The 144179-nt window shown below is 37.4% G+C and overlaps 5 protein-coding genes across 5 annotated transcripts; 4 read left to right on the forward strand and 1 right to left on the reverse strand.

Annotated features, from left to right (window-relative positions):
* The first annotated feature begins 40766 nt into the window (after nucleotides 1-40766).
* Nucleotides 40767-43532, forward strand: LOC136224608 (F-box protein PP2-B11-like). The gene is made up of 3 exons (XM_066012997.1): nucleotides 40767-41068; nucleotides 41689-41810; nucleotides 42582-43532. Exons 1-3 carry the CDS (start codon nucleotides 40784-40786, stop codon nucleotides 43159-43161), a joined length of 987 nt encoding a protein of 328 aa, XP_065869069.1. The 5' UTR covers nucleotides 40767-40783; the 3' UTR covers nucleotides 43162-43532.
* A 23102-nt stretch (nucleotides 43533-66634) lies between these two features.
* On the forward strand, nucleotides 66635-69889 carry LOC136224431 (NADP-dependent D-sorbitol-6-phosphate dehydrogenase-like). The gene is made up of 6 exons (XM_066012761.1): nucleotides 66635-66963; nucleotides 67522-67616; nucleotides 67710-67827; nucleotides 68372-68504; nucleotides 69142-69361; nucleotides 69449-69889. The coding sequence occupies exons 1-6, from the start codon at nucleotides 66831-66833 to the stop codon at nucleotides 69677-69679; spliced, it is 930 nt and encodes a 309-aa protein (XP_065868833.1). The 5' UTR covers nucleotides 66635-66830; the 3' UTR covers nucleotides 69680-69889.
* Nucleotides 69890-71260: 1371 nt separating this feature from the next.
* Nucleotides 71261-88556, forward strand: LOC136224063 (NADP-dependent D-sorbitol-6-phosphate dehydrogenase-like). The gene is made up of 6 exons (XM_066012296.1): nucleotides 71261-71393; nucleotides 71826-71920; nucleotides 71998-72115; nucleotides 77100-77232; nucleotides 88019-88238; nucleotides 88323-88556. The coding sequence occupies exons 1-6, from the start codon at nucleotides 71261-71263 to the stop codon at nucleotides 88554-88556; spliced, it is 933 nt and encodes a 310-aa protein (XP_065868368.1).
* A 26135-nt stretch (nucleotides 88557-114691) lies between these two features.
* LOC136223391 (polyprenol reductase 2) lies at nucleotides 114692-117484 on the reverse strand. Its single transcript, XM_066011348.1, has 6 exons — nucleotides 117165-117484; nucleotides 115862-116211; nucleotides 115465-115699; nucleotides 115218-115316; nucleotides 115064-115135; nucleotides 114692-114972 (listed from the first exon to the last, which is right to left on the reverse strand). Exons 1-6 carry the CDS (start codon nucleotides 117321-117323, stop codon nucleotides 114868-114870), a joined length of 1020 nt encoding a protein of 339 aa, XP_065867420.1. The 5' UTR covers nucleotides 117324-117484; the 3' UTR covers nucleotides 114692-114867.
* A 17562-nt stretch (nucleotides 117485-135046) lies between these two features.
* Nucleotides 135047-137881, forward strand: LOC136223712 (protein BASIC PENTACYSTEINE4). The gene is made up of 3 exons (XM_066011848.1): nucleotides 135047-135388; nucleotides 136263-136429; nucleotides 136520-137881. The coding sequence occupies exons 2-3, from the start codon at nucleotides 136364-136366 to the stop codon at nucleotides 137390-137392; spliced, it is 939 nt and encodes a 312-aa protein (XP_065867920.1). The 5' UTR covers nucleotides 135047-135388; nucleotides 136263-136363; the 3' UTR covers nucleotides 137393-137881.
* The last annotated feature ends 6298 nt before the right edge of the window (nucleotides 137882-144179 follow it).

The following is a 144179-nucleotide window of genomic DNA, read 5'->3' on the forward strand; positions in this document are numbered from 1 at the left end:
CTCATCGACCACAAGATTGACCTTGAAGGTGAGGAATCTTTCAGAGGAACCAAAATCACAGCGGCCTCGCTGAGGGCACTGAAATATGGGCAGCCTTTGAAGAAAGGGAAAGCTGCTGCTGCTGCTGGCCAAGCTGATCAGACTGAGGAGACTATAGCTGAGCCTAAGAAAGGGCGAAGAACTAAGGCCCCAGCTTCTCGCAAGAAAAATCTGCTGAGACACCTAATGTTGTGTCTCCAGCAAAGAGGCAGAGGTCAGCTGGAAAGTCAGCTGAGAAGAGAAGCAGGCAAGATGAGCCTAACACTGAGGCAGCTGCTGAGCTCCCTCAGAAGAAGCAGAAGTCTTCAACACTGGCCCCTCTCGACGTCATACCGACGGATTTTATTGTACCGGGTGATTCTCACTTCACTCAATGTCAAGGCACTGATGCTGAGGGAACTGAGGTCCAGTTAGATGACCACTTCATCTCCCAAGTTGAGGAAGAACTTGATGGAGATAATACTGAGGAAGAAGAAGATGATGATGAAACCAGCGGTCAGAATGACGCTGAGGAGTCTGAAGAATATGCCAGCGAAATTGAAGCTGAGGACACTGACGCTGGGTTAGCAGGTGGAGCTGTGCAGACTGACACTGAGTTGGCTGCGGGAGTTGAACAAGTTGAAGAGCAAGCTGACCAGATTCAGACTGAGCAAAAGGAACCTTCTCCTACTCACTCAATAGAACCTGCTCATCATACCACTCCACCACGTAGAAGGCGAAAACTGGTTAAGGCCAGTGAGGTAATAGTCAGTGACCCTCCTGTGCAACCACCATCCATTCCTGAACTTGTCCTCTCCAAGACAATAAAGGATCCTTCTACCGTCAAATTAAAAATTTTCAAACGGCCCTCTACTACAACGCCGTTGGAAAAACAAGCCTCTGTTTCTTCTCAAAAGGAACATGCCGAGCATAACACTTCAACCACTTCTACAAGTCAGGTTGAACCAAGCACTGCCCATGCTGTTTCCTCAAGCATAATGCTGACTCCTCATCCCTCTGCCGTCAGCACAGACAGTGTTCGGGTTATGACTTCCATCATCAACACCCTCTCTGCTGATCAATCAACCTTACCTCCAACTCAAGTGCAGATTGAGCCAATTCATCCAGTCACTGACCAGGGTACTCCTTTCACCCCACTTTCCTCTGGTCATACTGATGTACATCGGGATACCACTGAGTCTGGCAAAAAGCTCCTTGACTCAGTGCAAGCACTCATCCACGATCTTCAACATTCCGTTTCGCCTGCTGCTGGTTCTTCAATTCCTGAAGCAACTCAGCTCTCTCAAGTCACTTAACTTCTCAACGAAGTCAAGGGACTCAAGGATCTGCTGAATGTCGTCCTGTCATTACAAGCCCAGCAAGCTAAGCAGGATTCAATTGCTAAGTTGGCAGAGATACAGCTGTCAACAATTCAACATTTGAACTCACTCCATCAGCAAGTTTAGAAGTTGTCTGCTGTGAACACTGACTATGCCACTTCCTCAGAACTCAAGATGCTCTTTGCTCAGCTTCATACTGAGCAACTTAAGACAAATGAGCAAATGGTATCCTATAGTCAGTGCTCAGTCGAGCAACTTGGTGAGGCCATCCGGCTCCTTAATCTCAACAAGCAAGAGATGGATAATGACTCGATGAAGCAAAATGAGTTGCTATCTCTTGCACGGCAATCCTTCACTCACATCCGTCATAACAATATCCAGCGTCATCATTATGACTCAGCACTCTTAAAAACCTTCCACCAAGTCTTTGCTGGTCTCACTGAAGCTCTCATTTGGCAAGCCAAAGCACAAGCCTTCAGTGTGAATATGCTCAGTGCTGCTGATCTTCATATACCAGTCGAAGTATCCGCTGATGGCGTTGGCATTTTTGATGGGGTCAATGAAAGTGCTGACAAACTCAAAGAGCTTTCACAAGAACTGACTCGCGCTGTCTTAACCGATGCGTTTAAGCTCCCTGAAGTTGACAAAACGGGGGAGAAAGCGCAAGCTGCTAGAGCTCAGCATGAGCAACGTCAGTACAAGAGAAGTCAGTCACAGGGCAAGAAAAAGAAATAGTTAGGCTAGGTCTTAATTTTTGCTAATTTATTTCTTTTGCTGTGCAACTGCTGACTTCTATCAATATATCATACTTCCTTTTCTTATTCAAATACTGAGTTATGATATATGCTATTAAGTACTGAGTTATTATGTATCTTCGTTTATATCAGCTATGCTTAACACTTATAATATTTATTGACTAAATGATATGCTGATAATATGTTTGACATCATACTATGATCTTATGAAACATTCTGATAAAGAACTCATTGAACAATAATTTGCTCAGCGCGCTCTGTCACTATACATTACTTCCGCTGAATTCTGAGTAAAATAGAATATGACCCATAAGCTGACCTATACCTGAAATCTGATCTTAGACTTATTCAGTTAAACCTTAGAATGTTTAGAATAAAACTAAGTCAGTAGTTCAGTCCTTACGGGGGAGTTCACTTAATTAAAAAGGTCAACTATCATGGGGGAGCTCATACTGAGTTCCTTGCTGAACAGTTTTGCCAACATCAAAATGGGGGAGTTTGTTGAAACACCTTTCCACATAATTTTGATTTGACAAAATTGTTTAAGTATAAATTAGAATACATATTCTAAACACACTAAGTTTAAATGCGTTGATTTATTCTACTAATGTGTTTGTTCAATGTTGAGTATAAATGTTATAAGTCATAAGGATTGGAAGGCCCAAGCCCAATACGGAAGCCAAGGCCCAAGTCAAACAACTCAGTACACTCGGCCCGTGTATGTCAAGACGTTGTCGTTTTGGACAAAAACGCAACTCAGCAAACGGAAGGATCTAGAAGACCTTCAGGAACAACTTCATAATGAAGCTGCTGAGTAGTCTCGACAAAGCGTACAAGACAGCAGACCGGCAGAGGAAAACTTCCAGACAAAGTGTTTCCTCTTTTAGCAAAGTTCAGACGACACAGTATGCTGTCCAGTTTACTTTACCATAAAATGAGAGACCATCTGCTGTGCTGACCGAGGACAGAAGATACACGATTGTGATTGGCCAAGAGCTCTGTGCAAGTCAGGATGACAACGACACATAGCCGTTTCCCTCCAACGGTTATTTCGAAATTCGAAATGACCGAATGGCCAGACGTCTCTATAAATAGTGCCATCACAAGCTTCACTATACACAGAACTTCATCAAGCCATTACGCTGTCCAAATCTCTACAAGTTCTGCAAGCAAGAAGCAAAGCAAAATTCTTACACTACATTTTCATATCTGTGTAAAAGTCTAGAGTGATTGTTTTTCAATCATCTAAGGTGTTCTAGCAATTGTTGTTTAGGACAAAATCTTTATCATTTCTAGAAGTAGAAAGGAGAGGCTGAGTACTCGGTTTTAAGTACTCAGCGGAGAGATTAGGATTGAGTAGAAGTATAGAGGAAGGTACTCTTGTCATACTCAATTGCTGATATTGTAAAAGGTTTGAGGCTCTACCTTTAAAGAGCTCAGTAGAGGATTTGAAATCTCGGAAGTGTTCCGGGGACAGGACGTAGGCTTAGAAGAAGTCAAACCTGGATAAATCTGCTGAGTGAAGTATTTCTAAACCTTAACTCCTTATTTACACTGCTTGCTTAAAACAAACTAAAACTGACCAAGTAAAAGAGGTCAAGCTGAGTTGTGCGCTACCAACGAGAAGGTTCAGGAATAGACTCTAAGTGCTATTTCCTAACCCAAGCAACGAAGCTGTCCTAGTCACTAGTTGACTAAGCCAGTGTCTTGCTGAGTGCTAAGCGCCGCTGTTAGATAAACTTTTCTTAAAGAAAAGAAATCTGCCCAAATTATTTTAAAAAGGTAAAATAGTTCCTAACCCCCCCTTGGAACTATATTTGCAACCTTACAAGGGACCAACAGTGCTAATTAAGGCGGTTGCTCAGGCTCTGCCAACTTTTTGTATGAGTGTGTTTAAATTACCTAAATCCCTCTGCCTGGATTTGGAGAAGATAATGAATTCCTTTTGGTGGGGTATGAAACCAGGGGGCAGGAGATCGATTCATTGGCAAAGTTGGGATAGACTTAGCAGGGATAAGAAAGAGGGGGGTTTGGGTTTTAGGAACCTCCAAAAATTCAATCTAGCCTTATTAGGTAAACAGGCCTGGAAGTTGATGATTACTCCAAATTCTTTAGTGGGTAGAATGTTCAAAGCTAAATATTTCCCTAGAGACCCTTTTCTTTCCTCCAAATTGGGCAATAATCCTAGTTTTGTTTGGGGGAGTGTTTGGAGAGCCATTGAGGTACTGAGACTGGGAGTTAGATGGAGAATTGGGGATGGTAAGTCAATATATGTGTGGAAAGACCCATGGGTGAATACTGTGGCACCTTTTAGGACCCAGGGGGATGTTGTTATGGAGCAGGATGATACAAAAGTGGCTGACCTGTTTATCCAAGGTAGGAAAATCTGGGATAGAGGGAAGGTGGAAGAGTTGTTGACCGAGGCAGATGCCAAAATTGTGTGTAGGATGGTCTTACCAACCAGAGAAGTAGAAGATGGACCAATGTGGAATTTCACAAAAAATGGCATGTACACAAGTAAATCAGGGTATAGAGCGCTTTGTGATGGATATGGTGATGTGAATCAGGATGATGGGTGGAGTAGAATTTGGAAGATGCATGTTCCCCCTAAAGTTAGAATGTTTGTGTGGAAGTTGGCCTCAGGCTGTGTGGCCACTAGACATAGATTGGCAGGGAGGGGGTTGACAATCCCAACGCAGTGCCCCTTCTGTCACTCTGATACTGAGCATGACCATCATCTCTTTGTGGATTGTGTATACGCCCAAGAATGTTGGAACCTATCCGGGATCAATACGGATGTATTCCAACCTGATTATCTAACGGGTTTTATTTTGCAGGTACTCTTGTCCAATGATCAGGAAACCATAACCAAGATGGCAATGACGCTTTGGGTCATTTGGAATCAAAGGAATCGGATATTCTGGGAGAGTAAAATCCAACTACCAGAAACGGCTATCTCTCTTGCGGATAACTACCTTGCTGCCTGGCGCCAGTCCCAGATGAAGAACCTCCCTGCTGCTACCCGTCACCGGTCCACGACCTCAGTGGCCCAATCCGATGTCAGCATCGCACAGAATCGCCCAAATCTAGATCCTCAGGCGGGCCAACTAGTCACCGCCTGCCTTGCTGCGCAACGAAGGCTGCCCACTTCCATCATCAGCGACGCCAACACCAATGCTAACACTGTTGCCCTTCGGCTTGAGCATACGGCGCGGACGATAATGCCACATGTACGACATATTAACTGGTCTCGTCCTCCTTTAGGCTTCGTCAAATACAATTGTGACGCGGCTACCTTTAAAGCTGAATCTCGAAGTGGGGTGGGAGCTTTACTTAGATCTTCTGATGGATCCTTCATGGCTTGTCGTAGTCGCATAATCCCTATTATTGATGATATTAGGGAAGCTGAAGCATTAGCTCTACGTGAGGCATTGCATTGGTGTGTCTATCTTAACTGTATTAATGTCTTGTTTGAAAGTGACTCATTGATTGTGGTTAATAGTGTCAATTCGGTCGATCCAGACTTGTTTGTTTATGGGTCAATTATTCAGGATTGTAAGGTTTTATTAAGTAGTCGACACGATTATAAAGTGTCTTTCTCTCCACGCCCAGCGAACAGGGGCGCTCATGTTGTTGCACGACATGCCCTGTCCAATGCTAGCGAGTTTGTTTCTTTTTCTGCTCCGGCTTGGTTGCAGGAAACTATTGTTGCTGATTCGATTTAAGGAATGAATCTAATCTTTGTTTTCAAAAAAAAAATAACTATTTTGGGTAAAAATTTATTTTCTTATCATTTATGAACCTTGTTCATTACTTTCACATGTTTTCAAATTGAAATAAAAGTATAGAGTGTCTAATATTATTTTTACCTATTAATAATTATAGTATATATATTTTCTCTTTAATCTATAGGTATAATTACCATTTTTTACTAAAAATGTATATATATGTGTATATTCCTTCTTTTTCCCTTTGACATCTATATGTATATATTTCAAAGGTATTTGATTGGGTGAGTTTTGGATCAAAATAGTTAATTGTTGTAATTATGTTCAAATAAGGTTCAATTGAGTGAAAAAGGGGAAAACAAACCACAAAAAGAGAGTTTAATTTGTTTGTTTAAATTAAAGTTTTTTAGACATCCCTAAAGTGTAAATAAAAGGCTTTTTTTTATCATTTTAACCACTTTCTAAACATCACGTTTTAAAACCTTAATTCGTTCCAACGACGGATTAAGCGAACCTTGTAATTAAAATTGTTTTTGTGAATAATGAGGTTTTGAATTGTTTTCCTAACTAAACGGTTTTGTACAAAACAAATTGACTTGTATGCTTAATCACGCTTTTAGATAGAAACTGTTTGCTCAACGTTTTCAAACGTTCGAGTCGTTCCAACGGCGATTCGAGTGAACATCATTAACGGGGTTTTGAAACGTACTTAAATCGTTCTAACGACGATTAAGGTACGAACCATGTAAATAAACTCGTTTTTGGGGAATGATATTAGCTTAGAGTTAGTGTATAGTCTAAAGCATAAAATCACACTATGAATAAATCAATTCTTTCTTCTCCCCCTCTCTCTCCTATATACTTTAAATTTATGCAAAATGGGTGATTCTTTACTAAAATGGCTTTCAAATAACATGCTCAAAACGGGTTTCAAAGCGAGAAAGAAAAGGTTTCAAATGAATTTTAAACTTAAAGAAATATGTGATTAGTCCGTTATCGCCTAACACGCTGAGTAGGAGGCCGGTGGTTCATAACCGGGCGATGTCGGGGTGCCTAGTATCCTTTCTCCGGAAAGGAGCTAGCCTTCTCGGCTCGTACCTAAGTTTCCCGAACCCTCACCGGTCTCCCGCAAAGGATCGGTGTTCATTTTCCCATTCGTGGGTGGCGACTCTTCCATACTCCGAGCTCCGGTCCTGCCGAGCAGCTTGATTTCACGATTGGTTGCTTTCGGCGCCAATCACCGCTTACGTCGCCATGAGGTGTCCACCCCCCGGTCCGCCCGGGCGAGGCCGTTCGGCACCTTGTCTAACAAGTGGCGACTCTACTGGGGAAGCGAGAAATTTGATTCCGGAAGGCGTGTATTAAGCCCTTAACGGGGACGAATCATATTATTTCTTTTCGTATGCATTCATAAGCATTATTGCAAACCTTTTGGGTAATTTCCGCGAAACCTCTAGCGAGAGTCCATTCGTCGCTCGAAAGAGGCTAGTGTAAGTTCCCCCTTACAGTAAGGCGCCGAAGGGTCCCCATCCTTTGGATCGTGGGCGAATTCGTGCGTTCCTGTGAGGTCCCGCGATCAGCCGTGTCAGCATATAATAGCCTTAGAAGTTGCCATAGGATTACCCGTTACCATTTTTTATGTGATAAATGAATCAGTTCGTGTTTTCAAATTGCCATGATACGTGTCTAATCCTAAAATACGTAAAGAAAACGAAACGATACGTTAATATATACTCTTAAACCGATGTATAAACTACCCCAAAACATCGAAACGATTCGAACTAAAGACGACTTAGTCATCTCGTATGAATGAACTTGTGCGACCCGCCTGGTCCCTTTCCGTGTCCCGAAGAAGGCACATGTTCAGGAAATACGTTGTGACGTAAGCACGTATTAGTTCAAGTTGGTTTGATATTAAGGATAGTTATATCTCGATTCAAAAGACTATATTAATAGTAGTCGTTATTCACATTCTTTAAATAGGTTGGGATAAAACGAGATTATGACAAAACGAAAACGAAGAACATTTCTATTTTGAACGACCCCGTTGTAACGTAAAGAGTTTTGCAAACGTGGCCCGTCCCTTCCGAATAAAAAATAGACTCGTACGTTACGCCTTATGTTGTTCTTAGGAGAAATGGATGTATCCGCAAAAGTGACTAAGAAAAGAAAATAAAAACGACCAAAATCATTCTATATCTACGATATATGTCAATCTCGAGAGTAGTTAAAGAAAATGAACCAATGTCGTTAAATACGTGCCTCGAACTGGTATATACGCCGCTTATAATCACGAAGCCGAATTAAGTTAAACCGCATGATTGCACCATATGGATGAGACTGTGGGTTTGACTAATGGCTCGATCATTTCGACCGTTACCAAAACTACAAGAAATATGGCCCGATCTGCGTGTTTGCTTAACTCGTGCCTAAATGAAAAAGAACGGTGATATCCCTACTTCGAATAAGCATGCGATTCAACGAAACGTTGATTTTCTGTAACCACGCTAGGATGGTATATCCCGTAAATTGGAAAAAAAATAATAAAGAGTTGTTAATAGCCGAAAGATTATCGTGCGCTCGAATAAGACTCGCCGTCTTTTCACGTAGCCAAAACGAGCAAGCGGATTCTTGACGCTAAAAACAAACGCGTTACACAATGAGTCTGTTCCCTAAAATAAAATCCAAAAGTGATTTCATCACTAAATAAACACGTGGTTGCGTCTCTCGATAGATCCAAAAGATCCCATCGTAATCCAAAAATCGAGACACGAACCCACACGAATAAAAAGGAACGAGTCATTGTCAATAACGAACGATCGAACCAAAAGAGTAACTCGCGCCACGCCTAAATCCGAGATACGCTCAAAAGGAAGTTAAAACCCGGACTAACGTATCTCACAAAATGACAAAAAACGAGTTATTCGAAAGGACAATCCAATTTGGTCGATATCTTAGTCACTAAACGTTGATACGTCAAAACGAACTGTATTGTCTGATGGATGATTTACTTTTCCGCAATAATCGATGGCATCACGCGTCCCCTAGACCGCAATGTGAGCCCCAAACCAAAATCCTAGGAAAGAGACTTGGACCCTCGAGTGTGTGGAGGAATAAGGGTGGAAGAGAGATGTTGTGATACGTGTAATTAGACTAATGTTTGTTCTTCTTATCTTATATATCCGTAAATAAATAAACGCACACACCACGCATCATGCATATAAAATCATGCATACATACTAATGGATGCCGTTCGTGCAGACTTCATCATTAAGCGGTTGTGGTTTCGGGAGAGTAGCCGGCTAGTCAGGCAGTTTGATCAGTTACAGATCATCAGTTCCGAATCAGCAGTTGTGGCGTTCGAATCATCGTTGTCCGAATCAGCTCAGTCTTCGGTCAGTATGTCTACGCCAGATGAGAGAATATCAGGGTTAGAAAGAGTGGTAAACAACATCAATGATCAGTTAACCGCAATTTTAGTCCAGCTGGATGAGCTTGCAATTAAGAGTAGCAAGAGTGGCAGTAAACCAGCTGAGAACATTGTGAACACGGGTCCCCATTTTGGAGATAACTATCAGGATGGCGTAACAAGTAGTTTGGGGAAGAGAAAGCAAAGGGAAGAGGAATGGAAGCAGCACATCACTCAAGAAGTGCATGATCTACGTGGGGTAGGCTCTGGAGGTCAGAACTTTTATAATTTGAAGAACTATTCGTCGGCAACTGCTTTGCCTTTGAAGTTCCGGCTTCCTGACATGAAGAAGTTTGATGGAACTGGGGATCCTACCGCCCATGTGAACCAATATGTGGCAGCGATGAAGCATATAATTCTGACTGAGGAACAGATCCTAGGGTTGTTCAGTGCCTATCTGGAAGGAGTTGCCCTCGTGTGGTTTCATGCATTACCACTGGGAATGAAGAGAGATTGGAAAGAACTGGTGAAGGCATTCATCACCCAATATAGTTTCAACACTATGTTGGAGGTTACTTTGAGGGAGCTAGAGAGCACCAAGCAGCAGGCTGGGGAGTCTTTGTCCGACTTTGTGAGTAGGTGGAGAGCTAAGGCAGAAGTTATGAAACAGAAGCCGTCGGAGCAGGATCAGATCCGGGTGGTAATCGGCAATACTTTACCGTATGTTAGGAATGAGCTGCGGTGTATGCCTTTCACCGATTTTAATCAGATGTATGGCTATACTTTGACAGTTGAGGGGGATGGAGAGCCGAAAAGAGCTTATACTAAATGGACAAAGTCGGGGTATAGTGCCGGAGGGCCAAGTGCTAATATAGAACCTATCGCAATGAAAGTGCTTGAACTTAACGCTATCGGGAAAAGGCAGTTCGCCCAATTTGATCTGACCTATGCAAAAGTTTTCGAACGATTGCGGAAAAAGGAGTTGCTGAAAGCCCTTACTCCCAAGAACAAGACAGGACCCACACCACGGATGAGAACTAGAGGGTATTGCGAGTTCCATAGTAACTACGGACACACCATTGAAAATTGTGAGAGGCTAAAGCATGAGATCCAGGATCTAATTGATAAAAAGAAAATAGTCGACCCATCGTCAGCAAACCCTCCCCCTAAATGAAATCCATCGCCTAGTCATAGGGTGAGCGCAATCGGATCTAGGTTGGAGGAGAGCTTTGTGGTGGATTCATTCTGTGAATTTAAGGAAGAGCTTTTGAGTTCCGAAGACAAGTTAAATGTGGGAAATGGATTGCATGTGTCCGTCTTAGGAGAAGGAGTAACAGAGGAAGTGATAAATGACGAAGGAAAAGCTGAAGAGGTGTCATCTCAGAGGGTCAGGCCCATTTTGAGTTTATTCAGTGGGGTAGAAGATCCCGAAGCCCATTTGTTCGAGTATGTGTGCGCTATGTTTAGAGAGCCATATGAGGTGGAAGATGTCGCTCCGTGGTTCTATCTATCGCTAGTAGGCGAACCTTTGAGGTGGTTTCAGTTGCTACCTGAATCGACTAAGAATGATTGGTCGCTGATGGCAAGCTTGTTTTTGATGAAGTATAGAAAGGCCAAAGCACAGGTGGTGAAACATAGTGCGATGCGAATTGGGCCTATCAAATGCCTATTTCCAGCGGTCAGCAAGTATAGTGAAGATAAGGATCCCTTGGAGCACTTGCATTTTTATCTGACCGCTATGGGTCCTTTGGGCTTCAAAGAGGAGGAAATTACGAGTTTGTTTTGCAACTCATTGGCAGGAGAGTCACTGGTATGGTACATGTCTCTTCCAACGTACGTAAAAGTGAATTGGGCGGAAATGACTAAGAGATTCATCAAGAAATACACTGCATGGGGACGTCCAGAGGAAGTGCCGATGTTACCCGATGAGGAGACACCCGAGGCGGTATTAACCATGGCTAAGTACAAGGGAGATGAGAACCCCATCGACCACATAAACCGTTTTCGTGCCTACATGTTTAATGCGGGACTCTATCGAAGTGAGTTGGTTCAGCATTCTCCAAAGACACTCGTAGGAGAAGCTTTGATGTGGCACCGAATGCTCTCGGCAAAGACAAAAGGGGACTGGGGGTCCCTCATGGAGGCCTTTGTGCAGAGGTATGAGATGTACATTCCGTGGACAGGGTCGTTGGAGGATTTAGAAAGGATCAAGCAGTTTCCCGAGGAAGCATTCGTGGATTATGCTAGAAGATGGAGGTTCAAGTATGCCTCATGTCGGGTCACCTTGAGCGATCAGGAGCAACTCATGTGTATCCGAAGGGGTGCTATTCCACTTGTAGCAAAGAGGTTGAGCAGGGTGTTCTTGAAGGATTATGATGAGCTTATAGGATGGGCTCGGTATGGATCGTCGGACCCTTCCTACGTAAATCCGAAAGTCCCTCACGTGATGGATCTGATTGTTGTGGATATCTGGGGAAGTTCCTCGGAAGAGGAAGGTATCAATCAGAAAGCTCCAATCCATATCTGAGATGAGTCTGATGACGAGCCGGAAATTGCCGTAATGGTAGAGTCGGGCCGAGGCACCGAGGGAAAGAATCTGCCCGGATTTAAGATCTTCAACGATGTTACTGACTGGGGCAAAGGAAAGGCAAGCTGCTTCATAGAGGGGATCATGATGCTTGACCTAAATGCTGAGGAGCAAGTTATCACTGCATAGACAACCGTGGGGGCGGTGGATGAACCAAACACCTCCAAGGCCCATGAAAACCCCGAGAACTCCGATGATGACAACTATGTTACTGCTTTGTTTGAATCCGATGATGTACTCGCCAAAACTATCAATGAAATGAATTCTGATTTTGCTTACTTGCTTGATGTTGATTTTGATCATTCCATGCATTCTCATTCATATAACATGCCTACATTTGAAATCAATGCAATAGAAATGTCAACTTTAAATCTTGGCACGGATGAAAATCCTGAACTTATACAAATTGCTCAAGAATTAATTATTGAAGAGAGAAAAGAATTTGAGAGAATAATAAAAAAATACGAAATAGTGTTTGCTTGGACGTACGAAGACATGCCAGGAATCGATCAATCAATCGTAACTCACCGTATTCCAACATACCCCGAGGCTAAGCCTGTGAAACAGAAACTCCGACGCATGAGGCCGGAATGGGCAGATAAGATCAGAGAGGAAGTGAAGAAACAGTTAGAAGCAGGGTTCATCGAAGTAATCGACTATCCCCCTTGGGTTGCAAATGTAGTACCAATCGCGAAGAAGGACGGTAAAGTGAGAATGTGCGTCGATTATAGAGATCTCAACAAGGCTTGCCCCAAAGATGAATTCGCATTGCCTCACATCGACGTATTAATCGACAGTGCTGCATCGAGCGTCTTGCACACAAATGTTGACGGCTTCATGGGCTACATGCAGGTTCAAATGGCAGAAAAGCACAAGGCAAAGACCTCGTTCACAACTGAGTGGGGAACGTACTGCAATAGGGTAATGCCGTTTGGTTTGAAAAATGCCGGGGCAACTTATCAACGGATGGCTACGGCACTGTTCCATGATATGATACACAAGGAGGTGGAAGTTTATGTGGACGACATGATGGTCAAGTCGGAGACGAGAGAGGGGCATTTCGATGCACTCGAGAAGTTTTTGGCCCGAATTACAGAATTCAAGCTGAGGTTGAACCCGAAGAAGTGCTTCTTTGGTGTTTCATCAGGGAAAATCTCAGGCTATGTGATCAGTAACAAGGGGATCGAGGTGGATCCCGACAAGGTAAAGGCCATACAGGAAATGCCGGCACCGAATAATGAGAGAGAAGTGAGAGGATTTCTGGGGCAGGTTCAGTATATCAAAAACTGCTGCGGAAAGATCAACTGACGGTTTGGAACGACAAATGTCAGCAAGCCTTGGAGAGCATCTGGACCTATTTGATTAATCCGCCAGTTTTGAGACCACCCAAACTCAGAAAACCACTTCTCCTATATGTAGCGATCGAGGAGCGATCCATTGGAGCAATGTTGGCACAGGAAGGGGACACTAGTGTAGAGCATGCAGTGTATTATCTGAGTAAGAAGTTCCTGGAATACGAGCTTAAGTATAATATGATCGAAAAGATATGCGTGGCAGTAGTATGGCTAACGAAGAAGCTGCGGCACTATTTTCAGTCTTACAAAGTGATCATTATTTCCCGGATGGATCCCGTGAAGTATCTGTACCGAACTCCATCCTTAACCGGGAAGCTGGCCCGATGGTTGTTGCTCTTGTCATAATTCGACATCGAATATGTGACGAAGAAGGTTATTAAAGGGAGAGCTGTAGCGGAATTTCTGGCCAATCAGCCCCTAAGGGTGGAAGAAGAGGAGATAAACTATGGTTTTCCCGACGAGCAGTTATATCGTGGAAAATGTTATTTGACGGAGCGGTTAACTCGAATGGAGCCGGGGTAGGAATGTTACTTATCTCACCGGAAGGGGAAAGGATCCCAATGACAAAGAAGTTGGCGTTCCCTCTCACTAATAATATGGCCGAGTATGAAGCATGCATCTACGGGTTAGAGTCGCTAGCAGCGCTAGGAGCGTCGCATGTTGAAATCTGGGGCGACTCAAAGCTGATTATTGAGCAAGCACAGGGAATTTGGGAAGTAAGGGAAGAAAGGTTACACCCGTACTTAGACCAGCTAGGGGGGTTGGCACAGAGGTTCAGTGAGTGCCGCTTTTATCATATTCCTCGAGCGCAGAACTAAGCGGCAGATGCTTCGGCCACGTTGGTGTCGGTATGGGATAATCCACAGAATATTGCCTCAAAGCCTCTGGTATTGAGGAGGTCTCACAAACCATGCTATGAAGATGTAATGCTGTTAGGGGCAGATGAAAGGCCTTGGTATTTCGATATCGTAAACTTCATGAAAAGTGGAACGTACCCGGCAGAATCAGAACTTAGGGATCAGGCTGTGATCAGAAGGTTAGCTCAGCAATTTGTCATCCACAATGACTTGCTTTACAAAAGGCATGCCGATGGATTACAATTGAGATGCTTGGATGAGAGAGAAGCCCGTGAGGCAATGGAGTCGGTATACTCAGAAATTTGTGGAGCCCATATGGGAGGAGCAGTGTTAGCAAAGAAAATCGTAAGGCAAGGCTTCTATTGGCTCACCATGGAAAGAGATTGTAACGAATATGCAAAGAAATGCCATGATTGTCAAATCCACGGAGATTATAATCACTTGCCAGCTATGGAACTGCACGTGTTGGCACCAGTTTGGCCGTTCACAGCTTGGGGCATTGATATCATCGGAGAAGTGAGGCATAATGCATCCAATGGGCACAAATTCATCGCGGTTGCCATTGATTACTTCACCAAGTGGGTAGAGGCAGAATCGTTTAGTAAGTTGGGATCTAAGCAGATGAGGAAGTTTATTGAAAAGCACCCAATCACCAGGTTCGGAGTGCCTCACCATGTGATTACGGATAATGGGGTCCAGTTTCAGGGGGAAGTGAGAAGTCTCCTCTAAGAATACGGTATCGAGCATCATAGGTCTTCTCCATATCGCCCGCAAGCTAACGGTGCGGTGGAGGCCACCAATAAGAACCTTAAGAGGATTCTCGTAAAGACAGTAGCATCACATTGGAATTGGCACGAGCAGCTTCCGCTCGCTTTATGGGCTTATCGCATGACGGTTAGAGCGTCAACTGGGGCAACGCCGTTCTCCTTAGTATATGGGGCAGAAGCGGTTCTGCCAATTGAGGTTGAAAAGCGATCGTTGAGAATCGTAGTAGAAGCAGAGATTCCCGAGACGGAATGGGTGAAGAAGTGATATGAACAGTTGGCGTTGGTGGACGAGAAAAGGATGGAGGCTCTTTACCATGTGCAGTTATATCAAAGAAGGATGGCCCGGGCCTTCAACAAAAAGGTCAAGGCCAGCCCTATCAAAGAAGGAGACATGGTGCTGAAACAGATCCGAATGACGCGCACCGACCCTAGGGGCAAGTTTAGGCCAAACTGGGAAGGACCGTTTCTCGTGAAGAAGATCCTAAGCAAAGGGGCGGTGAAACTAACCACGATGGATGGCATTGAGTTCTCCGAACCTACCAATCTGGATAGGCTTAAGAAATACTTTTCGTAAAAAAAAAAAAAGAAATAAAAATTCCCGATAGGTTGAAAACCCGCAAAGGGCGGCCTATGCAACAATAAGGGACATCCCAATGAGTGAAAACCCAAGAGGGCGCTCATTTGAAAATTCCGGGATAATAAAAGGAGAGTTGAAAAATCGCTGGGACCTGAAAACCGAAAAAAGGCGGGTCCTGGTAACAGTAGTTATATCTTGAGCAATTATGGAAATAATGTGTAAGTGGCTAAGTATTTCTGTTGCTTGTAAATAAATCAAGGCATGAATATATTCAAAGAGAATGTTTGAAATGATTATGATCGACTGAATGCATGGTATTACAAGTCATGAGTTATACATTTCTTTTCCCCACCACCAAATAAAAGGCCTACACAAACATCTTTTTCACATATACCCACTATACATCACGGTAGTACTAATAAAGTCGTAAACCAAAACAACGACGGGACTATCAAGGAGGAGGAACCCCAAAGTCCCAAAAGCCCTCAAGCGAATCAAAGCCTCTGAAGTAAGGTGCCCACTCCTCGGCTAAGGCCTCCTCGGCAACCCGATGACCCTTTACCGCAATCCGCAAACTCTCCTCAGTAGCTCGCTGGATCTCTATATCCACACGGCTCCTCTCCTCAGTTGCCCGGCCTCGCTCCTCCCAGCTGGAGCACTCATCCTCCATCTCTCGATAACGATGTATGATCTGAGCGTCATCATTCCGTAGTGACTCTCCTCGCCCGGCCGCCACGCCCTCCTGTACTCTTCGGCCCATAGAATGGAGGCCTCCCTGTAAAGAAAAATAGGAGGGAAGCAATGTAAAAAGGAGAAAGAAAAAAAAAGAAAATATATATACATTCATTCATAATCATGTGCATACATATCACTACACTAGGTTATACAATACTCACCAGATGATGGGCGTGACTTAAGTCAAGCCGCACGCAGAAATACTTGGATAGCTCCACGAAATTTGTGCAAGTCTAGGAAGGCTTCGATAGGCAAATTAGGATTCGATCTATGGGCACAGGCCCCGCTACGGACTGCGGTCTATGACATTATCAATGGGCACAGGCCCCGCTACGGACTGCGGTCTATGGCATCATCAATGGGCACATGCCCTGCTACGGACTGCGGTCTACGGCATTATCAATGGGCACAGGCCCCGCTACGGACTGCGGTCTATGACATTACCAATGGGCACATGCCCCGCTACGGACTGCGGTCTACGGCATTATCAATGGGCATAGGCCCCGCTATGGACTCCAGTCTACGGCATGAATCGACTGCAGTCACAAACTCTCGGACGAGTGATAAAGCCCAAATATCAAAGCGACTGTGGTCAAAACCTCTTGGACGAGGTCTCAATTCCAACTCTCGGACGAGTGATAAAGCCCAGCTATCATCAACGAAGAGCACCTGCGATCGATGTATAGATTAGGGTCAGATGTTCGATTTGGAGATCTGCAATACAAGAAAACGCATGCGATCGATGTAGAGATTAGGGTCGAACGATGGATTTGGAGATATGCAAACGAAAGGACGCCTGTGATCGATGTATAGATTAGGGTCGGATGTTCGATTTGGAGGTCTGCAATACATGAAAACGCCTGCGATCGATGTAGAGATTGGGGTCGAACGATGGATGTGGAGATACGTAAACGAAAGGACGCCTGCGATCGATGTGGAGATTAGGGTTGAATGATTAATTTCAAAACGAAAGAGTACCTGCGGTCGAGATAAAGACTAGGGTCGCTAGAAAAAGCAACTTTACCTGCGGTCGAGATAAAGACTAGGGTCGCTAGAAAAAGCAACTTCACCTGCGGTCGAGATAAAGACTAGGGTCGCTAGAAAAAGCAACTTTACCTGCGGTCGAGATAAAGACTAGGGTCGCTAGAAAAATCAACTTTACCTGCGGTCGAGATAAAGACTAGGGTCGCTCGAAAAAGCAACTTTACCTGCGGTCGATGTGAAGACTAGGGTCGCTAGAAAAAGCAACTTTACCTGCGGTCGATGAGAAGACTAGGGTCGCTAGAAAAAGCCATTTATCTGCGGTCGATTTAGACTAGGGTCGCTAGAAAAATCTATTTACATGCGGTCGATTTAGACTAGGGTTGCTAGAAAGAGCCATTTTACCTGTGGTCGATTTAGAGACTAGGGGCCCCAGAAGGAGCGTTCGCCGGCAGCCGATTCAGAGGCAAGGACGGGACAACCAAAGTGAAGATTGAAGACAAGATAAGAACTTGCGACATGGAGATCAGGTATTTCTCCTCCCACTCTATAGGTGTCTTTTACTTTAATATATTTCGCATTGCATGTGTTGAATTCACGAAAAGAGGTTTTCGAAAAAGCACACACGTCACTGCCAAAAATAGAAAGTAGGGGCAACTGTAGACACCGGGGTCGGAGGACCGATGAAGAAAAATTATAAAAAGGGATCCAAATCAGTCGATTGAAATAAACGATGAGTCAGTAAAAATAACAAATAAAAAACGTTGTTCAAAGGAACCGTGGAGACCGGTTTGATCGAATTCGGAAATCGAATCGAGATGACGGGCGAATCGGTTCCGCGAATGAAATCTTAAATCATTTTGCCAAATTCGGAGTATCTCATTATTAATAAAATCTCGGGTCGATAGGGGTTTTGTTTTAGAGTTTGAACAATAAAAAATTAATTTTGTAAAAAGATCGATTTTATAAAAGCTAATTTTATAAAATCGATTTTGACGAAAATCATTTTCGAGAAAAAAAATCATTACCGATTTTAGTTAATTCTAGATATATTTCGTTTAGTTAAATATTTTTAATTTTTAAGTATATATTTAAACGCGACCCCGTCGGAGGCCGGTAGTTACGTCACGGGCCGTTGGACGGCCCGTGATGGGGGCTGGGCCATCCAGGCCCAGCCCCCTGCGCTTGGCATTCGGCCAAGTGCATTTTGCACTTGGCCAAATGCCAAGTGCCTTTTTCTTTTTTTTCTTTTTTACTTTAAAAAAAAATATATATATATAAATAAAATAATAATAATAATAATAATAATAATAATAATAATAAAAAGATAATGATGAGTTGGAAATTTCCATGAAATTTTTTAAGCTCATCTAGCTTACCTTTGGCTCCAAGTTGGCTTGGAGCCAAAAATAAATTAAGCTTGGGACTCCATATGCCTATAAATAGGAGGGATTCCCAAGACAAAAAAGGAGGAGAAATTAGACCCGAACCCCTGGAGAATTTCATCGAGACCCGAATTCGCCCAAAAATCCAAAAAAACACAACTCTAAAACTCAATCAATCGACCGATTTGGAATCCGTTACCAATCAAGAGGTAACAATCCGAGGAACTAGACCCATTTGTTCTTTATTACACTTTTGTTGTTTAGATCTACTTATTTACTTGATTTTTACACTTTTATTGTTTAGATTTGTTAAGTTAATTTTTCGTTTTGCATTTGAACAAGTATTTGGTTTTGGTTTTGAAATAAAAACTTCGTTTGGATCCCGATACGAACCTTGACCCGATTCAAGGGTAGTTCGGGATCCAAACGTCGTAGATCCGTTGTTTTATAAACATTTTGAACCGTTATTTTAATTAAAACGTCGTTTTAGAATCCCCCGTTACAAACCATGACCCGATTTGGGGTAGTTTGGAGACTAAAATGATGAAATAGAGTAGATCTAATAGGTTTTGATAAATCCGAAAAAAGGAAGGACTGATCTGGAATTTTGACATTTTTTGGTTGTATATATACATATATGCGTGCGGATATGGGGTGATTTAAATGGCAAAATTTTGTTATTAGGGGATTTAGTTGTAATAGTATAGAGTAGTTTCATTTTTCTGTTTTTAAATAAAAACAGGGACTAACCCTGATATTTTCCATTTCTATTATGATGTTCATGTATTTATACGGTATATATAGGTGGTTAGTTTGGGTGATTTAATTTGTATATGGATATAGAGTAGTATATATTTATCTTATATATGGGTTTAGTTAGATGGGGTATTTTGGGTCTTTTTCTAATTTGTTGTGAGAGCAGGGACTATTTTGAATATTTTACATTTTATTGGTTATTGTGTTTTTTATTAATTTGTAGGAGGTGTTTTAAGGATAAATCTATAGATAAGGGTATATTAGGGTATTATTTAGTACTTTTAATCTCATTTTGTAAAATTATATATATATATATATATATATATATATATATATATATATATATAGTTTTTTTGGGCCTTATCAAGTTATATTAGTTATTATTTTGGGAGGTCATTTGTTTGGGATATTTAGGATAGTTAATTAATAAATACTTTTGGGTTATTAGGTGGTGTCTTCTATTATCTATATTTGATATATGTTTGAGGGAGGGTTATTTTCTATACATTTATCACAATAACTATTTTGGGTAAAAATTTATTTTCTTATCATTTATGAACCTTGTTCATTACTTTCACATGTTTTCCAATTGAAATAAAAGTATAGAGTGTCTAATATTATTTTTACCTATTAATAATTATAGTATATGTATTTTCTCTTTAATCTATAGGTATAATTACCATTTTTTACTAAAAATGTATATATGTGTGTATATTCCTTCTTTTTCCCTTTGACATCTATATGTATATATTTCAAAGGTATTTGATTGGGTGAGTTTTGGATCAAAATAGTTAATTGTTGTAATTATGTTCAAATAAGGTTCAATTGAGTGAAAAAGGGGAAAACAAACCACAAAAAGAGAGTTTAATTTGTTTGTTTAAATTAAAGTTTTTTAGACATCCCTAAAGTGTAAATAAAAGGCTTTTTTTTTTTTATCATTTTAACCACTTTCTAAACATCACGTTTTAAAACCTTAATTCGTTCCAACGACGGATTAAGCGAACCTTGTATTTAAAATTGTTTTTGTGAATAATGAGGTTTTGAATTGTTTTCCTAACTAAACGGTTTTGTACAAAACAAATTGACTTGTATGCTTAATCACGCTTTTAGATAGAAACTGTTTGCTCAACGTTTTCAAACGTTCGAGTCGTTCCAACGGCGATTCGAGTGAACATCATTAACGGGGTTTTGAAACGTACTTAAATCGTTCCAACGACGATTAAGGTACGAACCATGTAAATAAACTCGTTTTTGGGGAATGATATTAGCTTAGAGTTAGTGTATAGTCTAAAGCATAAAATCACACTGTGAATAAATCAATTCTTTCTTCTCCCCCTCTCTCTCCTATATACTTTAAATTTATGCAAAATGGGTGATTCTTTACTAAAATGGCTTTCAAATAACATGCTCAAAACGGTTTTCAAAGCGAGAAAGAAAAGGTTTCAAATGAATTTTAAACTTAAAGAAATATGCGATTAGTCCGTTATCGCCTAACACGCTGAGTAGGAGGCCGGTGGTTCATAACCGGGCGATGTCGGGGTGCCTAGTAGCCTTTCTCCGGAAAGGAGCTAGCCTTCTCGGCTCGTACCTAAGTTTTCCGAACCCTCACCGGTCTCCCGCAAGGGATCGGTGTTCATTTTCCCATTCGTGGGTGGCGACTCTTCCATACTCCGAGCTCCGGTCCTGCCGAGCAGCTTGATTCCACGATTGGTTGCTTTCGGCGCCAATCACCGCTTACGTCGCCATGAGGTGTCCACCCCCCGGTCCGCCCGGACGAGGCCGTTCGGCACCTTGTCTAACACCGGGGATTTATAATCTCCTACAATATTAGACAAAAACGTTTCATTGTTAGTCTAAGCATTCTTTTTGTATAAATTATTTATATATATTTTTTCTAACATTATTCTTTCTTGTTGATAATCCTTTTGTACTTCTTTTTACTTTATGCACACCCGATCGAAAAGTGATTCTCTTATTCCTATTGATCTCGAAATTGAACGTACTCTTTGTAGGATTCGAAAAGAGAGAATGGCAAATCTCAACAATGAAGCTAACCAGCCCGAGATCAACCAAAGGGTGCCGGAACAACCCGTGAATAACGACCGTAATGGTGAAGGCAACGACACGCGTTCGATATTGGAGATTCTTGCTCCACATCGCCCTCAAATCCGCCACGGAATCGTTGCCCCCACCATTCCGGCCGACACATTTGAAATAAAGACTAGCATGATCCAATTAATTTAACAACTCGGTCAATTCGGAGGGGAACCCCATGAAAACCCTAACGAACACCTTGATAAATTTCTTATGTGTGCCGAAACTTCACGGCAAAACGATGTTCCGGTTGAGGCCGTCCAACTAAAACTATTCCCTTTTTCTTTGACAGGGCAGGCGTTGGAATGGTTGCACTCGTTAGAGGCGGGATCGATCACATCGTGGAAGGAACTCGAGAAGGAGTTCCTATCTTACTACTTCCCGCCCTCTAAAACGGTTAAGTTGAGAAAAGATATCACTTCCTTTCGGCAACTTGGATACGAGGCCCTCCACTCAGCTTGGGCTAGGTTCCGAAAGTTGCTCCGAAGCTGTCCCCATCACGATATCCCTAAGCATGATCTAGTAAGTACTTTTTATCATGGTTTAACACCTACTAATCGTGCAACCGTTGATTCTGCCGCAGGTGGGGATTTGTTTCGCAAATCGGCAAGCGAGGCATATGAGCTCATTCACGAATTAGCTAGGAAAAGCGTCCAATGGCAAGAAGATCGGCTTGCCGGACCCTCGCAACATCAAACCTTTGCCGTAGAGGACGAGGCTTCCACAATCTTCATGATCGAAATGAATAAGAAGCTGGACGCTTTAATGGCGCAAATGAGCCTCCAAAATTCAGCACAAGTCCTAGTGTGCTCTCACTGTGGTGGTGGCCACCAAGGTAAGGATTGTCAAGCCGGAAGCCCTTTTGCCGGTGACGCCGAAAGCGTAAGTTATATAGGGGGACAACAAAGCTATAATTCTCATTATAACTCCTATCCTAACACGCATGCTTATCACCACCATAACAATAATAATAACGGAAGGAGGCTTCAACACATTCCATCTTATGATAACAAGCGGAATGTGTTGAAGCCCCCATCCGAACTCCATGGTAAATTTGTGAAACAAGGGTTGGGCCAATTCCCTCATGTCCAAGAAGGGCAAAAATCACAACCTCCTAGCAATGCATAAGACGCAATGGTAATTGATCTCCTTAAAGAAATATCTTCTCGTCTTGCTAACAATGAAGGATTTTGCAGGGACTTGGAACAACAAGTGGCCCAATTAAGTCGCCAACGACAAGGGAGACAACATGGGTCTCCCCCGATTAACACCGAACAAAACCTGAGACCAAAAGATTGGGAGACCGCACAAGCAATAACTCTCCGTAGTGGTAAGGGTTTGGAACCACCGGTTCCAAAGGCGACTCCACCCGCTCCACAGGTAAGTGATGAACCGGAAGTGGTAAGCAACCCCGGTTCGGATCCAAAACCTGCGACTTTCTTGGATAAGAATAAAAATGTGTGTGATCCAATTGGAGCTTACGTACCGAAGCTCCCTTTTCCACAATGACTTAAAAAGAAAAAATTGGACCACCAATACGGCAAGTTTTTGGAAATTTTTAAGAAACTTCACATTAACATTCCACTTGCGGAAGCATTGGAGCAAATGCCCACATATGCGAAGTTTCTTAAAGAAATCCTCGCCAAAAAGAGGAAATTGGATTATAATGAGACGGTAGCGCTCACGGAGGAATGCTCCACGATTATAACAAACAAACTCCCACCTAAACTCAAGGATTTGGGTAGTTTTTCTATCCCTTGCACGATTGGTAATGTTGAGTTTAGGAGAGCTTTATGTGATTTGGGTGTTAGCATCAATCTAATGCCTTTATCTGTATTTAGGAAGCTCGGCTTGGGAGAACCTAAGCCTACCAATATGACGCTCCAGCTGGCCGATAGATCCATTGCCCGGCCAAAAGGAATTGTGGAGGATGTCTTAGTGAAAGTGGACAAGTTCATTTTCCCCGCCGATTTTGTAGTGCTCGATATGGCGGAAGACGATTCGGTACCAATCCTCCTAGGACGACCATTCCTTGCAACAGGTAGGACTCTCATTGATGTCCACGAAGGTAAGCTCATCCTACGGTTGCAAGACGAAGAGGTAGAATTTAATGTGTATAACTCCATGAAATTTCCGTCTAATACCATGGCGGATTGTAATTTTTTAAATTCCGTGGACTCTATTGATCTTTTTGTTGAAGAATTTTGTGATAGGTCTTCTGTGGGAACCTCTTCGGAAATAGATGGTATTGAGCATTTGGATGAGGAGCCATTGAACAAGCCGTTTGAATACTCCTCCGAAACATAAAGGCGCATTTGGGTGGACCATTCACGACATAAAAGGGATCAGCCCCACCATTTGCACACACCGCATCTTTATGGAGGATAAAGTCAAGCCCTCCGTGCAGCCGCAACGACGGCTTAACCCCAATATTAAAGAAGTAGTGAAGGCCGAGGTAATCAAACTCCTCGACGCAGGTATAATCTTTCCTATCTCCGATAGTCCATGGGTTAGCCCGGTCCAATGTGTTCCCAAAAAGGGGGGCACAACGGTGACGGAAAATGATCAGGGGGAATTAATCCCCACACGGAAAGTAACCGGGTGGCGAGTATGCATTGATTATAGAAAACTTAACGAAGCCACCCGAAAAGATCATTTTCCCTTACCGTTCATCGACCAAATGTTGGAAAGAATGGCGGGTCATAAATTCTTTTGCACCCTCGATGGCTTATCCGGTTATATGCAAATTCCCGTCGATCCTTCGGATCAAGAAAAGACGACATTCACTTGTCCGTATGGGACATTTGCATATAGGAGGATGCCATTTGGGCTTTGTAACGCCCCCGCCACCTTTCAAAGGTGCATGACGGCTATATTCTCCGAAATGATTGAGGATTTCATGGAAGTCTTCATGGACGATTTTTCTGTTTTTGGGTCGTCCTTTGAGATTTGTTTAGGTAATCTTGATAAAGTCCTCCAACATTGTGAAGACACTAACCTTGTGCTCAGTTGGGAAAAATGTCAATTTATGGTTCAAGATTGCATTGTTTTGGGACACAAGGTGTCTGGGGAGGGGATCGAGGTCGATCCCGCCAAGATCGAGGTAATTGAAAAACTACCTCCACCAATCAACGTTAAGGGAATTCGGAGTTTCTTGGGTCATGCGGGGTTCTATAGACGATTCATCAAGGATTTCTCTAAGATAGCAACCCCCTTGACCCAACTCCTTGCAAAGGATGCGGAATTTAGTTTTTCCCCCGAATGTTTACTTGCATTTAATACGCTAAAGGAAAAACTAGTTAATGCACCTATCATGGTGAAACCCGATTGGAACCTCCCCTTTGAACTAATGTGTGATGCGAGTGATTTGGCTGTAGGTGCTTGTTTGGGCCAACGGGTGGATAAACTCTTTCGCCCTATCTATTATGCGAGCAAAACGCTCAATGAGGCCCAACAAAACTATTCCATCACGGAAAAGGAGATGCTTGCCGTTGTTTTTGCTTTCGATAAATTTAGGTCATATCTTGTGTTATCCAAAATTATCGTATACACTGACCACGCAGCTCTCAAGGGTATGGCTTGCTTGCATTTCGAAAATCTCAAGGGAAGGGGTATTTATAATCTCTTGTATCTAATCCCTAGTTAGATAGAATTAGGTTACTGAATAGGAATTCCATTCGGAATAGAATTCCTAATTATTATCTCACTATATATCTAATATATTAAGGATAATAATAATAACCTTATTGGATAATAATAGGAGTATATTAATCTAATTAAAACTCCTAACTTAATTATCTCTTAATTAATTTAATTCATATTCCTAATCTAATTAGGATTAACAAAATCAAATTAATTATTCATGTATATCACTACATGAATTTCGACCCCCTTATGTCCATGGGCCTTATTGGGCTCAATTGGGCTTCTATCAATTAATTAACATCTATCTCTCTTTTAGGTTCCAAGTCTTATGTGTGATCCATTAGGTTCTTATTGCTTCTAGCCGTATGCAACGTTATTAAATTAATTTTCAAAGAATTATATTTAATCTTTGCATAACGGAATGATGTACAGAGTATGTGATTAGCAAGTCCGTAATCATTCCCCCAGAGCTATAAGAAGACAGGTTGATTCTGTCGTTAACCTTTCCGTATTAGTTACAGTATAATTCGATCCTTTATTAACTACATCCTTGAACTGAATCTTATGACTATGGGTGATGTCAAGTCACATATAGCGAGACGTTCGTTTTACTTGTACAGGCCGAGTCAACTCAAAAAGAGAGGTTAAGTGAAATCTGTATTTCTTACTCTTAAGCTATCACCTTGCAAGGATTTAGAGTCGAGTCTTCCACAAGCGATCCATGGATGTATCTCCCATTTATCGGGAGTGATAAATGCTCAATCCAATATATAACGACTCCACAATTACTTCCTGTGATACCCAACGTCTACTGTTCATACCCTAGAGTCATCTCTGTTAAGGATCGTGTTACACCAGAGTCAAAGCATCACATTCCGTAATCCAGAATACCAATTAATATTCCTTTGAGTCTGAGGATTAGTTATACCTATTAATACCAATGAGATGAATAGGTGACAAGGATGAATCTACCCATCCTGTTATCTCAAATCGGATCCTCAATCCTAATGAACAACGTTTCATCGGATCTATGTAACTGTCCAGATATCTGTATATATGAAGCTTGTGAGATCAGCTTTCTGTCGGATAGAAGACATTGTTACATACAAGTCTCAACAGTGATATGTCAATCCCAAACATATCACTTGACTTGGGGTGGTTTTAAGTTTATCAGTTAATTATAAAGTTATGTCTCACTTTATGCTTGTATGAACACTTTATAATCACTTTAAATAAACTTACGAATTTTTTTTTTATTTAGACTTTATTTAGTGCTTAAAAGGGATTGCCTTTATATAGTTATAAAACATATATCTCATTAAACAAATGATATAAAGAATAATTCATTTACATTAAGTTTGTATCCTAGAACAATTGTCTATAGGACACTAAACCCCAACATACTCCCACATGGACTAAAGCCAATTGTTTCTAAAACTTATCCCAGTAGAAGTTAAATGACGATCATGTATTCTCTGGGTTAAAGGCTTTGTCAACGGATCTGCAACGTTGTCCTCTGTAGGTACTCTTTCTATTCTCACATCTCCTCTAGCCACAATCTCTCTAATGATGTGGTATCGCTTAAGGTAATGCTTGGATGCATTATGAGACCGTGGTTCCTTTGCTTGCGCAATGGCTCCATTGTTATCACAGTACAGTGTAATGGGATTGACAATGTCAGGCACCACACCTAGTTCTGTAATGAACTTTCTAATCCAAACCGCTTCCTTTGCTGCTTCCACAGCTACGATATACTCTGACTCGGTCGTAGAGAAAGCTACGCTTCCCTGCTTGGAACTCTTCCAACTGACCGCGCCCCCATTCAAGATAAACAGGTATCCTGATTGGGATTTATAATCATTCTCATCTGTGAGATGACTTGCGTCTGAAAATCCTTCTATTTTCAGATCACCTTCTCCGTACACTAGGAACATATCTTTAGTTCTTCTCAAGTACTTAAGAATGTTCTTGACGGCAATCCAATGCTCGTCTCCCGGATTCCCTTGGTAACGACTCATTACAGATAACGTGAACGCTACATCAGGTCTAGTGCATAGCATAGCATACATAATCGAACCGATTGCGCTGGCGTACGGGACTACAGCCATGCGTCGTTTATCATCATCGGTTTTAGGACATTGATGATTGTTTAACTTTACTCCATGTAACATGGGTAAGTTACCTCGTTTTGATTCAAGCATGATAAACCGATTTAGCACCTTTTCAATGTATGTAGCCTGTGAAAGACCAAGCAGTCTTCTCGATCTATCTCTATAGATCTTTATACCAAGTATATAAGCTGCTTCACCAAGGTCTTTCATTGAGAAGTTACCAGATAACCATACTTTCACTGACTGTAAGAGAGCAACGTCATTTCCCATTAATAATATATCGTCCACATATAGTATGAGAAATGCTATAGAGCTCCCACTTGCTTTCTTGTAAATGCAAGCTTCTTCGCAATTTTGTTCAAAACCAAATTGTTTTATGGTTTCGTCAAAACGCTTATTCCAGCTTCTAGATGATTGCTTGAGTCCATAAATGGATCTCTAAAGTTTGCAAACTTTATTTGCATCCTTCGATATGAAACCTTCAGGCTGCATCATATATACATCCTCAAGCAGGTTTCCGTTTAGGAAAGCTGTTTTCACATCCATTTGCCAAATCTCATAATCATAGTGAGCGGCAATTGCAAGCATGATTCTGATTGATTTGGACATAGCCACGGGAGAGAAAGTTTCGTCATAATCAATTCCTTGCTTCTGACGATATCCTTTCGCTACTAACCTAGCTTTGTAGGTGCTAACCTTTCCATCCATGTCTGTGTTCTTTTTGAAGATCCACCTGCACCCAATGGGTATTATCCCTTCGGGTGGATCAACCAAAGTCCACACTTGGTTAGTATACATGGAATCCATTTCAGAATCCATGGCCTCAAGCCATGCTTTAGAATCTGGACTAGTAAGAGCCTCTTCGTAGTTTTCGGGTTCGTCGTCTAACACGGGAACCTCATTATCATCTCCCACTAGAAAACCATATCTAACTGGGAGTTCACGAACTCTTTGTGATCTACGAATAGGTGGCACTGGAGTCTCATCTAATGGGACTCCTTCGGGTACCTCAACCGCCTCTGTTGTTTCAGTCGGTGTTTCTTCTTCTTGAACTTCGTCAAGTTCAATCATGCTTCCCTTTTGTGTTTCTTCGAGAAACTCTTTCTCTAAGAAGGTTGCGTGCTTGGATACGATTACTTTCTGATCATCTGGATGATAGAAGTAATATCCCATAGTTTCCTTAGGGTATCCAATGAAGAAACATTTATCAGATTTCGAATCTAGTTTGTCAGACGCAATGCGTTTGACAAAGGCTGAACAACCCCATACTCTCATAAATGAAAACATGGGTTTCCTACCAACGAACAATTCATATGGTGTGGAACTAGCGGATTTAGTTGGTACTCGATTTAGGGTGAAGAGGGCAGTTTCTAAGGCATAGCCCCAAAACGTCTTTGGAAGTAAGGCCATGCTCATCATGGATCGTACCATATCTAATAGGGTACGGTTTCTCCTCTCGGACACACCATTGTGTTGTGGTGTATAGGGAGGTGTCCATTGTGAGCATATCCCATATTCAGTTAGATAATTCAGAAAATCATCTGAAAGATATTCGCCACCTCGATCAGATCGAAGTTTCTTTATTTTCTTTCCTAATTGATTTTCTACTTCATTCTTGAAGCATTTGAATTTCTCAAAAGCTTCTGACTTGTGCTTCATCAAGTAGATGTAACAATATCGGGAGTGATAAATGCTCAATCCAATATATAACGACTCCGCAATTACTTTATGTGATACCCAACGTCTACTGTTCACACCCCAGAGTCATCTCTGTTAAGGATCGTGTTACACCAGAGTCAAAGCATCACATTCCGTAATCTAGAATACCAATTAATATTCCTTTGAGTCTGAGGATTAGTTATACCTATTAATACCAATGAGATGAACATCTGACAAGGATGAATCTACCCATCCTGTTATCTCAAATCGGATCCCCAATCCTAATGAACAACATTTCATCGGATCTATGTAACTGTCCAGATATTTTTGTATATGAAGCTTGTGAGATCAGCTTTCTGTCGGACAGAAGACATTGTTACATACAAGTCTCAACAGTGATATGTCAATCCCAAACATATCACTTGACTTGGGGTGGTTTTAAGTTTATCAGTTTACTATAAAGTTTTGTCTCACTTCATGCTTGTATGAACACTTTATAATCACTTTAAATAAACTTACAGATTTCCTTTTATTAGACTTTATTTAGTGCTTAAAAGGGATTGCCTTTATATAGTTATAAAACATATATCTCATTAAACAAATGATATAAAGAACAATTCATTTACATTAAGTTTGTATCCTAGAACAATTGTCTATAGGACACTAAACCCCAACAAAACTGGTAAAGAAATTATCCCAGTTCAAAGACGCCGTCGTGCAGCAGTATTATGATGATTTGGCTCAACTGGAGTTTGGGCCGGTGAGAACGATCTGATGGGAAACTCTGAAAAAGCTTAAAATTGCAGAGCATGTGAACAAGCCTATGGAAGCAAGCCACTTTGGCTGTTTCTTTGAGATGAAGGAGCCCGCTTACAGGGAACTTACGCTGGAGTTTCTGGCCACCTTTAAACATAACCCAGAGATCACTGATCCTGAAGAAGAAGGGAAGTTCAGTTTCCGGCTTATGACCCATACCCAGCGGCCATCTTTGAACACATTTAACAACCTACTCGGTGCCACTGATGATGATGACTTGGAATCAGATGGCTACAAAGGGGCTTTCACCGAAACCCCTGATGAGTTCGACGCAACGGTTTTCTGGCGCTCAATCTCTGGCCAGCCAAGTTATGATGGTAGTGCTTCAAAAGCATCTAACATCGAGGACTACACCCTCTTTTATCTGCACAAACTGGTTTCCAGCACCATCTTCGCGAGAGAAAACCAAGCCACTATCCCCCACGCAGACCTTACGGCTCTATGGAGTATGATGCATGGGCATAGGATGAACTTAGGGTTTTGGTTTGGGGAGTACATTAGTGCTTTTGGGAGGAAAAACTCTTTCGTCATATGTTGTGGCAGCATTGTGACACGAATAGCAGAGGCAATAGGGGTCTTCAAGCCGGAAGACCGAAACAGGCTGACGGTGGTGAACCACCCGGACCAAATCAATTTGAGAAGCCTACAAAGCATGCTGTTCGGGAAGATGGTGAATGGAAAGTGGGTATGGATGCCAGATTTTGTTGAGGCAAAGAGGGTTGAGAGTCGGAAGCGGAAGAACGAGCCTGCAGTATCAGTGTCGTTAGAGTCTGACCAAATTGAATAAGCCAAGGATCTTGGCTTTTACCAGAATTTCGCAAAGCTCTCTAATGAAGATATCCTTTCCATGTTCAACACCTTGTTTGCACAGACCAAAACCTGTCGAGACCAGATCCATGTTCTGGAGCATAAAAATGCTGATCTGCAGAGCGAGGTTGATATGCTGAAGCAACTTTGTGTGGAAGAATATCAAGGGCGTGAGAGTCCCTCTGGTGCCTCAATAAAAAGTCCGGTAAGAGCAAAACCTGCTACCGAAACCAATGTCGCTGCCTCCTCGAAAGGGGATGGCACTGCTCCTGCTAAGGATAGAGAGGTTGATTCCTCTCTTTCCCCGCTTGTCTGAACATTCCAATTGTCACTATCCAAGCAACTGGTAACACTTATACACCTTCTTTTCATTTGTTTTAACTCCTATGATATCATGTTATGATATTTTTCCTATGCCTTTTTGTGCTAACATTAGGGACAATGTTCGATTCTAATTTGGGGGTGGGGAAATCACAACAATAATTGCAATATCTGCATGCATAACATGATAAAAGAACTGTACAAAGCATGACTATAGTATGAATAATAACTTACCCTCTATGATACATTTTTTTGTCTGTCCTCAGTAAATAGGATTGTATGATGTTTGTTCCATCGTGAGAAAACAAGTAGTTCTTCGTTTGTTTAGACCCTGCAGTAATTTCTGAGTAAATAGTTTGTGTATATATGTTTGAAATGTGTGGTGAAAATCTGGTGAAAATCTGGTGATAACTCTTAATTCCTGAGCATTTGAAGTTCCAAAATTTTTTTAAGTTTGAAATCAACATTCACTTGAGGGACCTTTTTGCCTTAATGCATGAAAACCCCAAATAGTGAGAACTTGAGCCTACAATTACATGTAAAATGCATTGATTCTTTGAAGAGTGGGCTAGTACTTACTATCTTTAGGAAGAATTTGCTTTGGTATGCCCTATCGAAATGGAAAAATTTTGGACAAGCTTTGGATGATAAAGGCACTTAGGCACCCAACTTAACCATTAAAGACATACCATGTGCATTGCAACCACATATTAGGAAAAACCATTTGAGCCTGCCTTTTCGTTCATTAACTTAGCCATTAAACAACCACATGACCATCACTCTGTTCCAAAAAGAACCATGAATTTGCCTCATGCAAGCTGTGTTGATTGAAAATATAACAGGAAATTCGCGCACTCAATAAGATAAAATACTTAATTGGGGACAATGATCAGGAGGAAAACAATATGATAAATCATTAAAAATACCTCCAATGTCATGGCACACAATCACTGTGTATGCCCAAACTTTGGAGATTGGTTGTTTAATGGTAGGCGTAATGAGGAAATTAGGTAAATCATCTGGAAACAAGTTGTGCAGTAATGTATGATAAAGACCAAGGTAGTTGTGTTAGGTGTATAAGGTCGAAATTCTTACACTTAAAGAGCCATTCACTTCCACACCCTTACCTTAACCATACATTACAACCCCCCGAAGACCTTTGGACATTGCTTGAAAATTTTTGATCCATAGAAATAGGACCAATAAGAAAATTCGCACCCTATGGGTATATTTACTGAGCTGAGGAGTGAAGTTGCATTCCCTTCCTTATGGCTAAAAAGGGCCATTCGAGAGTGAGTGAAACATCCCTTCCTTAGTGAGGCAGTTCAGGTGATCAGGTTGTTCAAATGAAAGTTGAGGTAAAACTTGAAGCTTTGAGGAATTTCTTAAGTAAGGATTCATGAGTTAAATCGGGTATAACCACATTTTTGATCTTAAACTGCAAACTTCTGACCTTATATTCTTCTGAGCGTTTTTCTTTTGTCCCTCCTAAATAATCTGTATTAATCTCTTCTCCTACATTTTGTTTATTCGTCAAACCTCTCTTTTGTATCTTTTCATTCCCTAATTCTTCCAGTTAATTGTTTTATTGTTCATTTCTGTTTACTTGAGGACAAGCAAAGATTTAATTTGGGGGTATTTGTTAGGCATGAAAATGACTACAATTAAACATACTATTTATGCTCAATTAAGGGTGTTTTAGGCGTAATATTACTTAAAAGAAGGACTTATAAGTGTTTTATGCAGATTTGAAAAGATTAAGTCAAAAAGGATGTTAAGCAGCCTGTTTTGCAGCAGCCATAAGGAGACGTGCAACCTTTGATGACAAGAGTGATCGAACCTTGAGTGTTCAAGGGTCAAAATATTTGAACCACTTTTAGTAATCCAGTATCAGTTGAACAATCTTTCTGTTTTGTAATATATTATGAATATTTTGTGCCGATTCCTTTCTCATCCTATTTATAGACGTAGTGGAGGAAAAAAAAGAGAGAACCTTTTTGATAGCGGAAGATAGAAGTTTTTGTGAACAATAGTAGAGAGAGAAGCTCTCTAAGAATATTATGACTCCATTGATGGAGTCCTGTAGATGCAACTTAGGCTGTGCACCTGATGACGGATAGCGACGTGACAAGCAGCAGGAGCGGCAGGAAGGAGCAGCAGGAAAGAGCGGCTAAAGTAACATGATGACAAGAGTGATCGAACCTTGAGTGTTCAAGGGTCAAAATATTTGAACCACTTTTAGTAATCCAATATCAGTTGAACAATCTTTCTGTTTTGTAATATATTATGAATATTTTGTACCGATTCCTTTCTCATCCTATTTATAGACGTAGTGGAGGAAAAAGAGAGAGAACCTTTTTGATAGCGGAAGATAGAAGTTTTTGTGAACAATAGTAGAGAGAGAAGCTCTCTAAGAATATTATGACTCCATTGATGGAGTCCTGTAGATGCAACTTAGGCTGTTCACTCTTTAGCATGAGCGAGTAGTCGTTTTGAACGGGTTCGGCCAGTTAGGGCCTGTTATGTAAGTCTTCTATTTTCTTATTTATGAATGAATGTTGATATATTATGATGTGTTTGATAAAGCTTTCACTCCATTGTTGTATGCATGTATGTTAGTGTTAGATGAATGATAGGGAACTTCTTTCATCTTCACGGAACTATTTATCAAACGTCCAACCCCGAAGCAGGAATGTTAGGAGGTTGTATCAAGGGTTTTCTTCATAGAAATGCTGTTTCGATCGTAATGCAAGAAAGAACCAACCTTAGGGACGCCTACAGTTGTAGTATATCTTAGAATCTTAAGAACACATGAGAGTTGACTTAAGTGAGCATTAAAGCAGAAACCTTGACTTCACTTTGCGTCATTCATGAATAAATAGGATGTTTAGAGACTGAAAGTAACAAGTTCCATTATGGCCTAGCCTGTTCCACTTTTTATCATTATCAAAAACTCTTTTCAATACGCTGAATCATTCACATAGTTACCACTTCACAATATTTCTCAAGATTAAGAATTCACACATCACGAACACCCTGTTCTGCAAGGTTTTTTTAGTAAAGTTTGATCATCAATCCCTGTGGAGACGATACTCTATTTATCACTTTATTACTTGTATCTAGTGCACTTGCTAGAGTTTGTTCAGAGGACAACACCTAGAGTCTGTCAAGGTAAAATTTCCAGGAGCAACAAAATCTAGGTTCACTATTTTCCCCCGGCTAGAATCACCAGACATGCTAATAAACCCAAGGCAACCCAGAAAAAATAAAGGACTGAAGATTATTCTGAAGATAGGAAAGACTGAACTCATCCTCAAAAATGGCAAACTATTAGCATTTCAGACACTCGTGGAATAGTGGGGCACGATTCCAAACAAATGTCAAAGAGCAGTCAACAAAGAAAAGCAGGCAGAAATTTTTTCTCTCCACCACAAAGAAAGTTCAGAGTAAGGAAGCAGAACCCTCACAAAAAGAAAGGAAATAAACTTTTATAACCCATAGGAGACTCAAGGGACACCTCGAAAAAAGCGACCATGCAAGTCCAAACACCTGGTGGTCATGCGCCGCAACTACAGTCCAGTCTCATCAATGCAATTGACAGATGAAATCACGTGTAGAACGGTAAGTTTTTTACTTTAATGGCTTATAACTCCCAAAAAGCGCATAAACCAGCACCCCCCTACCGCCACCCGAAACCAATCATCAACCACAGGCATCAAGAGGTTATCCACCCGCAAGCTAGTGAACATCATTCAATTAATCGGATCAACATCCGACCACAAATCATCATGAGCGGTAACTCCGCACGAGGCACTCACATCAAATAGTTTGTCAGACGGTTCGACAACATAATCAATTCGAGGGGGACTACTTGATAAGGAATATGGGCCAGGACTGATAGGGACGTTTTGTCCCTATCTTTTAGCATGATTTACGGTTTAATTTTGGACTAAATAAGTGAGTTTAATTACAAAAATAATGTGTTTTTAATAAAATAACAAAATAAAAATAAATTTTATGCTTTTGGTTATTTCCTTTGTTTTCAGTTAATTTCAGAAAAATAAACGTCAAGCTAACTCGGCTCTCGAGAATTGTATTTCGCAGGTACGAGTTAAGGAGAAAAACTCACTGATACACGTGGGGCATCTCCACTTATACGCAGGGCGTACAAGAGCAATTCTTCAATCTAAAACTCAGGAGCTCAGGTATGCGAGGCGTTTTCCAAGCCACGCGGGGCGTCTCCACTGATACGCGGGGCGTACAAGACCAATTCTTCAATCTAAATCTCAGAAGCTCAGGTACGCAGGGCATTTTCCAAGCCACGCGGGGCGTCAAAGACATGATCCAAGCTATTGAACTCCAGAAGATCAACCACGCAGGGCGTACTCCAACCTACGCGAGGCGTGGTTATGACAACAGGTCTGAATCTGATCCACACGCAGGCAATTATCAACGGAATGTGCAAACACGCGGGGCGTCTGCCTGTCCACGCGGGGCGTGGTTCAAATAACAAGACTGAATCTGATCCACACGCTAGAAATTATCAACGGAATGGGCATACACGCGGGGTGTCTGCCTGTCCACGCGGGGCGTGTCATGGGAAAACTGTAGAAATAATGTAACTTGTGTATTTACGATTCTACCCCCGAGCTTGATGTATAAATAAGAGTGATTAGCACTCATTCCTTCATTCAATTTTCTATGTACTAAAGTTCCTCACACCTTGAGAGCTTGTATAATCCTCTCGTTACTCCGCCGAAGTTCCGTTCCATCCGTATTCACCAAGCTCGAGAGTTCCACCTCCAAGTCCTAAGAGACGACTTTGAGTCCGGTTAGCTAGTCCTAAGGGCCGATTCTTCTTCCCTTTCTACTCATTAATTAGCTTGTACTCTTTCTATGTACTAGGCTTGGTTGTATTCCGTATTATCGCATTTCATATTTATAATATATGATTTACAATTCCGTTTTCACTATACGTGTTATTACTTATTGCTTGCTTTGATACTTATAATTGATTATTGTGTAGGTAGTTTACGAGCTCCGAAATCTTTTAGGAATCACATAGGTGTTGCCTTACCGGAGTTGACAATTCAGAAACCGTAGGAATTGATGAGCCACGGAACTTACGGGCCCTAGTTTTTATCCTAAGAATTAGAGTCGCCTTAAAGGGAAATCATGACCCGAGAACCTCACGTAGTTGTTCGGTCTATAAATAGTCGTCTTTGCAAGAGTAAATCATTAATTATATATGTTTCGTGTTGTTTGTCATATGTTATAACTTATCATTATCCGCATCACTCTAAAAGGGCTTGAAATACATAAAAATTGTCTCACCCATAGTTTAGGAGTAGTTTATAGTTGTCACCGAACTCAAGTCTAAAGTATTCACCGCTTAGATAACGTGTAAAATCGAGTAGTTTAATACTTGTGGTTATAAATCCCGTGGATTCGATACCCGGTCTTAACCGGATTATTACTTGATACGACGGGGTATACTTGCCCCTATGTAGTAGCGTCCAGTAGAGTTAAAGCACTTAGAAAGATCATATCCATAACCCTAGCACACACTTATCATCATATTATTATCACTCTACCGGAAACTCATCAAGGACCAGCCCATTTCAACTCCACCTGGGCTCGAGGCCCACTTGAACATTTGCTCTATCTATAAAAAGGTCACTCAACCACCAATAAATGGGTCTGAACACACCAACTTGGATGCCGGAGCATTCTCAGGGACCGCTCCTCGCATAGAGAAGGCATTCGACTTCAAAGGTCGACAGCTGTTCCACATCTACATTAGTAGTTAAGAACATTTTACGGATAATTAGTATTAGAGGTCACGAAAGTTTAGACAATATCCTCAAAAAGTCACAAAAATTCAATTTGTCTTAATAAAATAACTTAAGTTTGCTGTTGTCTCAATAAAGCCACTTTGAACGTTTTTCAGTCATTTTTTGTTGAAATTGCTGGCGTGGCATTTTAACGTCACGTCAGCGCCACCTAATATATTAAAAAAAATTACTACATATTTTAATTGGCAATTGATATGTCACATGGGTTAATTTATGATTAAAATTTTAATTGAAAATGCTTATTTACTTGGATTAATTTGTGGTTAAATTTTTATTATTATGACACATGGCGTTGAGACATATAATTAAATGTCACGCAATCAACTCTGACGGAAAAATGATCAGAAAAAGCCCAAAGTAATTTTATTAGGATAAAAACAAACTTAAGTGATTTATTAGGATAAATTAAACTTTTGTGACTTTTTAAGGATATTGTCCAAACTTTTGTGACCGTCGGTGCTAATTACTCCCAATTTTATCCATAACTACAATTACACTTTCACAATCACGAATTTCGTTATTTTCACTCCACATATGATTCATATTACCATTCATTAGTAACAGATCAAAGACACATGAAAAAAAGTACAAAAAAAATCGTGCATACATATATCTTCGATTTGCTATAAAACAAGAAATGAAGTTTTTTTTCTTTTTTTAAGCTTTTTTTTTCATGAGTCTACCTATGTTTTTTTATGGCTTAATACATCATTTGCCCCCTGAACTTGTCCAAAAAGCTTGATTGGCCCCCTGAACTTTCAAAATGTCTTGACAGCTCCCTGAACTTACATAAAATGTTCAGTTAGCCGCCTGAACTTGCGTAAAATGTAATCAATTGATCAATCGGTCGCAAAAAAGTAAGTTAAATACGGAAGATGTATTCTACGCATCTTAGAATGTTATTACATAATTCAAAAATAGATTAAAAATGAAGTTATTGCTTGCTCAACTATACAACTTGTCTTCTCTATTCTAAGCACCGTATACTCCGATTTGGGTCGTTTTACTTTTTTTTAAGACTCGTGCAATATATCTTCCGTATTTAACTTATTTTTTTGCAACCGAGTGATCAGTTGATTACATTTAATGCAAGTTCAGGGGGCTAACTGAACATTTTATGCAAGTTCAGAAGGCTATCGGGACACTTTGAAAGTTCAGGGGGCCAATCAAGCTTTTTGGACAAGTTCAGGGGGCAAATAATGTATTAAGCCTTTTTTTTTATCTATTATTGATTAGTGATAACATGATACATAGACCTAGGCATGGGCCGGGTTTGTCGAGCTTTTAATAAAACCTGACGAGCCCAAGCTCTGTCCAGCCCGTAATAAATTGAGTCGGGTTCTGGTTCGGGCCTAAAATATGAATCTCAAGCCTGCCTGTCCAAACCCATCTGTATATTAAAAAAAATATGATTAAAATATCACACCAACTTTTTTTAATAAAAAAATAGTACACACAACACAATACTTAATAAGTTTGGAAAAATTCTAATAAACTAATTGTCTATGGTGGTAAGATAAATGTATATATCATCTCATAAAAGATATAATTAATTTAGAGGGCTTTTTACATGGAATTCATATATATAATAATATTTATTGTTTAATTGATAATTTAATTAATATAATATCAAAAGTATAAGTTTTTATTTGATAAATGTCAAATTTTGTAAGTGGTTTATTTGATGAAGTTGTAGTGGAAATCGTTAACTGCCAACTTGACTTAATTCATAATTTTTATTGATGAAGTTGTAAATAATCTTTAAAATTTGAATTTCCACGTAAATTTCCCTAATTTATATTTATAAAAAATTCATATAGTCGAAGTCCGTCAAGTTTCTGGCGGGCTTATACGGATTTGGGTCGGACCAGACACTAATTTCATATGTTCAAGTCCGGCTAAATGGGCCTGGACGGGCTCACCGGTCCATACCCAAATCTAGTTATTAATAACCCTTAACTTATTTATTATATATTAATTTTAGTAATTCTCCTAATTAAAATATATTAAATATCTTTTCATAAGCACTGAATTAAAATAACTAATTATTAAACCTTGAATCAAACCTAATATAAACAGGATCTAAGGTATACCTTATCATGTCAGAGAGGTAAAATTGTTATAAATTACCAATGTTAGTAGTTTTGTAACTTATCCCCTTAAAATGTGTTTGTAAATATCATTGGATTTATATACTATGAAAATTAATTACAAAATTCATTTATTTAGAAAATACATTACATCTCCAAACTAAAGCTTCAAATCAATTAGGACGTTGAACTATTAAAATCATCAATCAGATCCCTAAACTAAGCAAAAATCGTTAATTGAGTCTCTATCTTATTCTAAAATTAGAAACGGTAATTATTTGATATAGACTGTAATAATTTCCGTGTTGGTTCAAAATGGGTTTGGAAAAGAGGGTTTGAAATTTCTCAACCGAATGATTTTTGATGAGGTCTCAAATGATTATTTTTGTTTAGAATGATGACTCAATTGATGAGTTTTTGTTAGTTAAGGGACCTGATTAATAATTTTAAGGGATAAGGTATCAAAATAGGCCTAAGGTTTTTGGGGAAGTACCAATTTAGGTCCAACGCTCAAAATAGCACCAATATAGGCTTAACGTTTACAACATAATATCAATTTAGGCTTAACGTTTACAATATAGCATCAATTTAGGTCTCACGTACAAAATAGCACAAATATAGGCTTAACGTTTACAAAATAATACAAATTTAACTTTAACGTTTACAAAATATATCCAATTTAAGTTAAACGTCACAATTAAATTAATCATATTATATTCTTTTCCTATTAATTTTATATGTTATCTTTTTATTTAGTTATATTTTCTTATTTATTATAATACAACTAATTAGTATTCTTGTCCATTAAGATTTTATATTTGTTTTTCATCAATCATTCTATGCCTCCTTAATTCCATGGCTCATGTAATATATGCAAACTAAAAGTAATTGAATATCCACAATATTTCGAACATTGACATGTATCAATATTATTTTAACTAGTATTCGAAATATTATGGATATTCAATTACTTTTAGTTTGCATATATTACATGAGCAATGAAATTTAGTAGTCATGGAATCATTTATGAAAAACAAATATAAGATCTTAATTGAAAAGAATACTAATTAATTGTATTATAATAAATATGAATATAGAATTAAATAAAAAGATAACATATATAATTAACTGGGAAAGAATATAAATGATTAATTTAATTATGACATTTAGCTTAAATTGTATATATTTTGTAAACGTTAAGCTTAAATTCGTATTATTTTGTAAACGTTAAGCCTATATTGGTGCTATTTTATACGTGAGGCCTAAATTGATGCTATATTGTAAACGTTAAGCCTAAATTGATATTATGTTGTAAACGTTAAGCCTATATTTGTGCTATTTTAAACGTTGAGCCTAAATTGATACTTCCCCAAAAACTTTAGGCCTATTTTAGTACCTTATCTCTAATTTTAATAGTTTAAGGTCCTAAGTGACCTTGAAACCTTAGTTTAGGGAGAAAAATGTCTATTATGCCTTTAGAAATAGTAATATTATACTAAAAGGATATATGATTAATTTAGGCATAACACCCATTTGGATAGGTTTCAAAATCAATTAGGACCCTAAACTATCAAAATCATCAATCAGGTCCCTGAACTAACTAAAAATCATCAATTGAGTCTCCATTCTAAACAAAAAGTTTCAATTAAGGTCTCATCGAAAATCATTCGGTTGAACAGTTTCATATATTCTTTCCCAAACTCATTTTGAACCAACACAGAGATTATTACAGTCTATATTAAATAGTCACGCTTTCCGATTTTAGGATAAGATAAAAACTCAATTGATGATTTTGATAGCTTAAGGTCCTAATTGATTATGAAGCTTTAGTTTAAAGACCCAAATGAATATAATGCCATTAATTTAAGATAAACCAATTTTAAAGACTTAAGATAAACGAATTAATCAAATTAATCAAAAATAAATAAATAGCAGTTATTAAAAAAAATATAATGCCACTATAAACCTACGTCAAGATCTGTGGTTTGCCATGACCTTGGGAGTAGGTATACCTACCCTTATCTAAACTTTTCCCAAAAAAAAAATGAAAAAAATGAAAAAAGCTTAGCCCCTAAGCATTCCTGTGAACGACGCCGTATATAAAGAAGTGTCTTGCTGAACTAAATGCCATAGCAATGGAAAATATGACTGCAGTTGATTTGTGCGGGTTGCCCGAAGACTGCATAGCGACCATCTTCTCCTTCGCAACTCCTAAGGATGTTGGCAGATTCTCCATAGTCTCTTCTGGTTCTAAGTTGGTCTCTGAATCTGATGCGGTTTGGAGACGTTTTCTTCCTTGTGATTATAAGGCTTTAATCTCTCAGTCTTCTGATCCTTCTCTGCTGTCTACTTATCCGTCTGCTAAAGATGTCTATCTTCACCTGGCTGATAATCCTATACTCATTGATGATGGAAAAAAGGTTAGAATCTCTCAATTTTGTGTTCTAAGTGTGAAGTTAGGTCAATTTTGAATTCAATGTCTGTTGTATTTCAATTTTTGGTTTATTATGTTGAGTTGATGATGAAATTAAATAGTTCTTTTCAGAAATCTATAGCTGCTATATAATCCGTTGAATTTCAATTTTTGGTTTGGTTTATTATGCTGAGTAACTGTTAGATGGAATTATTTCCTTTGAATAGATAATTTTCAGAAATCTATGGCTGCTATTAGGATGAGTATGGTTTGGTACAATTGGGGGATTTGAAAATCTCCTGAATTAAGTGAACGGTACAATTTCAGTCCTATAGAAAAAGTAAATGGTTCAATCCGGTTATGGATCATTTTTTTTCGGATATTCGGTCCGGTTCTAGAATCTACAATATATTCACTCAATAATATTAGGAATTTGAAAATCTCCATAATTGTACCTAACTAAGTAAACGGTAAATTCAGTTCGGTCCTCTAGAAAGAGTCAGTCAGCCATTTAATCCAATTCTATATTTTTGTTCGGGTATTCACTCTGGTTCAAGAATCTTCAAGATCCACGCTCATTCCTATATAATATAATATTTTGCTAATATGCAATTGTTTATTTGGCAGAGCTTTGGACTGGATAAATGGAGTGGGAAGAAAATTCTCATGCTTTCTGCAAGGGATCTTATGATTGTTTGGGGTGATACTCCCAAATACTGGACATGGACTAATGGTGAACACAAATCAAGGTTTGGGGATTTTCCTCATTTTTTCCCTTAACTTCAAGGTTATTTTTTCATTTTTTGATAATTTGTGTTGATAAATTCTCTAATTCAGCATATTAGAAAACGCAAAACAGCAGAAGTTGCAGTCTTGAATTTTTGTGGTTTTCTATTAATTGTCGGATTTTGATTCAGCATATAGGAAAATGTGTACAGAACTGCAGAAGTTAGAGCCTTGGACTCTTGATTTTGTTTCTGTTCCCATGTTTTCATTATTATCATAGTTTCAGCATATATGAACCATGACTTGGTTTGTTTTTGCTTTATCTTTAATGTTGGTTCTTTTTTCGTAATTATCATGATTTTGATTGAAAATGTGTACAGAATTGCAGAAGTTACAGCCTTGGACTCTTGATTTTGTTTCCGTTCCCATTTTTCATGTTCCCATTTTTCATGATTATCATAATTTCCATCATCATATATGAATGAAAATACAGATTTGCAGTCATGATTTTGTTCGTTTTTCCTTTACCTTTAATAACATTGTCTTCGATTCGTTATAATGATTTCAATTGCTATTTTGATTCATCATATATGAAAATGCAAATAGATTCACAGAAGTCGAATTTTCTTCGTTACCATGATTTCAATTGATATTTTGATTAAGCGGAATACAGATTTGCAGAAGTTTTATTCTTGATTGTGTTTATGTTTCCTTCATCTTCAATATCATGTCCATTCCTTACTATCATAATTCACATTATTATTCTGATTTAGCACATCCGAAATTGCAAACAGGTTCGCAGAGGTTGCTGAGCTGATCGTCCTGTGGTGGCTGGAAATCCGTGGCAAAATCAAAGCTACAATGCTATCACCAGAAACTCACTACACAGCATACCTGGTATACAGAACAAGAGAGACCTCTTATGGATTCCACTATCCGGTGGAGGTGACAGTAGGAATTTCAGGAGCAGAAGAAGGAGATTCTTCAAAGAGAAGTCTTTATCTGGATACGGGAAGGGAAAGGCGTCAAAGGAACCAACTTTTTGTGAGAAGGGTCGGTCTATTCGGGCACGGGCACGGGCACAGGCACAGGCACATGCACATGCACATGCACGCTATGGAGAGCGATAGTGATGATGATGATGATGATGATGATCGTAACAATGTGAATGACAATGACATTGGAGTTAATCATAATAATCGTAATCGTCCACAGGAAAGACAAGACGGGTGGCTGGAGATTGAATTGGGGGATTATTTTAACAGACAAGATGAAGTTGCGGATTTGGAAATTAGCATTATGGAGGTTACTGGAGGTGATTCGAAAGGCGGACTTATAATTCAGGGTATAGATATTAGGCCAAAGAGTAATTAAGAAGAATAAAAACCCGAAACTTTGATACATTTTGCTCGCGCTGTTCGGTCCTGTTGTGTTCTGCTATCTTTATTATCAATCATACTGAATATAGAAGCTGCTGTTGCCAGGGATGATGGGGAGAGGGTTTGAGAACCGGATTAGAGTATCTCGTGTCAGTGAATTCTGGATCCGTTAATGTCTCTTTCCATATATCATTAAGTTTTTATTTCTGAGGATTTGGTTTTTTGTACTTTAAGAATGTTAGAAGTTTAATTTTAGTCCAGTGTAAAATTCTAGTTCACTTAATAGCCTTCTCTGAGCAATTTTGTGGCTCATTTATATTGGCCTATATTATGGGGCTAAAATTGAATGGAAGGTTTTTTTTTTTATCATGGAGTTAAAATTGGATTAATTTGTTCAGTAATTTTTGTAGGGAATTTAACTCATTTTATTTTATTTTTACTTATAAGATAAACCAATTTTGGTGAACACATAAGATAAAGGAATTAATCAAATTAATTTTTTTAAGGGTTAATAAGATGCAAAAATACCCTAACGTTTTGAGTCAGGAGCAATTTTACCCCTAACGTCTAAAATGGTGCAATTTTACCCATAACGTTGGAAGCCAAGAGCAATTTTACCCCTAACGTTGATAAATTTGGTCAATTTCAGACACTCAGTAGTTTTCACCTGGTCAGTGACTGACCAAGTGAATTTGATCAGTCACCGTTAGATCTAAGACGTATAAATCTAACCCATACGATTGTTTTAATCTCCACCTTATGATTTTAACAAGCCTAGATCTAACGGTGACAGACTAAATTCACTTGGTCAGTCACTGACCAAGTGAAAATCACTATTCAGACACTATTATAAAACACACGTATTTTTGTTCATTATTAGCGCCAATTGCATAATAATTCGTTCTAAAAAATGATTTCATGTTTTTTATAATTTAATAATAGAATTTGAGGTTAATATTTATAAATTCAGTGGGTTTTTTTAATTTTTTTTGTCTTATCCGTACAAAAAGACAGTATATTTTTTTATTTTTTTTCACATCTCAACGAATGTTTGTGATTTGTTACTGATAAAATGACACGCATATGAAGTGTAGATAGCAAGATTCATGACCGAGAAGACAGTTTGATGAATTATTTCTCAAATTGATCCAATTTATTAATGTTAGGGGTAAAATTGCGCTTGGCTTCCAACGTTAGGGGTAAAATTGCACCATTTTAGTCGTTAGGGGTAAAATTGCTCCTGACTCAAAACGTTAAGGGTATTTTTGCACCTTAACCCTTTTTTTAAAAATAGCAATTGTCAAAAAGGAAAAAATAAAACAACCTTAGCCCTTAAGTATTGCTGGAGTTGATTTGTGGCAGTTGCTGGAGGATTATATAGCCACAGTGTTTTTCTTTATAAGTCTAAGGACACTAGATAACTATTGCCTCTTCAGGAGGATTGTATAGCCACCGTCTTCTCCTTCACAAGTCACGGTGTTCTCATTCACAAGTTCCAATGACACCAAACAAAAACTCTCTATTGTCTCTAGACAACTCTGTATTATGCTGAAGGACTGTATAGCACACTCTTCTCCTTCACAAGTACTTAGGACACCAAACAACTCTCTATTGTCTATTCAGGCTTTAAGTTGTTTCTGTTAGACAAACAATTACGTCTGTCTTAAGAATGTTAGACAAACGATTACGTCTGCCTTAAGAATGTTAGAAGTGATTAACCAAAAAACAAATCGAACACATAAAATATGCAAACAATAAAACTTAAAATTAAAAGGAAAGAGTTAGACAAATCTGAGGTCTGTATTAGCAGTTTCCTTAAGACGATGTCGTCGCTATTGACGAACGTCTCACAGGATACAACAGATTACGTAAACAAACTCAAACCGTGTGTAGGAAAACAAGACACTGTGAACAGACAGAGAATATAAACATTCAGAAAATATTTATTTTATCATCAACTTTTTCAACTAACTTTTGAATTTGACAATTCATTCTATATAAATAAAACTCGAAATGATATGTCTTTTCACGAACGAACACGACTGTACACGGATAGACACGACTGTTCACGTATGAACACGACTGTTCATGAAGGACACGACTATTCATGAAAGGATGTGTTTGTTGGTATATAAATTAATATATAATTTTATTCAATTTTTCCAACAATCCCCCACATGAATAAAATTAAAAACGAGACGATTAGGACATGGTGATAACTTTCTATAGGAGATATATGCATAGGATAGGTAGCTAATGTACCTTGAACCTTCCCTTGTCAAAGAATATTTACTTCAGTGGCTGACTAGTAGACGCAATGTCTTTGAACTATTCTGTTGTTTGTGTAAACGATGATATACCCCACACAGATGCCAACATAACACGGTATGGTTCTCATGGTTATGTTCGTTATGGTCATGAACATCACCTGGTTCTGCGAGAGTTTAAGAGAACTAGGCCCCACTAGTCTCCATCGAAGTGACCCCACTTCACTCTAACATAGGTGATTTATTTGCTCAGCATACTAACGCACAATGTATCATTAAAAGCATATAGCTTAACCTTTTTCCATTGGTGTCACTGTTTACATCTAGGAATGGACGAGGATTTAGCCCCCATAGTGAACGCATAAGGTTTATGCAATTAGGTTGTCCCTTTGAATCTAGATCTTGGGATCTCTAGTCAACTAGGTAGGATTTTCCTTCACATAACGCCTCTTCTAATGGGCTTTAGTACAATTCCTTTCGATGATTTTTCAATTTGATCTCGATTTTAACCTCTAGGTTAGCGGATCCGCTGTGTTATCCTTTGATTTTACAAAATCAATTAGAATGACACTTGTTGAGATCAATTGACTAATAGTGTTATCACACGGAAGCTTTTCTACCCGAGTTCATCATTCGGAAGCTTTTTATACCGCATATTCACCACTTGATATGATATTTTTCTTCGATTCCATCATTGTAACATACTTATTTTAAGGCGATTTGATTTCTACATTTTTAATGACTTTCATAAATTAAATCTAGCCAACTAATGTTCATAAATTAACATCACTGCTCAGATTTGTCAATTTATGACATTTCACATTTCTAATGTAAATCAACCCTTACGCGCGAGAATATCAAATATGGAATTTTCGCATATTATCATCATCTCTAAAGAAAACATATTTTCTTTTATCACCAAGTCTTAAAATTCATACCAATTAATTTTTCTAGACTTTTGTTGTGGCTTATAAACGTTGCCACTGGTACAAGTGGGCCTAAAGCCTCTGAAGTGGGATGAGGGTGGGGGGGCAAATGCCACTGATGTCCAGTGTATGCAGCGATATCATATGCCTCAGAGGATGATAGAAGTCGATGCTATCTGCACCATAAAAATTCCATGAGATCAATTTCATCATAAATTAGAGAAGGAGGAGAAAGGAAAACAAACTGTCACGGGTGGAATTCGAGGATGGACACGCAAATGTTGTATTACGTTTTCAATGCTTGATGATTTGAAATATAATGTTTTATGTTTGCTTGATTACGAGTTGGTTTACAAATTGGTTTGTTAAAGCGATTTATTTGGTTACGAGTTGCTTTGGTAACGCACTTTTTGTGATTACGAGTTGGTTTGATAAACGTTTATTTGATTACGAATTGGTTTGATAAAACGTTGTTCGATTTGACGATTTGATTCGTTTTGATAAAACGGTTAATTGATTTGATTCGTTTTGATAAAACGTTGTTCGATGACTAAGCAGGACGCCAAACCACGCTTGATACGGTGGATCCTACTCCTACAAGAATTCGACATCGAGATCAAAGATAAAAAAGGAGTGGAGAATGTTGTGGCCGACCATCTCTCTCGCTTACAAGGCGAGCAAGGCGAATCTCCGGAAGCTATTGAGATTAAGGAGACCTTTCCCAACGAAGCACTCTACGCGGTAACGTCTTTACCTTGGTATGCCGATATGGTAAACTACAAAGCCGGTAATATTCTTCCCCCGCACCTTACATATGAGCAGCGTAAGAAATTCTTTCATGATGTTAAGCACTATTTTTGGGAAGAACCCTATCTGTTCAAATCTTGTGTCGATAACATTATTCGTAGGTGTATACCGGAAGAAGAGGTTAATCATGTGCTACATATGTGTCATACCCAAGAGCCGGGGGGCCACTTTGGCCCTAGTCGGACTATGGCAAAAGTCTTACAATGTGGGTTTTATTGGCCTACTTTGTCCAAAGATTCCCAAGACTTCGTCAAATCATGTGACGCTTGTCAAAGGAGCGGAAACATTTCCCGAAAACATGAAATGCTCCAACAAGGAATCCTAGTCTGCGAACTTTTTGACGTGTGGGGGATAGACTTCATGGGACCTTTCCCTAAGTCGCATAACAACACTTACATTCTTGTAGCGGTTGACTATGTCTCCAAATGGGTAGAGGCCGTTGCCTTACCTTCAAACGACTCTAAGGCGGTAGGGAAATTTATAAAGAAAAACATTTTTACTCGGTTCGGGACCCCTCGAACTATCATTAGCGACGCAGGTTCCCACTTTTGCAACCGATAATACGATCAACTCTTACTTAAATATGGGGTTGCACACCGAGTCTCTACGCCCTACCACCTGCAAACTAGTGGGCAAGTTGAGGTTTCTAACCGAGAGCTAAAACGCATTTTAGAAAAAACGGTTAACTCCTCTAGGAAAGACTGGAGCTTGAAGCTCGATGATGCTCTTTGGGCTTACCGCACGGCGTTTAAGACGCCCATCGGGATGTCCCCTTATCGTCTAGTTTTTGGAAAATCGTGCCATCTGCCCGTAGAATTAGAACATAAAGCATATTGGGCGCTGAAATTTTTAAATTTTGACGTGCAGGCTACAGGAGAACACCGCCTCCTCCAACTCAATACTCTTGATGAACTTCGCTTAGGGTCGTACGAAAATGCCAAACTTTACAAAGAACGTACAAAACGGTGGCACGACAAGCACATTCAAGTTCGGGAGTTCACCAAGGGGGATCAAGTTCTCCTCTACAATTCTCGCCTCCGGTTATTCCCCGGAAAATTAAAAAGTCGGTGGTCGGGACCATACACCGTAATCAATGTGTACTCCTCCGGAGCAATTGAGATACAAGGTCCCGACAATGCAACCCTCGGGGTCAATGGCCACCGTCTAAAGATATACCGCGGCGGCGTTTTTCCATAACAAGGCGAAACCACACTCCTCGCCACACCGTGAGCTTGCGCATCACCAAGGAAAGTCGAGCTACTCCGACTATAAATGTAGCGCTGGTTTGATGCTCTCAAACCCTGTATATATCCATTCACTTTTTTCTTGTTTTCTTCGTTTCGCTTCACTACCACGGAAAGCCAAATCCCAATTATAATCCGACATAATACGCGGGGCGTCTCCTTATGCACGCCCCGCGTCTTTGTGCCTCTGATCCAAAATAATGCAAGGGACACCTTTCACGCAGGGCGTACACCCTATTACGCCCCGCGTATGAGTTCCTTTTCGTGGTTCCCAAAGTTCAGACACTCAAACACGCGGGGCGCCCTGTTCCTGCGCCCCGCGTATTTGAGTCTCTGACTCAAAAAGCAATAAAAACGCTGCCCTACGCGGGGCGCCCCCCTGGGCACGCCTCGCGTAGGGCCCCTGACCACTAAGGGTCTTCTTTTCCTTCCTTACCTTTATTTTTGTTTTTGTTTTAACTTCTTTTTGCGACGCCCTTGGAACAGGCGTCATTTTAAATAACGCGGAGGGTCGTGCAACCCCGCACCTTCAGTTTGTTTTGCACTAACAAAAACAAAAATAAAAATCAAATAAACAACAAAATAATTAAACTAATTTGTTGATCCCTAAAATTTTTCCCGACACACTAACCTCCCTCGGAAATTATTTAAATGTTCTGTTGTTTGTCCTTAAATGTAAATACCGTCGGAATACAAAGGATCGGTTTTAGTAAGAAATTTTAGTCTTAATTTTGAAGTTAGAGAATTTGTGCAAAGCTTAAGTTAGTACTAAACTAAGGCATTGAGTCTTAACCCTAATGTTATCTCCATAATGAATTTTTAAAAGGCAATAAAAACGGGATAGTTGAGAATTTAGCGAAGACTTGATAGTACACAATTTAAACCCGAATCTTTGTGAGGTATTTTTTTTGAGCCTAAAGGAGTTCATACGAGAACTCTAATTCCTTCATAATTTTTTTCGAGAGCTTTGACTTCACTCGACTCATAGAATTTGCATCCAATACCGGGTTAAGTACACTTATTTTTGGTAAAAAGGCAATAGATGATAAACCGAACCCACTTAGGCTAATTTTTCTTAATTTATTTTTCTTGTTTTCATCAAACATTAGGAAACCCCTTCGAGCCTATTAACCAACTTTTTTTGTTAATACCCTTTTAACATTTAACCCTTTTTCCTCTTGTTCGAATACCGACAAAACCAATTTGCACCCAAATCACTCGGAAAAAGTCACGGCCTTAACAAACGAGCACCATAAGCCTTCAAAATATTGTTTTTGTGCCTCTATCAAAACAAAGGATACGATAAAAATAAAAAGGCATTCTCAAGCTCCACCGAGCAATTTTGTAAAAATCGCCAAGGCCGAAATAAACAAAAACACGGTGCAAATACAAAACGGTATTTTCGAACTCGAGTTTCTTTAAACTAACCACTAAAGAAGCCACCCACATTACAACCCCCCTCCGGGATCATTTTTAATGTTGCCTAACCATATTTTAAGAGGAAAAACCCGGATGAAAATGCAAATTCAATATGATCTCGAGTAAGTGCAAAGAAGAGTGCTAAAACACCGACCCACCTAAAATTGAGCGTAAGAGCGAAATCCCTTGGTGAGGTACTATCGGGTTCTCAAAAGATAATCAACCCCCGTTAATATTGCCTATTAATCTTGATCATAGAGGTTTCAAACAAGTTTCGTACTCAATTGTTTGCGTAGGTACTTACCGAAACCTTTGCATAAAACCATAACTTTGAAATCACGCACTTGGCAAAACCAACCTTCGGTTTGTTTCTTAATTTTCTCAATCCCCTGTCTTTCGATTTCTTTTACTTGAGAACAAGTAAAACTTTAAAGTCCGAGGAGGTTTGATAGGGGTATCTTACCCCTATCTTTTAGCGTGATTTACAGGTTGATTTTGGATAAAATAAATAAGTTTAATTACAAAAATAAAGTGTTTTGATAAAATAAAGAAATAAAAATAAATCTCGTACTTTCAGTTAATTTTCCGTGCTTTTGATTAGTTTAGGAAATAAAAAAGTCAAGCTAACTCAGCTCGCAAGATTTGTATTTCAGGTACGAGCAATGAGCAAAAATCTACTCAAATACGCGGGGCGTATCATCCTTTACGCGGGGCGTGAAACATGTTGTCAGCAATAATTGCCTTATCCGTAGGCACCATGTGGAATTGACTCAGCATACGCGGGGCGTATGACACATGTCGGAAATAATTGGCCTAATCCTGAAAGTCAGACTGCACTGTCTCCCTGAGTCAACTCTTCGTACGCGGGGCATATAACCATACACGCGAGGCGTACCAGGCAATTCCTCAATGATAAAAACTCAGAGACTCTTTTACGCGGGGCGTACTTCAGCTACGCACGGTGTAAAAGCTCCAATTCAAGCAATAAAACTTCAGAGACTCAAACACGCGGGGCGTACTTTAGCGACGTAGGGCGTGCTTGAGACAACAAGACACGGAATTGGTCCACATGCAGGAGATTTCTGACGGAATGGGCACTTATACGGGGCGTAGACCACCTCACGCGGGGCGTATCATGGGATTTCTGCACCAAATAATGTTGCTCCATACTTGTACTTTGTGAAGTTACAATATTGCCCTTGCTTGATGTCTATAAATAGGAAGCTCTTGAACTTCATTTGACACCAAGAAACAATTACACACTAGAGAGCAAACTATACTTGTTTTGATTATTGTTGTAGTGTAGATTCAGTTTTTGTAGCTAAACTCTCCACCTCGAGAGCTTGTTCGGTTGTTCCGGCATTTCAACGAAGCTCTGCTCCACCATTCGTCACCAAGCTCGAGAGTTCCACCTCCACGACCTAGGAGACGGCTTTGAGTCCGGTTAGCTAGTTTCAAGGGCGGATTCTCCCCTTTTACGTGCTAATTAGCTTGTACTCTTCCTATGTACTAGGCTTGGTTGTATTCCATTTATGTACATTTCATATTTATAATTTCATGATTTATAATCTCTATTTCCCTTTACGTGTTAGTGTTTGCTACTTGTTTTGATATTGATAATTGATTATTGTGTAGGAGAACGTGATTTCCGACGCCATTCGGGCTATCCTTAGGGAGTTATATAGGTGTTGCCCTATCGGAAGTGACAAACCGGAAACCGTAGGAATTGACAAGCCACGGAACTTACAGGTCCTAGTTTCTAATTCCCCCGCATTAGACACGCCTTGACTATGAATCACGTAGTCTAAGTGCTTCACGGGTCGGTCCTACTACACTTAGTCATCTTTGCAAGAGTAAACTATTATCCGTAAACATTTAGAGTCGTTATTTATCATGGTTATAACTTATCGATATTCATCCCAGTTCATAGGGTTTTAGCTACACAAATCTGAGTCGCCAATAGTTAGGGATAGTGTGTAGTTGTGTCTTACTTTACCCCAAAGTAGTCGCCGCTTAAATAACATACGAAACCGAGTCGTCTAATACTTGTAATTATAAATCCCATGGATTCGATACCCGGTCTTAACCGGATTATTACTTGATACGACGGGGTACACTTGCCCCTAAGTAGTCGTAGCGTCTAGTAGAGTTAAGAGCAATTTATAAAGATCACATCCATAGATATAGAGTCCGCACTCATAATATATATATTTCATCATAGAAACTCTACCACTAGGCGTCGCGCTATCAACCATCCCATTTCCCCCTCCATTGCTCGGAGCATTATGTGGTTGGATAAGGCAGATCAGATATGGGCTGACTTGAAGGAGCTTTTCGCTCAAGCGGATTCATTAAGGATTTTAGAGCTCCGGCGAGAGATGCATAGCCGTAAACAAAGTAATGGAAATGTTACGGAGTATTACACCAACCTTAAAATACTGTATGATGAACTGTTAAACCTACGGCCCATACCCAAATGTACCTGCCGGATGGCCTGCAGCTGCGGTGCCTTCAAGGTCTTGCGAGATCAACAGGACGCAGACCAATTGATCACCTTCCTACAGGGACTCAATGAGTCATATTCCACTGTGTCTTCCCATATCCTCCTTATGGAGCCACTGCCGTCACTCAACAAAGTTTATGCTTTGTCTATCTAGCACGAACGACAGATTGGTCTTGCATCTGTCAAACAAGGAGAGGGAAATGAAAGCAATCCGTTCGCAGGGTTCACTAACACACAAGGCAGACAAAACAACAATCGCAACAACTCAAGGTATGCAAATCGTAAAAACACCAGCAAAAATACATCCTTGTGCACTTATTGTGGAAATACAGGCCACACTGAAGACATTTGCTTCAAGAAACACGGTTATCCGCCAAACTATGGAAATAGAAACAAGGGAAATCCTTTCAGAACCAATCAACCCAAGGCCAACTCAGTAGTGAATCAGGGCAGAGACAATGGGGATTCTGGTGAGGAAGATAATAGGCAGGAAAACGCAAAACCGTTCACTCTAACCATTGAGCCATTCAGGGAAAGCCCCGGCCTCACGCAGCAGCGTCAATACCTTCGTCAAGGGAGACAGTTCTGGTAAAAGCCTAAAACCTAACTATGTTTCATCATGCTGGATAATAGACACGGGAGCCACAGACCACATCATTTGTGACACTAAATTATACAATTCATACACAAAAATAGACAAATGTTGGGTAAATCCTCCAAATGGAGAAAATGTCAAGGCAGAGCATGTTGGTACTGTAATCCTAAGTCCACAACTTATTTTGCATAATGTCCTATGCATACTTGCTTTCGATTACAACCTCATATCAACTAGTAAATTGTTGGATACTAGTGAACTGTGCATTGTGATAACTGGGTCCATCTGTGTGATACATGACACAACAAGTTGGAAGAATATTGGCTTGGCTAGGGAGCATGAAGGCCTTTATTATTTAGAGTACCCATTACCTAGTAGTCATTGTTCTGTTTTTTCAATTAAAGCAAATGTATGGCACCAGAGTTTTGGCCATCCCTCTTACGAAAGGATGAAAGGCCTCAACTTACCTTGTAATGACTTTGATTCATCTAAGGAAATACCATGTGACATTTGCCAAAAAGCTAAACAGAAAAAGATATCATTCTCAAACAGTCATAGCATAGCAAAAGAATGCTTTGACCTGATACATGTGGATATATGGGGTCCTGCCATAGAATCATACTCTAGCAAGCGTTATTTCCTAACTATACTTGACGATCATAGCAGGTATACATGGGTAACACTAATGTAAACAAAAGGGGAAGCAAGCACAACATTACAACAGTTTTGCACATACGCTAAAAGATAGTTCAACAAGGACATAAAGACGGTTAGGACGAACAATGGCCTTGAGTTTATCATGAAGGATTTTTACGCAACAAACGGAATCATACATCAGACATCATGCCCAAAAACACCACAACAAAACGGCTGGGTAGAAAGGAAATATCTTGACATCATGAATACCACACAGGCACTCATGTTTCAAAGTTCCTTGCCTAAGGAGTTTTGGCCGGAGGCAGTCAGCCACACAGTCTATCTCATAAACAGGTTGCCTTCGACACCTATCCTAGGACAGACTCCTTATCAAAGGGTGTACGGAGAGAAAAGCAATCTAGAGGACCTCAAGGTCTTTGGGTGCCTAGCGTATGCATCATCACTAGACAGACACAAGAGCAAATTTACAGAAAGAGCAATCAAATGTGCATTTATAGGATACATGCATGGCATAAAGGGTTTCAGACTCTTAAATTTAAACACTAACATCTTTTTCTTTTCCAGGCATGTCAAGTTTTTTGAACAATGTTTCCCGTTTTCAGAGACCAATCAAAGAACAGAAAAATTTTACAGCGAAGAAGAGTTAGACTCTTTGCACATTGCAACCATGACTGACAATGAGGATGAAACCCCTGGCACAGACATACAAGCAAGGATACCAGAAATTACGTAGCATGTAGATGCAATACAGATAGACAATAACGAGCCCATAGAAACATAAGACACAAATACTCAACCAGCCAGTGAAAGACCTCAGAGAACAAAAAAGGCCCCAACTTATCTCAGGGATTATCACTTAGCTTTAATACAAGGTTCACCATTGCCTTGTCTTACAAACTCTCCACATGCCCTTCCAAAATATCTCACATATGAAAAGCTTTCCCCTACCAAGAGATTTTTCTCCCTTAACATCACTTGTCACAAGGAACCTGCAACATACAAGGAAGCTAAGTCAAATTAGAGTTGGGTAAAAGCCATGAAAAATGAGCTAGCAGCCCTAGAAGCGAATCAAACATGGCACTTGGTCACTTTACCTAAGGGAAAACGACCCATAGGCTGCAGATGGGTTTATAAGATCAAGCATAAAGCGGACGGGAGCATCTCGAGGTATAAGGCCAGACTCGTGGCAAAAGGGTATAACCAGCAGGAAGGCGTTGATTTCACGGCAACCTTCACTCATGTTGCAAAGTTTACGACAATTAGAATGCTTCTAACTCTAGCCATTAACAGAAATTGGCATATACACCAGTTGGATATTGACAATGCTTGCCTGCACGAGGATCTAAGTGAAGACATCTACATGACTTTGCCTCCAGGGATCGAGCCACAACACAACAAGCAAATTTGTAAGCTTAACAAAGCCCTTTATGGGCTCCGACAAGCCGGTCGACAGTGGAATGCCAATCTTACGGCAACCATCAAACAAATGGGATTTGCCCAATCCATAGCTGACCCTTCATTGTTTACCAAAATTGAAGTAGGGCACATAACTGCAATTTTGGTTTACGTCGACGATGTTATACTGGCAGGAAGCGACATGTACGCCATTGCCATGGTCAAAGCTCATCTGAATGACACCTTCAGCATCAAGGATCTGGGCATCATACACTATTTCCTCGGCTTCGAATTCTCTCGCACCAACCGTGGTCTCCACATGTCACAAAGGAAATATACATTAGAAATGTTGCATGAAATGGGATTTATTGACTATAAGCCAGCCTCATCCCCAGCCTTACCAAATTACAAGCCTAGCCAAAATGAAACACTACTACTAGACAATACACCCTATAGACAGCTTATCGGAAAATTACTCTACCTTACACACACAAGACTAGATATTTCTTTTATCGTGAATCAACTGTCTCAACATCTTGTACAACCAACTACAGAAGATCAAAGTAGAGCTCAAAGGGTGATATGTTACCTCAAAAGAACGGTTGGCCTAGGCTTGTTCTTCCCCGTCATCAACGACCTCCAGTTACAAGCTTTCACGGATTCTGACTGGGCAAACTGCACAGAAACGCGATGATCGGTGACTGGGTATGTAGTTTTTCTCGGATCCGCTTTGATCTCGTGGAGATCAAAGAAACAAAACACAGTATCACGCTCCTCATCGGAAGCCGAGTACCGAGCCATGGCTTCCACCTCCTGCGAGCTCCATTGGCTCACAAATCTCCTTCAAGATCTCAACTCGCCGCCGACCAAAGCTTCTCTCCTCTTCTGTGACAATATATCATCCATGCATATCACCCAGAACCCCATTTTCCATGAGAGAACGAAACACATAGACATCGATTGCCATGTGGTTCGCGAGAGAGTCTAGGCAGGTCTCATACGCCTCATGCCGATCCGTCCCCCTTACAACTCGCCGATTTGTTCACCAAAGCACAACACTCATCGCAGTTAAGGTTTCTTTTAAGCAAACTAGGCTTGAAGAGCCAGTATCAAGTCTAGTTTGAGGGAGGGTATTGAAGATACAAGCATAAAAATGGATGAGTTCTTGATCAATTACAGAAGTTTTTCGACAAGAAGAAGAAAGAAGTTCGAATGAAGGAAGGAAGAGAGGAAGAGAGCCTTTTGGCTTTCCTTTCTCGAAGGAATAAGGAAGTAAAGGAGCAGTAAATCATCAAGTACACATCACAAGACTTTAAGTCTATTTTGACACGCAAATTACTTGCTCAAGGCACATGCATCTTTTTGCTCCAGCCAAGGGCACTTTCGTCCTTTCCAACACATTGGCACATTCTAGAAAGAGTTCATCAGCTTATTGTATTCTCCATCACACCCAATCACACCTCAAAGGCATCTCCACCATCCATCACAATGATTGTGATCAAAGGACTCATATCAAGACACTTGTTTTTCTTTTTTTCTTGTTCATTAAGTTTACTTGGTGGACAAACCTAACATTTAGATATAAATGTAATAGTTATAAGTATTTTATTTTTAATGAGAAATTAAGGAGTTCAAGAATTTCACCTCATTCAACTTTAATATGCTATTTAATTTTAGTGATTTCAACCTTCATGAAAATTGTTGAATTTATTTTTCTATTTCATATAACTATGAAGGATGGCAGAGGTTCCTAAAATTGAAAGGTGCATTCCTAAAGAAGATGAATGAAAGGTTCTGGCAACCTCTTGGTAATGAGTTATACTCGTGAGTAAAATTTCTTTGATTGGATTGTTTGCAAAGTCATAAATTGTTTTAGAGCATGTGATTACATAACTAATGCTATTTTTGCTTGAGGTATGAGCTTGTTTAGTTGGTGGGTATTATGTTTATTGTATTTCTAAAATTTAATGTTTGACTTTCTATTTTTTTTCAGATTTTTCTGAATAATGTGATAATGATGGTCAAGTTTGATAATCAGAAGGATGATATCGATGGACTTCAAGAATTTTTAGAGTTGTGAAGAATAGATAATGATTAGTATAATATACTTGTAAAATTAGATTGTTAGATATCCTAATATTTTTAGTTAAATAAATATACTAACTACAAATTTATATTAATAAAATACTTTTATTTTTAAACTTTTATTTTGTTTCTAGTTTTAATAAAATAATTTTATTTTTTACTTTTATTTTGTTTCTAGTTAACGTAATATAAAATAATATTTTAATATATTTTAATTATATATATATATATATATATATATAAATAAATTAATGTAATGCTACTATATTAAAAAAATTTGTAACCAATAAATAATTGTTACAATAAAGATATTGTTAAAAAATTATTTTATGACAATAATAATTGTCATAAATATTTTTTTGTAACGACTAACTAAAGTTGTCACACATTTTTACAGTAACTTAAAAATAATATGTGATAATATATTATATTTGTGATAATATTTTATTTGTCAGTTACAATAAAAGTTGTAACAATTAAAAGTAGTGTGACAATATAGAAGTAGAGCGGATAGACTGATCTGGCAATTCACTAAAAATGGGCATTACTCAGTTAAATTTGGGTATAGGGCGTTAGAGAAGAGGAAGTGGATTGGGGAGTCAATAGTGGATTGGAGTCGAATATGGGATATCTTGTTACCACCCAAAATTAAGTTATTCTTTTAGAAATTATGCACAAAATGTCTCCCCTTGAGATCAGCTTTAAGAAATCGACACATGCTAATTTCGAGTAACTGTGTTATATGTGAAACAAACATAGAATATGGGTGGCATTTGTTCTGTATGTGCCCATATGCGACTAGATGTTGGCAAGAGGTGGGACTGAACCCACCAATGGGAGATTACGAAGATGTTGTGGATTGGCTGGCGGAGAAGTGCGAAAGTGAAAATACAACCTTCCTAACTAAGGCTATTTGTGTGTTGTACTCAGTATGGCAAAATAGGAATGTTGTATATTGGAAGAAAGAGGTAAAACAAGCAAGCATCCAGATGAGAGGAGTTAGAAAATTTGTGGAGGATTGGATTGAAGCGAAGGAGCGAAGAACCGAAGTTCTGTCCCAACAATTAGTAGGCGGAAAGGAAGGAGAGTCGAAGATCAGCCGAGATGAGGGAAGGACTGTCAGATATCAGCAGACAAACAATGAACCGTCTGAGGTTTTAGGCGCTGTAAACAGGAATATGGACAGGGAGGAGACGGTGCAGGAAAACGGGATACAAATGGAGGTAGATGATCGGGATTTGAGTAGAAGGGCGGTCGAGAGGTCTGCTGGGACTAGAAATTTGGGAGCTGATCGACACCAACTAAGACGTTCGGCAGCAAAAGTTGGAAGCTTAAATTAGAGCGTTAATTTTAGGAGGCAAGAGGGCGGTAGTCACTAGCAAAGGCCAGTAGGAGGAGGGATAAAATGCAACCTGGATGGTGCGGTTTTTCAGGAATTAGGATATTATGGCTGGGGAGTTGTCATTAGATCAAACACGGGAGAATTTATGGCGAGAGCAAACGGGGCTATTCCAGGAATTCATGAAGCAAGGGTTGTGGAAGCTTTGGCATTGAGGGCGGGACTGATATGGGCAATCAAGATGGAAGTCGAGTTCGTCCAGTTCGAAATGGATGTGAAGGTTGTAGTTGACGGGATTCAGAAAAGAGAACCAGACTTGTCTGTTTTTGGGGATATCCTAAAGGATTATAGAGAGTTAATGTTAAATAAGACGTTTTCTGTGTCTTTTACTCTGCGACTAACGAATAGAGCAGCGCACAATGTAGCGAGACATGCTCGTTCTGATGCTAATTGTTATTCTTTTTTTAATGAGCCGGATTGGCTAATAAGTGTAATTATGGAGGACATTCATGCCTCAGTTATATAAGATTCGTTTATTCCAAAAAAAAAGTAGTGTGACAATATATTCCTTGTCACAAAAACTAAAAAATTTGGTGACAATATTTTATCATCACATTTGGAATAAACCTTTAGCAATGGAGTTTTGCATGACAACCTACTTGGCAACTATTTATTGTCACATAATTTTTTTCATGACAAATTTTCACAATTATGTGACAATAATTGTTGTCACAAGCAGTCCATTTTCTCGTAGTGCTCGAACCTAATCGCAAGATTCTATGGAAAGAAAGAGAATAATTTATCTTGGTGATTAAAGATTGGTTGAGTCGCGTCTTTATTATGAATTATAAACTTAAATCACTATTTGGACATCGATTAATCCAAGAAATCTTGTCATTTGGCGCTTGATCTATCCAAAATTTTATCATTTGGTCACTGAACTATCCCAATTGGTGAAATTTCATCCAATTTGGATGGAAACTTAATAGAATTATTGACATACGATAATATTTTGACAACTAGACTTGATAAATTTTAGGTTAGAGATTTGTTTTCTTGTTTTAGTCTCATTAATTATTTGGGTAAATAAACTTTAAAACATACGGCATGTCAAGTCCATATGTAAAAATATCACCACATATATAAAATACAACAATTTATAGAAAACCCATCAATGTAAGAAAGCATCAATTTATAGTTTCTCCCTCATTAATCCTTCCTATATCATATAATCTTTGTTAATTTGGTATCCAAATTTGCATAAATTCAAACTTCAATGGAATGGAAGAATATGTAAGGTAGTGTGAGCACAGACTTTTTCCGACCCTGATGATGAGATTAAGTTGCATGTGCTCAGTATATTACAGGTGGACTTCACATCACGTCGTACGAGATCACGAGCTAGCACCCGAGCCACATTTTTATGGGAAATTGGTTTTTCTTCAAAGGTGTAGCCGACCGGCTTCAAGTAGTGGTTGATCGACCACTTTTTGTTTTCAGGAATGTTGTCGTTTTGTATAAGGTCAAATATGTCCTATTTACTCATCAGTACCCGATCGGCTACAGGTTGTGACCGATCAGCTACCATGATGGTTCGGTAGTTATTTTATACGTGCCTTTATCAACTCTCCACTAGATGAGCAGTTGAGAAAAGGGAAAAGAACGTATATGAAGAGTGGGAACTGCCATTTACAGGGGGAATTTTGAATTTTGGATAAAAAAAGATGCAGAGGAGAAAGAAAAGGAGAGAAGATGGAGTTTTGATAAAAAAAAAGATACAAAAAGCAAAACAAAAGAAAAGAATTTTGAGAAGAAAGATACATAAAGAGAGAAAAGTGTCAGGAAAGGAAATTCTGAGAGAAACTTTTGATTCGGGTTTCAAATCACATTTGAAACTATATGTGGTGGTTTCATTTTGTTTCAATTTCAATCCAAATTCAGCTTACTATGCTTGGATACAAGTTCAGTTTAAGGGTCTGTTCGATTGCGCTTGTGACTCCACGTCTCAGTAAAACTGGATAACAACCCGGAAGGTAAATTCTAAAGATTTTAAATGTCTACTTTATTATTTAAAACTTGTCTTATTTAATTTTTTGTGCTTCTTTCTTTGTTGTGCTTGAAGAAGAATTCTGGAATTCTGCGTGCAGTGGCCGATCGACTACACTCGTAGCTAATCGGCTACAGACACAGAATTCCAGAATTCTGCCTCCATTTTAATTAATCAGGTTGAGTAGATAATTTTCTAGATTCGGTAAATTTACATTTCAGTATGTATGATTAGTTATTTAATTCCTAAATATGTGAAATAAAATCAATCTCGGCTTCAAATAGTATTTTAGGCATTATGAAAATATTAAATCAGTTAGAATTGATAAACTAGGTTGGTGAATCAAATTGTCATGATGTGTAGCTAGATTTGTAGGATTTGATTAAGTCCTATATGATCGAGTCCGGTGTCATAGTGTAAATATGAAAGACGGATCCAAATATCTCATAGCTAATGTTTATCTGTTTTACACGTTTTATTTATGATTTAGAATCTATTGTGTAGGATTTGATATTAAAATCAGGTTGTAATTTATAATTCTGAATTTATTTATCGCTTTTCATACAAATGTGTGGTGAATATATACGTGAATTGGAAATGATGTAGAAATATTGGTATTTTAACAAAAGACAAGTCTACGCGTTTAGTAATCAAACTCTTAAAATCGTTTAATTCATGAACCCAACTCTGAAGAGATGGCATAATGTAAGCCCATATGTCATCTAAATTTTGTTTCCGTATATTAATCCCGAGTGGCGACTCTAATATATTAAATTAGCCCGAAAACATGATAAAAGGCTAATAAGTAAAACATACACCGAAAAGGACACGCCAATCATCGTCCTTAAAAATGTTATTTGACGATGTAATGTTCAAACAAAACCTTTTTTTTCTGAATCAAACTCTCCTCATATTAGTACCAGCGAGACCTTTCCTTGAACCACCATTTACGGTCAGCAACTCCGTCAGGAGACGGACTCATGCAGCAGCCAAACGAGCTAAGGCAGCTATTGGTATCAGAGAATTTTATTTGCAAAGGAACTAGTTTTAATAATAAAATCCTAAAAATAAATTAAAAATCTCAAGAAAAAGTTAATAAATACAAAATAAATACTTTATCAACTCGAAATTCATTTTTAGCCAAAGATCCTTGCAAAGTAGAGTTTTTCCTTGAATCTAGTGTACAAACACTTTGAAAACAGACTTCAAAAACATAAGTTACATAAAATGGATCCAAAAAAGAGGTTCAAACTCTCTTCTTGATGAACAGAGTTAGAAGATCCTCATTTTCTGGAAATAAACTTCAAAAAATCATTAAAATTTGAAAATAACTCAGATTAACCTCAAATCAAAGCTAACAAATCAAGAATAAATTAATTTAGCTAGAAAAGCAATAAAAAGTCACTTTGTTTCATAGAAATTACCCTTAGAGCATGCCTTTAGTGCTGTTGTTGATTTTAATCCGCTAGATCATTCCCGACTCCAATTTCGAGACATAAAATGAGGTGAGAAGGTTTGGGTTATTGATTATGAATTAATCAAAATCTAAAACTTTTATAAAAAAAAGACAAACAATTAAAATAAAGCCTTCTCTCTCTAGAAAAAAATTTCTCAAAAAATCCTAAAAGTATTTCTATCAATTAGAGCTATTTTCTCTAATTTTTGGTATCTAAATCAGTAAATTCGGACTTGTATTTATAGGAGAAAAGGCCCCTAAAATCTAAAATTGTACCGAAATCATGAATAGAACCGAGCGGCCGAAATAGAGCTGGCCCGACCCTATTTCTGTAGGGCGGCTGTAATTCGTACGAAAAAGATTTCGACATCTTCTGAATTTTTCAGAAAGATCCCTTCATGTTGGGGCGTGCCACTATTCGATAAAGTTCATGCCATCCGACTTTACTTAGAGCCGTATCATCTCTATTTAAGGCAGTTCGGCTCTAATTGCAGTCTAATTAGAATCAGATGTATGAAATAGAGCCGAGGAGGCCAAATTTTGTTCATAAAAATCCGAAATAAATTACAAATACTTAGTTATATTTTTCCTTATTAGTCGTATAACAACATCATCTAGTCGTGACTATAACCGATGCAGCCAACGTTCCCTATCAAACCCTGGTCAATAACATTATCTCTACAGGAATTATAACCTCTTCCTCTAGATTAATTAGGGAACTCTTCCCATCATTCACTCTAGCAAGCACTCTAGTAAGTTTCTTTACTTTTCCTTATTGGCCGGTGAATGTTGTAGTTCATGCGTAATACTTTTTACATGTGTGCCAAAAAGTGGTTAGAAGTTGATGAAGTACTTATTTTATTCAGATGGGGAAATGACATTGGATTTTGGGACCATTTATATATTTAATTCCATTGATACAACAATGATGAATATGCATTTTTCGAAAACTGAAAAGAAATGTGTTAGAAATTTTCCACTGTATAATGAGGTATTTTCCATATTTGGAGACTGTTTAGATATGTTGACATTTGATGCATATTTTTATAAAACTTATGAAGATTGTTTGGAAATCTTGTATGTGATAGGTTTTCCTCAGCAGTCATTCAAGTAATGTAAGTTTTTTTATATATATTTTCATAAAGGTTAACTTTTTTTTTTAATGCATGTTTTTTTTTCAGTGACTATGGTGTTTTCGTGATGACATTTACTCTATATATATCTATATATATATATATATATATATATATATATATATATATTGTTGAGGAAAAAGATATTTCTAATTTATTGATTCAATGATACATATTTTTTTATTAAAGGTTGGTTATCAAGAAAGAGCCGAAGACGGACATCCCAGCTATGATGGCACCCCCGACCCCAACTCCAAAGCCCTCGAACCAATATTATTAAAGATTCAAAGATACATATGACAAGGCTTAAAAACTTTGGTTTACCATTATGAGAATGTCAAGCGTGTTAAAAAGTATGACATCAATAATGAATTTGTTAAATCCTATTTTAATGCTGATATGATTGACGAATATTTGTTATAGGTATTTTTATTTACAAATTAATGATATACAATTTGAGAACAATATCCATATTGTAAATAAAGGTTTTTTTTTGTGTTAATTGATGTATTTTGACTTAAACTATATTTAAATCAATTTGAAGTTACGTACATTGCATTTGATTTAATTTTCACCCACTTTCATTATTTTTTAATCACTTTCTGTTACTTCTTAGTTTGTTGAAAGTGGGTTAACCATTTATATATTTGCTTCTTTATTGATTGTGTGAAATTTTAGTTAATTTTTTATGATGTGAAAACTGTTTAAAGTCATATTTAAGTTATTTTAATCATGTTCTATTTTTTTATCTTAGTCATTTTCATTGACGTGCAACCACTTTCATGTGATTTTAGTTACTTTCAATAACTTTCTGTCTGTCACAGTCACATTGAAATCAACTCAAAGTGAGTATAATTTATATATTTGTAATGAAAGTGCTTACAGAGTTATTATTTATAAAACATTGCATTACTGTTGCTTTTGCTTGAGTGTATTTTATAGGTGTTGTTCATAATTTTTTTTTTGTAGTTGGTGTTCATGAATGTTTTGAGAATTACGAACTTTAACTTTTTTTAATGTGAATATTAAAATTTATAATACATCTTTGTTGATGTTTTCTTCCACTTTCAATTTATTTTGAGAAGAAGATTTTTTTGTGAGTTTTTTATGTTATTTTTGGAAGATTTTTTTTTAAATGTACGAAACAGAGTTTGTATGTTTTATTAATTTTCTTAATAATTTGAAATTGAGTTATAACTAATTTCATGCGCTTTCACTAGATTTCATTGACTTTATGCAATGGTGAAATTAATGAAAGTGAATTAAATTTGATGTCTTTGTTGTTTTTATTTATTTCATTATTGTAGTTTTTCTTAATTTTTTTAATTAACTTTTATTTTTATTTTTTAGAGGATTTTTTTTATATGTTCTTACCTGAATGAGAATCGCGATGAGGTTGTTTTATTTTTTCTTTTTGTCTTTTTTATCTTTTCAAATTAAATTTATTGTTTTCAAATTTTATGAATTTTTGTATTTGTAAATGAAAAAACAGTTTTTTTTTCTTCTAGATTGTTGTCGTATTAGAGAAATTAAAATTCACATGAAGATATAAAAATTGTAAAACAGTTTTTTTTTCTTCTATATTGTATTTGTTTGGAATGCTCACACTCCCCCTTCTCGCTCCTTCACATCCTGGAGAGTTTTGCATGGAAGGGTTCCGACTCATGACCTTCTGCAGCGTCTAGGCTTCTCTTTTGCCTCTCGTTGCGTTCTTTGTGGTAGGGATGCTGAGTCCATTAAGCACTTATTCATTAGCTGTTCTTTTGCAGATTCTCTATGGAGGGCCTTTGAGATTCATTTTGACTGCGCTTTACCTCGTCATTACCAATTCATCCACTTCTTCAACACTCTTCGTAGCATTCATTTTGGCTCTCAGGTGTCGATGATCTGGCGTGTTGCCGCTATCTCTTGTATCTGGTTAATCTGGCACTGCAGGAATGAAACAACCTTTAAGGGGGTTTCTCCTTCTATTCAACACTCGAAGATCACCCTATTTCGAATGATTCGAGAGTCATTGGCCTCTTCTAAAGGTTTTTGCTCTTCGAGGAGAGATGCTGATATCTTATCCCATCTTATGGATTCTCCAAGGCCGCCTCCGGCTCCCAACATTATTCCAGTTCATTGGCTTAAACCTCCTCCGGGTTGGGTTAAAGTCAATGTGGACGGCTCTGCTTTTGGTACTCCTGGCGAGGCGGGAGTGGACGGTATCTTTCGTAATTATCGAGGATTTCCCAAAGGTTGCTTTGCTTTTTCTACTCCTCCTTCTTTTGCTTACATGGCTGAGTTGAGAGCTGCTATATTCGCAATTGAACTTGATTGGGAGAAAAATTGGCATCAGCTCTGGGTTGAGTCTGACTCCATGTACGTAGTTAATCTACTTCGTCTTCGTTCCATGGATGTTCCTTGGAGTATTCGACAAGAATGTTTGCACTGTCTCGGCATTATTTCTAGGATGAACATTATTTTTACACACATCTTTAGGGAAGGAAATCGCGTTGCCGATGCTTTGGCAAAATTTAGAGTCTCTTCCTCAGTGATCAATTGGTGGCCTTCAGCTCATGCTTTTTGTCACAAATTTATCAATGATGACATCTGTAATTTTTTTCATTTGCGTTTTTCTCGACCTTTCCTAAACTTTTCTCTTCCTCAAACACTCGCCTTTTCTTTTTTTTAATATATGACGGGTTTGACAGTTCTTGGGCCATCCGCTCAAGGTCTGTCTCGTCCCAATTTCTATAAAAAAAACAAAAAAAAAATGCTTTTTATGCACATTTTTATCTAGAGTTTGGGTAGCTTGAATTTTTATATGTACAAAATTTGAATTTTTTTTGCTTAGAATATATTTATATAGCGTTTAATATTTTTAAGAATGTTGGAAAAACAATATTTTAGGAACATTGATTTTAATTTTTTTAATATTTTCTAAATAATTCGCGCGTTTCACATTTTAGAAATAAAAGTATTGTTTTTTTGGTGTTTGGGCGAATTCCCTGATAAAATATATGTATACTAATTCCGTTAAATAGAAATATAGAATCAAATGTTTGAAAATTTCATTAGTTAAAAAAAAGATAATGTCCAAATTTACACTTATCATTTTGGGGAAGCGTATATTTATCTTGAATGTATGAAATGTTAAATTTTTAATCTTAACGTTTTTAAGAAAGACTAATTTACTTCTAACTCACAAAATAGTTGAAGTAACATGTTAATTATTTGATCCATTATTTAACTGTCGCATTAGATCTTGCAAACATTAATTATGATTAAAATGTTTAATATATTATTAACAAAATTTCAAGCAATCTATCTAAATATCAACAACCAAACGTGTCGTATATAAAAAAAATTCTCAAAAATATTTATTATGTTATTAGCTTGGTTAATGCAGCTCGCCAAAATGTTGGAAACTATTTGAGTTCATTGAAAAGTTCGACGTGATAATTAAATAAGGGCTAACCCAACCATTTCAAATTGAATATCAGATGAAGTTAAAGTTGATCCGATTTGAAAATATCACAGATAAAATTTTAGTATTTTATGAGTTAGAAGGAAATTTGCACCTATATACAAAAAAATGAAGAAAAGATAATTCTAAATGTGTATTATTTGGAGCGTACGGCGATTCAACGATCTGAACTCAGTAAAAGCAAAAGGCCAAAAAGACACAGCCACCACTCCAATCAAAGCATCTCCGTCCTCAACTCTATAGTATCTCCGCCTCCACCCATATACTATCAAAGCCTCTGGTTGATCAGGAATTAGGATTTTCTACTTGGAAAGTAAAAGAAATGGCAATAACACTGAATAGCGGCTTCAAAATGCCCATAATTGGTCTGGGCGTATGGCGTATGGACAGCAAAGATGTTAGAGACCTCATCATAAATGCCATCAACATTGGTTATCGCCATTTTGATTGTGCTGGTACTCTTTCTCTTCTTCTCTTTCTGTTCTTGTTTGCTTCAAAGCTACTGGGTTAGTGTTCTGAGTTTCTAGATGATTGTGATACAATTGCCTCGCAAAATCTGTTAGTATTTATTTGGGGAAAACACTCTTATGTCACTAATGTTGCATAAACACGTTCTATTTCTTAGCTTCATAGTTAACAGATGAATGAATGCCATATACCTCTTTTGGGAGAGCGAGGGCAACCTAGGTTTCTAGGCTCAATTATGTTGAACTATAGGGTAGGAAAGATTATTTCTCGATTAATTTTCAAATTGATACTTTGGCAGTAATAGATACATTTCGCACACAGGAAAAAAAGAAAAGATCAATCGACCATTCAAATGAAAGACAATTGTTGATCGTAGTTGTTTGTATAGATGCAAAACAAATTTAAGATTGATAAATTCCAAGTTTGCTACGCCCGTTGACCCAGCAGAATATAAGATTCAGTGGAAACCGATTAGGGAGGAGTTTGGAACTGATGAACTGGTTATTCCTGACCCATTTTTGTGACTAATTTGTGTTTGGGTATAGCTGATTACAAGAATGAAGCTGAAGTGGGAGAAGCACTTGCAGAAGCTTTTCAAACTGGTCTTGTCAAGAGGGAGGACCTTTTCATTACCACCAAGGTTCATAATCCATTCACATATTTTCCCATTTCATTGGATTTACTACTTCCGAATTGTGCTGACGGTGACAATGAATTATATTTACGTTTGCAGCTCTGGAATTCAGACCATGGACATGTCGTTGAGGCCTGTAAAGATAGTTTAAAGAAACTTCAGCTTGACTATCTGGATCTCTACCTTGTTCATTTCCCTGTTGCCACTAAGCATACTGGTAATTCTATATTCACTGTTATCTCCATTATAGTGTACATTTTTATTTTTTAATCTGAGCTTTTGATGTGTCCTGTGATATATGACTACCTTGGGGACTCTTGTATTAAAAAGCACTATTTAACATTACCGAATTTATTGCTAGGACAATCGACGTTTTAAGTAAAATCTTTGAGCAGTAGTTTCTCAGGGAATATGGATCGAATGCACACCTTTTCTATGTATAATGTACTAAGTATCACAAGTGTGGTTTGTTTTCCACTGCATAATGAATAGGGATAGTGCCGTATACTCTATGCTAGGTGGTAGATCTAGAACAGGATATTTAGTGACAGTAGAAGATACAGGTTTCAAAGTTCACTCGAAAAACTGGCAAATTGAGCATCTGCATTTTCTATCTAGATTCCGTAACTTTCGTATCTGATTGACAAGCTCCTACAACTTGAAATTTGGCACCAAACTGAAAAACTTCTATTTCATTGCTTGAATTGTTGATCCCAAAAGTAGAGCTTCTTGTTCACTTAAATTATGCTGTGTTTACATAGGAGTTGGTACAACTGGCAGTGCTTTAGATGAGGATGGAATTCTGGAGATTGATACAACCATATCCTTGGAAACAACCTGGCGTGATATGGAAAGTTTGGTTTCATTGGGTTTGGTTCGTAGCATTGGGATCAGGTACTGAGGGAGACACATTGCTATCTTTTGTATGCTTACCAATTGGGTAATAGGCAATAGCTAATATGATACACCTACAACAAATGCATGTAGGAACTATTGAGTTTAGCTTGAGCACACTGCTTTTTCAAAACCCTTAACAAAAAAAGAAAAATCTTCATATGCTTTCAGCAGATATCTTTGAGTCTACTATAACAAATATTGTTATTGTGACAGTTGGAAAGGTATTTTTTATGCATGAATCAGTTATTATGTGGCCTTCAAACAAAGAGCTGAACAGAAAAAGGACATAAAAGATTCATTGAAAATCTAAGAACCTCGAAATTGTGCCGCTCTAAATTGAAAACTGTAATAGTACGACTTAAGATATGCAGTCGCATGTTTCTTTTCAGTTTTCACCTTCTTTTTGGCATTAGTTTCCAATTCTAGAGAAAAGTGCACAGATCGACAAAGCATTAAGGTATAGTATAGTTAAAATTCTAGAGTTTGATGCATATCCTTTTACTGGTGGTGGTAAATCTAATATCACATACAAGTACAGAGATCGTCGATATTCGTACTATGACTTGAGATTTCTGCATACGTATTTCCTTTCCTCTGATTTGGGATTGTGCTCTAATAGAAAGTTTATTTGCAGCAACTATGACATTTTCCTAACTAGAGATTGCTTAGCCTACTCAAAAGTGAAACCTGCTGTGAATCAAATTGAAACACATCCATACTTCCAACGTGAATCTCTTGTTCAATTCTGTCAGAAGCATGGCGTTTGTGTTACAGCTCACACTCCTCTCGGAGGGTCTGTGGCTAATACTGAATGGTTCGGGACAGTCTCATGTTTGGATGATCCAGTTCTAAGAGTAAGTATGCTGTCATTATCCCAAGTTATCATCATCCTCGTCAACATTCTTTTTTACCATTTCTCATATCTCCTTTCCTTATGCAAGGGTTTGGCTGAGAAATACAAAAAGACAGCCGCGCAACTTGTCCTTCGATGGGGCATCCAGCGAAACACAGTTATCATCCCCAAGACATCAAAACTCGAGAGACTGAAAGAAAATTTTGAAGTTTTCGACTTTGAGTTGAGCAAAGAGGACATGGACGTAATCAAAAGTTTGGAGAGGAAATACCGGACCAACCAACCCGCAAAGTTTTGGGGAGTAGATCTTTATGCTTAAGCATGTTTGCCAATATAACTTGAGGTTGCTTCTCTTGAGAGTAGTTTGTAAGCTGGCCCATCTATCCATTTGCAGTTGCTCTAAATAAATGTGTCCATTGTGTTACTTGTGAGTATTGACAATACATTTAAGGACTTCATTTAAGGACTTCATGGATTTGTGTTCATCTTATTTCCATTGGAATTTTAATAACTCACCAGTTACTTTTAATTGTGTATTTGTTTTAATAATTAGAGTTTGGTTTGGCTTTTCTTGCCATTTGATTAAGTTGTTAAAAGTGAAGAAGTCAATCTAAATGTGATTATGTGAAATTGATTGATCTCAGTTTTGATGATTGCAACAGTTTTTTGACTGAAAATAAATGGAATGGATTAAACAGCTCTCTAAAGGTGCATATCAATTGGTCAATGGAATAGGAACAATGACGAAGTCTGAGGTTGAGGTTGATATGCAGCAAATAGAAAGAAAAGTTATTAGCTATATTTCTATCTCCTATTCAATTTCTAACGTATGATATAATTACTTTAAGTATAGTTAATGAAAGTTAATAGAATTAAAGGAAGATAATTATGTCACGTGCCAGAAATTGAATGGGAGATAAATAAGGAGGTAGAAAAATGGAGGCATCAAATTTTCTTTCCAACAAATACGATATATACATTTGAAATTAGAACATCTTCAACCATTAGCTTATTTCTATCTCTATATTCTATTTTTCCAACATCAATTTCTATTTTTCCACTTCCACTAATTTGATACACCATTTATTACATAAAAAAAAATCTCTACATTATTTTCAACCTAACACATTTATTTAGTATTTTATTCTTTTACACATATATTATTATTATTATTACCAAAAATTTTATAGAATAAGCATTCATTAGAAAAGTAATTTAAAATAACTAAAATAACAAAACATGTGTAATACTTTAAAATAATTAGTAATAATTATTTATAATTATTTAAATAATTATACATTTTCATAAAAAAATATTAAACAATATAAAGATGAAAATTTGGTAGATTCTAAAGTTCCATCAATTTGATAAAACATTAAAATATTATACTTTTACAAATTATTTTTTATTTTTTATTTGTTGTTAGGTAAATATTGTTTAATATTTTTTTATGAAAATGTATAATTATTTAAATAATTATTACTAATTATTTTAAAGTATTACACATGTTTTGTTATTTTAATTATTTTAAATTACTTTTCTAATGAATGTTTATTCTATAAATTTTTGGTAATAATAATATATGTGTCCATGTTTATTCAATTTAATTTTTATGGCACGTTTTGATGATTACAGTATAATTTCTGGATTACAAGACATTGTTTATTAATATTATTATTAATTTCCATTAGCTGGTCTGGTGTAGGATCGTGTATTTATTAGTATTATATTAAAAATGAGAAATCTTTGTATTCCGGAAAAAGAGGGCATAAGATATGGTTGTTGAATTAAAAAAGTAAATAATAGATTTGATCTCCTGTGGGAGATGATATGAGATGAGTCTATATAAAAAAAAAAAAAAAGCTAAACATAGGGAGTATCTATCTGTTAAGAAAAAAAGATGGAAATAACACTGAATAACGGCTTCAAAATGCCTGTAATAGGCCTGGGTTTGTGGCGTATGAAAGGCAACGATATTAGAGACCTTATCATTCATGCTATCAACATTGGTTACCGCCATTTTGATTGTGCTGGTACTACTCTTTCAATTCTTCTTCTTTGGATAGTGATAAACGGTTGGGATAAGGATAAAAATATGATAATCGAGAATTATTATTCAATGTTTGGTATGTGGGACAAGAATAGAGATAAAATAATACATTTTACTATTTCAATCTTATTTAAACTACATAACATTAATTTGAGGCATAAAATGGACTTTTCTATCGTGTTAAAATCGCAGGAACGTATCCCAACTCCTTATACCAACTCCTTCTTCTTGGGTATAGGATTTGAGGGATGAGAGGCTTATCCCTCATCTATCTCACTCTTCTATCTCTCAAACAGACACGAGATAACGTATCTCGTATTTTTTATCTATGTCCCACTTTCTATATCCTGCTAACAAACACCCCGTTAGAAGATTAAAAGAAAGACAATTGTGATTAACGTGCGTTTGGATGTAGCTGATTACAAGAATGAAGTTGAAGTGGGAGAAGCACTTGCAGAAGCTTTCAGAACTGGTCTTGTGAAGAGGGAGGACCTTTTCATTACCACCAAGGTTCATTCATTTCCTTAATTTGGTTTACTTCCAAATTGACAGTGAAAATGAATTATATTATCTACTTGATTTTGTAGCTATGGAATTCAGATCATGGATATGTGATTGAAGCATGTAAAAGTAGTTTAAAGAAACTTCAGCTTGATTATCTGGATCTCTACCTTGTTCATTTTCCTCTTGCCACTAAACATACTGGTATTTCTATATACTCTCTCTTCATATCTTTGTTTTTTTCTTTTGTTTTTGGGCAGTGGAAGTTTTAAGTAAAATTCATGCTTAATAAACGCCAGTTAAATACTATCAGCTTAACTATCAGTTTAAACTTTTATTAAATTGGTTGTTTGAGATAGTACATAACCTTTTAGACAAAGTGATTGAGGGATTGAATCTTGACTACTTCATTCATGGGTGCAATTAAAAATATATAGACATGCTTCAAGCCAAGAGGCATTCGAGTGAAGGATGTGTCAAGAATTAGTATAAAAGCTGTTATTGAAACTTAACTATTAACTTAACTTTTTAATTCAATTGATCTTGACAATAAATCTTTAGTCTACTTCACTTCTCTAGAAAATCAACTACCCTCTATATTTTGAAAACGTTCTATTTATCGTCTAAATTACTTGCTTGAAGAGACATCTTGACTCTCTCAAAGTGACATAGTGATACTCTAAATTTGCTTAAAGTGATATGTTGCTCATCTGAATTTTCTTAAAATATTTGCACTTCAACTTATCCAACCTGGAATCTATATTTTAGGGAGTCAGTATATCAATTTAAGCAAGTTCGAAGGTAAATATCATGTTTCAAATAGGAGGACAATTGATTTTTCTCGACAACTACATGTATTACACCTAAAATATATGACCAATAGTTTCTCAAAGAATATGGATCGGATGCACGTTTGCTTAATGCGAAGAAAATATGAGGTCCTCAAAGTTTCGTTTGTTTGGAGCAAAATATTGTGTTTTGGAAAATATTATGTAAAGAAATTTTTTTTTATTGGAAAATATAATATTTTACTGTATTTGTTAATATCATAGTAAATTATTTTCTTATGATATATATTTATTTATAATTTTTACTTTAAGTAAAGTTTATATATTATAATAAAAAAATGGAAAAACATAAAAAGTAAAAAGCGCAAAAATAAAACAAAAAATATGAAAAACACTAAAAAAGTGAAACAAAACTAAAAAAAAGCGTTAAAAACGTGCATGAAAAATGAAAAAAATTGTGATACAACATATTTTTCGCGTTTTTTTTCGTTTTTACAATATTTTACGTTTTTCACTTTTTTCGTGTTTAAGGTTTTTTTTTTTGCGTTTTTTTTCACGTTTTTACACTTTGCATATTTTTATCGCTTTTCATTTTTTTCGTTTCACGTTTGTCACGTGTTTACAATTTTTCATATCTTTATCATTTTCACGTTTTATTTTTCCGTCTTTTTACATTTTTACTGTTTTTTCATGGTTTTTCGTTTTTACGTTTTTAATGTTTTCATATTTTTCCTTTCCACGCTATTTACATTTTTCATGTTTTATTTTTTTGGTTTTACGGTTCCTTCTGTTTATCCTATTTTTTCATTTTCCACATTTTTACCCTTTTTTCACTTTTTTTTGTTCACGTTTTTTTTCATTTTTCTATTTTTTCATGTTTTTCTTATTTTCACATTTTTTTGTTTTCCGCTTTTTTTGTTTTTATTGTTTTTCTCGTTTTTTTTTAATTTTTCTCGTTTTTCAAAAAGTGTTAAATGGGCTAATCCGACTAATCCGCATCTAACCTCTTTATTATAGGGTAAATTACACCAATGATACCTGAAATATACTTCAGTTCACACTTTGATACCTGGATTATATTTCATCCCAAAAATATATCCTGATTATGGATGACCGGGCATTTAAATACATGCGACTGGAAATAACCAGTCAACACTTGTTTGACCAATGTTTCTCTCTAATCTGACCATCTCTCCCTCTCTCTCTCTCTGGCCATCTCTTTTCTCCAAAAAAAAAAAAACACAGAACACACCATTAATATACACAATTAATTGATCAAACATTACTCAAAATCTATCGGAAGGTACATGAAATCATAGGCTCACACTGGTTCGTGAAGAGAGAGAAGGATTATGGGAAAGTGAGAATAAAAATAATTCACAGGAAGGAAGGAAGGTACAGGAAATCCTAAGCTCCATTAACAATTCATGCCTCCATTAATTTCAAATACAATTCATGCCTCCATTAAACAATTCACGTCTCATTAATTTCAAATACAATTCACGCATCCATTAACAATTCACGCCTCCATCTGGTTCAAATACAATTCACACCTCTATTAACAATTCCTGGTTCGTGTATCGACTGGTTCGTGTAACAATTCACGCCTCCATCTGGTTTGTGAAAACTAAATCCTCTTGAAACTAAATTCTAGTCTGTAGCAAGGATAGAGAAAGGAAATGAGAAAGAAACATTGAATATTCATTTTTTAGAGAGAGAAACAAAAGAAAGGAAGAAAAAGAAAGAACTGGTTCAGTGAGAATTAAAGAGAGAGAGAGAGCTGAGAATGGAGAAGGGAGAAAGATGTCAAGAGAGAGAAATTAGTCAATATTATAATTAAAAATGACCATTTGTGATAGCCCATCCGAGAAAGGAGACAGAGAAGGATTTTACGGAGAGAGAGAGAAGGATTCTGGGAAAGTGAGAGAGAGAATAGAATCTGGGAATTAAAAAGATTAATGGGTAATATTTATGTTAGTTAAAGGGCATTATTGTATTTTTATGTAAGTAGAGTGTATGGTGGGCCCCATTTTTTAAATTACTAGTGGTCAAACAGACGTTGACCGGCCATAAACCGGAGAAACGCATATAATTGTCCAGTCATTCATGTTTAAAGTATATTTTTGGGACGAAATGTAATTCAGGTACCAAAGTGTGAACTGAGGTATATTCCAGATACCATTAATGTAATTTACTCCTTTATTATATGCCTAAGTTGGGTCAAACAAGAAAAGGAAGAAGTGAAGTAGGGAGTCAAGATTGAAGAAAGGGGTTAGAAAAATGTTTTCCCTTTCCGGAAAGGTTAAAACTTTTTCCTGATTTTCTTTATATTTGTCATGTTGACTAAGATGATATTTTCCTTTCACTTATTTTCTAAGCAAACAAATACCAGAAAATCGAGAAAATATTTTACGAAAAACAAACGAGGCCTAATTCTTTATCCACTCACCTATCTCTCACTCAATTTATGACACGTGGTCTAATTATCCTACTTTAACCCTATTAAATTTGTTTGTCTCTAACTCTTAACTCTATCAAGTTGGGTAAAGTAGGGTAAAGATGTACCATATCATAAATTGGGTGAGAGACAATTAAGATGATAGAAAATTAAGGACATCTGATTTTCTTCTTGTACAATGTATTAAGTATGTGTGGTTTGTTTTCCACTGTATAATGACTAGGGGATAGTACCCTACTCTATGTTACGTGATAGATCTAGAACATGTTGTTGGTCCCGTGTAATGTAATAGGATTAGTTCCAAGGGGGGGTTAGGAACTAATATAACTTTTTCGCTTAATTATGCTGACTTAATTAAATGTTTAAATAATTTCACTCAGTTTTAGTCAGCAAGGCTGAGCGTGATGTAAGATAGCTTTAGTCAAAGGCTGACTAGAACTGTTTCACTTGTGAGTTGGAAAATAACACTTAAGGTCAGCTTCCAACTCAGCACTCTGATTACTCAACGTCGGCTTATACAAATTATATACTGAGTAATTTAAGCAAGCAACACATACATATATATATCAAGAGAAGGGTTAGAGATTACTCAGCAGTCTTATCCTGGTTCGGCCTCACCGCCTACGTCCAGTCCCCAGAATCCTTCCGGGCTTTTTCAATCCACTACTGAGCTCTTTAAAGGTAGAGCACAAACCGTTTACAAAGCAATTGAGTATGCAAGAGTACCGTCCTCTATTCGTCTACTCAATCCTACTGAGCGCTATAACCGAACACTCAGATTTTCTCTACCGTTGAGTACTAAAACCGAGTACTCAGCTTCACTCTCTCAACCTTTACAATTGATACAAGATTTGTTCTCTCTAAACGAAGAACACTTTAGATGAATATAAATTCACTCTAGACTTTTACACAGAGATTGGATTTGGGTGTAAGAACTTGCTTTTTCTATTTAGACAGCTTCTATTTTGGATTTTCACTCTTGTGAAGATTTGCTTTTCTGTCTGTGCTTTTTTGTATTTCGGCCAAGGATCCAAGTGATGAACTTGTCTTTTTATAGCAAAATCTGAAGCTACAATGATTTGAATTCGGACATATCCGTTGAATTCAAACGGTCTTCTTTCGTCATTGATAGGTCAGCATTCAGAATTGCAGGCCAATCCTGTCGTCTAAATTTAGCAGGCGTTAGGCTTGCCAATTTCGTCTTCTTGCACCAGGTTTTGTCTTCTAGCGCCAGATTTGTCTTCTTGCCAAACGCCAGGTGATCCATGCATCTCGAAAAGGTCTCTTGGTGTAATTCCGAGGCTTCTGAATTGGTGCAGACCTTTGTCGGGCTTTGTCTTCTAGTTAACGGATCATTGGTGATGTCCTGACGAACACTCAGCTTGACTTAATTGACGTTGCCTTCGATCTTTATCTTTATCGGAGACTGAGTAACATTCTACTCAGCGTCTTAGGTCAGCTTCGTCTTCAAGCGTTTGTTCTGAAGAAGACTTTTCTTCTATGATGCTGAGTTGTGTTCTACTCAGCATCTGTGGCTCATGTTGACTTCGTTCTGTCTTACTTTTTATTTCTGTTCTCATTTATTAATATACTCAACATTGAACAAACACATTAGTACAATCAAATCAAAACACTTAAATTTAATTGTCTTAATCATGGGATTAACTTAAATAATTTTATCAAATCAAAATCATATGGAAAGGTGTTTCAACACATGCTAGTTGTGATAGTATAAGATAGAGGTTTCAAAGCTACTCGATAAAAAAATTGGCAAATTTAGCATTTGCATTTTTTGTCTAGATTGTATAACTTTCCTATATATATGGTAATCAAGATTTTACAGCTTGAGGAAAAAAATTATTTCATTGCTTGACTTGTTGACCCCAAAATAGATCTTCTTATTCACTTAAACTGTGTTGTGTTTACATGGTCTTATATATAGGAGTGGGTACGACAGGCAGTGCTTTAGATGAGGATGGAGTATTGGAGATTGATACAAGCATATCTTTGAAAACAACCTGGCGTAATATGGAAAGTTTGGTTTCCATGGGTATGGTTCGTAGCATTGGGATCAGGTACTTAGTGAGACACCTTACAATTTTTTTATGCTTACCGATTGCGGACTAGCTAATGCTAGAAGATGAATATAGAGTTATGTGAATTATTCGAACAATTGAAAAGAAAATAAAAATAAGAACACAAAGAATTTAGATGGTTCAGCCAATTCGTGACTATGTCTATAAGAGATTAAAAGTCTTTAATATTGAAGCAAATGAGAACAACTTACGAAATTTTGTATAAAATGTGTTTATTTAGAGTCCAAGTCGTCCATAAACCCTTTAATAAGATAGTAATTAAGTCTAAACTTAATAGGAATCATTTTTTTTTTTTGCTAATTAGCAATAGAATTATAATGATACTAACGGATATTTTCATTAACAAAAAACATACTGAATTAAAAATTAGTATTTAGTGTTATTTTTTAGGATAAATAATTAATTACTCCCTATATTTTTACCTAATACACTAGTTAGTCCACACATATATTTTAAGATCCTTAAGTTTTGTATTAATCGATTGTTTAGTCCATCCTTCTATTTTTCTATATTAAAGTACAAAAATACCCTTAGTTAACCCGGTTGAATAGACAACTTCAGAGGAAGGCTTTCACTCATTTTATTTATTATTTAATATAATATCTTTAAACTAATATGGAATATTATTAAAAATCTTGATAATTATTTCAAAATCATATTTCTTTTTATTTTATTTTATCATGAAGTTTATTAAAGATAAAAAAAATCACATTTATACTTTTATATAATTATACTCCTAATTTTATAATTTTAAGGTATTTTCATTCATCTTTTTAATAAAACAAAATTTACACTAATAAATTAAACTTCTATGAATTTTTTTTATTAAATCAAATACTATATATTTGGAGAAATTACGTGTGGTGAAAAAATAGAAAAAAAAAGTTTTATCATTACAAAGTATAAGAAATGGTAGTTGTGTCACTATTTAGTTTAATTTGACCATGGACTCTAAAGAAGGACTGATAGAAACAAAACTTAGGGACTATATAATTATTTTAAAAAATTCAGGGACTAACTAGTATAATATGTAAAACCATAGGGATTTATAAATTGTTTACCCTATTTTTTATTAGGTAATATTGATAATATGATTTATCATCAAATTATTATTATTCCATCTAAATCAAGTCAGTAAATTCCTAACTTACCATAGCTTATATCAAAACTCCAAATTACCTTCTTGAATTAATGAATTAACTTCAACGATTTTCTCCTTAATTCGTTATTCTAAACTTCACCCCTCATCATGATCTAAGTCCTACCAAGTCATTAAATAATTCAAACTTGGTAGAAGGTACATGTTATGTTAATATGTTAGCCATATTCTCAAAAGTATGAATTTTATTCACAAAAATTTACCCTCACTCATAACTTCTCGAACAAAATGATACCTTATATCATATACTTTGTTCTTTCATGAAACATTTGATCTTTTTATCAAATTTATGACGTTGACTATCATAATCAACATGCACAACATTTTTCTTTTACCTAAAAATGAGGTTCAATCCTTATTGTTAATTAGTACTTTACTAGAGATTTGGGATACAACTGTGGTATTAGTGAGGAATTCACTTCTCCATGAAAAACTATCTATGAACCACTTACCTATTTTTCTAAATGAGGAGATAAGAAGCATAGTTATGGTCATTAACAACAAATCAAGTTTTTGCCATGTAACACGGAGGCAGAACTAAAAATAAAGGTCCCAACAATCCTGACAAATATAAAAGAGGCGATAAGTTTAGAGGAAGGTATAAGTCCAAACTATAGAGAAAACCATTTGAAAATGAACTGTTGAATAGTAAAGAGAGAACAAAAGGATGAAGAATACAATAAGGAAGACAAAAACGCCATTATCGCAATAAAGGAGATTATGATTCTTACCTTCAATCACAAAGAATGTCTACAATGATGAAGCAAAGTGGATGATTGATATTGCAACATCTTATCCTGCCACTCTTGTACAAAGAGTTATTTATCATGTAGAAAGCAAGAAATTTTGGAATAGTGAAGATCAGAAACAATGGCAATTAAAAAAAAAAAGGAATTGTTGACATTCATATTAAGAAAAATATTGGTTGCAAGCTCATTCTCAAAGAAGTCAGACACGTACCTCATTTGAGGCTTAAATTAATTTATTGTGGTGTTATAGATCGAAAAGGTTTCGAGAACTTTTTTGGAAGTAGAAAATGGAGACTTACTCGAAATTCATTGATGATTTCAAAAGGAAGCATATGTTGTACTCTGTAAAAATATGGTCATTTGCAAAGATGGATTGCATGCTATGGAAGAATAATTTTCACCAACTTTCTAGCATAAAAGCTTTGCTCATATTATTGAGAAAGGGTTGCATATAGAAGACAATTTCCTTATTGCTAATGATACAACAGTTTCCCTATGCGTTCATTACTTGTTTGATAAGCAACATAGAGTTTTATTGAATAAATTATCAAGATAAAAACAAATATTCTTGAATTAGATCAGTGGGATGTTTTTTGTCCATTTGAAATTGAGACCTTAGAAGGCAACAAACAAACATTTATTAATGATGAATCACTAAATTACGGATGTAATTCCCGAGAACAAAATATAAAGCATTCCAATCCATCTAGAAATTTTATGTCATGGTTGAAAGGGAGACTAACAAGAAATCGAAATGTCTCCAAACATATTTGGAGGTAAATACTTACAATATGAGATTGAAAATTATTTCTCCAATCATTAAGTCGTACATGAAAAGACTATACTAGGTACCTTACAACACAATGATGTGGCAAAAAGGATGAATTGCACTATTGTGAGGAGGTTAGATGCATGATCAAGATGATTAAGTTACCTAAGTCATTTTGTGTACAAGTAACTCATGCAGCTTGTTGTGTCATCATCTATTATTTTGGATTTTAATGTTATAAAAAATTATGGACTAGAAAAATTGTTGAATACTCTCAACCAAAGTTTTTTAAGTGTAAGGAATTTGTTCCAGTGCTTAAAGAGTAGTGATAAAAGCTTACTAATAAATCAATTCCTTGTGTCTTCTTCAATATCGGGATTAAAAATATGGGTAAAAAATGTGGGACTGTGAAACAACTACAGTTCAGTTTCAATGCACTATACCACATGTGATTGTTACCACTTCTTTTATTTATAACCATTAGATCTCAACTATCAATTTCATTCATTGATTCATAACAGAAAGATAACAGCTTCTGTTATCAATTCTTCATGTATATAACCTTGCTCCTTTGCTTTACTGTATGATATAATAAGATTGATATTTCTCCATTTTATTCTCTTCAATCTAAGCTTTAGTTTTCACATGGTATCAGAGCTTTTGTAATCAACAAAATGCCACCACGAAATCGAAATCGTTTCCGCGAATTAAGAGAAGAAGAAGAATTTTCTGATGGAGAACCTGAAGCTGTGAATGCAGAAAATGTTGCTGCTCAGCAACGATCGGCCACCAATAATAATGGTGATAATCCTGGTCTCATCATCAACAATGTCGTCTTGAACGGAAATAACTACATGTCCTGGAGTAGGTCCATGATTAGAGCTCTCAAGGTCAAGGAGGTTGATGATTATGCCCTAGAAAATCCAGAGATTCCTGAAAAAGGGACTCCGGCATACAAGAAATGGTCAAAAATGGACTGTTTGGTTACTTCTTGGATTCTTAATTGCATTTCTAAAGAAATCGCAGAGGGTTTTCAGTATGTGACAACAGCTCGGGAACTCTGGCTAGATCTTTCTCATAGATTTGGAGAAAGTAACGGTCCACAAATCTTCAAGATCAATAAGGATTTAACCCTAGCTTCTCAAGGTAATTCTTCCATTTTAGTCTATTTCAGTAAACTCAAATGGCTATGGGATGAATTAGCCTTCTTGAGGCCAACGCCTTCATGTCAATGTGGAGCAGCACAGAATTGTGACTGCAATGCTTTTAAAAGAATTACTGATATCGGAGAAGAAGATAAAATATATCAGTTTTTGATGGGATTAAGTGATCAATATGATCATGTCAAGAATCAAATAACCTTGATGGAGTCTTTGCCCAATCTAAACAAAGCTTATTCCATGGTTTTGCAAGTTGAGAAGCAGTTTGAGATTTCAGGAGATCAAACAGTTGAAATTGCAAATTTCACCAGGATTGACAAGAAAGGGAAGCACAAGAAGAAAGATAATGAAGATAAGTTCTGTGATCACTGTGATATGATAGGACATACGAGAGCTAGCTGCTTCAAAATCATCGGGTATCCAGACTGGTGGAAGGAAACCAAAGAGGCTAAAAAGAAAGAAGTCAAGGGTAAGAACAGGGCAAATGCTTCCACACACAAGAAGGCGTCTTCTCAAATTGATTCTGAAGAAAGTGACTCAGGGGCAGATGTCAAATGTGATAAAAACATGAATTACATGATGAGGGAAATGTACAAATTAATAAAAGGGAAAACCGTTGCTGAATCGCCAATTGACTTTACCGCATTTGCAGGATGTACTGGTAAGTCTTCTATCAACATTTCTGATGAAAATTGTTGGATTGTAGATAGTGGTGCCACTTCACATATGTGTCCTAGAAAAGATTTTGTTATAAAAAATAGTACAGTGAATTGTCATCAAACTGTTATTTTACCTGATGGTAGTTCTCAAGTTATAAAGCAAATGGGCAATGTGCCATTATCAGGGAAGTTAGAATTAATGAATGTGATTATCATACCTAGTTTCAAGTACAATCTTTTGTCAGTAAGCCAGTTGTTGAAAGAGAACAATGTCACGATTGCTTTTTATCAAGAGTATTGTTGCTTGAAAGATCTAAAAACTGCAGAAGTAATTGATGTAGCATGGTTGGTGAATGGTTTGTACTTGTTGGATCCTATGTCTTTTACTAGAGATGTTATAAAGAAAGTTGAAATGTGTTGTAAAGCTGCAACTTCAAATCATGAGGCTTCCAAAATCTGACATTATAGACTTGGTCACGCGTCAATTGATGTGTTAAGTCATATACAAGATGCACAAGTAAATTGCAGCAGTGGAGACTGTGACGTTTGCCATAGCGCAAAACAGCATAGAATGCCTTTTAACAGAAGTGTTACTTCAACCTTTTCCAAGTTTGATTTGCTCCATGTTGATCTCTGGGGGCCATATAGGAAGTATTCATTAACCGGAGCTAAGTATTTCATAACTGTGGTAGAAGATTTCTCAAGAGTTACATGGATAGTCTTGATAAGGCACAAATCACAAACTTGTTCCACATTGCAGACTTTTTTCTATATGATTCAAGCACAGCATCAGGTCAGAGTAAAAGCTATCAAGACTGACAATGGAACAGAATTTGTGAACAAAACATGTCAGGCCTTATTCAGTCAGTTGGGCATTCAACACCAGAGAACATGCATATATACCCATCAGCAAAATGGGACAGCTGAAAGGAAGCATAGGCACTTACTAGAGGTAGCAAGGGCACTCTTATTTCAGGCAGGATTACCAAGTACGTTTTGGGGTGAAGCAATACAAATGGCTGTCGCTATAATCAACATTCTTCCAACTAGGGTCCTGAAGTGGAAAACTCCTCATACAGTTCTGTACGACAAGGAACCAGATTACAGTATGTTCAAAATTTTTGGTTGTCAATGCTTCTATATAGATGTTCATCCCAGCAAGGATAAGTTTAGTCCTCGAGCTTACAAGGCCTTATTTTTGGGCTTTGCTCACGGTCATAAGGCGTATAAGGTGCTGGACATTGCCTCAAACAAAGTCATCATAAGCAGGGATGTTAGTTTTCAGGAACACATTTTTCCCTATAAGAGGGATATCAGTTCTAGTGTTTCAGACGATTCTATAGTACTGACAGAAACGCTTGCAACTTCAGCAGATCCATCTACAACTCAAGTTGCACAGATTCCATCAATTATGCACACGGTTGAAGGAAGTGTTCGACGGTCTACTAGAAAAACAGCAAAACCAGTATGGATGTAAGATTTTGTTGCAAACTTTGTACAAACAAACCCAAGTCAACTGAGCATCGTTCTCTTATCAGTTGAACAAGTCGCTTTTTTGACAAATATTCAGAAAGAGAAAGAGCCACTTCACTACTATGAAGCTAGCACTAATCCAAACTGGATTGCAGCTATGCAAAGTGAGTTGGAAGCACTAGAAAAGAACCATACCTGGGATGTAGTTACATTGCCTGAAGGAATGAAGCCATTGCCTACTAAGTGGGTGTTTAGAATCAAATATAAACCAACTGGGGAAATTGAAAGATATAAAGCAAGACTGGTGGTTAAAGGGTATAACCAGGAGTTTGGAGTTGACTACCATGAGAGTTTCAGCCTTGTAGCAAAGTCAATAACAGTCAAGGTTTTTTTTACAATCGGAGCAGCCATGAATTGGCATATACACCAAGTGGATGTGAATAATGCGTATGTGCATGGAACTTTAGATGAAGAAATTTACTTACAGATACCATTGGGGTATTCAAAAGCAGGAAAAAAGAAAGCGTGTAAACTTGTTAAATCCTTGTATGGGCTTAAACAAGCCGGGAGACAATGGCACAAAGAAATTTGTTCCAAGCTCATCTGTTACGGTTTTAAAAGATCAAAGAGTGACCATTATTTGTTTATTATGGCAGACAATCCGAAATCACGATTTATCGCTTTGCTAATGTATGTGGATGACATTTTGATAATGGGGGAAGATGAGAAGGACATTGAAGAAGTTAAAATCCATTTGCATCAGTTGTTTACCATTAAAAACCTTGGTTTTGCAAAATACTTCCTTGGTATAGAGATTGCTAGATCAAATTCTGGTCTTTTGCTGAGCCAGACAAAGTATATCACTGATATTCTAAGAGATGCAGGTATGTGTGAAGCGACTATAGTAGCAAATCCTATGACACATGGGATAGTTTTGACTGATCCAGGAGTTCTATTGAAGGAACCTGCAATTTTCAGAAGGTTGATTGGAAGACTCTTGTATTTACAGTTCACCAGGCCAGACTTGACTTTTGTAACACAACAGTTAAGCCAGTTTATGCAGGCACCATGTGAACATCACTTGAAGGCTGCAATCCATGTTCTAAGATATCTAAAAGGCACATTATGTTATGGACTGCTGTATTCAAATAGTTCAAATATACATCAGATCACTGCATACTGCGATGCAGATTGGGGTAAATGTAAGGAAACAGGGAGATCTCTAACAGGATACTGTGTTTTTCTTGGGGATTCTCTTGTATCATGGAAAACCAAGAAACAAACTACAGTAAGCAGATCATCCACAGAATCCGAGTATAGAAGTATGGCTTATACAAGCTGTGAGTTAAAATGGTTGCAGTTCATTTTGGAGGATTTTGGTATTATAGTTGATTTACCAATTAAGATGCACTGTGATAGTAAGTCCGCCATAGCTCTGGCACAAAATCCAGTCTCACATGATAGCACCAAACACATTGCTATTGATTTCCATCTTATCAGAGAGCATATTGAGAATGGATTCATCGAAACACCACACATTGATACAAAACTGCAACTTGCAGATATGTTTACCAAATCTCTCAGCCTTGAACACATGTTGCCAGCTTTAGCCAAAATGAAACTAACAGATACTCAAACAGCTAACTAAGCTTCATTTTGAGGAGGGGGTGTGAAACAACTACAGTTCAGTTTCAATGCACTATACCACATGTGATTGTTACCACTTCTTTTATTTGTAACCATTAGATCTCAACTATCAATTTCATTCATTGATTCATAACAGAAAGATAACAGCTTCTGTTATCAATTCTTCATGTATATAACCTTGCTCCTTTGCTTTACTGTATGATATAATAAGATTGATATTTCTCCATTTTATTCTCTTCAATCTAAGCTTTAGTTTTCACAGGGACCCAATAAATTCATTAGAAGTGCATATGTAGTCTTTCGAGAAATTGCGACTAGAAAAAACTTCAAGATGTTATAAAATATATGTTACGACTATCCTTCCTTAATTATATGAATCAGTTTCCTTAACCAGGGAAGACTCTAATGCTATCCATATTACACAAGAAAAATGAGAATTAGGAATATGTGATTGACTTCATTCTTGAATACATCCCTTCACCACTTTTAAATCAATGATGAATTTATAGAAGTAATGGAGCATTACCAATAGAAGAAATTGATGAGCATGGGAAGGAACCCAACCAACAAATAAAGTTAAACAACAATTGAGAAGATCTCCTAGAGATTGTAGATCAACATCAAATGATCATATATTTTTAGGATATTTTCCTTACTGATAAGGGGGAGCAGGAGCATTTATAGGAAGTTGCAATTCATCCAAACAAAGAAACTTGGCTCTAAGAAATGGAAAAGGTGATGAATTCCTTGTACAAAAATAACACATATGAGTTAGTTGAACTACCAAAAAGGAAGAAAACATTGAAGAACAAATGTGTTTTCAAATACAAAAATGATGGGGGGAAAGCTGGTGAAGTACAAAGCTCATAAAGTAGCGAATTGTTTTTAATAAAAGTATTGATTATCAAATATTTTTCTCTAGTGGTTAAACGACCTTTACTCGAGCAAGTAAAAGCTTGATGTCTAGTTTGGATCTTGACCTTGAACAACTAGATGTGAAAACAACATTTCTTCATTTTGACTTGAAGAAATAAATCTACAAGGAGCAACTGGTATGATTCAAAATGAAGGTAAAAGAACACATGGTTTGCAAGCTTCAAAATAATCTATATGGTGTAAAATAAGCACCCATGCAGTGGTACAAGAAGTTTGATTTTTCCATGAGTATTCATGGCTATAATAAGACCCATTCAAATCCATATGTCTACTTTAAAAGATTTTTTGGTGACAACTTCGCCTTTTTTTTTTTGCTATATATTGATTATGTGCTAGTTATAGGGTTCACAAATTGAAAGAAATTTATTTGAGTCCTTCGACAAGAAGGCCTTAGGACCATCATAATTGATTTTAGGCATGAAATGATAGAAGCATTAAAAGGTTGTGGCTGTCAAAAGAAAAGTATGTTGAAAAAGTTCTATAATGTTTCAACATGTTGAATTCTAAGCCAATTAACATTCCTTTTCTAGTCATCTGAAGTTGAGTAAGAAATATTGTCATACAAGTAAAGAAAATATGGAAGACATGAGAAATATTTCATACTCCTTTACAGTCCGGAGTCTGATAATTTAAGAAAAGTTCTAAGACCTGCTTATGTTATAGAGTATTAAACCAATCTTACAAAGGGTTGTTAATGTTGATCAATGGAAGAAAATATATATAATAGATATCGACTTCTGGGTACTTATTTGTTGGGGGGTAACAATAATGTGTTGCACATTATGTGACCAAGTCGGAAAATATTTTAGTTGAAGCTAGAAAATAGATGATTTGGTTGAATAGATTCTATAAAGAGTTAAAAAGAGTTAGGTAAAAACAAACAAACAGACTACATAGTATATTTTGATAGTCAAATAGTTATAGACTTAAGAAAGATATTATGTAACATTCTAGAATAAAGCACATTGAAGTTTAGTATATATCCTTAGATATAACAACAACTGGAAACTTGAACTTTTTTTCATCTAGAAAAAATCTTTATAGAAAGGAACCATTTAAATATGTTGACTAAAGTGCTTCCTCAATAAAGGTTTGAGTTGTGTAATAAGCTAATCACTGTGAGCTCCAATTAAAGAACTTATTTGATATTTTTCCCATAATCTAAAGGGGAAAATTTGTTGGGGTCTAGAAACATGTTTTGGTTGGTTATTTAGTCAGCTACGAAATTGGTTGCCAACATATGATAATTATTTGTTTTGGTTGCATAACTAGCAATAGTTCAACAAAGATTCAACTTGTGTGAATTCACAACACTAATTTTTAAATCTTTGTGTAAAGCTTTGGTTATAAATAGCCAAGCTTACAAATGATGCTCAATGCATTGAGGATTTTTTTCTTTTCAAGAGCCTCAGAAATAGTGAGAGAAAAATAGTGATCGAGAGTTAAGAGCTTTGAAAATACTAATTACATGGGTGTATGTTTAACTTGGGTATTTCGTATTCCGCTAAAATTATGGTATACATCAATTTTGGATATGCTTGAGAGAGCCTTAGTATTTGTGTTCTAATTATTATTAGAGTAATTTTTCCAACGCCTTATGATTTTTTCATTGCATAATGGTTTTCACATAACTTCATGTGTTACAAATTACTTTAGTTTTATTCTCATATATTTTTTTTCTTATTTATACATATCATGATGTTGCCAATTTCATTTATGGGGTCTTACATTGTATATATTTTAGAATATACAACATAGTTATAATAAATAAATCTTGTTTTTTTTCTGACAGTTCAAAAGGTATTTTATTTTTCTACCTATTTGACTAGTAATCGTGTGGCCTTTAAATAAAGAGTTGCAATAGAAAAAAAAGACATAAAAATTCATTGAAAACCTAAAATCCTAGAAATGGTGTTCGAAATTGAAAACTTTGATAGTTCATGACTTCAAAAATAAGAGTACATGTTTCTTTTCAGTTTTCACCTTCTTTTTAGCATTAGTTTTCAATTCTAGAGTGAAGTGCATGATTGACAAAACATTACCATATAGTTAAAATTATAGAGTTTGATACATATCCTTTTACTAGTCTCGGTAAATATAAATCACATAGAAGTATAGAGATTGTTGATATTCATATGTATGGCTTTTAAGATATTTGCACATGTATTTCCTTTGGATTTGTAGTTCTTCTCTAATAGAAAGTTTATTTCCAGCAACTATGACATTTTTCTGACTAGAGATTGCTTAGCCTACTCCAAAGTGAAACCTGTTGTGAATCAAATTGAAACACATCCATACTTCCAACGTGATTCTCTTATTAAATTCTGTCAGAAGCATGGCATTTGCGTTACGGCTCACACTCCTCTTGGAGGTTCTGTGGCTAATACTGAAAGATATGGCACAATCTCATGTTTGGACGATCCAATTCTTAAAGTTAGTATCCTACAATTATCCCAAGCTATCACTATCAACATTATTTTTTTCTATGATTTCTCATATCTCATTTCTTTATTTAAGGGTTTGGCTGACAAATACAAAAAAACAGTCGCACAACTTGTCCTACGACAAGGCATTCAACGAAACACAATTGTCATACCCAAGACATCAAAACTTGAAAGACTAAAGGAAAATTTTGAAGTTTTTGACTTTGAGTTGAGCAATGAGGACATGGACATTATCAAAAGTTTAGAGAGGAACTACCGAACCAATCGCCAATCTGTAAAGTTTTGGGGACTAGATTTGTATGCTTAAGCATGTTTGCTAATATAATTTTAATGTTGATTCGCTTGAGAGTAATTGTAAATTAATCATCTTCACATTGGTACTTGCCCTAAATAAATATGTCCATTGTGTGATACTTGCGCTAAATAAATATGTCCATTGTGTGGTACTTGTGATTCACAATATATTTAAAGGGCGGTTGGATTTTGAAATAAATTCTATGCATTTGGTGAAATTCCTTTTGAAATTCTAAATTTTTCTTCTTGGTTTATTATTGGAATTTATTTGGATTTTTTAAATTCTATTTCCATGTAATTATTTATAAGTAAACTAAATTTTATTAAAAATGGATTATGAAATTTGGTGAAATCGTTGGTAAATTCTAAGCTTTTATGTTTTGTTTTATTGTTGGAATTTGTTTATGTTAGAATTATGTGCCTGTAACCGTGTGGGTCGGAAGGATTAGGATTCATATTTAACTTAAGTTGAAATAAGAGTCCTATTTATCTAAGAGATAAGAGTTCTAACTGATAAAGAATAAAATTAATGTTTGTCCTAGTATAATAGTAATTGGGATTAGTCGTCATTGCTCCCATATATAAAGAGGAGTTATGTTCAGAAAATACATCACACTACATGCATTACAAAAGGCGCCCAAGCACTGCTAAATTCTCCCCTATCCAATTCTCTCTCAAATTGCTCTTAGTTCGTGGAATTATCGCATCTCATCCGGTAGCAATTTGACGTAGGATTCTATGACTAGTAATTCAAGATCACAATTCGATTTTTTCCATTAAAAGTCTCATGATTAACCTACACTATAATAGGTAATCGGTTTACCAATTTATCTATTCAAATCTATATGTGTATAAATCTTTTATTGGTATCTGAGTCATGGGTCATGTTTTCTGTTGAATGGATCCATGTTAAGAACATAATATGTATGTTTTGCATGCTAATTTTAATCTGTGTGTATATTTGATTTTATTGGGTATGGATACGTGTTTTTGGGACAATTTTTTCTAAAAAAATGAGCATGGAGTCATGAAATTACCGTGTTTAGTGATTTTGGGTTTTGTATTTTGGATTTGAAATGATTTCCAATCTTAACAAAGGATATGTAAACCTCACACCCTAATTCTATATTTATCTGTTGGAAAAATGAACCTCACTCAGGTGATTAGAGACCCTAAAAATCCTAGACTAGAAAATGTTTCAGGTTGATTCGAGAAAGGTAAGGTGGCGAGAGGTCCCCAAGCGTCGCCATCAAGCGCCACATGCCAAACAGAGGTTTGATGCATGGGCATTAAGTATCATGCAATGATTGGTCCACTGCGTGACACATCATTATGTCTCAAGCAATAATAATTAAGTCTTAAGATAAGAGCAAAAAAATAAGTCATTAACCATCATCTCAAATCAATGTTCAGAATGGAAATGGAGAGGGTGAGACACTGTTTCGAACCAAGTCCAAACATATGCTCAATTCGCTTTCTAGAGCGCATTCCACTCTAGAAATACACAAATGAAAAGGAAACCTACAATATAAATCGCCCCACCGCCAAATTAGGGGCAAAAAAATATTTTCACAATAGTAGATATTTTTTAAAGTATATATATATTAAACTTTATATTTATGGCAAATATATAAAAAGGATATGAAACGATCCAAACAAAAATGAATATCTATAAGTTTAACAACCAAATTTGAAAAATTTGGAACCTGAATATACTAATTTCCTTTTATATATATATATATATATATATATATATATATATAATTTTATCTTTCAATAAATTTTCCCTTTTATATTATTTGATCTTTAAATATTGCATTTTTCAAACAAATCAATTAAAAAATAACACATATTAGTGCATAAGTTATTGCCTTTCATTTCTTCAAAAAAAAAAGTTATCGCGTTTAAACGAGTGCGAAATTATTGTAAAAAAACGTAAGTTTTTTTTTAATAGAATATCATATTTATAAATCAAGTAATCGAAGAATCCTTACAAAGAATCGTCTCTAACCAAACCAGAATAGAAACCAAATAAAAACAACTAGCAAAAGACAAGGCATGTCTTGCCATTGCCTGAGCAGTCTCGTTTGGTTGCCGAGGAACAAAAACGAATTTAAAGTCTAAATTATGGGCTAAATATCTTTACACTCATGTATTATGCCTCCTAATTCCGAGATATCTTAAAGCCTCGGGTGAAGCTTTTACATAATCACTTGTGCATCCACCTCAATTATTACACGACTGAGATTCAGCGAAGTAAGCCACGCCAAACTTTGTCGAAGAGCAATAACTTCCACGATCCCTGGGTCAAAGACCCCTACATAGTGTGACCTATATGATGACACGAACTCACCCTCCGTATTTCTGATGATCGCACCAAGTCCGCACTGATTTTCTTCGGCAAAAACTGATCCGTCGACATTGCACTTCCACCATCCCGGGGTCGGTCGTAACCACCTTGCCTGACCTTTCATTCTAGGCGCAAGGCCATGACAAACGCACTCCTGTTTTGCCACCGTCACCTGCTTCCACACGGTGAAGGTACACCGAGCATCCATGATGGCTATTTAAGGGTAACAGCACCTCCCGTCCCAGATAAGGCAATTTCTTTGAGTCCATATCGCCCAGATCACCATTGCTCGGTCCGCCGCACGACTGGTATCAGCAACCCCCAGAATCCGCAGCAACAAATTCTCCTTGTTCAGAGCATCAAGTCTCGGGCATCCACTTTACATGCAATCCCAACAGGCAGTCGCATACGGGAATTCAAAAAACAAGTGTCTTTCGTGTTCGATGTCAATTTTTCACATCAGACAGCTAATAGGGACGTTTATATGCCTATTTTACAGTCTTCATCGGGTCGGGAGAACTCTCACCCCCACCTTCCACATAAGATTCTGCACCTTCGGTGTCACATCCAAGTCCCATAATCTTTTCCACCCCTCCTCAACACCCCTGATGCTATGACTGTTCTCCAAAAACTGATATCCTGATTTGATGGAATAGAGCCCATCTTTTGAAAGTGCCATTATTAGATGGTCCTGCTTTGGCTGCCATGGAATTGTAAGCTTTAAGATTGTTACGGCCTCATGTTGCTAAAAAACGTTATTCACTTTGCCCCTATCCCAAGACCGTGCTTCATTGTTAATCAGACTAGAAACCGACCTATTCTCCATTCCCTTGTGCATTGGCATACAGACTATGAAACCCCTGTCTCGACTAATCCAAGAATCACCCCAGATCCTAATCTCCTGACAGTTTCTGATTCTCATGTCACCCCTCGCCCAAGTACATCCCTGGCCATCCACACGCTCCTCCAAACATAACTAGGATTATTGCCTAATTTAGAGGACATGAAAGAATCCCTCAGATAATATTTAGCTTTGAAAATTTTGCTAACCAACATGTACGTCTGATGAATTAACTTCCACCCATGCTTACCCAGAAGGGCTAAATTATAATCATGCAAATCCCTAAACCCAAGCACTCCCTTCTCATTTCGATCACTCAACCCTTCCCAACTGACCCAATGAATATTTCTCTTCCCATTACCCTTCGTACCCCACCAAAAAGAGTTCATAATTTTCTATAACTCAGAGCTAACCGATTTGGGAATTAAAAAGGCACTTATAAAAAAAAGCTGGTAGTGCCTAGGAAACTAATTTTAATAGTACCTCTTTACCTGCGTTAGGCACAAAGCGAAAACTCCAACTTTCCAGCCGCTTCTTTAATCGAGTAGAAAGAAATTGGAAAATATCCTTCTTAGACTGACCAAGCAGTGAGGGCAAACCCAGGTATCTACCCATGTTCAATGGAGCATAAATATTTAACAAAGGACAAATAGTATGATGAAGGTATGCCTGAACTGCTTTGCTAAAAAATATCCCCGACTTGTGTACATTAATGGCTTGCCCAGAAGCTGCTTCATACTCATTTAGAATATTTAGCACAATCTAACTTTCTGTTAGTGATGCATTGAAGAACATAAAACTATCATTTGCAAACAGTATGTGATTAACACTGTGGGGTCCAGCAATCACATGACAACCATGTAGAACCCCATCTGCTTCAGCTTTGTACAACATTCTAGACAAAAGTCTGGAGCACAGAATGAATGGATATAGTGAGAGAGGGTCCCCTTGTCTGAGTCCCCGACCAAGAGTAATAGGCCCAATAAAAGTTCCATTTAACGATACTGAATAGGAGACAAAGGTCACACAAAGTAGAATCCACTCAATCCATTTATCATGCAACCCCATTCTTATCATCATAGCTTTCAAGAAACTCCTATCATAGGCCTTACTAATATCAAGTTTCAGAGCAACATTGTCACACTCGACCCTAGACGACCTCAATCGGCATCGAGCGTGAAATAGAAAGATCATAATCAACACTTAGAAGTCTCCAATTTATCTCAATATCATAATATTATATTATATTACAATTGAATTACCAAAGTTCTAACCATAATTCTAACAATAAGCAGCCAACTTCCAAACCTCGCCTAATCGGTCGGTAACTCTCTCTATATCCTGTACTTTCTCACCTAAAAATATTAAAACATTTAAAAACGTGAGACAAAAATCTCAGTAAGAAACTATCAGCCATAAAAACCAACTTTACTTAACATAGCTACATATATACATTGATAAAGGGATTTAATCAAAACTTTATAAAATATACTCAAAACTTAAGTTTATAACATAGTCATCAAAACCTTATAAAATATACTCAAAACTTAAGTTTATAAGATAAAATTTGTGTATGTGTATCCATCCTCGAATTCCACCCGTGTAGATCATAACATCAATCATAACAATATTGAGATATCTCATTTATATCTCGTTACTTGCCTAACAGTTAGGACTACCAGCCGTGCACTCTGGCCATACCGCCATTAGATATGGTCTTACAACTTACAACTCCTACCCCGGGCAATCCTAGATGGACAAAACCGTTTTATCTTTCAAAATATCACAACTCATAAAAATCATATTTGGACTTCAATCCAAAATAATAACAACAATAATTGCAACAGATTTCTCAATCAAAAACCAAATCAAATTCATTTTATTCAATATATATATACATTGAAACCAAAAACATATATGTATATATGTAAATCAACCAAATTAAGCCTTAAATCAACATAATCAAGTACAATCTGAAAATCACATAGAAGCATAGTCAATAGCTTCATTTGAACCATAATTTCACAATAAAAAGCAAAATCGTGAAAAATCCCAATTTTACGAAATTCCTGCATAACCGTAAAATATCAATTTCTGAAAATTCTTTGATTATATATATATGTATATACATAAAACTCAAAATATAGTTGATAGTTACTTACCTTGGCCACTAATTGAAGAAAATACACTCGTTCAATTCTCGTCTAAATTATGTCTAAGACGTTTCTCCTCCAAACACTTCCGAAATACAAAAACTCTTCGGTTAGGACTTAGATCTATGTATAAGGATGCTATGGTTTCAATTTCGAGTGATTCAGCCGGTCGAATCTCCATAAATCAAAGAAACGATGGAGAAACGGTTCAGAGAAAACTGATGATAAATATAAAAGAAAAAAGAAAAAGAAAAGGAAAGAAATGATGATAGATATCACCGCCTGTACTGATTTGAGATTTATATCTCAAATTTGGCAAATATCACGTTTGATCTTTCATCTTTCTATAATCTTTGAAAAATTATCCTAACTTTTAATTTACATATAAAACCATTAAATTAACTCCAAACTTTTCCTATAACACCAAATTAACTTCACACACCCAATAATTATAATATATACTAATATCAAAATATAAATGTTAGAAATTTAGACACGGACGTGACAATTCTCCCCACCTTAAGAAATTTCGTCCTCGAAATTCATATTTTCTAATCTATCTTAATTTTCTTCCTCAATATCTTAATTATTTTCTCAAACACTATTTAAGCTTACCAAATTTTCATATTTAATCATCAAATCATGAACTCTAATATATCCTTCCACTTTACTTATCATTGATCACTAACATCGGTATCTATCTAAACATCATTTATATAACTCGCAATAATTCTAAACCTCAACCCGATGAAGTTCACCAATTAAACAGTAATTTAAATTTCAGATCTCATTTATTCAACTTAAACTTCTATAATACACTAAATTCATGTTATAATCTTCCAATCATTAATTAGACCTGGGCATGGGCCGGCGAGCCCGTCCGGCCCGCCCAGGTCCAGGACCATTTAGCCGGGCTTGAACACATAAAAATGATATCAGGCCCGGCCCGGCCCAAGCCTGTATAAGTCCGTTAAAAACTGGGCGGACTTGGGCTTTACTAATTTTACATCGGGCTGGCCCGGCCCGGCCCGATATATATATAAATTACAAATTATATTATATAAATATAAATTATAATATATTTTATAAACATAGTGATAAATATAAATAATAAATACTTCCAGAAAAAAAATTTGATAGGTCCAGTAAAAAGAATTCATACAAAAAATTTGATAGTTCCAGTAAAAGAATTCAACTTCACAGAAAAAAGAAAATGATGTGATCATTATTATATGTTTTTTTTATTTAATTGCCTTTTGGGTTTAATTAGTAAATTTATGACTTTAATTTTTTTTTTTAATATACAGATGGGTTTGGACGGGCGGGCTTGGGATTCAGATCTTAGGCCCGAGCCCAACCCGAGCCCGAGCCCGACTAAATTTCTTACGGGCTGGGCTGGGCTTGGGCTCGTCAGGCTTTATGAAAAGCCCGATAGGCCCGGCCCAGCCCGACCCATGCCCAGGTCTATCATTAATCAATTTCCAAACCCAGTAAATGAAATCTCCATATTTTATCTTTCTCAATCCCATATCTATTATCTTCAATTTATCAATTTATCATTTCCTCAATTTCCTATATTCCTAAGAAAACCAACTTATCATATAAACCATTAGCCATGTCTCTCAAATATAGAGAAAAAAATCAAAACAAAAACCAAATTCCGATTGATACCTAAAAAGACCAATAGATGTCGTTTCCAGCCTAACTTCTTCAGACGGAGTCCGATTAAGGCGATTCAAAAACCCCTGGAAACGTAAGACAAAAATAAAGAACTTTCCTTTAGGACTCTATGACAGATTCGGCCTCTATCTGGTCGAAAAATGCATCATAAGATTCAGGTACGAATCTGATTCTCCCACAGCACCTATATAGACAATTCTCTATTCTCTCTCGCTCAAAGTTATAATTTACTCATATCTCATCTATATACCAAACTGTCACACCCGACCCTAGACGACCTCAATCGGCATCGGGCGTGAAATAAAAAGTTCACAATCAATACTTAGGAGTCTCCAAATTATCCAAATATCATAAATTTCAAACTTTTCAAGTATTCCTCTTAGATATATATTCTGAATAAATCAATATCCTTACTACATTAGTCATTCAAGAACCTCAACATATTTATCAACTCAATTACATTACAATTGAAATACTAAGGTTCTAATAATAATTCTAACAATAAGTAACAACTTCCAATCCTCGCCTAATCGGTCGGTAATCTTCTCTATACTTGTACTTTCTCACATTAAAACATGCAAAAACGCGAGACATAAATCTCAGTAAGAAACTATCAGCTATAAAAACCCAACTTTACTTAACATAGCTATATATATACATTTGTAAAGGGATTTAATCAAAACCTTATAAAATATACTCAAACTAAGTTCATAAAATAAAATTTGTGTATGTGTATCCATCCTCGAATTCCACCCATGTAGATCATAACATCAATCATAACAATATCGAGATATCTCATTTATATCTCGTTCCTTGCCTAACAGTTAGGACTACCGGCCGTGCACTCTGGCCATACCGTCATTAGGTATGGTCTTACAAATACAACTCCTACCCCGGGCAATCCTAGATGGACAAAACCATTTAATCTTTCAAAATATCACAACTCATAAAAATCATATTTGGACTTCAATCCAAAATAATAACAACAATCACCGTAACAGATTTCTCAATCCAAAAACAATTCGTAAGAAATCATCAAATTCATTTCATTCAATATATATATACATTGAAACCAAAAACATATATGTATATATATAAATCAACCAAATTAAGTCTTAAAATACATATATAAATCAACCAAATGAAGCCTTAAATCAACATAATCAAGTAAAATCTGAAATTCACATAGAAGCATAGTCAATGGCTTCATTTGAACCATAATTTCACAATAAAAAGCAAAATCGTGAAAAATCTCAATTTTACAAAATTCATGCATAACCTTAAAATATCACTGTTTGAAAAATCTTTGATTATATATATCTCTATATACATAAAACTCAAAATATAGTTGATAGTTACTTACATTGGTTTCTAATTGAGGAAAATACACACGTTCAATTCTCCTCTAAATTCTGTCTAAGACGTTTCCCTCCAAACACTGACGAAACTCAAAAACTCTTCAGTTAGGACTTAGATCTATATATAAGGATGCTATGGTTCTAATTTCGAGTGATTCGGACGGTCGAATCTCCGTAAATCAAAGAAACAGTGGAGAAACGGTCGAAGAACGACGAAGATACAGGAGATGAGAGAAGAAGAAAAGAAAAAGAAAAGAAAGAAAAGATATGGCGACACCTCCTGGATAAAGGTTTGGTGTATATATACCAAATCTGGAAAATATCCAGTTTGGTCCTCCATCTTTATATAATCTTTTAAAAATTACCTTAAACTTTTAATTTCCACATAAAACCATCAAATTAACTCCAAACTTTTTCTATAGCTCCAAATAAAAATCATACACCCAATAATTATAATATATACTAATATCAAAATATAAATTTTAGAAATTTAGACACGGACGTGACAATTCTCCCTACCTTAAAAAAATTTCATCCACGAAATTTATAATCTCTAATCTATCTTAATTTTTTTTTCCTCAAATAATCTCCAAGATCACAAAATTATTTCAAATTATCAAGATTCATCATAATCATCATAAGATCACAAAATATCGATATTCCTCAATTACTATCAACCTTAGGTCTGAAGAATTTAACCTAGAGCTCTGATACCAAACTGTCACACCCGACCCTAGACGACCTCAATCGGCATCGGACGTGAAATAGAAAGATCATAATCAACACTTAGAAGTCTCTAATTTATCTCAATATCATAATTGATAACTTGCCGGATCCGATTTGATATTCTCTGCCAGAGTTACCTGCAAAACAGAACCGGAGACAGGATCTCCGGAAAAACTCTCCGACGATCAAGTCAGTTTTTGTAAGAAGGTTGGTAATTTGACAATAGTATTGCAGGGAAAATTGTGAGCGTACCTTTTTCCCTCGTTCTTAAGGCCTTTTATAGGTGTTTTTTAGGTAACCGCCGAGGGCGGTTACTCCTTAGTGGGCCACGTTCTGAGGGCGGTTCCCCATTTTTAGGCCATGTCCCTTTCGTGGCTTTCATGGCAACGAACGTGGTTCTGAGTGGGAGTCTTGATGCTCCGTTTAGGAATTCGGGGCGGTTACTCGCTGCACCCGCTTCCTTTATTCGGGTCTCATCCGATCTTAGACTATAGGTCTAAGTATGGGTTGGGCCTGCGAAATGAATATGACCCGGTTTAGCCTCGCGGGTCATCACATGCCTCCCTTTTAGTTTGATACAAGAGCCCTTTAGGGTCTGTTCATAGGGGACGCTTCGTTTTTGCTTGTCTATTCAAAATTCAAAAACTTGTGAATTTTCCCTCTTTCGTTATTTCTTTTCCGGCGTCATCTTTTCCGGCGTTGACCTCTTATTTCCGTCATTTCTCTGTGTTGTCTTTCCCATGTAAGTTTTCCTCTTCATAATTTGTACCTCGTTCGGCTTTTTACTTCTGTTTATTTCTTTTCCTCAACATGTCGAACCCCGACATTGACTTCGCACCGTTCGATGAGAGCTACGTCCGCGAGGTTTCTCATGAAGTTGATGAGATGGTTGATGAAGTTTCAACCAGTTCTCATGGGTCTGATTCCCACCCCGCTGACTTCCTCCACCTGGCGAATACAACCGACGAGGGTCTAGGTTTTGACCCTAAGAAGTTGATTCCGCCACCTGTCCCAACCCCCCGTTTGTTACCAAAGAGGGACAGGTCGGGAAGCCTAGTTTGTCGCGAGACCATTGAGGATTTGCGGGTGCAATATCCTTGGCTCCAAGGTCTCGAGACCATCATTCCCGGGGAGGATAGAGGACCGGGCGATTACCCAAAGGGGTATTTCACCATTTTCGTCGCCCAGATTATCTGCGGCTTCACTTATCCGCTGGCGGATGAGATTGCTTCCATCCTCGGCGGTTATAGAATCGCACCCGGGCAGTTACATCCAAATGGATGGGCCGACTTGACCCTGGATAAATTTCTGGCGGATTGTTTGGAGGTTCCTTTCTCGCTTAAAATTTTCTCCAAGCTTCATCATTTCAAGAGTTCGGCGGGGTATTTCACTTTCATCCGCCAGAGCGGATACTATGGTTTTGACGAGAAACTGAACAAGATCCGCGAGTGGGATCGCTCTTACTTTTTTATCAAGTTTAATGAGGGAAATCCGAACTTCCTTCGCCATTGGGGCTGGCCCAATGTGAAGAGTTTGAACTTCGGTTATCCCAGCGAGGAAGAATCTGTCGTCATCAAGTTCCTGAAGAGTACCCCTCCTTTTGTATGGACATATGATCAGGCCTTCCATATGCAAAGGAGCCGAGTAGCGATTGCCTACCGCGAGGGGGATCGCGTGGTCTATATCCCTTATCGCGTTTTTGTACAAGGTACTTTTTATTTCCAAGTTGATGATTTCTTTTAACCCTTTGCAGGGGTGATCCTTTATCTCAAATCGCTGCAGATCGGGAGGCTAAAGCCCTAGCGAGAAGGAAGAAGCGGATGGCGGGAACCGCCTCCGTTGTAGGGGCGGATTCTTCTGGAGGAACGATTCCTTCCATTGAGGCGGCTTCTCCTGTAAGGGCCTCCGTTTCACAAGGTCCTGCTTCTGCCTCCGAGGATCTTCCTTTGACGAGGAAGCGGAAGATAAGTGCGGATACAGAGTCTTCTCGTCCCAAGAAGAAGAAAACCTCCGTGTCCCTTACTGTTGGCGGTACACCCGTATCCGCCTCATCCAAAGAGCAGTACCCCAATTCATGAGGTATCCTGATCTATTCCCTCTTTCTATATTGCTACTTTTTTCCTCATGAGCTATCTGCTGTTCTCTTGATATTTTTCTTTACGCCTTTGCAGCCAATTCTCGACATCAGCGGATGGTGGACTAGGACCTTTGGCATGGCCGTGAGTTTTTCTTGCAAGGACATTGTCTCTTCCATATGCAATGTCCTCGGGCGGCTTCCCTCTGCTTCCCGTGTACGCGAACAAGTACCGCTCCCTACCGCTGTGGAGGGGATCGAGAAGCGTTCTGTAGAGGTATATTGTTGCTTGTCATTCTCTTTCAAGGATCTTGTGTCCATTGTAACCGCCTATTTCTATTCGCCCTTTTTTATTCGTGAGCCGTTTTATATGCAGATTATCAATTTCGCTGAGGGCATTCTCCGAAGGGATGCCGAGCGAGCCAAGGAGTTGGAAGGTCTTGGTACTGAATTGGCGACTCAGAAGTCGCTTTATGATGATGTCCAAGGGAAGGTGAAGGTCCTAGAAGGCGCCCTTCAGAAGGCTGTGAGCGAGAAGGAGGAGGCTCTTAAATCTCTTCAGGCTAAGTCCGATGAGCTGCGAAAGGCCCTCGATGATCTAGCTGATTCCAAGGAGACACAAAAGAAGAGGGCTGAGGAAATTCTGGCTGAAGACGGTGCCCGCATCTACTGGTATGGGGAGCGGATTCATGCCGCTTATGAGCATGGACATCAGGATCTCGTACTTAACCGCCCCAAGGTTCCCATCCCTGAAAAGGATTTAACTGAGAAGTGGGACAAGCTGGAAGCCGAGGATGCTGATATGGATGAGGTACTCCTCTTAGATTGGAAGAGTTTTCAGGAATCTCCAATTATCGGTGAGATCCCTACCCAGAATGCGGAAGAAGGGGCACCGCAGGACATCTCTCAGCCTGAGCAAGAGGTACCGCCCTCTGAAGCAGTTATTGATTCGAGGGTTGAGGATTCGCTTGAAGTAGATCCGCCCACTGGAGGAGATGAGGGAGTCGCTAGAGGCGAGGAAAGCAATAGGGGTGAAGGAGAGGAAGCTATAGCATAGTTTAATTTATATTTGGACTTTTTGTATGTAACAAACTGCCCGTATATATTAATTTTCTTTCACTTGCCGCTTTGCCTATACGTGCGATTATTGTCACTTTATTTTCATGTATGATCCTTGCCTTTTGCCGACTTCATACTTGTAATTCTTCATAGTAATTTTTGCTTTTGCTAGGGTGGCCAAACCCTTTTTGTAATTTTTGAGTACTCGTTTATTCGCTTAATTTTATGCCTTACTCTATTATTTTTCTTTCGAAAATAATATAATTATAAGGTTAATCATAAGGTTTTGCGAGTGATGCGTAATCATGCATCCGCCTTTCTTTAATAGGCAACACATTTATGTGTTTTTTGAGTTTAACCCTAAGGGTTTTGCGAGTGATGCGTAATCATGCATCCGCCTTTCTTTAATAGGCAACACATTTATGTGTTTTTAAGAACAATCCACATTCGGGCGTAACATATTGAATAAATGTAATAATTGAATACCTTTATTGATAAAGAGAAAAGGTTTATTACATAGGTACACCAACTGTGTGGGATCAAAGCCTCATTAAAACCTTTTATCAGAAAACCCAATGGGAAAAACTCATAAAAGGAAAAAGAGTACTCGTCATTTCCTCGAACTACTCGGCCTTTTTATATAGGCGTAGATTCTCTAGATTCCAGGTGCGCGGGAGCTTCTTTCCGCTCATTTCTTCTATTTCAAAAGTGGCTGGTCCCAGCTTCTTGGATACTTTGTATGGTCCGATCCAGTTGACGCCCAGCTTGCCTTTGCCATCTCTGGATTGTATTTTATCCGCTTTTTTCAAGACCAAGTCGTTCTCGTTGATTATTACTTTTCGCATTCTTCTGTCATGATATTTCTTGATTCTATTGCGGTATACTGCCATTCGCATGTAAGCTTTTTCTCTTCGTTCCTCCACAGAATCCAAAGCATCTCTAATGTTGATAGGATTTTGTGTGTCGCAATAATAAATTATCCGATCTGTGGGCGACTTGATTTCAACAGGTAGGACTGCTTCGGCTCCATAAACTAGCGAGAAAGGTGTTTCGCCTGTTGCTGCCTTTACAGAGGTTCTGTATGCCCACAACATATGGGGTATCTCATCCGCCCAACCTGTTTTTTTGTCTCCTAGCCGCTTCTTGATGCCTTGAATCATGGCCCTGTTGGTAACCTCCGTCATACCATTCGATTGGGGATGGTTTACGGAAGAAAAATGATTTTTGATCCCCATGCTTTCGCAGTATGCTTTGAACTTGGCACAGTTGAACTGGGTGCCATTGTCGGTTATAAGCTTTTGCGGGATTCCAAATCGCATGATAATGTTCTCTCGTAAGAACTCGATCATTCGCTCAGGTGTTTGTGCGGTTACTGCCTCCGCTTCTACCCATTTGCTGAAGTGGTCAACTGCGACTATCAAGTACTTCCTTTTCTTTGTCATTTCTGGGAATGGACCCACTATATCGATTCCCCATGTTGCGAATGGCCACGCCGTCATTATAGCGATTTGTTCGGCTCCGGGAACATGCTTTTCATTCGCATGTATTTGACAATTGTGACATTCCGCAACCATCTTCTGGGAATCTTCCACCACCTTGGGCCAGTAGTATCCCATCAGTTTGACCTTTCTTGCCAACGCCGCCGAAGCTTCGTGCGCGCCACAAATTCCTTCATGTAATTCTCGCAGCACGTAGTCTCCTTCGTTGCGACCAATGCATTTCAACCATGGACATGTGTACGATTTCCGATACAAAGTTCCATCCCGAATTGAGTATCGAGCTGACTGCCCAATTAGCTTTCTGGCTAAGCTCTTATCAACCGGTAAATCTCCCTGCTCCAGATATTGGCGAATGGGCATCCGCCAATCTTCATCGTCTTCCAGTTCTTCGATGACCATAATCTGATCGACCTCGAATGCTGGTGCCGATTTTATTTCCAAATTGCATGCCTTTTGACTCCATGGTTCTCTACTTGCCACTGCTTTTGCCAATTCGTCAGCCTTTGCATTTTGGCCTCGCGGAACATGCACCATCTCCCAAACGACTCCCTTGTGCGTTAACTCTTGTGTCAATCTGCCGACTACCTGATGGTATTTTACTAGCTCCTCCTGTTTCACCAGATAATTTTTTGTGATCTGGTTTATCATGAGTTTGGAATCGCTGTAGATTACCACTCTTTCTAGGGTGAGTTCATTGAGCAACTTCAATCCGCATATCATTGCTTCATACTCTGCGGCATTATTGGTAGTTTTGAAAGTTAATTTTGCTGCATAGCACAGGCGAATAACCTCCGGGCCCTTGATGACGACTCCCAGCCCAGCTCCATCTGTAGATAATGCCCCATCTGTGTACATGCTCCACTCTTCTTTTTGTGCCTTCGGACATTCATCGTCATCCCAGGTGAATTCGTTCACGAAATCGGCGAGTACTTGGCTCTTTAGCGCTGGTCTCCCTTCATAGCGAATATCGAATTCTCCCAGGCGAATTGACCATTCCATCAACCGGCCGGATGCGTCAGGTTTCTGTAATACCTTTCGCATTGGGATGCCATTTCTCACAATGATAGTATGTGCCTGAAAGTATGGTTTCAATCTAGCCGCCGTGGTTATCACTGCGAGGGCCATTTTGTCCAACTTCGAATACCAGAGTTCTGCATCCTTCAGGACTTTGCTCACGTAGTACACTGGACATTGTTGCCCTTCTTCTTCTCGCACCATCACAGTGCATATCGCCATATTGGTGACGGATACGTAGAGAAATAAATTTTCTCCATCCTCCGGCCTACTCATTAAGGGCGGATAACACAGTAATCGCTTTATCCCCTCGAATGCTTCTTGACAATCCGGCGTCCATTCAAAGGACTTGGATTTTTTGATGGCATTGTAGAAAGGTAGACATCTCCTAGCTGAGCATGATATGAATCGCCCTAATGCCACCAACCGCCCATTTAGTCTCTGTACTTCTCTTATGCTCCTCGGCGTTTTCATCTCCATTACTGCTTTAACCTTCTCGGGATTCGCCTCAACTCCCTTGCCGCTAACAATGAAACCCAGGAACTTTCCCGCTCTTGCTCCGAATGTGCATTTCTCTGGGTTCAATTTGAGGCCATATTTGATTAGCACTTCCAGGATTTCTTTGATATCCTGCGGGTGGTCTTGCATTTTCTTGCTTTTGATGATCATGTCATCAACGTAGATCGAGAAGTTCTCGCCGGATTTGTCTGAAAATATCTTGTTCATCATCCTCTGGTATGTTGCTCCCGCGTTTTTCAATCCAAAGGGCATCACCTTGAAGCAATAAGTCGCCTGGTGAGTTATGAACGATGTTTTGATTTCATCCGCCTTCTCTATGGGTATCTGATGGTAACTGGATTTCACATCGGTGAATGATAAAGCTTCATATCCTGCAGTTCCATCTACCAATATATCAATGTTAGGAAGCGGATACATATCCTTCGGACATGCCTTGTTCAGATCTTTGAAGTCGACGCACATTCTGTACGTTCAATTTGGCTTTTTGACTAGCACCACATTGGCTAACCACTCCGGATAGGTGACTTCTCGAATTGCATCTGACTTTAGCAAATCCGCCACTGCTTTTTCAATCGCCTTTTGCCGCTCAGGAGCATGTCCTCTCTTTTTCTGTCGCACTGGGGTTGCACCTTTGTCTACATTCAAACGATGGGTTGCTACGTCTGGACTTATTCCTTTCAGTATTTCATTTGGGGCGGCAAATGCCGACTCACATTGGACCAGCACCTCGGCAATGGCTTTCTTCGTTTCTTCGGGGAGGCCCATCGCTATTCGCACATTTTTGTCGCTTGAGATGGCGAATAGTTCCGTTTCTCCCAATGCTTCCGCTGGCAACTTCTCCTCTACCCTATCTTCCTCGTCTGGCTTTGGTTCAAGTGACAATTTGTAGGCCTGTTGAGATACAAGTTGATCACCTTCAACTATGACTCGCCCTTGGTGTGTTGGTAAATGTAATGTTAAATGCTTCATTGAGATGAGCGACTCCGTTTCTGATAGGAATGGGCGTCCCAGAATTATGTTGTAGGCCAATGGGAGATCAACAATTGCGAATGCTAAATCACCTCGCCATTTTAGCTTTTTATCGCCCATTTCTGCCTCCAACACCACCTGTCCACTTGTTTGAGAGGATTGACCCCCAAAACCTGTTACATCCATGAATGTATGTTCCACTCGCTCGTCATTAATTCCCAACTTGTTGAATGCAGTCCGAGTAATAACATTACAAGAACTGCCAGTATCAATAAGGACCCGCTTGACGTCCCATCCTTCTACAGCCATTGTAATCACCAAAGCATCCGCATGCGGCTCCGTGATTCGCGCGAATGAGTAATTGAGGGCATCCCCCCTATGAGTGTTGCTTTTTCGCTGTTCACGGCGAGCTCTTTTTGTTAGAGGCTCATAGATCCCGTCGGCTATCACGTTTATCACTCCTTTTTTCTGCTTCTTTTCGGGCCTTGCCTCTTCTTGATGTGGTAACGTTGCTTTCTCGTCACTAGTCTCCTTTCGCACAAATTGATTCAGCTTGCCCCTTTCGATCAGCCTTTCAATCTCCTTCTTCAATTCATAGCAATCGTTCATGTCGTGGCCATTCAGTCTGTGGAACCTGCAATATTTGTTAGGATGTCACCCCAAACTGGTTCGACCTTTTACCTCGGGGAACCGCACATCCTTCTTCAGGGGGCTCTTTTCGATCCAAAGTAACACCTCCTGGCGAGTCGTGTTTAATGGTGTCTGATATCCGCCACTTTGAAAGGGGCGATCGCCTCTTCGAACAAAATTACTTTTGGACTGGGTCTGGCGCCGATTGTCCGAAGTGGATCTAGCGGCATCTCTTTCTCGCCGGGTTTGAGCCCTATGTTCCCTGTTGACATCATCCACTTCCATGAATTCCTTTGCTATTTTCATAAGTTCGGCCACTGTGCGCGGCTTGTTGCGGATGATTTCCTCCCGCATACTCCAATCTGTGGTTCCATCTGCCATGATGTTGCAGATGCTCACGATATTCGGGTTTTGCAATCGCACCAGAATATCGTTGAATGCGACAACAAATTCCCTTAGGGAATTATAGTTCCTCTGTTTGATCTCCTTCAGCTGCCTATCCGTCACATCCGCTGCTTTACAGCCCACAAATTTCGCACAGAAATCCCGACTATATTGATGCCAATTGTGAATAGATTCTGCGGGTAAAGATCGAAACCAATCAGATGCGGCTCCGCCCAAAGTTGTCGAGAATAACCTGCAAATGATGCTTTCACTCGCTCCTGCAACATCCATTAGTTCTCTGTAGTTCCTGACATGAGCCTCAGGATCAGAATTTGGATCCCCATAGTATTTAGGTATCGCGGGCGCTTTGATTCTGTGATCTGGAATGAATTCCCGCAACGAAGGGGCAAAAGGTGAATCGCTCTGGACCTCTGCTCTCGGCCTAGGCGAGTACCCCATTCGCTCCATCATGCTTCGTAATTGATCTTCTAAGTCAATATAGGGTATTCGCCGGACTTCTTCCATCCGCTGCTGGTGAATTCTGGGTGGCATCCATCCGCCCATCGGTGTTGAGACGTGTGCCTGTTGGGGGAGTAACCGTTGTCCCATTATAGGATCAAAGTTCCATGTGTGCTCTCGTCCAGGAGTCATCAACTCCGAATGTTTGTGAGGAAAAGGTTCCACTTGCTGTAGCGGAAGAGTGCCTTGCACTCCTGGCAACGGTTGGGATGGCTGCCAGGTCGGATGTATCGTCGTAATGAGATCTGGGTGCGAGTAGTTGCTCGGGTGGCTGTGTGGGTTTGTGCGACTACTCTGGCCCACTTGATTTGGCGCCTGAGATGGCTGCGGGAGGGCCGATATGACAGGGATAGTCGGTGATTGTGTTGAGATAACCACAGGTTCTTGAGGAGCAGCCGCCACGGCGGTATTGTGTTCGGCGAGGGCAGTTAGTAAATTAATCATTCGATCTCCAGCCGCCTGGCTCATGTTCGAAGCCAAGACTTGTCCTGCCATCTGCACGAAATCACTATTGGACATTTCCATCTCAGTTTGCACTTGGACTTCCAATAAGGGACTCAATTGTCCCGAAGGACCCGATGAGCTAGGCACCACAGGCTGTGTACTTGCAGGTTGCGAATTCGCAATCCGTGGTCCCCTGGAGTTCATACTGGTTGATCTAGTGGTAACGCCGGTCGTTCGTGATGGTTCTGACATGTTCTTCGCGTACCTTTAACCAAATGTTGGTAAAAAAAGGTCCACGCTCACCGCACCAATGATAACTTGCCGGATCCGATTTGATATTCTCTGCCAGAGTTACCTGCAAAACAGAACCGGAGACAGGATCTCCGGGAAAACTCTCCGACGATCAAGTCAGTTTTTGTAAGAAGGTTGGTAATTTGACAATAGTATTGCGGGAAAAATTGTGAGCGTACCTTTTTCCCTCGTTCTTAAGGCCTTTTATAGGTGTTTTTTAGGTAACCGCCGAGGGCGGTTACTCCTTAGTGGGCCACGTTCTGAGTGCGGTTCCCCCTTTTTAGGCCATGTCCCTTTCGTGGCTTTCATGGCAACGAACGTGGTTCTGAGTGGGAGTCTTGATGCTCCGTTTAGGAATTCGGGGCGGTTACTCGCTTCACCCGTTTCCGCTTATTCGGGTCCCATTCGGGGCGGTTACTCGCTGCGCCCGCTTCCTTTATTCGGGTCTCATCCGATCTTAGACCATAGGTCTAAGTATGGGCTGGGCCTGCAAAATGAATATGACCCAGTTTAGCCTCGCGGGTCATCAATAATATTATATTATATTACAATTGAATTACCAAAGTTCTAACCATAATTCTAACAATAAGCAGCCAACTTCCAAACCTCGCCTAATCAGTCGGTAACTTTCTCTATATCCTATACTTTCTCACCTAAAAATATTAAAACATTTAAAAACGTGAGACAAAAATCTCAGTAAGAAACTATCAGCCATAAAAACTAACTTTACTTAACATAGCTACATATATACATTTATAAAGGGATTTAATCAAAACTTTATAAAATAATACTCAAAACTTAAGTTTATAACATAGTCATCAAAACCTTATAAAATATACTCAAAACTTAAGTTTATAAGACAAAATTTGTGTATGTGTATCCATCCTCGAATTCCACCCGTATAGATAATAACATCAATCATAACAATATCGAGATATCTCATTTATATCTCGTTCCTTGCCTAACAGTTAGGACTACCAGCCGTGCACTCTGGTCATACCGCCCTTAGATATGGTCTCACAACTTACAACTCCTACCCCGGGCAATCCTAGATGGACAAAACCGTTTTATCTTTCAAAATATCACAACTCATAAAAATCATATTTGGACTTCAATCCAAAATAATAACAACAATAATTGCAACAGATTTCTCAATCAAAAACCAAATCAAATTCATTTTATTCAATATATATATACATTGAAACCAAAAACATATATGTATATATGTAAATCAACCAAATTAAGCCTTAAATCAACATAATTAAGTACAATCTGAAAATCACATAGAAGCATAGTCAATAGCTTCATTTGAACCATAATTTCACAATAAAAAACAAAATCGTGAAAAATCCCAATTTTACGAAATTCCTGCATAATCGTAAAATATCAATTTCTGAAAATTCTTTGATTATATATATATATATATGTATATACATAAAACTCAAAATATAGTTGATAGTTACTTACCTTGGTCACTAATTGAAGAAAATACACCCGTTCAATTCTCGTCTAAATTCTGCCTAAGACGTTTCTCCTCCAAACACTTCCGAAATACAAAAATTCTTCTGTTAGGACTTAGATATATGTATAAGGATGCTATGGTTCCAATTTCGAGTGATTCGGACGGTCGAATCTCCGTAAATCAAAGAAACGGTGGAGAAACGGTTCAGAGAAAACTGATGATAAATATAAAAGAAAAAAGAAAAAGAAAAGGAAAGAAATGATGATAGATATCACCGCCTGTACTGATTTGAGATTTATATCTCAAATTTGGTAAATATCACGTTTGATCTTTCATCTTTCTATAATCTTTGAAAAATTATCCTAACTTTTAATTTACATATAAAACCATTAAATTAACTCCAAACTTTTCCTATAACACCAAATTAACTTCACACACTCAATAATTATAATATATACTAATATCAAAATATAAATGTTAGAAATTTAGACACGGACGTGACAAACATGATCTATAGAACCCCGGCCCTTTCGTTTTATGTAGTGGAGGGATTCAAGGGCAGGGCAATAATGACATTATCAATTAAGGCTCTACCAAGGGCAAAAGCAGATTCGCTCTCATAGATAAGATGGGGTAGAATCAATTTTAGCCTATTAGCCAAGACCTTTGCAATTATGTTATACAAAACATTACATAAAGAAATTGACCTAAAATCATCCATCTTTTCAGCCACCTCAATCTTTGGGATTAACACAATAATGGTATCATTCAAATGATGTGGGAATTCCCTTCTATCCATCCACCCAACACATGCATCAAATACTTCCTTCCTAATCAAATCCCAAAATTGTTGAAAATAACCCGAACTTAACTCATCAGGCCCCGGGAATTTATCTGGGTGCATTTGAATAACCGCAGTCTTAAATTCATCAATCACAAACAGAGCAATCAGTAACTCATTAGACTCATCCAAAACCACAGGAGGGACCACATCAGAAATTTCATAAGATGAAGCAGAAAGGGCAGAGAAGACATCAATAAAAATAATGTTTAATGATATTAAACATACCCTTGATATCATAAATAGTTTCCCCATGCTCAGACCGCAGACTGTCTATTTTGTTTCTTCGTTGTCTCACACTGACACATGCATGGAAGAACTTTGTATTTCGGTCACCCTTTGCAAGCCAAAAGTTCTTCGGCCATTGTTGCCAGTACGAATCCTCCATATCCAAGGCTTCATTCAACTTAGCCTGTACAATCCTATATTGCTCGATGGATGCATCATTGTCACGATCCCGTAAGTATAAAAGAGCCTATTTGCACCTAGCAATTTTTCGGGAGAATCGTAATTTGAAATTCCGTCCACATTGCTCCATAGATGCAGAACAAGCAGCAAGTTTAGTTAGAACCCCCACATGTCTGTTTCCCACCCAGTTTTGCTCAACTAACTCCTTGAAACCATCCTCCTGCATCCAACCCATCTCAAATCGAAATTGTTCCTTCGGCTTTGCTTGAGTCATGGCTTCAGTACTTAGCAGAATAGGAGAGTGATCTGAGTAAGACGAGATCAGATTTCATAGAGAGTAGTTAAGGAAGACCGTCTGTTACCTAGTCGACCTGAACCCTCTGTCAAGCTGTTCTTGCACCGATCTGTCAGTTCCACACCCCTTTTCTGATAGGGGTCAAAAACCCCTATCTTTGGATACGGTTTTAGGACGGTTTTTAGCGTTATTTTATGAATAAGCGAGCAATTCTCGCATTTATATGCTTTTGTGTGAGTTAGTGAGAAATTGTATATGTGATGTTTACTTTTCATTGTTTAGGCTCGTTTTCTGATTATTTTAGGCAAATATGGCCAAATTAGCATGTACGTTAATTTCCATTCCCTTTTATAGCTAATTGATCCACCAAAAATCGCACCAAACGGAGTGTTTACTCAAAATGAGCGATTGGCGAGTCAATTCAACCTCGGAACTAATGTTATTTGGAGTTTTCGTGCATGTGTAGGCTAAAACAGGAACAAGTTCGGGTGAAAGTTGCGTTTCGGGACATCCAGCAGTCGCGCAAGGCGTTCTGGGCATTCCCGCTCGTCGAAATGGCCTTTTTGGGGCCAGCTCGGGCGAGCTGGCCTGTAAAGGCCATCTGGCCGAGCTGCCCTGCGGGAATCAGTCAAAAGACTGATTCCCGGTCCCACGATGCCACGATCGACCACACGTCTTTCCACCTGCAAAAGGATACGAATTAGGTCAGAAAGAGGGCCCGGACCGCGTCTATAAATAGGATTTTCTAAATGTAAAATATATATCTTTTATCTTTGTAAAAACCTAAGCTTTCACCTTGAGAAATCCTCTCCACCTCCTCCATCTCCTTCAACCTCCATTGAAGACACCTCTGAAGCTCCGTTCACCGAGGATTGCTCAAGTTCCATCCTTAAGTCCTAGGAAGACGCCTGCATTGGTAGACAGGTTCCCTGAAAGGGATTTTTCTTCTTTTATATTCTGTCTAGCCTCTGATCCATGTTATGAATCCTAGGCTCATTGTATCTTCGTGACAATACTTTCATCTTTAATATATGTTATAGTTTTGTTTATTCAATTGTTTTATTGCTTAAATCTTTGTCTTACGCTTTGTCTGATTGGTTTAACTCATTCGATAATCCTAAAATTAAGTTGGCACATATTGCGAGTTGAATCTGACCTAGTCAGTGCCTATAAGATTGACGACCCTATAGAAGATTAAGCCTAAATTGCTGAGCCTTAGAGCTAGTTTCGGCCTTACAAGGGAATCACGAACTAGGGACCTCGGGAGGATAGGTAGGGTTAATCGCCTCGGACACAAGTGACTTAGACTAGGTTTTAATTCTATTGTCTGAATAACCTATTTTCATTATTATCGTATCACCTCATGTCCCTTCGGGCAATTACATTGGTAAAAGATCATCTAGGAGTAGAATAATTTAGATAGGAGTAGAAGTAACTTAATTATGAGTATGTTAACTTAATCAAAACAAACTCAAAACCCACACAGCCTAGATAACACCTGAGACCAAGTAGCTCGATACTTGCAGGAATAAATCCTGTGGATTCGATACCTGGACTTGTCCAGATTTTATTACTTGATAACGACGGGGTACACTTATCCCTTAGTGAGCCTTCTACGGAGGCGCATCACTTTCCCACGTCAAATCGCTTCCCTTTAGTACTAGTTCATGTAAGCCATGAGTAACAATAGCAGAAGCAAAAGCATTTATCAGATAGTTTGGAAGTGGGCCTCCTTTCTTCTCACTCTGATCAAGAATCCAATTGAATCACCCAAAACGACCCAAGGAAGAATCGATAATACAGCTATTGTGTTGAGCAGCTCTCATGATTTACCTTGGTCATTCCGATTAGCAAAACCATAAAATTCCACAACCCTCCATTCCCTTTTACTCGTATCCCTAACCGCCAACTCAATATGGTGGTCTGAATAGCTAGTAATACTAATGTCATCACTCGTCTTCCAGATAATAGCAAGGCCACCGTTATGGCCCCTACAATCCACACTAAAGCAGTGATCAAACTTAAGCTTTCGCCTTCAATCTTCATTTTTCCAACCAAAGTTTCCATCAAAAAAATCACACTAGGGTTATAGGACTTCACCAAGTCCCCCAAACAACGAACTGCTCGCAGATTCTCCCAGCCTCAACAGTTCCAACTTAGACAATTCATAATGCTCGGCGGACCTGCTCCTCAGGTCACACTGCATCAATCCTGAAAGATACTGTTTTATCTGCATTTGCATCAGAAGATGCAGTATCCTTAGTGTAAGTTGTACTAGATGAAGCTTCCAACTGTGATATAGGTTGGGCAACTTCCGAAATCCCCTCATTCCGATGCCTTTTCTTGTGTTCCATAAGGGCCAGAACTACTTCTTCCTCCATAACCACATCCTCGCCCGACTCCTCCTCCCCACCTGTTGGTTTCGGGACCAATGTGGTACCCCTACTGACAACACTGTACTGTGTCTTGGGGATCAAAAAGCATAAGTTAAAAGACAAATTATATATATATATATATATATATATATATATATATATATAATTTTGACTTAAAGCCCAAATTAACCAAACGTATGAGAGCAAGATGCAGATGAACATAGCATCATCTTCAATGTTTCATACCCACAACTACTCAATATACATGTCACGATCCATTTTATAAACTTTATTTTATTAAACTATATACTCCAATGATTAAACTCTACAACCACTAAATTATAAATGACCCACCAATTAATTATACTCTATATTATATTATTTTAAAAATTAAAATATATATATATCTATATATATATATATATATATAAAGATAGTAAAAAGCTTAATCAACTACTCAACGTTGATAAATGTTTAATAAACTCACTTCAATGGAAGAGAGTTTAACAGATGGGTATAATGGGTGGTTCATTATATCAAATTGCTCTCATATTTCATGAATTATGTGGCACTATGGGGGCAAGAAAGTGTAAAGGTATAATACATCATTTGTCCTTTAAACTTATTTAAAAAACTTAGTTAATCCTTTAAACTTTCAAAGTATTCTGATAGCTCCTTCAATTTATTTAAAATGTCTTGATAGTCCCTTCAACTTGCTTAAAATGCAATTAATTATCACTCGGTTGCAAAGAAGTAAGCTGCATTCGTGAAATGTATTGCACGCGCCTTGGAAAATTAAAACTTTGAGGTATGAGGTTCTAATATCAGAGAGGATAAGTTTTACAGTTCAACAAGTACTAACTCCTTTTTAAATATGCTATAATCTATCATATGAACAATGTAATAACATTCCAATCGAGTGATTAATTGACTATATTTTAAGATAAGTTAGGGGGTTATCGGGACATTTTAAGCAAGTTTAGGGTATATCGGAACACTTTGAAAGTTCAGATAGACAATAAAACTTTTTGGACAAGTTTATGGACAAATGATGTATTAAACAAAGTGAAAATTACGCCCATGAGCATGGTTCTTGTAAGTCACTGTCGTTATTAATATTAGACTTAATACATCATCTGCACCCTGAACTTGTCCAAAAAGCTTTATTGACTTCTTCAACTTGCTTAAAACGTAGTCAATTAATCACTCAGTTGTAAAGAAGTAAACTGCATGTGGAAGATGTGTTGCATGCATCTTAGAAAAATCAAATGACTAAAGTCAGGGTATGAGGTTTTAACATTAGAGAATATATGTTTTATATTCGAGCAAGTGAGAACTTCCTTTTCAATATGTTTTAATATATTTTGTGAATTATGTAATAATATTTCATTGCGTGTGCAATACATCTTCCGCATGCAGCTTACTTTTTTTTTTTTGTAATCGAGTAATTAATTAATTACTTTTAAGTAAATTGAATGGACTATCGAAACACTTTAAAAATACATTGAGCTAATCAATCTTTTTGGATTATAATTACTCAACTTTAAAATCTAATATAAAATTCATTCATTTATTAACATAAAAATCACGCAACTTTACCTTTACTAATATTATGGAAATAGACGATATTAAAATAACCGTTGACGGTCTCAAAATGGAAAAATTCAATAATTAAAGTTGTTTAGAACCATATGTACTATGGATTCACTTTCTCTCTCTAAACAATCACTTTCTATCTCCTAACAAAATAACATTTAAATTATCTCAAAAATAAAAAGTTTAAGAATATCATTTCTATATGCTCTACGATTAAGAATCACCTGATATTCAATCGGTTAAGATTGAACGACTTTTATGTTAAAAAATCAAAGTTGAACTTTAATATCAAGTTTTGAAGTTGAGTGACCGCAATGTTAGAAAGAGCAAAGTTGAGTGACCGTTGATGTAATTTACCCAGGCAAGAAAGGATTATTTGTGAAATTGCAATATTTGGTTAAGGACATACTCAAAAAGTTTGGAGAAGGCCAATCTGCAAAGTTTTTGGGGAATAGATTCTATGCTTACCATTTGGGAATGGTCATCTTCTCATTTGTACAAGTTACATGAATTCAATGCTTGTTTGACTGGACAATTGCTTCTCAATTTCTTAACTTCATACAACTATACAAATTTATATTTGCAATTGAATCCCTCCTTCAATTTCATACAAAGGGGATAGAGAAAAGGCATAAAAATATAAGAAATAGATGGCTAAAAATGAGAAGAAAGTTTCAAGGTTTATGATACCGAATAGTTCAAACTCTAGCAAGGATATGCAGCTATTCAACTAGTTTTCATTCCTATAAATCATCTTTATAATTTACAACAGTTGTTGTATTGATCAAGTAATGCTAACTCAATTCTTGCATATGATAACATGTTCTGTTACAAGTATTAGTAAATGAATGGAATAATTACACGACGCTTGCTCGGATAAATCTCAAATTTATCAACATACCATCTGTGTGTTTCTGCAGCTGCAAGCCCCAAATTTGCAACCTGTCAACATAAATCACATAAACATTCAAACATTCTGAGAAGACTGAAGAAAAGAGAGCATTTTGCAAATATTATCTCCAAACAACTATACCACAAATGCAAAAAGTAACCAAATGGTGAGGTCTTCTCCTCTGCTAGCAAACACCATACCGCCGTATATAATCTGCACATTCTCGCAACATGAGTCTATCAACAACTGTTTATGAGTCTTGATTAGTTACAATCTGCCTACACGAAAGACTTACAATCTCGGCCAGGTAGTGAGGAGACGAAACAATCTCGAACCAATCACCATGAGGGATAACATATTCATCGATTTTTCTTCCATTTTCCCGCAGTGATCCCTAGTCAACGTTACCATAATGAAAATCAGGATTTATAGTTGCAGAATATACTTCTGATTAGAAAAGTAAATAGCTGAGATTTTAGTTCAATTGAAACCGATAAACAACCACGAAAATAGGTATTCAATCATGAAATTTTGGGACTTACAAGAATGTTATGGCAAAGATTCTGATGAATTGAACCCCAAAGGAATATAGCTGCACCAAACCACTGCCACCATCCAAGCTTCATAAGAGGATTCACAAAGTTCCACCAATTAAATTCAATATCATCCATTGCATGTTTGCCTTCAACTATGAACTCGGCAACTTCATTTACACCAAATTTAAACACCTCAGGTGCACAACTGCAACACAATGATAGAGGCGCTGCTATATAGAAGCTGAACTCAGAAATATACCAAAAATTAGTATTATAACTATACGTCTCGATACAACAAAATTTCTTGTAAAAAGAGGTAGAAACAGATTGGACAAGAAGTTCTTTTGAATCTCAAAACACGAATAATTTTCATCAGCATTAGGTAAATGTGCAAGGAACTCACAAGATGCCAGTAAAATAGCCAAAAATGTGCATCCGAGCGGAAGGGCTGTAATGAAATACGTATAAGTTCTCAAGAAGGCGTCTCAAGACTTGAACTTCCATCAATAAAAGCAGAAACACAGAAAGCCAAACGCTGTATCTATTCTGTTGGGGATTCAAACGTGATCCATGAAACGAAAAGATGTTTGAACCTCCTGCGAAGTAGCTAGAAATGTTAGAGTAGAAAAAAGTCTCAGAGATGAATGACGCTGTCCTATATGCATACATCCACGTCGTGAGAAGCAGGAAGGTCGTCCATACCACAGCCACCACATAGAAATGAGAGAAGAATCTTTGAGGAACTGTGAATTTCTACAATCCAAGAACAGAATGATTTAGGAAGCATAAAATTTGATCACAATCAGAGAATTTAATAAAATCGCATTTATAGCTGCCCTGCAAAATTGGTCACTATCAGAGAGCCTAATTTTAAATCTCAAGTACTGGTTGAACAATAAGAATGTGGAAACTCTATGAATCACACTTGAGGAAAGAGAAGGCATCTAACTCTTAACAAAATTCAGAATGGCCCAAATTCAACACAAATGAGAAGCATATAAGATGAAAACAAGCAATTGCAAAACCTTAGAATCTACAACATGTCATTATACATTCATCTCAGATAAATGTTAAACTGTACCAAACACAAGTATTTATCAAAATCATACCTATCTAAATTCACTTTTGGAACTTGCATAAGCTTAGAGGGGGAAAAAATGAAAGTCCTAAATTAATCTTAAGATTCCATAAAGATGAGAACTAAAAACTAGGTGTAAATGTTATCGGAAGGCCTAATTGGAATTAAGTTAAATAAAAAGGGTAATTTGACATTGAGGTTGCTTATTATTAGTTACAATCAGGCAAACAAAATCAACCGAAATCCAGACAAATACTCTGACAAACTTAACCCAATTTTGAATAGGCATTTTAGAAAGATTCTTCTTTTTTTTTCTCCATTGAAAAATGGAGAAATGACCCCTCATTATTATCTTTTCACCAAATTTCTAGCCTTATTCAGTGATAAATATTCAAAAGTATTAAACTTTTTATACCATCTTCTGCTCATAGGAGATTAGGTTGCACAAGGTGATCACTCCATAGAGCTCTCACCTCTGGATTGCCAACAATCCATTCAAAACCAACACAATTGAAGAAATAAAAATGTAGCTTTCTGATTCATCAAGAAAGAAAAAAAAGCTTTTTAATTCACTAAACTAAACTAATTTGCACAAATTGAAAAAGAGAAAGTCCCAATACCAACTTACATATTGAGATGATGATTGCATGATCTTTCCTCTCTTTGCAAATCCGGAAACAAGTGTCCGAAATGAAGCCAGCATAGAACAAGGCAAAGAAGCAAAAACTATTGGCAGGATTCCTGCTATCCAAGCAGCCCTTAGCAAACCCACAAGTCCAAGCTCCATTTTTGGCACAAACCCAAATGAAATCAGACTTCACAACTCCCCAAAAACACAAATCATTTCATCTCATGGGTATTGAAGAATAGAAAGTGTCCCAAAGGGGCGTGTGTGTGAAACATCCTATCATAATTGATATTACTAGTAATGGCAGTGGTCCATCAATTTGATTTGCTAAAATAACAAATCAAATAGATTGTGTTATAAAAGAGAATATATATTTGATTTTTTGAGTTGTTTGAAAACAAAGTAAATTATTCTAATAGGGTTTGAAAGCATTGCCACTTGATGCAACATTAGTTAGGCTTGTTTGATAATGCTATTAAACATTTCAAATTGATATTTTAAGTAATTATTAATTTTTAGCTTGTTTATTAGTAATATTTTTTCAAAAATTAATTAAGTTAAAATAATTATTTACTTTCATAAATCAAAATATTTAATTTAAAATCATAAGTTGAATACTAAGGGTAAATAATTATAAGGTCTCTGTGTTTTTACGTAATACACTAGTTAGTCCATGTGTTTCTAGAAATAATTATATAGTTCTTCAGTTTTTATTTTCGTCAACTATTTAGTCCTTATATTTGAGTGAATGGTGAAATTAGACTAAAAAATACCACCTTTACTATATATCTTAATAACAAATATCCATTGTTCCTATTTTATATTTCTTTTTCTTCATAATAATATTCTCTCTAATATTAGTTAATTGTTTTATTAATTTTCATATAATTATAAATTTGAATTTAGTAGTGCAGGACTTATTCATTACAAATATGAATCATAAATATTGTAAAAATCTATATATCTATATATAATATAAAACAGTAACGATGGAACTGAGGTGTCACTTCCTCCTTTTTTACTGATAAAAAAATATAATATAAAATATAATATATTAACTTTAGTTATTAGTTATATTAACTTTAGTTATATTATTATATTTATTTATCCGTACTATATCTAATAGTTCTACAAAATTTAAATTAATCCCTAAAATCTCTCTAATTCTCTGCATATCTATATCTAATATAAAACAGTAACGATGGAGCTGATGTGTCACTTCATTATTTTTTACTAATAAAAAATATAATATAATATATAATATTTTAATTTTAATTATATTATTATATTTATCTATAAAAAGATTATTTTATCCGTACTATATCTAAGAGTTCTACATAACTTAAATTAATCCCTAAAATCTCTCTAATTCTTTGCATATCTATATATCTATATATATATAATATAAAACAGTAACGATGGAGCTGAGGTGTCACTTCCTCCTTTTTTACTAATAAAAAAATATAATATAATATATAATATATTAATTTTAATTATATTATTATATTTATCTATAAAAAGATTATTTAAAGTAATGTGAAAATAAAAGAATAATATTTAATTTATACAGCACCTTTATATCATTAATTGTAATTATTAAATTATATTTTTATTAATATTTATATGTTAAGATGAATCCGTGCATCGCACGGGTTAAAAACTAGTTATGAAAAAAAGAGTAGAACTATATAAATTATAAAAGTGATTTTCTTTAAGACAATAAAAAAATATAATTTTTTTATAATTAATATACATAAGTATAAGAATTTCATTGTATATATACTACGCATATTCATTAAAACTATTTTGATTAAATTTGAAAACTAGATGATAAGTTTTTTTATAATTAGGGGCAATTTTGTACTTTCATATATAAAAATAAATAAAGGGACTAAAGAATGGATTAAGGTAAAATATAAGGACCTTATAATAACATGATGAACCTAATAATGAGTTAAGTAAAAACATAGGAACCTTATAATTATTTACTCTAATACTAATAATAAGAACTTAATATAATTAATTAAGTCTTTTAAAATGTATATAAGGCATCGTTTGTTTGGGGGGAAATATTGTGTTCTGAAAAATTTTATGCATGGAAAATATTGTGTAGGAAAATAAAATATTTTTCTGTGTTTGGCAACAACACTGGAAAATACTTTTCGGTGTGGCTATAACACTGGAAAATATTTTCCAACCACTAAAAACGTGAAAAAACACAAAAAACGTGAAAATTTGTTAAAAATAAAAAAAATGAAAAAATGTGAAAATCATGAAAAGTAAAAAAAAGTATTAAAAACATGGAAAAAAGTGGAAAAAACACGAAAATGTGAAAAAAATTAATGTTAAAAATACGAAAAACGTTTTTTCACATTTTTGGCATTTTTTGTATGTTTTCTCGTGTTATTAACGTTATTGTGTTTTTTGTATTTTTCTTCATTTTTTCGTGTTTTCACGTTTAGTTTTTCCGTTTTTCGTTTTTTCCCCTTTTCACGTTTTCTTTTTTTTTTTTTTTGCGTTTTTTTATTTTTCGCATTTTGTTACTTTTTCGTATTATTCACGTTTTCATATTTTTCGTATTTTTCTCGTTTGTGTATTTTTTACGTTTTCGTGTTTTGTTTGCATTTTTCTTCTTTTCATGTTTATCACGTTTTTCACTTATTGTCACGTCTTTGTGTTTTAGCACGTTTTTGTGTTTTTTTATATTTTTCACGTTTTTGTATAATTCGCGTTTTCTCACTTTTCCGCGTTCTTCATGTTTTGTGTTTTTTCAAGTGTTTGTTTTTTTTTTTTGCGTTTTTGTGTTTTTCACATTTGTTCACCTTTTCATGTTTTTTGCAGGCTTTTTTTCATATTCTCGTGTTTTGTAACGTTTCCACGTTATTCATGTTTTTTCGTGTTTCATATTTTTGTATTTTTACATTTTTTAACGTTTTTTTCATTTTTTTCTAAACAATTATGTTTTGTGGAAAATGTTTTACCCTTCTGAAAAGGGTAAAACATTTTCCCTTATTTCTTCCTTCCTTTTCCATTGACTTGCCACTTATTTTCCTGTGACTTATTTTCCTGCCCAAACAAACACTGGAAAATTGGAAAAATATTTTCCTGCACAATATTATCTCCCAAACAAACAGGGCCTAAGTATTTTAATTTTAGATTTTAAGAAAAAGATATGGTAATAATCAGTATTTGACTAAACTAGAATAAAGTAAAGATTATTAATGATAGTATTAAATGAAATTATGTTAATGATAAAATTAAAAAATTCACTTACTTTAATTGTAAAATAAATGTGAAAGATAGATGTTTAACGTAATTTTTTCTATTATTTAATATTCTATCCATTTTAAAATAATGATCACATTTGATTAAATTACACAAAAGTGAAAGTTTTGAACTTTGAATCTCATGTAGTTTCTTCAACTTTCATCACCCATTGCAACTGACAACACAAAATGTTTGTGTTTCATCTTAAATTAGAGCAACAAACTAATCAAGCTACAAAAGTGACAATTTGTAAGATGGCCTAAAGGAAAAAAGCATAATTTTCTCATGTAATTGCAACACTAGAGTAATTCTAGATGCAACTCAAATGCTAAGAAAATCTCTACTGATAAGTCCATGACTGAAAAATGCTTCAAATAGGCAATGTCATAACACATATATTCAAAACTTCCCCTTTGCCACTCAGTGTTCAAATTCAATCCTATTAAATTATACACAATCTACTAATACACAGTCAAAGTAATCTGTATAAATCATTATGCAACGTGCTAGGCCATAAGTTAAATTAAGAAGATACACTCATTTGAAAAATCAAAGTCTAAGGTTTATAAAGCAAGGATTCCCGCAAATGAACAAAATATAAGTGTAAAAAAAAGAAGCAACAGAAAACAAACCTTGTGTTTGAGATTGTAGTCATGCCAATCGGACTTGTACTAGAGTTTTTGTCAGCACTGGACTTGTACTCGTAGGCGATGGAACGGCGGTCATATTACTGATGAAATATGATGTAATCACCTCTAACTCGATTGTGCAAGCACCTGGAAAGATCTAGGGTTTGGGAGGCCATAAGACTAATAGTTGAAATTAGTAAGGAAGAAAACTCAAGTGTAAGGAAGAAAACAAGTGTAAAAATTGGTAAGATACAAAAGAGAAAGAAGCGACTTTATAAAGCACAACTTCAAAACTAACAACTAGCATAAGGAACTTAACTTGTTCATGAACGTTAGAGTCAAAGGCTCATATTATCGCTGGATGCCTCCATGGGGACTGACCGGTGGTGCCTTGGTGCCATCCTAAAACTAAGATAAAACAATAGATTATGAAACAATAAGAGAGAATGAGAGAGCGAGAAGAGGGAAAGTGAGGAGTTACCAATAATCAGACATGAGATCGATAAAGAAGTTGAACAAAATAATTAGGTTTTTCAGAGTGGCATTTATACTGCGTATAAAAATTTGGGCGCATTAAAATTTTGGGCACTTTTTACTCCGACCGCAAGACTTAGAAAATTTTAGATTTTTTTTTTTCTCACAACAATGACAGTGCTATTTAACAACTGTCATGTGATGATTACATACATTTTCAATAAAAATCATGTTTTCTTCAGATGACAGACGACTGTCATCATAACGTCACATGTGAGTTGAGCGTGTTTTCAGTTAAGCTTTTAGATGACCGAATTTTAATATACTGTCACGAAAAACAATCAGATGATACGAAAATAAATGTCTGTCATATATCTTGTATCATGTGAAAGGGAAAATGACATAGTTAAAGGAATAATGTAAGAGGGAAAAAATATCCATTTAGTTCACATCTTGAGAGTTTATGTATTTCACTGCCCGTACACTTATGCATATGTGCATATTTGCAGAAAACAGAGAAATTATAGAGATCAATGTTATTACAGTGGATGTGATGTAGAATAGATAAAGCATACACCAGTGAATATCCATGTTCAAATATAAAGATTATATATCTCTAACGTGTATATAGTGTTGGTCCCTTATAACGTGACAAGTTTAGTTCCAAGGGGGGGATAGGAACTATTTAAAATTTTGTCCGTTTAGGCAGACTTATTTTCTTAAGAAAAGGTTTACACATCGACGCTAAGTAATTCTAAGACACAAGCTTAGTCAACTTGTGACTAAGTCTGTTTCTTTCCTTGAGTCAGGAGATAGCACTTAGAGTCTATTCCTGAACTCAGCTTCTTAGTGCACTCAACTCAGCGTGAGTTCGTTACTTAGTCAGTTTTATAGCAAGCAATATATAAAGGAGTTTAGGGGTTAGAAATATGTTACTCAGCAGATATATCCTGGTTCGGCCTCTCCGCCTACGTCCAGTCCCCGGAACTCGTCCGAGCTTTTTGAATTCTCTACTAAGCTCTTTAAAGGTAGAGCACGAAACCTTTTACAATAGAAGCTGAGTATACAAGAGTACCTTCCTCTATACCTCTACTCACTCCTATATCTACCGCTGAGTACTATAACCGAGTACTCAGCCTCTCCTTTCTATTCTTCTAGAAATGATAAAGTGTTGTCTTAAACAACAATTGCTAAGACACTTTAGATGATTGAAAATCACTCTAGACTTTTACACAATAATTGGAAATTGGTGTAAGATTTTTTCTTTGCTTTTCTCATAGAACTTCAAGTGTGAATTTGGACAGCGTTTCGGCTAATTGAAGATCTGCATCGATTGAAGCAAATTGAGAGGCCTTTATATAGTGACACTTGAGGCACCGGTAATTTCGAATTTCGAAATAACCGTTGGAGGGAAACGGCTTCCTGTCGTTGTCACTCAGTACGCGCTCAGTGTCGTTGGCCAATGAGATTCTTGCATCTTCTGTCCTTGGCAGCTTTTCGTCCGGTAAACAGAATGTTTCGAAATTTTTGGCAAAGTCTTCCAGACAGCTTCCTGCGCTTTCTGAACTTTACCCAAAGTAGAAATACTTTGTCTACAAGTTGGTTCTTGTCTGCCGCTGTCTTGTACTTCTTGTCGTTCCACTCAGCAACTTCATCTTGAAGCAATTGAGAGAAGGCTTCTCGATCCTTCTTCAAGCTGAGCTTGTGCTTTGTACAAAACGACCGCGCTTTGAAATCTTGGGCCGTGAAGTCTTGATGTGTTGACTTGGGCTTGACTTCCACTTATGGGCTTTTGGACTTTTAATCTTAATGTCTTATAGATCAATAAACTCAATATTGAACAAACACATTAGTATGAATAAATCAAAGCATTTAAATTTAATGTGTTAGAATATTTTTTTTGTATCAATTACTTAAATAATTTTGTCAAATCAAAATCATGTGGAAAGGTGTTTCAACAAACTCCCCCATTTTGATGTTGTCAAAAATATTCAGTTGAAGAACTCAATGTTGAGCTCCCCCATGATAGTTGACCTTATATTACTCAGGATACTCCCCCGTAAGGGTTGAGCCACTGACTTAGTTTTACTTTAAACATTTGAAGGTTTAATCAAGTAAGTCTAAGGTCAGTTTTCAGAAATAGGTCAGCTTATAAATCATATTCTTTTTAACTCAGTTTATGCGGAAGATTTAGGTATCAGAGAGCGCTGAGTATATCTTTGTTCAATGTGTTTTAAGAAGACATGTAAAAGTGGTCAACTTAGAGATCAACACAGCATACAATCATAAAGCAATGTAGACAAGTAGCACAGTTGATTTAATGAAGATGCGTTAACTATTCAGCATAAAACATACGTAAGCATCACATACGATTGGTCAATGTTGGAAAGATTGATGTATGCATAGTTTTGTATTCAGGTCAGCATAACAAAAAAACAATGCATAAGGGAAAGACTACAAGTTTAACAAAATTGAATCTAGTCAATCCTAGTCAAGCTATGTTTTCTTGTAGTTGAGTTGGGCTTCATGCTCTTTAGCTTTTCCCTTTCCCTTGTGTTTTTGCTGACTTTCTGAAGCTTCCTCTGATTGCTGAGTTCTTTGGGCTTGTTCTTTCTCCCCCGTTTTGCCACCATCGGCAGGAGGAGGAATGAAGGTGTCTTCAATGGCAGCTTGAGTTAGGTGTTTAGAGAATGCCTTGAGCTTTCGTGTGCTTTCATTTATGCCGTCAAAAATTGGAACACCATCATCCAAAATAGCTCGTGGAATCCTGATAGCTGCGGCACTCAGCATACTCAGAATATATGCTTGAGACTTTCCAACCCAGTGTATACTGTTAGTAAGCATGGCAAATGCTTGATGAAACATCTTCAGCAAGAATGTGTCAAAATACTGACGTTGAGCATTTGAGTGGCGCACGTGGTTGAAAGTAACTCTAGAGTACTTTAGGATTTCGTTCGTTTTGAGCTGGTCAGTTTCCATCTCTTCCTTACTTAAGTTTAGCAGACGCACAGCTTCACTAATTTGCTCAATGGAGCATTGGGAGGAGGAAGAGAGTTGGTGATTGGTTTTCTCCTGCTCAATGTGAAGCTGGTTGAAGAGTTCATGAACTTCGGCAGAAGTTGCATATATTGTGTTTGCAGTTGACAATTGATGAAGTTGACCCTGTAGGGAGTTCATGTGATTAACCATGGTCAGCTGGAGTTCAGCCAGCTTCGTTATTGATTCCTGCCTGGGCTGTTGAGATTGGAATAAAGTCATGACGCTCAGAAGATCCTTAAGACCTTTAATCTCAGTAAGAAGCTGAGTGACAGACGAGAGCTGAGCGGGCTCAACATTAATAGACCCAGCGGCATCGGCGTTTGTTTGATGAAGGTCCTAGAGAAGGGCTTGAGCTGAGTCAATGATTCTTCGACCAGACTCGGAGGCAGTAAGATAACTGAATGATTCATCATTTGTTGGCCCAGATGCCGGAAGAGGAGTAGAACCGAATGGAGGCAGTGTTTGGTTCTGCTCAACATTAGAAGTGCCAGCATAATTAGCGGCTGGTCTTGAGGTAAGATTTTCATTGGAAGCTGACTGGATTAGATTCTGCACTTGGATTTGTGGAAGAGGAGGATCGGTAGAATGTGTTACTTGCTCTGAGTCAGGCTGAAGCTGGCTGGATTTGGGAAGCTGAGAGGGTTCAGTACTGACCTGAGCAGGCATTTCCTTAGTTTGCTCAACATGTGAAGGAGCAGGATCTTCAAGCATTTGCTCGGTATCATTTTGGCTTGGGGAAGCAGTTAAGTCGCATGTTCCTTAGGCTGAGAAACAGAGGCTTGATTTTCTTGTTTCTCTGGTGGAGACTCAATAGGATTAGAGAAGAACTTAAGGTGTATATCTGTTAGGTCAGTCATTTCATCCCTCAGAGGTGAGTCACCCATGAGGTCAATGACAGGGGATCGATATGCCTTCTTCTTAAGTCTTCTTAGTCTCTTTATCTTTGGAGGAGTAGGGTCAGCAGGAATGGACTCAATAGAGTCAGTAGGTGAAGTTTCCCTTTGAACAGCGGGATGATTTGCCATTGGCTCATCGTCTTCTTCGTCAACCAGCTCAGTGTTGGTTGGTTCATATTGCTCATCATTAGCTGTCTCCTTAGTGTCAACCTGACCACCCAGTTCTTCTTCTTCTTCAAACTGACCCCCCAATTGGTCTTGTTCTTCCTCTTAAACTGACTGTTGTTCAGTGTCAATGTCTTGACTTCGTACATAATGTGAGTTAGGAGGAATGACGACGTCAGTTGGAAGGGCATTGATAGGACTTAATTCAGGAGAGATCTTCTTCTTCTTTCTTAATGGTTGCTCATCAATATCCTCTCTTTCTTCTACCTCAGGCTCAGCTTGCCTTGGTCTTTTCTCAGCTGACTTAGGTCCATCTTGACCTTGTTGAATTTGAGGCTTAGTTCCTCTGGATACAAATTTAAGCTTCTTTGGTGGACAGATAGCTTCTTTAGAGGTGCTTTGAACAACTTTCCTCTTTCTTTTCGTCCTTCCCTTTTGAGTCACCATCCCCTCAGTTTCCTGGACAGTGGCCCCTTTCCCTTTCTTGGGCACAATAGGTTGATCGTAGAACAGACCAAACAATGCAGCTGCAGTTATTTCTGTTCCTATTGTGTGGATTTCCTCAACCAAGCTCACCTTGTGATCTTTGAGGATTCTGGTAATTAGGGAGCCTAACCTAAGGGTTCCAGTGCTTCTTTGAAACCCACCGATTATGAAGACAGGCATGTTTATCGGGGTGTAGGTCAGCATGTGCCAGATGAAGCACTACTCAAAGTTTGTCGCTGAGTTGGTGCAGTTGATCTTGGGAAAGATGAAATTGGTCAGTATGTAGTGGGCCATCTTCTGATGCTGACCCATGGAGGTACTCGAAATCTCCCCTACATGACCAGGAGGCTTACAGAACTCAATGGAGTAGTTGGTTTTATCTTGGTCACCAGATTTACGAAGTATTGCTCCTTCGTTTTTCAGCTTGAGTACTGAGGAAAGGTAGGCAGGATTGATGAAGATATCCTTTCCTCTAACCTTAGTGACCATATAGTCTCGGTCATCCTCAGCGACTCGTAAGTTAGCGTAGAATTCCTTTACTAACTTAGGATAGGTATGTTCGTGCACTGAGAACAGCTCGGTCCAGCCGTTCTTTTTGATCCACTCATAAAAAGGTTGCTCAGCTTCCACAAAGCCCTTTGAAAACCATCTAGAGTGGTCAACCTTATATCCCCTTACACTCTCGTAAACAAGAGAGTAGGTGCGTTCCACGGGCTTCTTCGCCTTATCTTGCTTTTGCTTCCCTTTTGAGGAGGTGGCTTGGTCAGCCTTGGTTTGCTTCCTCGGTGTAGTGACCTTTGAGTGGTCACGCTGAGTTTCTTGAGACTTGGTGGGAGTCTCACGGTGTTCCTGCTGGGCAGGGGATTGAGGATTTTCATCGGAGCGATTAACGGTGTAACCGGCACCGGAGACGTTCTGAGAATCTTTTGCCATGATTCTTAGAGAAGTTTTGAGAAGTTTGGGAGTTTTTAGAGAAGAGAATTTGAATACCAGAGATTTCTAAGCGTAAAGAGGTAAGAGTGGGAAATCTTCCACTATTTATAGAGGTTTCGAATTGATCCTAAGCGTTGAGGTGTCCGTTTGACCTCAAGATACTCAATTGATAAGGATTCTGACATTTATGACACATTCGGCGCGTGTATTTTCTAATTATTGCGCTTACATCATCCTAAGTGGCTATTTAATTCGTGTGTTTTGCATTAAGTTTTACAACGGATTTTTACTCAGTGTTAAGGATCTCAAGCGTTTAAAATTCTGAGAAGTCAGTGTTACGCAAAGAAGTAATTCGTATGCTTAATGGCTCAGCTTAAGATAAACACTCAGCATGTATATCTACTTATCATGTGTATCTACTCAGTATGTGACAACACAAACTATTCAGCATGGTAGTTCACTCAGCATGCACATATCACATATTATACTTGGAATTTATTGAAGAGGATTAAACATACCAATGGCTTCTCTAAGTATGTTGAATTGCTCACGAGCCAGTGGTTTTGTGAAGATATCAGCAAGCTGCTCATCCGTTGGGACATAGGTCAGCTTTGATCTCTCCCTTGAGTACATGATCTCTGATGAAGTGATGTCTTATGCTGACATGCTTCATCTTGTTGTGCTGGATTGGGTTCTTTGATAGGTCAATGACACTCTTGTTGTCACATTTGACTTCAATTGTTTTAGTCTGAACACCATAATCTTCAAGCTGTTGCTTAATCCATAGGACTTGAGCAACACAGCTTCCAGCAGCAATGTACTCAGCTTCAGTGGTTGACAGGGCTACTAACGCCTGTTTCTTGCTGAACCAGGACACAAGACAGCTTCCAAGGAAGTGGCAACCTCCTGAGGTGCTTTTTCGTTCAAGCTTGTCTCGTCCGTAGTCAGCGTCAGTGTATCCAATGAGTGTGAAATCATGAGTATTGGGATACCACAAACCTGCATTCACTGAGCCTTGCAAATATCTAAGGATTCTTTTTACAGTTATGTAATGAGATTCCTTAGGGTTAGATTGATATCTAGCATAATAACATACTGAGAACTGAATGTCCGGCCTACTAGCAGTCAAGTAAAGTAGAGAACCAATCATACCTCGGTACAATCTGCTGTCTACTGACTTACCACTTTCGTCAGCGCAGAGGACAGTGTCAGTGCCCATGGGGGTAGATATTGACTTGCAATTCTCAAGTTCATACTTCTTCAATATCTCCTTAGCATACTTAGTTTGACTGATGAAGATGCCATTTTTCCCTTGTTTGATTTGAAGTCCAAGGAAGAAGGTGAGTTCTCCCATCATTGACATTTCAAACTTAGTCTGCATCTGCTTACTAAATTCCTTGCACATTGACTCGTTAGTGGCACCAAAAATATGTCATCAATATATATCTGAGCCAATAGGGTATCTTTACCCTTTCTCTTAATGAATAAGATTGTATCAGATTTACCTCTGACATAATTTCTAGTCAGCAGGAAATTGGTCAGCCTCTCATACCAAGCACGTGGTGCTTGCTTGAGACCATACAGAGCCTTTTTGAGCTTATAAACGTGGTTTGGGAACTTGGGATACTCAAACCCTGGAGGCTGATTAACATAGACTTCCTCGTTTATAACTCCATTAAGGAATGCACTCTTAACATCCATTTGAAACAATTTGAAGTTCATATAACTTGCATAAGCACATAAAATTCTTATAGCCTCTAGCCTTGCCACTGGGGTGAAGGTCTCACCGTAGTCAATACCTTCTTGCTGACTGTAGCCCTGAGCTACAAGTCTTGCTTTGTTTCTAACCACGTTCCCTTGTTCATCCATCTTGTTGCAAAAGACCCATCTTGTTCCTATGGTCTTCTGGCTTTTTGGTTTTGGCACTAAGTCCCATACTTCATTTCTTCTGAACTGATCAAGTTCTTCTTGGATTGCCTTCATCCAGAACTCATCATACTCAGCCTCAGCGAAGTTCTTTAGTTCCTGAATTGAGACGAATGCTACGTTGCTGAGGTATCTCCTGAGTTGATTTCTTGTCATCAGGGTGTTCTCAGCAGCATCAAGAATGGCACTCTCTGAGTGTCCTCTTGGTATTCTGATCTCTTTTGGTAGATTGATGTCTTGTGCTGGTTGTGTTTCAACAATCTCTGCAGGTGTAGATTGGTCAGTGAAAACAATTTGAGTTTCGCTTTTACCTTTGGTCAGCCCTTGAGGCAATGACTCAGCGACTATTTCTTGGTCAGCGGGAGCTGAGTGGGGATCATCCTCAGTCAGCTGCATGTCTCTTCCTGCAGGGTTAGTTTCATCGAACTCAACGTGTACTGACTTTTCTAAGACCCGAGTTCGTTTATTGAAAACTCTGTATGCTTTGCTGTTTGTTGAGTAGCCTAAAAAGATAGCTTCATCAGCTTTTGAGTCAAACTTAGCTAGGCTATCTTTGGTATTTAAGATAAAACATTTACAACCGAAGGCATGAAAGTATCCAATGTTGGGCTTTCGTCCTTTCCAAAGTTCGTAGGGGGTCTTCTTTAATATAGGTCTAACTAGAGCCCTATTAAGTATGTAGCACGCTGTGTTGACAGCTTCTCCCCAAAAGTACTTTGGAAGCCTATGCTCACTCAGCATTGTCCTGGCTATTTCAACCAAGGTTCTGTTTTTTCTTTCAACAACCCCATTTTGTTGAGGCGTTCTAGGAGCAGAAAAATTATGGTCAATGCCGTTGGCTTCACAGAATTCAACAAACTGTTGGTTCTTGAATTCTCCACCATTATCACTTCGGATGTGAGCTAACTTAAGGTCTTTATCATTTTCAAGTTTTCTTACTAAAGTTGAAAACGTCTCAAAGGTTTCATCCTTGCTACTCATCAAGATGATCCAAGTGTACCGAGAAAAGTCATCTACAATGACCAAGGAAAATCTTCTACCACCCAAGCTCAACGGCTGGACTGGACCGAAGAGATCCAAGTGTAGTAACTGTAATGGACGCTTAGTTAAGACAATGTTTTTACTATGAAAAGATTGTTTGGTTTGTTTTCCAGCTTGACAAGCGTGGCATAGTTGATCTTTTTCAAACTTAAGTTCTGGCAGTCCCTCAACTAATTTCTTTCTTGCTAATTTGGCCAGGAGGTCCATGCTTACATGACCAAGTCTCCTGTGCCATAGCCAGGAATTTTCTTCCTTTGACACTAAGCATACAGTTTTTGAAAACTTCTTTTCTAAGTTCAGCATAAAGACATTATCAATACGACGGGCAGTTAAAATCAACTCATTTGTTTTATCCTCGAATATTTTACATCCAGTGTCATCAAATATAACTTTTCTCCCATTGTCACATAGCTGAGCTACGCTGAGTAAGTTATATTTGAGTCCGATGACTAGGGAGACTGACTCAATAGTAGGATTACCACCAATGGTTCCTGACCCTACTATCTTACCCTTTTTGTTGTCTCCAAAACTTACACTTCCTCCTCATTTACGCACAAATGTGATGAACTGAGTTTCATCACCAGTCATATGCCTCGAGTATGTGCTGTCAATGTACCACATCTTTGACTTCTCAGCACACCTCAGGCTTACCTGCAATATAGCTAGTTGGTTTTAGGTACCCAATTCTTTTTGGGTCCTTGTTTGTTAGGTTCAACAGGTAAAGCATCATATTTCATTTTATGACGACATACTTGGACAGTGTGTCCATTCTTCCTACAGAAGTCACAGTTGACCTTCCGTTTAGGATATCTCACTGACTGGTCAGCACCCCAGTGCTGAGCGTGCCAGCACACCTTAGTGGTGTGTCATTTCTTCCCACAGAAGTCACACTCGACATTCTGCTGAGGATTCCATCTCTGTTGACTAGTACTTCGGTACTGAGTGTTCAGAGGAATATTTCTTTTATTCGGAACCTTAAGTTGGTTCTGAATAGATGTGACATCCTTCTTCAGTTTCTTAGAATCTGATTGGACCTCAGAGACAAACTTTTGCATAATTTCTACGTTACTATGCAAAGTTGAGTTGTCTTGGAGAAGATACCGAAGGTCACTCAGCTTGACCCCCTCAATCTCATCACATCGCCTGCTGAGTGCCCTAACCTTTTTGTTACACTTTTTGACAAGTGTGTAGAGGTCACTCAGGGAATTAACCATTTCATTTCTGAGTAAGGGTAGTGATATTACCTCAGTTGAGTGTTCCTCATCGTCAGATGCAATGGAGGGGTCAGCATGCTCAGAAACACAAGGCTCAGCAAGCTCATCTGCTATGAAGCAGATCTTTGCTGACTTAGTGGCATCGTCTCCTGATGATGATGACTCATCACTATCACTCCAGGTTGCCACTATTGCCTTCTTGCCGTTCTTCCTTTCCTTCCTCAAGGTAGGACAGCTTGATTTGATATGGCCAGTTTGATGACATTCAAAGCATGTAATGGCCTTTGAGTTGTCCTTTTTGTACTTGCTGTCGCTGGACTCAGCTTTGTACTTATCAAACTTCTTGTAAGGCTTCTTTGAATACTTGTCATTCTTTCTGAACAGCCTTTTCATTTTTCTAGTGAACATGGCCATCTCTTCATCATCTGTTGAGCTCCCATCAGTGGAGTCAGCTTTTATGACAAGAGACTTTTGCTTCTTGTCTTCAGACTTCTCCTTCACCTCAAAGTTCTTCATTGAGATCTCATGGGTCAGCAACGATCCAATGAGTTCATCATACTTGTAGGTGGTTAAGTCTTGAGCTTCCTCAACAACAGTTTTCTTGGCTTGCCAGCTTTTAGGAAGACTCCTCAGTATCTTCTTGACTTGCTCTTCCTCAGTAAAGATCTTGCCAAGTCTCTTGAGCTCGTTGATGATGTTTGTGAACCTTGCGTTCATCTTAGAGATTCCTTCATCATCATTCATTTCAAACAGCTCGTACAACCTCATGTGCTGGTTCACCTTGGACTCCTTGACTTTGTTGGTTCCTTCGTAGGTGACCTCCAGTTTCTTCCAGATCTCCTGCGCTGACTCACAACCTGAAATTTTGTTGTACTCTGCAGCATCTAATGCACAGTGAAGCATGTTTATAGCCGAAGCATGATTTTGTAGCTTCTTGAGATCATCCTCTGTCCATTTGGTCTCAGCTTTAACAACCATTTGGCCGTCAATAGTTTCAACAGGAACAAATGGGCCTTGGACTATATAGAGCCATGCACTCATATTTGTTGCCTGAATGAAGTTTTTCATTCTGTTCTTCCAAAAGGTATAGTTAGACCCGAAGAACAGAGGAGGCCGAGTAATGGACAGTCCCTCAGGTAAAATCTGAGTTGTCTGATTTCCTGGGAGGATACGAGTGCTGTTCTCAGCCATTGTGGGGATCAGCTCAAGATAGTTATATCTTGCTCAGTGAGCTGTTAAGCTCTAATAGCACTTGTTGGTCCCTTATAACGTGACAAGTTTAGTTCCAAGGGGGAGGATAGGAACTATTTAAAATTTTGTCCGTTTAGGCTGACTTCTTTTCTTAAGAAAAGGTTTACACAGCGGCGCTAAGTAATTCTAAAACACAAGCTTAGTCAACTTGTGACTAAGTCTGTTTCTTTCCTTAAGTCAGGAGATAGCACTTAGAGTCTATTCATGAACTCAGCTTCTTGGTGCACTCAACTCAGCGTGAGTTCGTTACTTAGTCAGTTTTATAGCAAGCAATATATAAAGGAGTTTAAGGGTTAGAAATATGTTACTCAGCAGACATATCTTGGTTCGGCCTCTCCACCTACGTCCAGTCCCCGAAACTCGTCCGAGCTTTTTGAATTCTCTACTGAGCTCTTTAAAGGTAGAGCACGAAACCTTTTACAATAGAAGCTGAGTATACAAGAGTACCTTCCTCTATACCTCTACTCACTCCTATATCTACCGCTGAGTACTATAACCGAGTACTCAGCCTCTCCTTTCTATTCTTCTAGAAATGATAAAGTGTTTGTCCTAAACAACAATTGCTAAGACACTTTAGATGATTGAAAATCACTCTAGACTTTTACACAATAATTGGAAATTGGTGTAAGGTTTTTGCTTTGCTTTTCTCACATAACTTCAAGTGTGAATTGGACAGCGTTTCGGCTAATTGAAGATCTGCATCGATTGAAGCAAATTGAGAGGCCTTTATATAGTGACACTTGAGGCACCGGTAATTTCGAATTTTGAAATAACCGTTGGAGGGAAACGGCTTCCTGTCGTTGTCACTCAGTACGCGCTTAGTGTCGTTGGCCAATGAGATTCTTGCATCTTCTGTCCTTGGCAGCTTTTCGTCCGGTAAACAGAATGTTTTGACATTTTTGGCAAAGTCTTCCAGACAGCTTCATGCGCTTTCTGAACTTTACCCAAAGTAGAAATACTTTGTCTACAAGTTGGTTCTTGTCTGCCGCTGTCTTGTACTTCTTGTCGTTCCACTTAGCAGCTTTATCTTGAAGCAATTGAGAGAAGGCTTCTCGATCCTTCCTCAAGCTGAGCTTGTGCTTTGTACAAAACGACCGCGCTTTGAAATCTTGGGCCGTGAAGTCTTGATGTGTTGACTTGGGCTTGACTTCCACTTATGGGCTTTTGGACTTTTAATCTTAATGTCTTATAGATCAATAAACTCAACATTGAACAAACACATTAGTATGAATAAATCAAAGCATTTAAATTTAATGTGTTAGAATATTTTTTGTATCAATTACTTAAATAATTTTGTCAAATCAAAATCATGTGGAAAGGTGTTTCAACAAACTCCCCCATTTTGATGTTGTCAAAAATATTCAGTTGAAGAACTCAATGTTGAGCTCCCCCATGATAGTTGACCTTATATTACTCAGGATACTCCCCCGTAAGGGTTGAGCCACTGACTTAGTTTTACTTTAAACATTTGAAGGTTTAATCAAGTAAGTCTAAGGTCAGTTTTCAGAAATAGGTCAGCTTATAAATCATATTCTTTTTAACTCAGTTTATGCGGAAGATTTAGGTATCAGAGAGCGCTGAGTATATCTTTGTTCAATGTGTTTTAAGAAGACATGTAAAAGTGGTCAACTTAGAGATCAACACAGCATACAATCATAAAGCAATGTAGACAAGTAGCACAGTTGATTTAATGAAGATGCGTTAACTATTCAGCATAAAACATACGTAAGCATCACATACGATTGGTCAATGTTGGAAAGATTGATGTATGCATAGTTTTGTATTCAGGTCAGCATAACAAAAAAAACAATGCATAAGGGAAAGACTACAAGTTTAACAAAATTGAATCTAGTCAATCCTAGTCAAGCTATTTTTCTTGTAGTTGAGTTGGGCTTCATGCTCTTTAGCTTTTCCCTTTCCCTTGTGTTTTTGCTGACTTCCTGAAGCTTCCTCTGATTGCTGAGTTCTTTGGGCTTGTTCTTTCTCCCCCGTTTTGCCACCATCGGCAGGAGGAGGAATGAAGGTGTCTTCAATGGCAGCTTGAGTTAGGTGTTTAGAGAATGCCTTGAGCTTTCGTGTGCTTTCATTTATGCCGTCAAAAATTGGAACACCATCATCCAAAATAGCTCGTGGAATCCTGATAGCTGCGGCACTCAGCATACTCAGAATATATGCTTGAGACTTTCCAACCCAGTGTATACTGTTAGTAAGCATGGCAAATGCTTGATGAAACATCTTCAGCAAGGATGTGTCAAAATACTGACGTTGAGCATTTGAGTGGCGCACGTGGTTGAAAGTAACTCTAGAGTACTTTAGGATTTCGTTCGTTTTGAGCTGGTCAGTTTCCATCTCTTCCTTACTTAAGTTTAGCAGACGCACAGCTTCACTAATTTGCTCAATGGAGCATTGGGAGGAGGACAAGGATACGCACAGATCCTAATCAACTATATACATTTTTAATGAAAATAAGTGAAAATATAAAAAAATTATGAGAAAAAGGTGAAAACAAAGTAAGTTTTGATCTCCACCCTTGATTTTAGGTCTTAAATATGAACTCTCGGATCACCCACGAAAAGAGAATTGGGAGGAGGACAAGGATACGCACAGATTCTTTTTCCACCGTCCATGATTGCGAATCCATCGGGAGATTCTCCGGCAGCCACAGGCAGAGGCCAGAACGACCAATACCTATCAGACCTCTTCTCCACTGCCCGACCATCTTTAAATCGTCGATTCGAAGGAAGGATAAGTTCGAGTTTCGCCTAACTAAAAAATGCCTTTGAAATCTAGATCCATCATAATAGCCCCGCCCTTGAGCGCGTGAACACCCTACCAATTTACTTCAGCTCCGGTGACGAGTTCTTCTGTACTTCAACTGTGCTTCTACGAGTTCTACGACTTGAGTGAGTGCAATTCCTGCATTTTTTTCGTTTGGTAAACTCTATGTATGTTTTGATAAAGCCAGATGATCTCAGTATTTTTTTGTCAAATCGTCATGAGAAGGGGAAATGGAAATTACTCTGAGTTTGCTGGAATGTAAAATAACGTGATCAAATTATTCTGATTGATGTTCGGATCATGATTTGTTTTTAGATGAATCTCTCTGGCTATAAATTTAATGACCGGGGCATTGACGCATTCGCTTGAAATTAGTTGCGGACTATCTTAAGTTTATTTGATAGTGGTTGAATGTCAGTTTGCTCGAAGTACAATTCTGAAACTATATTTGGATGGATAAAAGGAACTTGTGTTGATAGTCTAGAGGCAGTGCTACATAGTTGAGAAAACTGTAATGAGCTGAAGCTAAGTCTGACTTTGCTTATGCATCAGCTAATGGCTTTCTTTGCTTGCTTAAGTGCTGCTTATTTACATTTAATGAGCTGGCCTTGTTTATCATGCTAAATAAGCTACATTTGTAGACAAATAATATCTTTGCGTGAGCTTTATTACATTTTGACAAGCTAAAGCTCAACTTTTCTCATCCTTATTGCTTTGTCTTGGTATGGTTACTTAATATGATGAATTATGCTTTCCTTTTCTAGCTCAAAGTTGGCGTTCGTAATTCGTATATTCTTATTAATGTATTTGGGTTCAGCTTGTTTCTCCAATAATTTTTGTTTTCATAATATAAGCTTCATTGTCCTCTTGCTGGGAGAAATGGTCGAAATTGTTTTGGCACATTGTTATCCTACTTCTCTATGTTCATGAAATCCCAAATCTTCATGCATTTGTAATGAAATCTTGCCTTTCATCTTCTTTTTCTTTTTTTGTAAACAGAAAATGTGTGCTCGTCCATTAAGGTAGTTGCTGCCTGAGTCATCAAAGGGGAGCTGTTTGCTTTTGATTTCCACTTAATAGAGTAATAAGAAGATATTAAGATGGATGATGGTGGACAGCATCATAACGGGAGGCACAATCCATACTTCAAGACAGCAAGTTCTCCGGTAAAAAAATCTTTTGCTCTGAATCAGCGTGCATTCATTTTTTCATGCACTTTAATAACAATTTAAGTTGGAAATTATCCATTTATGTAGTGGAACATGGTGCCCCCACATCAAATGAAGGAACAGCCTAATGCCTTGGTGATGAACAAGAAGATTATGGCCATTCTTGCCGAGCGGGATGCTGCTATCCAAGAACGGAATATGGCCCTCACTGAAAAGAAGGAAGCCTTGGCTGCACGAGACGAGGCACTGCTGCAGCGAGAAAAAGCCCTTGTGGAGCGGGATAAAGCCTTGATGGAGCGAGACAATGCTCTTGCAGCAATTCAATACCAGGAAAATGCTATGAACTTTCCTTTAGGCAATGGACATCGTGGTCCAAAACGCATTCCTCATCCAGTATACAGTTCAAATGAAGTGGCCGAAGCTCTTCATACCGGGGATATGCACATTACTGATGCCTTCCCTTTAAATATAGTTCCAGCTGAATCCACCCAGCCACGACAAAAGCAAACAAAAGAGAAAAAGGCAGGCTCGCTGAAGCCTATAAAGTCGCCAAGGAAGGGAAATAAAGTAGGTGAGGATTTGAATAGACAAGGTGCTTCTGAAGGGAAGAAGATTAAAACTGAATGGGATATTCAGGATGCAGGATTAAACCTGATCAATTTTGATGAGTCCACCATGCCAGTGCCTGTTTGCTCATGCACTGGAGTTCCCCACCAATGTTATAAATGGGGCAATGGTGGGTGGCAGTCCTCTTGTTGCACCACCACCATGTCCTCATATCCATTACCACAAATGCCAAACAAGCGTCATGCCCGAGTTGGTGGACGGAAAATGAGCGGTAGTGTTTTCACAAAACTGCTTAGCCGGTTGGCATCAGAAGGACAAGATTTATCATTGCCTCTTGATCTTAAGGACTACTGGGCCAGACATGGAACAAATCGATATATCACCATTAAGTAGATGTTTCCTCTTTTGGAGGATCTTCTACATTGGTTTTAAATTTGTCTGTCCTCTTACATTGCAAATGTTGCTGAACTGCTTTGTATGGAAAATGTGAAGCATCTTTGGAAATAGATTGTTCCTGTGCTTCTTGGTTCATGTTAGGCTGATATAAGTTGTAGTTCAGTGCATCTATTGCAGGGGAATGGATCGTTTAGATGGCTGGCGATTATGCTCCTATACCATCTTGATGCAATGGATGTGATCACTTTTGTTGCTACTTTGCAATGGGAATCATCATCCCAGAGAAGAAACTTTAGGTAAAGTCTTATCCTTGAAAAAGAAAGGTTGTTGGTATTATTTTCTGTAGATGATGCAACTGAGAACTTAGGGATGGAATTTTTTTTACCTTGACAGTTATTTGTTCATGAATATGATAGTTGTCTGATCGAAAAATAGCAATATTTTTTACTGGAAAGACCAACAAAAGGTTTTTCCAATTTTGAGAAATTGGGACTAGGAGGTTTTAATTTTTCTTTTCGAAATTATAATTTAGGGATGGTCTAACTTAGCTTGTGTTTCTAGTTTCTGACCTAGGCCATTGTCAGTTTTACAAACTTACATGCCGTTTCAATTTTCAAACCATTTCATTTAGTTGGTGATAAAATAATTTTTCTGGATAAATAACTTATTGCTTTTTTATTTTTGAGTATTATATACTAGTCGTTTTATGTGTTTTTAAAATTGGTCAGTAAAATTGGTGTTGTTTATCAATGTTATCGGTATTTTTGTATCTTATTCTTAATTTATTAGCTTTTTTTAACAAATATTTATTAGCTCTTAAGTTTCTGTAATAGAATAAAATGAATAAACTTTATTATTCATTAGTAGTATGTTTGTAATAATTTTTTTGCCAATCACCAACCATTAAATATTATTTCTCATATCTATTATTATAAAAAGATGTCCAATAATTTTTATTGACAAATGAAAATTTATGTATCGCATATTTATAGTTATGACATCTACAATATTATTGGTATATACTTTTATTTAAAAGGCAAAAAAGTTGGTTGATTTCATCATGAACACGCTACTTTAAATAAATAAAAAATTAAAATTAGAAGTCAAGTAAATAATGGTTTTTTTGAGAGAATTAATATTATAAACAAGATAAAACAGTGATAAGCTCAGGAATTGATGAATTATTAACTGTATTGTGATATAGGTTGGAAAACAAAAATATATGGCAAAATTAATCATATACACAATTAATGGTTAGACTATGTTTACTTTGTTTTTGATAAAGTAAGCATAGAAGTCACCGAACAATTAATTAATAGAAAAGGAGAATTCAACTGGATCCTATAAAACAATATTTTTATTTTTAAAATATAAAATTTCAAAACAATTTGTAATTTTTTTGAAATATCATTCTTCCAACATTTATAAAATGTTAAATACTACTCGTGTTTCATACAGGAATTTTCAAATGCATCTTAATGAGTAAGTGAATTTGTTCATTCACCGTATAGACTTATTAAATCTAAGCCTCAGGATGCTTTGAATTTCCACCTTAGGATTTTAATAAGCTTAGATCTAACGGTCATATTACATGTCTTTTTAAAGACTCTTTTTTGTTTCATTATATCTGTCATTTTATATGATCAGTACACCTTAAGTCATCTTTTTTTCTGCTATAAAACGTGAGTTTATGAAAATTAATTAGAATAATTGACTTATTATAGAATAAATAAATCGTCGAAACAATAAATAAGGGGCAACACTGTATTTTCTCTAATATCCTTAATTTCTATACAACTCTCTAAAACGATATGTAATATGAAACGGAGGGAGTACTGTATAAGGAAATACATTTTGGTTTTCTTCAATAAAAGAATATTACAGTCATTCAAATTCACCATTAAAAACAATGAAGAAGCAAAAATTAAACACTGATTTTTTATTTAAAAGTTGGCTACAAATCCATTTCTAATGCAAAAATTCAACACTTGCAAAAAAGTTTTTTTTTTTGCAAGTTCAAAAAGATCTCCCTAAAAAAAGATAGAAAAAATATCATTTATTATCTACTACAATATTATTATAATTTTCATTCAGTTAGATATCTACAAAATAATTCAAATATTTAGAAACAAATATAACTTCAATAATCCATCCATTAAATGAAAATAATAAATACATCAATTTATCAATGATTGGAGCTTAGTTTCTATCTTTGTAAAAAAAAATTTTCCGAAGTTTATTTTCTTTTCTTTATATTAACTAATTTTATTAATCAAATTAATTATGTTTTCAAATTTGTTTTCTATACCAATTCCTCCATAGATAGAATTATGACGGATCTTAATCTAAATATATAATTTGTTTTCAATCAAGTTCATATTTGTTAATTATAGAACTAAAACTACAGTACTTAAATTACTAGTTCTAGTTAGTTGTTTTGGTTAACCGAATTTGTTTATTCATTTTGGAAAATTTTGACTCTAGCTCGGTTAGAAATTAAAAGGCATTCAATTTACATGATTCGAGTTGCAGCCATGATGGGAGTAAAGAATTGGCGCAGTAAGATGGATGTAAGTTTGTGGCCCTCTCCACGACAAGAATTGATATAAAGCGATCATTTTTCACCAAGAGTGAGATTCTATTTTTTTCAAGTGCCAAGTGTATATCCCCAAAGAAGTTCTCGAAAAAAGGGGCAATAGGGGTACTCGAAACCCTACCTCAAAATATACTTCATAAAATACTGAACATGTTCTCGTGCATTCTATTGTTAAAATGGACATTGGGCACTAGAGCTTCCAACACATAAGATTCACCTATTCAATAAGCTATTGATATCAATGGTACATCCTCGATGTTTAAAATGCTCACAACTTCGTTGATGGGGGTAGTATTTCTTTGGAAGCATAGGGAACTATTATACTCAAATCGTAATGCAATGGAATCTTTGGGTTTACTTTTTGGCCATAATTTTTATTTTGCTTCCTAATATAGTCTGCTTAAATTGACATTTACATCATTAAAATCTTACAATATAAAAGAGGTTTTGGTGGATTGTGACATAGTTGGAAACATATTCTGTTATATATTGAAATTTCTAAACTTTTATGAGATAGATTTTTGTTTTCTAAACTTTTAGTTGATGAATTGGAAGTCTTTTTTTATTGGAATCAAAAGTCCACGAAATGTATGGAATGTTTGGAGATGGTAATTTATTGAGCATTTCAATAAATGTTATTCACTTTTCGCTTTTTGGTTTTCTCGGATACCTTTGCTCAATTTAGGGGTGTAAATAAACACAATTGCAAAATACGAAACAATGAGAACTAACATTGCAGTAATTCTCTTCTCTTTTTATCGAATTGAAATGGTGATAAGGGCTTCTTCTACTTTATAGTCAATCGTTTTCTGTTAGTAGGCGAGCACCTATATGCTTTTTCAAAATTTAAAGTAATTACCCTCTATTTTTATATCAACAATTATAGAAAATCAGGCAATTAGAACTTTTCTCTTGAGATTGGTGAAATGTCGGGTCTACAGAAACTTGTTCGCATTAATGCTCACATCAGTGAGAAACATTTGATTCAGATAATTCAGTTGGAAGCCCATGGTATTTTAAAGATCCATTTTAGTAAAGTCCAATTCCTTATCAAAGGGCTTTAAGTTTCAAATGGCCTTATATGGAAAGAATGGTCTTTCAAGACCATTCTCAAATATATAAGTAAAGTGGATTACCACCCCAAATTCCCACCCCTAGCCCCGTGAAAGGACGAAAATACCCTTTCATGGATTTTGGGGAGGAAAAATCTATTTTTTTTTGCTCTCCCGACACGCGGGTGTGTGCCTATCACGCCTCACCTTGTGGTCGGGCGTGATAGCCCCACGCCTCACCGTGTGGTCGGACGTGATCGCTACACGCCCGACCACACGGTGAGACGTGGGGCTATCACGCCCGACCACAAGGTGAGGCGTGATAGGCACACGCCCGCGTGTCGGGAGAGCAAAAAAAATAGCTAGTCCGCTATTGAATTAAATCCGTAAATACCTGTTACGTAAAAAAAATTAGTCCGCTGTTGAATTAAACCCGTAAAAAAATTAGTCCGCTATTGAATTTAACCCGTAAATACCTGAATTAACAAAATAAAAATTTAACTAAAATTAACAAAATAAAGATTTAGTTAAAGTAATTTAAACAAAATAAAATTTACAACAACTAAAATTTACGACATAAAAATTTAGTTAAACTAAATTAAACAAACTAAAAATTACAAAAAATTAATTAAAATCCCTCGGGCGTATGAACATCATGCCCGAACCATAGGTCGGGCGTATGAACATCACGCCCGACCTATGGTGCGGGCGTATGAACATCACGCTCGAACCATAGGTCGGGCGTGATAGCCTCACGCCCGAACCACAGGTCGGGCGTGATATTCATACGCCGGAACCGTAGGTCGGGCGTGATGTTCATACGCCCGACTGCGATTCCGGCGTTTTTAAAAAATCACCCACATATTCAATTTTTAAGCTTAAATCAAAAAACAAAAACGGTAAATCTTATTATTTTCGCTTTCCCTTTACGGTTGTTGTTACACTCCATGTTTTGGTTCACAAATTAGTCCGGATTTGATCAAAGAGTGTGTAGGGTATTTGAGAGGTTTTGTGTTTTTTCAAATTTTGGGTAAAGGATAGTTTGGTCTTTTCATGGGGATAGGGGGTGGGAATTCATGGCTGGGTTTAGTAATCCACTCTCAAGCGACTCCTCAAATTACTAAAAGCCTCCACATCCACATCCTCTCTCCACTCTTAATCTTCTATTTATTTCATTTTATTAATATTTTATTATTGAATGATCTTTCTTCTCTTAGTGATTATAAATATAACACTTAATAATTTTAATAATAAAATAAATAAAGAACGAATATAAAAAGTATTATTAAAGATGATATATATTAACTACTTCTCAAATTTATATTATTGTTAAAAAATGGATTATGAGTCTTATAAAAATACTCAAAATTCGTAAATATAAGAGCTTATTTTCTCATTATTACCATATTCCCTCCTACTTTTTTTTTTCTCTAACGTTGTCATCAAAGTTGACACAAACAAGAAATCCACCGCATGTCAGCATAAGTAAAAGTTGTATAGTGATTTGAACAAAAACTTGACGTAACATTTTGTAGAATTTCTTAAAAGAAAAAAGACCAAATAAAACATAGTTTTATGAAACAATACAATAATAGCATAATGTTGCACCATTGGGACCACATCCAAGAAAATGTTGATTGCCAAAATTAATAGTTTTTCTTTTTCTTTGAAAATGGATTTAAAAAAAGAAAATATAATAATAATAATGATATTCCACTTTTTACTTTGGGCCTAATTTTGCCTAATTTATGATACAACTTAAGGAAATATATAAAAAGCAAAGAAAAGAAAAGAAAAATTAATCCTTTCCCCTCTTTGAATTTGTTGTAATCCTAACATCTCCCAAATTAGGTAATCATGCTATAATATTATGACTTTCCTTCTTACTATCAACACCTAATTAATTATATCCTTCCATAAGTTATTTACTAAATAAAGGTTAAATATTCTTTTCTTATGCTCATCTTTGCTAGTCTTTTTCTTGGGACAATTGGAAAGCTAGCCTAAAATCAGACTAATAAACTAGCCATAATACGGATATTGCTATGATATGATATTGTTAGCTGTGAATATATTTTTAATTAGCAATTGACCAAGTTTAAGATATATTATTTTACGTTCAAATACAATCTATATACATTTAACATACTGAGAAATATCTACTTAATTGAGCATGACATCAACGAACGTGTCACATGTGCCTATACACCCGGAAAAAATGGCTGTGTCGAATATGCAAACATCGGCGTGTTCACTTTTAAATCATTCTAAATTGTCACTGAAATTCTAGATGTTATGGTTCTCCTTATGAAAAATTATTTAGTGCCATTTCTAATTACAACTAATGGCATGTGTTTTTTTTTGTTACTTGTGTTATCTGTGGCTACACCCATATAGTCTAACTAAATGGCATCCTCATTCGAGAAAGTCTGTTTTTCTAGGCTATACCAAAATCCATAAAGTTATCAGTTTTAACAAAATCAATATCTCACGATAGGTTCTTCTTTATGAACAGTTGTTTCCCTACCCGGAGTTAGTAATGAGTCCTTTTTCGAATCAATGCTGAATTCGAACAATGGTTATCTTACTTCATGGATTTTGCTAAGAGGCCTGGGACGTTGCAAAATCAGTTAAGCAAGGGGAAGCTCTAAGGCTAAGAGGCCTGTGACGTTGCAAAATCAGTTAAGCAAGGGGAAGCTCTAAGGCTAAGAGGCCAGTTAAGCAAGGGGAAGCCTACCAACACATATTTTTCCGACCTCAATGATGTACCAATGGTTATCCTAGAGCTACACCTTGATCCGAGGAAAGGTCCCGCCTCCAAGCAAAGATCCGAAAAAACGTATAAGAAAAAAAATAAAATTTTGACTGGGAGAAGGCCCGTCGACCTTGAGAAGGGTCGATACACCTTTAGGAAAAATATCTGGATGTTGACCATTCAACAGGTAAAAAGAGAGGTCACGTCACCATACGAAGGTCGATCGACTTTAATTGAAATTCTAAGAAAGTCGATCGACCTTTAATACTAAAAAATCAAAGATTTTGCAGACTCAACTGTAGCAATGTCAAATCCCTCCATCTTTGCCTATTTAAGCCCAGCCGTGCATTAGTAAAAAAAAAGATTGATTTGGAGTCACAA

This window comes from Euphorbia lathyris, chromosome 3 (genome assembly GCF_963576675.1).
Source record: "Euphorbia lathyris chromosome 3, ddEupLath1.1, whole genome shotgun sequence".
NCBI classification, from domain to species: domain Eukaryota; kingdom Viridiplantae; phylum Streptophyta; class Magnoliopsida; order Malpighiales; family Euphorbiaceae; genus Euphorbia; species Euphorbia lathyris.

Excerpts from the sequence above, each read along its gene's own strand:
- LOC136223712 (XM_066011848.1), top strand. The coding sequence starts at position 136,364 with ATGGATGATGGTGGACAGCATCATAACGGGAGGCACAATCCATACTTC. Across the intron at positions 136,430-136,519 it reads TCAAGACAGCAAGTTCTCCG|TGGAACATGGTGCCCCCACA; the intron begins GTAAAAAAATCT and ends CCATTTATGTAG.
- LOC136224063 (XM_066012296.1), top strand. The coding sequence starts at position 71,261 with ATGGAAATAACACTGAATAACGGCTTCAAAATGCCTGTAATAGGCCTG. Across the intron at positions 71,921-71,997 it reads ACCTTTTCATTACCACCAAG|CTATGGAATTCAGATCATGG; the intron begins GTTCATTCATTT and ends TTGATTTTGTAG. Across the intron at positions 88,239-88,322 it reads TGGACGATCCAATTCTTAAA|GGTTTGGCTGACAAATACAA; the intron begins GTTAGTATCCTA and ends TCTTTATTTAAG.
- LOC136223391 (XM_066011348.1), bottom strand. The coding sequence starts at position 117,323 with ATGGAGCTTGGACTTGTGGGTTTGCTAAGGGCTGCTTGGATAGCAGGA. Across the intron at positions 115,700-115,861 it reads GGCTATTTTACTGGCATCTT|CTTCTATATAGCAGCGCCTC; the intron begins GTGAGTTCCTTG and ends TTCTGAGTTCAG. Across the intron at positions 115,136-115,217 it reads CTCACTACCTGGCCGAGATT|ATTATATACGGCGGTATGGT; the intron begins GTAAGTCTTTCG and ends GAGAATGTGCAG.
- LOC136224431 (XM_066012761.1), top strand. The coding sequence starts at position 66,831 with ATGGCAATAACACTGAATAGCGGCTTCAAAATGCCCATAATTGGTCTG. Across the intron at positions 66,964-67,521 it reads TCGCCATTTTGATTGTGCTG|CTGATTACAAGAATGAAGCT; the intron begins GTACTCTTTCTC and ends GTTTGGGTATAG. Across the intron at positions 67,617-67,709 it reads ACCTTTTCATTACCACCAAG|CTCTGGAATTCAGACCATGG; the intron begins GTTCATAATCCA and ends TTACGTTTGCAG.
- LOC136224608 (XM_066012997.1), top strand. The coding sequence starts at position 40,784 with ATGGAAAATATGACTGCAGTTGATTTGTGCGGGTTGCCCGAAGACTGC. Across the intron at positions 41,069-41,688 it reads TCATTGATGATGGAAAAAAG|AGCTTTGGACTGGATAAATG; the intron begins GTTAGAATCTCT and ends TTTATTTGGCAG. Across the intron at positions 41,811-42,581 it reads AATGGTGAACACAAATCAAG|GTTCGCAGAGGTTGCTGAGC; the intron begins GTTTGGGGATTT and ends AATTGCAAACAG.